The sequence below is a fragment of the Apus apus genome, chromosome 5 (assembly GCF_020740795.1).
Source record: "Apus apus isolate bApuApu2 chromosome 5, bApuApu2.pri.cur, whole genome shotgun sequence".
NCBI lineage: Eukaryota > Metazoa > Chordata > Aves > Apodiformes > Apodidae > Apus > Apus apus.
In genome coordinates, this window is record NC_067286.1 from 30658179 (window position 1) to 30801293 (window position 143115).

The 143115-nt window shown below is 44.6% G+C and overlaps 2 protein-coding genes and 1 long non-coding RNA gene across 8 annotated transcripts; 2 read left to right on the top strand and 1 right to left on the bottom strand.

The window, feature by feature from the left end:
- Positions 1-2372: 2372 nt before the first annotated feature.
- On the top strand, positions 2373-92088 carry ACTN1 (actinin alpha 1). Of its 6 annotated transcripts, none has more exons than XM_051621102.1 (22): positions 2373-2581; positions 45230-45344; positions 49868-49987; positions 57197-57283; positions 57876-57963; positions 58915-58993; positions 65639-65720; positions 67323-67408; positions 73986-74078; positions 75227-75457; positions 75947-76094; positions 76682-76832; positions 79203-79311; positions 79786-79926; positions 81926-82108; positions 82827-82961; positions 83788-83967; positions 84898-85044; positions 87023-87103; positions 87629-87694; positions 89216-89374; positions 91179-92088. In XM_051621102.1, exons 1-22 carry the CDS (start codon positions 2477-2479, stop codon positions 91335-91337), a joined length of 2745 nt encoding a protein of 914 aa, XP_051477062.1. In that variant the 5' UTR covers positions 2373-2476; the 3' UTR covers positions 91338-92088. The 6 variants fall into 6 exon arrangements, with proteins under 6 accessions (XP_051477062.1, XP_051477063.1, XP_051477064.1 ...); XM_051621103.1 differs by lacking the exon at positions 67323-67408 and adding an exon at positions 68725-68810; XM_051621104.1 differs by lacking the exon at positions 87629-87694.
- Positions 92089-98797: 6709 nt separating this feature from the next.
- Positions 98798-115202, top strand: LOC127385119 (serine/arginine-rich splicing factor 5-like). The gene is made up of 8 exons (XM_051620517.1): positions 98798-98940; positions 101227-101365; positions 104593-104663; positions 105377-105463; positions 107728-107800; positions 111614-111687; positions 112602-112712; positions 113680-115202. Exons 2-8 carry the CDS (start codon positions 101240-101242, stop codon positions 113969-113971), a joined length of 834 nt encoding a protein of 277 aa, XP_051476477.1. The 5' UTR covers positions 98798-98940; positions 101227-101239; the 3' UTR covers positions 113972-115202.
- Positions 115203-133494: 18292 nt separating this feature from the next.
- Positions 133495-142368, bottom strand: LOC127385893 (uncharacterized). Its single transcript, XR_007889772.1, has 2 exons — positions 142035-142368; positions 133495-136342 (listed from the first exon to the last, which is right to left on the bottom strand). It is a non-coding gene; the product is annotated as an uncharacterized LOC127385893 (long non-coding RNA).
- Positions 142369-143115: the final 747 nt, after the last annotated feature.

The following is a 143115-nucleotide window of genomic DNA, read 5'->3' on the forward strand; positions in this document are numbered from 1 at the left end:
GCTAAGCACAAAGAGAAAGAGCAGCAAACAGTAACCAGAAACACCCCAATGCCCTTGAGCTCTTTCCTCTTCTCATCTTCTGCAGGATGATGAAGTAGGAGGTATGTCCAACTGTTCCCACAGTAGCTCTGCCCACTGTCCTACACAAAAACTACTTGGCCTTCATTGTATTGGAAAGACCTTGTTGGAAAACCACTTGATCCAGCAAGGTTTGAAAAACACCCAGGGAAATCAGCAGCAATCTTGTATGGAGGAGAACTCTAGGGGACTAAATGAGGAAAACCAGAGTACTTCTGGGGTTACAGGCATCTCCCTCACCAGCAGTACTGGCTTCTGTAGCTCCTGTTGCTGCTGTGCCTCCCTCTCCCATTGAGAGCTCATCATACCATCTCAATGGTCCTGGTACAATTCTGAAAGGGCAAGGGTCAGGTGGATCTGGGAACTATCCCAAGTTTAGAAAAAACCATTTACTTTTTTCCCCCCTCCTCACTATTGCCTGTAAGTTCATGGAACTCTGGCAAAAAACATTCTCTTGCTTTGCTTTTGTAAAGGAGTCTGTGAAAAGCTAGTAATTGCTACGGGGTAAGGAGTGAAAAATGAAGATATTTCCCAGAAATCTAGGCAAGAATTCTGAGAACTGAGGATCATGATGCTAGAAATACAACTGGGAGGGACAATTAGAAGAACAGTATTAACACACAGCTGTTCTGGATTTCATTACCTTTTACTGCATTGATGTAGTACATTAAATATTCTAATTTATCCTCTGCCCTGTACAAGAAGAGATAGGTAAATGAATCACATTGCTGATATTGGCAGGTAGTAATATTTTTTTCTATTTATAGTAGCACCCACCTCTGTAAGAGGGATCACTAGGTGTATTTTACACAGGTAAGAAGAATAACAACTTACGATTATCATAGAAGCATGGGGATAGTTGCTTTGCAACGCAACCCCAAGGAACCAAAGAGGGAACGTTCAGAAGACTCAGCCTCACAGAAACACATTGCACGTCTTAGGGCTTGGTTGGTTCACTCACCAGCTGTGTCAGGAAGTTGTCTTTGACACATTCCAGGAACCTTCAGGACTGCTCCCTCTCTGCTGTGTTGCAGTTCCAGCAGACACCAGGGAAGCTGAAGTCCCCCATAAGAACGAAGGCAAATGACCACGAGATTTCACACAAGTATTGGACATAGAACATGTCTCCGTTATGTTCTGTGCAGTTACTTATGCTAAGAAATTAAAAAAGATATCCAGTTTCACCTCCAGTGTTTGTAAGAGGAAGAAGACAAATTCCTCTCTTTTGGAAGAGGAGCTCACTAGTGTAATTCAGTGCTAAATCCTGCCTGATGTTGAGCATTTCTGCTGAACCCATTCTGATGCTTTGCAGCAGAGTTCCAGTACGAAATCCTACATCCCTCTCGTCCATGTTCACGGGCCACAAACTCCACCGTTTCTTCTGAATCTGGGTTAACTGGGACACGGGCTTGCTCTGCCCTGGATGGTGTGTGGAGTGGTGTTTCTTTGGCCTTCCTCGAACTTTGGTCAGAGACACCCTTCTGCTTCTCAGTGAGGCTATCCGGGGAAGCTAACGACGCTACGGACATTTTTTCCCATTACATTTGTTTAACTGACAGAAACACAGGGCAAGCCTTTGGGTTACCACTACGCTCCTCAGCGGCTTGTACTTCACTCCCAGGAAGCTGCTAGATGAGCCAAATGTGCTTCGGGTGAGCGTTTTCTCGTTAAACAGGATATTTGCGGGCAGAGAGCGGCGGACGCGCCCGGGAGGCCCGGCGAGGCGGGTGGGGGGGCCGGGGCGGCTGCTGCCGCTGCGGGCTCCGGCTGGGAAGCCTCGGCCGCCGTGCCCTAGCCCCAGCCTTGACCGGCAGCCGCCGGGCGGGAGCCGGCACGCCTGGCAGACCCCACGGGGAAGCCGCATTTCGAGCGGGGCGGTGGCGGGACCACAGGGCTGTGACTGCCCGAGCGCCGGCGCTGCGGGGCCGGCAGGACGGGCCGCCAGATGCGTCTCACGGAGACATCCTCGCAGCGACAAAACGCGGCTGCTCTGCCCCGCGCCGCTGAGCCGCCCCCCGCAGGGCGGGACCCGCCAGGGCCCCGCTCCCGGCTCCTCCGCGCTCAGCCCCGGCCGCCGCCGCCGCGGGGGAGGCGGGGGCGGGGCGGGGCGGCTGGCTCAGCCCGCCTATGGCGGCGGCGGGGGCCGTGACGGGCGTGCGGGGCGCGCAATCGGCGGGGCGCCGTGGCTGGCGAGCGCGGGCGCCGCCGCGGCCGCGGCCAATGGGAGGCGCGGGGCGGTGCGGGGCGGCGCGGGGCGGTGCGTCCCGCCCCCGCGGTGCTGCGCGCGGCCGAGGTGAGAGGTGGGAGCGGGCGCCGCCGCCGCCTGCTCGGGCTGAGCGGCCGCGGGGCCGGGCACATCGGGCAGCCCAGCGGGACGGGACGGACCGGCGCAGCAGCCATGGATCACTACGACCCGCAGCAGACCAACGACTACATGCAGCCGGAGGAGGACTGGGACCGGGACCTCCTCCTCGACCCGGCCTGGGAGAAGCAGCAGAGAAAGGTGGGTGCGCACCCTTCCCTCTGCCCCCTCCCCTGGCACAGACGCGCACACCGCGGGGGGACCCAGCTCTGCCGCCCCCACCGGCTGCGGCGGGGCCGGCGCGGCGAGGCGGCGGGGGCCGCGGGGGCGGGCGGGGCGGGCAGGTGATGGCGGGGCGGGGAGCGGGGTGTCGCGGCGGGTCCCCACCCCCCCGCAACAGATGTCCGCCCTGCCGCCGGCCCGCAGGTGCGCCCGGGTGGAGCGCGGAGCCCGCAGGGTGGTGGCGGGGCCCCCCCGCCCGCTCTCCGCGCCCTGCCCCGCCAGCCCGGCGGCGGGACGGTAACTGGCTTCTCGTTTGAATGGTGTGGTTTAGGGCAGGGCTTGTGCGGAGCTCATGTCCAAAAATGGTAACATTCAGCCCTTTTTTTAAACCGAAAGGGTGGCGGTGGGGAGGGGAGCTCAGGAGGAGCTCCAGCCTCGCTGCTCTTCAGTTATATGGGTTTTTTCCCTCCTCCTTTATACCAAAAGCATCCTGTATTAGATCACCCTGGAATCCTAATCCCTGAAACATTTCCGTGTTAGTCACTTCATCAGGCAACAATACAGCAGAATTTGGATCACCCCTGATGCTAACATGGCAGGGGCAGCTCGGGGTGCAGCAGGCTCCCTCTGCGCTTCCCAGCCGGTCCCTTTTCCGTTCTGGGCTGGCGTTTTGGATCGCACCTCGCTCTGCCCGAGCTGCGAGCAGGCAGGAGAATCCCCAAACCTTCCGTACTAGAAAGAAGGACGTGGCTTACTTATGCATAGATGATATTTCGATACATATCATGTAGCCCGGGGTATGGAGCTTTACTGTAAGGAGGTGGGAACAACTGGGAAGGAGGGTATGCCAGTGAGAAGACTCTTCTTCCTCTTTGGCCTCTCTCCTTCCTCACTCCTCTGCTTCCAGATGAAGGGTTTTCAGGTTCTCCTGTTCACAGCTGTCTGAAATGTGCCACAGACACGTCTTTCCCCTGGAGCCTGATGAGTTAATTGAAGGTGATAGGTATAGAGTAGTGGTCATCTGTTTCCTTGCTTGGAAAACCTTGGGTGGTGAGGGTAAGACAGGATGAGAATTAAAGCACACAGACAAGGGCGTTTAATGGAGAAAGAGTTGATGGTGTGTGACCTTACATTTCCACAAAGGAGAAAGACTGTAATCTTGGTTTGGGGTGTGAGTGTTAGGTAATGTACCTGAAGACTTGGCTCTACTCCTTTGAGGAGGGAGGTTTCTTCCTTTTCAAAAGATCTGCCTGGCCGTGATCCATATCTCCCGTCATACGCCAGCATCTGGCTCATACATCTAGGAACAGTCAGTGGGACTCAGAGTGAGATGGGCAGTATTGCTCACGGGCTGTGAGGGGAAATGATTGTCATACCACGGGGTTTTTTGCCTTTCATGGTGTGGGATGAGGGGAAATACATTGCATGTAGTGAGACACTGACTTGATTGTCAGAAGCAGGAGTTGAACCTTTGGCTTAAAAAGAAGTCCAAAACCCCAAGCTGTGGTATGTGCCTTAAGGCCATACTCTCTTTGAGAATTACCTCCCTCCGGGAGTTTCTAAGTCCCCTTGGTCCTATCACAAGAGGGGGACAGAGAGCTACTCTGTTAACTTGGGTTACTTTTGCAGAGGAGGGGAGAAGCCAAGAGGGAGTTTTAAGGAATTAACACATCTGCTTGAAAGTAGTCCAAGCCAATTTCTTTTGATGGTCAACTGCTACCAATTGAATTTCATGTGCTGAGTGTCAGTCTCCAGCTTGCTGTGTGGGGAGGCTCTGTATAGTTTGATGTCCTTCTCTCGTGGTGGAGTCACTTGGTTGTTTCTTTTCCTGCCAATGAATAGCCACTGTTCCCTTTTGCAGTGGGTGCAAGCTCATAGTTTTATTGTGACCCACCCCTCTGATGTCTGTAGGTGGGAAGATCAGGTCTGGGGGTGATGGCTCTTCCCAGTTGCAGCCCATCAGGCTAATCCCCTTCAGAGGGATTGATGACTGGACCCCAGCCTGAGTAGGCTGTACTGATATTGAGGGACAGTCTTGTTCCTTTCCCCAGGGTCTGAATGTGACTGAAAGCCCTGTTGGGGTCTCGAGGCTTCCTTCCTTCCTTCAGAGGTGGAGAGATAATGGTATCCACCAAGCATAACTGCGGGATGTATGGTGTAGTAAAACTGTCACCCTTTCTTACCTGTGAAATGAAATCATTGCAGTAATTAGTTAAATGTTAATTACACTTCAGTTAATAGCTTACTGAGGTGAACAGGAGAGATTCATGCTTCCCAAATATTCCTGCAGACTGTCTGCAGGCTCAGTCTTCTCTGGTTGAGTCAAGTGTTGTAGGTTTTCCTTCACCTAAGGAATAGTTAGAGAATTTCTGACAGACGAAAATTTAAGTACTAAATCAGACAGTTCTAAATCTGATTTAAGTACTACTAAATTATTGTTATTATTTTTAGCACTGGGGCAGACTTGAAATGTTCATGCTCGAGCCCTCTCTGGGAGGGGAGACAGCATGTCAAACTTGGTGGCATGTCCAGCAACCCCAGTGACCAAATGGCTGTGTGAGAAGTGCCTGTGTTTTGCTGGCCATTTCCAACCCAGCCGCTCGTGTCCTGGCTCAGTAAGGTCACAAGGGCTGGGGATAGCTGTGCCACAATGCTGTGCTGAGTGGCTTTGTGCAGCCAGGACTAATTGAGACTTGGGAAGTGAGCAGACTAGAGGTGTTGCTCAAAGATTAATTGAATCCAGTTCCTCTTCTCCCGGCTGTGTGGGCTCAGCAGAGCTCATGGCAGGCCCCAGAAGTGGGAAGGTCTGCTGATTTTAGTAACAGGCACGCTGTAAGGACGACAAGTTTGATGAGCTTTCAGGAGCTAGTTCGCAGGTTTCCTACCTGTGGTGAGACAGATGTGATTGCCTTCCCTGTTGGGGATGGTGCTTGAAATAGAATCTCATGAGCTGCTTTGAGATGGGTAAACAGATGAGCTCTGCAGAGTGAATTTCATATTTGAAGAGTGAAGTTTGACCTCTTGAACATGATACAGAGAAGAGACACTGGTCTCACACTTCTTCCAACCTGCCCCTTCCTGGGAAGTTACTGTTTTACAATGCAGGGATAAAGTCACGATTCGTGGGAGGAAAGCACTTTTCCGTGTGAAGTCAATTTTTCATATCTGTCAGAAGAGAGACTAAGGTTTTAAAGCATTCTGATTTGTAAGGAGCAAAATATACAATGTACAGAACAAATTCAGCTGCTTCTCACTTGATTTAAATCTCAGCACAGCCTTTTGTGCAGGAGCAGAGGGTCTCTTCTGGGGATTAAAGTACTTTCCCTTTTGCACTATTGAACTCATTTCAGTAGTTGCTTTTTAATGGCCTTTTCTTTCCTCTCCCTTCTTTCCTGTCTGGAGTCAGGCCTCAAAGTAGAACTATCCAAAGCATAACAAGATTGAACCTGCTGTTTCCCAGTGTTACAAAGCAAAACTTGCTGAAAGCTATTCTGATGATCTCACCTAGCTGTCAAGATAGACAAGCTTGGCACGTAAGAAGTACGTATGTGAGTGTTTACTGGTCAAGAGATTTTCAGTTTTGCCTGCAAGGACACTTCTCCCTCTTGATGACAAATGGCCAGCTGCAAGTGTTGAAACTTCTCCTGAGTCATCTTGGGTTTTTTGTTGAAGGAGCTGGATTTGACCAGCTTGGTGCTTAGCACATCCGGCTCATCTTTGTAGATGAGACAAAGGGTCATGGTTAGAAGGACAACCTCCTGTATGTCCCAGGGAGGTCAGGAGTGATACTGGGGTGAACCTGGGGCTGGTAGGGGTCAGCCATCAGGCCCTGCCTGCACCAGGCTCTCCTGTTGGCCACTCATTTCTTTAACTGTTGTCCAAGGTGCATCTTGTTCTGGGTTTATTTTAAAATCTGGCCAGGAGCAACTTGTCCAAACATTAGAACTGTGGGGAAACTTTAAATGCCAAGCTGCTTTCTGACCTGACAGCTGCTGTCTTTGCAACACATAAAAGAGAGCCATAAACAACTTAAATGCTGTAAGGAACAATAGTAATGCTTTTTTTTTTTTTTTTTAAGTCAAATTGCTTAAATAAATGTGCCTTGTCTTTATCCAATCCTACTCTGCCTCACCAAGTTGGCATTTCTGTGGCAATATGGCAGTAAATGATACCTCTGGCTGAGGGAACTGTACTGTTGAGATTTATGGTGCTGCTGAAGCAGTGATAGCACAGACTTTGGGAGCACCTTTTCTGCCCTAAAGAAGTACTGATTAAGTACAGTTATTCACGTGCAGAAATATCCTGCTAGAAATGGCAGTCTCCCAGAACCCCTCTTGTTGCTCTGTGCCTTGCGCTGCATGTAGTGATACACATAAATATGAGAGTGATCCCATAACCTGAAAAGCCATGGGTCTTGTGGCCCTACTGTGCCTGCAACCAGCAGGTCTTATTGCTCTTGTTATTATTTGAATTTTGCTGTGCTAATCACCTCTGTCTGAGTTGGGGTTGTTAATGACAGAAAGTACCTGTTAAATGGAGCCCAGGTCCCTCATGAAAACACCCCACCTCCAAGCTTGCTGGTAGCATGCTCATATCAGGTGGTATGAGTGTGACGAGTATCTCCCACAAAACGGGAAAGTCACAATCGCAGCTTTATTTTCCCTTGGATTCAGTGTCCTCTGAGAACTGTATCTGGATTTCCAGAAAGCTACAGTTGTGGTAGCTGCTGTGGACACAGTAGACACCTAATCTGTAGCTTGCTAAAGTTTCTTTCAGTGCCATGATAGATTGAGCTGTGAGGCACAGAAACTTGCGTTGGTGGTGGATGTGGTGCCTTTGCTCCCACTGTGAGTGACACTGCACAGTACTCAATGGGCTGTAGTGAGGCACAGGCCTTGTGTGGTCTTTGCAGTGTGGATGTTCTGTGGGAAAGGTCACCCTGATGCATCTGAGGACCCTCTGTGCCTAATTTTGCACCAGCCAGTATTGATACTGAAGCAGAACGGTAAATTTTGTAACACTGCTTGCTCAGCTGCTCTCTTACATTCAAACAGGCAGGCAATACAGGTCACCAGATATCTCTTATCTTTCAGATCAAGCTCTTGTTGTTTAACTTAGGTAGCTTATTTCCAGATACTTGCTTTTCAAAACACTCAACAGCTGCTTTAGGGGGCTCTGAAAATATCTGGCTTTGTAGATCAGTTATTTGTCCTTGAGTGTGGGAGCTGCCTCATATTTTCTGTGATCAGCCTTTGTCAGGATATGTGCTTATGGATTTTTTAACAAGAACATTATTATTCATTGAAACCTCTTGGTGCATGATGAATGAGATGTGTATTTTGCAGTGAGCCATTAGAGGAGAAAGCTAAGGAGAAAGCAGATATGGGTTAAAAAGGTGATGGCATACTCTTTGGGGGGACTCTATAACAGATCCCAAGGATCAACTCATGAGAGCATGATACTCGCAGAACTGGATTGAACTGTTCCTTCTAATCCTCTAGGGAAGGGTGAAACACCTCAAAGGCATCCAGCCCAGTGATGTTAAGTGTGTCTGTCTGGAGAATTTCTTACTGACTGCTTCAGGCAACCAGTTTAAATTCTTATGCATTCAAATAACTGCAAAGTATAGAGAGGATAACATTGCTTTCCATCCTGACTGCTTGCAGTCATCACTGGTATAGCCTGGGGCATCTGGAGAACTATGTGGGGCATCTTCTACAGAGGCTCTTTAGAAACTTCACTTTTCTTGGCTATCTGTTGAAAAGTCTTCCCCCTAGAAGGAAGCGGGTGCTTTTGCATGAGGTGGTGTTGTCTGGCTATGAAATTCAAGTGAAACTGGATGGCAGCTGTGAGAATGTGGGCCAGTAAACCTGTTCAGTAAAAGTATTCATGAACACTGAGATACAATTCGCATTTTTAGAAGCCATATATGTTACAGTGGAGACCTGAGTTAATGGTACCTGCTCTTCCCAGCACTGAGGTGACCACCATAAGTGGTGTTACGCTGCTCAGCTGATCCTAGTATAGACACCTTGCTCGTGTGTTGTGTGAGAGGTGCAGTTCTACAGTTTAACATGTCTCATGCATTTTTAACTGGAGGGGGAGCAAGGCTCACTTGGCCTCCCTGGCCAGGTTATGAGCCTGTGTGCTTTTCTGTGCCGCCTCACTGGGATCTGCTTAAGACTTCGGCCTGAGTTCTTAAGGTTTGCACAAGCAGCAGTGACAGGGATGGTGAAAACTTGCACTACTGTGCTGAGGAAGGACTGAGAGCTTTTCCCAGCTGCCTGTGGATTATCATTGTTGTGCCTGATGCTTAGGCTGTTCTCTGGGGTGCACTTATGCTAGCAGAGGATGACTGTGCTCTTTCTGATGATGGGGTGCATAAAGCAGTCACTGTAGAAAAGAGGCTGGAGAACTGTCTGGGGAAATGTTGGGAAGCTGCTAAAATACAACACATAGAGGGGACTGGACTCACTTCAATGCATTGTCTCTTCCTCAGCAGCTTGGTGGATGTATTGCTGTAATTTTCAGAAATATTTTGTACAGTCGGAGCAATGGTGTTTGAGGAGGACAGAGTGAAACAGAGTTTAGTCTTCTTTTATATAAGAACAGAAAACTGATTTCTTGCCATGTGTGACTATTGGAAACTTGGTGGCTACCATAAGGAATGTGCTTAGCATAATTTCTACAAATATTATATAGCAATGTAAAATACTCTCAACCCCTTGAAGCCATAGATGAACCATGAGTTTAAGGGTGAAAAAGTTGTGTGCTAAGTTGGAAAAACCTTGCCTTAGCAAGAAAGACAGGGTCATCTTTTCTTCAGAGAGGCATAAGATTTGCTCTACCTCTGCAATTTTGAGGCTTAAGCGTGTTACACAACTTGGATCTTTTGGGAGGAGTTGGTGTAGTAGTGAGATAGGCTTGTCAGCAGCAGGACCTTCTATCTGGTGCTTGGCATGCCAGATAAGTTGGTTTTATTGAATTCTGTGGAGCCACTTGCTGCTTTATTTTGACCCTGGTGCATGAGACTGGCTCTTAGTAGAGTCACCCAGATCCCTGGGACTTCCTGGGCCAAGCCAAAAGATGTTTAAGTGAGCAAAACTGCTAGCATTAATATGATTAGCAAAAAAAGCAAACTTCCTGTTCCCTTCCCGCCATTGCCTTCCCTGCTCTTATACCCCCACTGCATGAGAGCAGAACTTGGTCATAGGATGTTTGTGGTGTGGCCTGGTGCCAGTTTAACCTCTTGGCTCCCTATTAGGCAGTAAAGCAGAACCATGTTTTCCCCATGTTGGTTTCCTGTGTCTTTCCTGCTCAGCTGGCAATGCATTCATCCTATTGGTAAGAGCTGGATCAGGCCTTTGTAAGCCAACTCTTGTACCAGTACTGCAACTGGCTGACCTCAGACTTCTACCTACAGTTATCCCCACTTCTCCTTCTTCCAATTCTTTTGCTGATTTGAAGCACTGCAACATGAACAAGGCTCTGTAGAAACCTTCTTCACCCTCAGTGCACTGAAACACTCCCATCGACGAGGCTGGGGTATGCATGAATAAACAAAGGGCATTTTGGTCTCTCCTCCATGTGAATCTTTGATTTGTCATTTTATCTCTGTAGTCTGAAAGCCTCCTGGAAGCGTGTTCACCCCTGTGGTGTGGGAAATGACAGCAAAACTGGCCTTTCCATTGTGTTAGAGCCAAGATAAGAAGTTCTGGCAGGTGAAAAGGCTGTTTCTTAGCTATTTCACTACAGTGGATGCCACTGGCGTGCGTCTCCATATATCACCTGTCGCTCAGATTGGAGTGGTTTCAAGTAGGTCTCTGAATACCAGCAATCCAGGGCTTCTGGGCAGTCTCAATAGACAGGTGAGGCTGCAGGGCAGATTTCTTAAGCAGCAGCTTGTTCCACGTCCTCTTAGATGACTTACATGGTGAATGGGAAGGGAAGGCAGGGGTGACTTGATGTATCAGCTGGTTTGCTTTCTTAGCAGTCTGCTTGACTTTGCAGGGACTATGTGTTACTGCAGTATAGAGCCAGCCCTTCAGGATACCACAGGTGGGTTCTCCTTGTCCATCCTATGTGTGGTCCTCATTTTCAGAGGGACCCTTATGAAGTCTTTTACCTCTGTGCTGTGTTGCATCAAGTGGGCAGCCTGTTCGCTCTGCACCTTCCATGAGCAGAGTGCTATATGGCTGGAGAAGTTTTACTCAGAATACTCATGCTTCCTTTTTCAATGCTCAGGACAACTCTCCCCTCCTGCAGAGGTGCTGAACCAAGGCCATTTGGCAATTGAGTAAGGACTTCTGCTTTCCATGGCCTTTGGATCAGGCAGCCAAAGCACTTGCTACTCCATGCTGCACTCAGATTTTACCAGTGCTGTAAATGGAAGTTCTGATGTTACATCTTCGCTGCAGGAGCTAACCCATAAAGGCCTCTGAGAGATGAGGAAGAGTGAGAGAACCATGTATGGGCTCTGCATCCCAGCTGAGTGCTCTTTTCTTCATCATGGAAAGTGATGTGCACATCCATGAGCCTTGTTTCCTGGCCAGATTCCTTGGCTTTATAGCAGTTGAGTTTCTTTTGCTGCCACCTGTGATCCCTTCCAGTTTATTTAAATCTACCCTTCAGTAGATGATTAAATAAATCTGCTACTTAATGTATTAACCCCAAGAAAACTTTAAAATTTGGCTCCACAGGTGAAAAAAAAACAAACCACAAAAAAAATTAATTGATTTCTTAAGTGCTAAACAATGACAAAGAAAGGATACTTTGTTTAGAGCTGTTTGGTCCATATCAATGTCAGGATTTATCACAACAGAAAATAATTTCCTAAGGAAAGCTGTGGTTACAGCCAAAAGCAGTTTAAGCTTTTTAAGCATGTTCAAGCTTCCAAGTGAGTTTTCTACATATCTTACCTGGTTTGGGGAGACGTGGAGATCTCCCACTGATGAGGGAGGAGAGAGCAGTAGCTCGAATGCAAGAGTGTGGTGGGAAGAGGAGTATGTGGGTATCTTTGTTCAAGCCTCTGCCTTCCTTCTAGCTCTGCTCGTGTTACTGTACAGGAGGCACATCTCCAGAGGAAGTGTTTGTCTTGGCTTCACCTGGGTCCACACACCGGGTGAGACCTTGCGCTTCCTCAGTGCTTGCTCATCAAGCACCTTTGGCAGCAGTGCTCGTAGGCGGCTGCGCTGCTCAGAGAGGGCTGGGTGGGGGCAGCGGGGGAGTACATTCATGAACACAACCAGTCTGTTTCAAAATGGCTAACGTGTGGAAACTTGCTTTTTCCTGAGGGTTTTGTTGGGCCGTTGGGGAACTCTGGCCAGGGATGAGACTATTTCCAGCTGTGGTGAGCCAAGTGTGAACTCACTCTGGGCAAGATGCCCAGCTCCACTGGTTTTCTCCTGCCAGAAATCCTCACCCTCCAGCCAACCATACCAGTCCTCAGTTTCTGCCACTCCTCTGTTAAAGATCTCTGAAGGGAGAGGAGAGTAAGGAGACCAGGCAGAGCAAGATACTGCTGAGGAGGGGAGTGAGGGGAGGCACTGAAGAGCTTGCACAGGGAGTGCGATGGTGTGGTGCCACCACCAAGGGGTGGCTGTTGTGGGTGAGGGCTGTGGGGACCTGCTTTTTCTAGAGTGGAGAGGAAAAAATGGGTGGTGGGGATGCAAGGGGTTAGCTTTCCTTGGTTAGGCAGAGCTACCCAACCTGCGGGGACATACTGCTGGCAGTACCATCAGGCTAGTAATCTGGGAATGAGTATTGTTCCCTTCATTATGGTTTCAACACACTGGGGACTTCTGTAAAATAGGATATTCCTTTCCTCTTTTGTGGAAGGTGCTGCAGAGCAGAAGGTGCCCTTTAAAGAGGAGGCTGTGCATCTGGGACCTCTTGTCCTCCACAGAAAAGGCATGGCCACAAAAAACTTCATATTCCAGAGCTGGCAGTCCCTGTTGCAGTCTCTGTGCATTGGAATTTGTCTTGCAGGAATCCACTGGTTCGGCTGCTTCTCAGCAAAGACTGCTCTGCAGTGTGCAGGGAGCCTCCCTGCATGTTATTCATGTTCATGGTACAGATTTTTAGCAACTGGAGGTGCTAAAGGATTAATGGCTGGTACTGTCATCCTTCCAGTGCTAGCAACGATTGCTAAGCTGCTCTTTCTGGTCAGTGCCTTTGGTTGCTGATACCATGAGTGTTTGCATTTGGCTGTTTGGTTGGAGCTAGTGGGTCTCTGGTAAAGAGTTTCTAAAATGCCTGTAGTCACAACTTCTTGTGTGCGTAAACCAAGCATCACGAGCATGATGCTGTATAGGTAACTTAGTGTGCAGGCACCTGTCTGCAGCCTGTCTTCTGGGTCCAGTCATGTAGAGGTGTTGGAGCTGATGAGGCCAGTGTATCAACAGGAGACTTTCTGTTCCTGCAAACACACCTCCAGCACTGATAATTTTTATGTGGCAGCCTATCATTTAGTGACACATTACACTGTTCCTTGCTGTTGCTGCCTGTCACTAATGGCCTGATCCAGCCAGCTACTGACACCCTCCTGAAAGCTGTTTCCATCCTAAACCCAAAGGAGGTTTCCCCTCCCCCTCCTATAATGACTTGTTTCTTTAAAGCTGTTAACTGGCCATAATCCAATCATTACTACTGTAATTAGTGAACTGCTTACAGTAATCAAAACATTTGAAGCATAATAGCTTCTGTGTTTCCAAAGCTTGGAACAACTTTTTCCTGCAGTCCTGTGAGAGGCAATTACTGCTGATAGTCCAGGGGTGGGTGCAGGGGACGCAGAGCAAGCTTGATGCTGGTCATGCTGCTTCTTGTACAGAGCCTCAGGTGGCTCCACATGGACTTTGCACAGCAGGGAGAAGCTCAGGAGCCCCGTGAAGGTGAGCAGGTGTGCCCAGCTCATGGCGATCTCCTGCTCTGCCTTTGTCAGAAAGGAGCCTCCTCTTTGCAAGCTGTGTCAGAGAATGCTGGTGTTGGGTAGAACTTGCAGAGCAGCTAGTGGCATTGAAAGTGTGATGTAGTGGTACTTAACATTTGACTTATATTATGGTACAAAATGCCTCCATTGCACCAGGCTCAATGTCTCTTCTTGCTGTCAGAACACCCTCTTGTTCCTATGCACAGTGTCTGTGCTCTCTGCCCACCCACCAAATTACTAACTTTGTAGGCAAAGCGAAGAGACTTCAGCTCGAGGTCCTGCAGGTTAATTCTGCAGGACTTGGTGTTTCCAAGCAGGCACATCCCTCTGCTGCATGCTTCCGCTGCTTCTCTTTTTGGGAGCTGGGTTTTCTGAAAGCTTCTCCTGCCCTGCCCTGCATACCCTGACAGGAGAGCAGTATTGGTGCACTTGTCTCCAGCCTTTGTTCTGCTTCCTCATTTTTACCTCCAGAGATGAAGCTTCCTGTAACTCAGGCTGTTCTTGGGGAGGAGAAGGAGTACCACAGTGAGGAACAAGCATGGGCAGCTTTTAAAGTGGAGAGTCCTGCTGGATGAGAAGGACAAGAGTGAGCAAGTACACACAACTGCAGCAAGCAAAGGCCCTGCAGTAAAATGCCTAGCTGCCAACCATCAGTTGGCAGGTAGGGTAAGGTATTAATTTGCAGTATTTGGCCATTTGGTCAGAAAAATGAAGTGTCTTTTTCACCTAAGGATGAGGTTATTTTTTAAAAAAGCAACATTAAAATCCTAAACCAATCAACCAAACAAAAAAACCCAAAGCAAAACAACAAATAACAAACCCCAACAATCAAGCAACCAACCAAACACCACCACCATCCTCCAAAAAGACCCCCATCCAAAATCCAACCTCACCCCACAACTCCTTCCCATCACAGAATTTTCATTTTGCTCTTGAGTTGCTTTTCCAGGCTTTATTCCTATGTGGTCTTGGGCAGTAGAGGCACTATAAGATGCACAGTCTGTGTCCTGGCCTCGGCAGGTGAAGTGAGCAGCGAAACAGCCTCTGATGGGAATGGTTTTGTTTTGTGTTCTGGATTTTGCGTAGGAGAGATGTTCTTGCCCTTCTGGACCTTAGGTGTGCTGTCAATGTCTGCCACTGCTGTCTATATACTTATTGCCCCAGAAATCTGCTGTTATTAAGTGAGTTGTGTGAAAGATTGAAAATGTACTTGTTGGCATGTAGGTCAGAGGGGTCACTAAGGTGAGGAGCAAGTCGTAGAGTGCCAGTGGCCAGAGATCGAAGTGGTGTGCCTCGTGATGCGCCAAGATCTCTTCTGGCTGGCTTGAGCAGTGTCTCCTCATTGCCTTGCACTCTGCCTTTGCATCTATCTGCATCTTCCTGCAACCTCTTGCCATGCTCCTAGTCTGCAGGATACTTGGGGAAATAGGGTTTGTACAGTGCCCTGCCCAGCAGAACTCTAATCTGAGTGTGGTTCCCACATGCTGCAAGGCCATGAGCTCTGAAGCAGTGGTAACTGATTTTTAAATGGACACTTTTTTTTTTTTAAATTTTAAGCATTCTCTTAAGTCCGCTTGGGCGCATTACAGCACACGTAAGTTGCTTCCCTGTTTGTGGTACTCGCTTACAATCCCCTTGACTCAAGTTAACTTTCAATTCTGTATTCTTCACTAGCACCATGCATTTATTTGACTTGCTGTTGGTTGTAGGTGTACAGCCACTATCAGCACACCCTGTTTGAGTGCTTCCCAGTCTCTCTTCAGGATGAAGTCTAGTAATAGACTGAGTCAGAAGTGGTGATCATGTATTTCTGTCATCTTTAGCCTCAGATGTCTGCTTTCAGTGTGCTGCTACAAAATTGCAACCGTGGAGGTCCTCTTCTCCACACCCCTGGAGATATGCTAATGTAGTACACCAGCTTTTTGTATCAAGTTTCTGCTGTGGGTGTAGCCAAAGAGAATAAAATCATCAGCATACTATTTTTTGTAAATTTTGCTTTGCATTTAAACCTCTCATGGCACTCCTTGGTAGCTCTTTTTCTGTGTGTATTTCCCTATGCCAAATATTGCTGCCTCCTCTTCTCCTGGCCCTTCCTTGCCCCAGCTTCATTAATAGGAACTGGGAAGGGAAATCTGTGTTCCCATCTTACTCTGCCATTGTGTTCAGTGATCTCATGTGCTTTGGATTGAAGATTGCTGTTCTGCTTAGGTGGGTTGCTGGCTTTCATGATCTGATACATGAACAGAACTACGTGGTGCTGGAACGAGCCTTTCAAACATTTTGTTAATAAGTTTTTAATACTTATCTTCATCTCATCCATAGAAGGACTATTTTGGTGGTGTCACTTTTTCCTCAGATTTTATTTGGAAGTCACCTGTTGGTGGTGGGCTTCAGCAGCTCCTTAAGTCTTTCTCTGCTTCTGAGCAGTGCAGCAGCAAGTAAGCTTTTAGTATGGGAGTGAGCGCTGTGCACGGAGCACAGTCAGCCTGTGGGAATCAAAGATGTGGATTTGGTCTGCACAGCCCATCCAAAGGAACAGCTCTCCAGGCATAGTGCAAAGCTCTTGTTCAGAGGAGTGCAATAAGCAGTAAGCTATGTTCTTTGGATGAGTGCGCTTCTGAGTGTGAGTGCTGTCCTGATGCTATAGCAAAGTGAGGCATTGGCAAAATTCGCCTGAGTTTGTTCCACTCTGACCTTCCTGTGTGGTGCATTGGTAAATCACATTTTCCTATGACTTCGTCTCATGTGAACCCTTAGCAAGGTTTTGTAAGGATGCTTATTTGTCATAAAATTGTGGTGCACCAGAACAGCAACCACCCTTCCTATCTTAGTAGAGAAGATTACAAGTATTAGGGAGACATGCCTGTTTCTGTCAAACTAGCAGGATCTTAATTTACCTCTGATTTGCTACTTGCTTTGCCTTCCTAAGAAGATATGAGTGGGAAAAATACATATGTGTGTTCAGGATAAAATATTCCAGAACTCTAAATGTAGTTTATATAGCACTTACCTGCATTTTGGCTAGTGAACTTTGGTACTTTTGCAGCCTTACAAAAGGAGTGAATAAATGTATTGTGTAATTGTAGTCTCTAAAGTGCGTTCTAGACAGTTTGCCAGAGGGTGACATAAGGTATATTCAAATTGGCAGTCCCTGATGATTCCAAAGACCTGCCAAAATACTATGTTTTGCACCTAATTTATTTAACTTTGGCATATTCAAGTGCTGAATGTTCTCCATCCATTTACTTGGGGCAAGACTTGCTCCAGATGCAGTTTCACAAGCGTCAGTCCAGTGCTGTGCTGTGCTTATCTGTCAGTCGTTCTCAGCTGGATGCACCCACAATCAGTACTTGTGTATGCTGTGGAAAAGTGAGTATTCAGCCAGATAAGAGTGGATCCTGCTGAGCTTAAGGTTAAGAGAAAGAGGAGGTGTCAGGGTGGGAGAAGTGAAGGGTCAGTGTGGAATGGGACTGCCCACTTTGATGGCAGCTTGTCAATAAAGTGGTGAACACCAGCCGTGAAACCAGTCCCTCAGCAATATGGTATTTGGAGCTGCAGTAAATGCAGAAGAGATCTGGCTCTGCCAGCCAAAGGAGCTTGAGGTTTGTGCTCTGCTCCAGGCTTCTGAATACCTTGTACTGAGATGGAAAACAAAGCAGTGCTTTCTCACTTTCTTTAAGCCCTGCCCAAATTCCTTGAATTTTTGCAGCTTGGACCAGGTGATAGTTTTAGTCTGCATGTGAAAAGAGTAAACTGTCCACCAACTCTCCATGGGTAGGAGTGCACCTTAAAACCACCTCTAGCTATGCAAGATATCTGAGATAGTGGGGGAACGGTTTTGGAGTGAGGGAATGGAAATCTGCCTGACAAATAAGTAGTGCTGGAAGCAGTGAGACTCTGCTTATGGCTTGATAGAGTAAGGGGGCTGCACCAGCAACAGCTGCCTGAGAACTAAGTTTCCCCAGCTGCTCCTTTTCTCCCTTGCAAGTCACAGCCTTTGCATTGCTCCAGCGTAACTGTTTGTGGACATGAACTGTGAGCCAGATGAAAGAACTTAATCGGTGTTGAAATTAATTTACCAAAACAGTAAGAGGGAGAAGAGTTAAACCTAGATAGCTCCCCACTGCGAGGGAGCAGAGGGAGCAGCAAGAGAACGGGAAGGAGCTGGAGGGAGTCTAAGAAAAAGGAAAAAATAAACAAACCACTTTTAACTGTTTATGCTGTGGAAATAAATACCAGTAGATCTGTGTTCTGAACATCACATTTCCCCAATCCCTGGATTGGGATTTGGCATCTATCTCATTTTCAAGTCCAATGTAGTCTCCCGCCTGCTGGAAGCAAGTGCTTAATAGCTGGTCAGAGAAGTGCTGCTTAGCAGCTGTGGAGCTGGGAAAGAAGCTGCTTCTGTTGCCTGTGCAGGAACATTAGCCACCTCCGCTTAGGCCCTGCAGAGACTGCCAGAGCTCAGCAGTTCACATGAACTCAGTTGCTGCAGTTTTGAAGAAACAAAGCTGCTAAGCAAGTGCAGTCTTCAGCCCTGCAAGTCTGAAAGCTCAAAAACTGAAGACTTTGCCATGCTCTTCTGCCAAATGCCAGACTTCTTCCATGAACAGGTACCAGTAGTCTGATCTCCATCTTTAAAGAGCAGCAAGGCTGCTATAGGGAATTTGGGGAGAAAATGGCTGTGCTGTGGCTTGGCTCCTTATGCCTGGGAGCTGATGCTTCCCTGTTGGGGTAATGCAACAGGGCTGGCTGCTGGTGAAGTGAGCTGTGGGGTAATGCCAGGTCAGCAGAGAGATCCTCTGTTGAAGCTGCTCCACTGGTGCGTGCCTGGCTCTTCATTCTCTAGCAAATGCACAGTGGTCTGATCTGCTTTTGCTGCCTGGTCACTATTCATATGGACCTGTATTGCTCTGCCAACTGTTGCTTCAAGTGTAGTTAAAAGTCTGCAGCATGAACGTGTCAGGGCTCTGTGCTGAGTCTTACTGGGTAAAGCTTAGCTTACAGCAGTACTAAATACAGTGAAACCACACAGAGAGCTGGAAACAGGTTCTGAATTAACAGCGTTGCGTTCTTAAGCATCAGGAAATCAGAGATAAAAAGTGCTAGAGAGTAGCCTGCTAAGCAGTGTAAGAGGCTTAGGTGTTTTGGCAGCTGAAAAGGGAAGAAATTAATTATTTCACTTAACAATACCTTACCTGCATGCAGAAATAGGATGGCTGGCTCATGGCATGGGAGGCAGTCTAAGGTGGAAATGAGTAACTTCCTCTGTCAATTGCCAGTACAGTGCATAGGATATGGGAGGTAGGATGTGAGGAGGTCCTGGGCCACTAATAAGTGTAACTAGTCTTGCTAAGTACTAAGTTGAACTTAATGCTGTGAAAACTCCACTTTCTGAGTTGGATTGCTTGATTTGTGCAGGAAGAAAATGTTTCCTTTACAAGCACAATGCTCTGTGGCCACCTGACTGTGTAAGAGGAAGGAAGAGTCCTGCAAAGGTTAGATCCTATGTGCCTTGATGATAGGATATGTGATCCCGTGGGAGGGAAGAGGATCCCATGGGAGAGAGAGGGACTGAAATTCATTACTTACCTGGCTTCCAGCCTGCAGCTTCAGGTCACTTTCCCTTCCCAAGCTGTGGTGGGTGCTGGCGTAGAGTTGTGGGTCATACCTGCACAACATGTGGGGCAGCAGTTGGAGTGGGAGCACAGCGTGTGATGTGCTGCACCGGATGCTTGAGCAGCAGCCGCAGTACCCCTGGGCAGTGGCCAACACCTACTGTGGCCTGTAACAATTGTGTGATTGCTCGCTGAGGAAAGGGTTGGGACAACTGTGCCCTTGCTCTTCAAGCCCACCCACTGGTTATTCAGCGTGTTTGGCATGTGATTATTTCTTCCTGGCCGACAGACAAAATCAGCTTGAGCCTCCCCTGGTGGGATCTTGGTTACCCATACCCTTTTCCCTGCAAAGCTGCACGTAGACGAGTGGTGGTGTTGGATGTGGCTGTGGCTGGTGCCCAGCCATATGCTTGGGTCAGAGCAGATTGCTGAATAAAGCAGACTTCCAGGGGACTGGTTATGGTGGAAATTGCTTTCATCGTTCTGCAACCTGCCATTGTGTGCACGTGGTTTTCGAGAGGAGAAGCAGGAAGCACCAAACTGAGGACAAAAGGCCAGTATGTGGGGACATTGTTTTGCTGTTCACATTGCAACTTTGTGCTGACATGCAGCTGCCAGCAGGAAGAGGGTTAAGCACACTTATCACACGGCATGGTTCTGTTTACTGCATACTACTCATAATGGGGGCTGGCATCCAAATCTGGAAGATTAGCACTCAACCAGAGTCCCTGAAATGTGTTTCATGTTGGTATTCTTGTCAAGCTATGCTGTGTGCCATCCACTCTCTTGCACAGACCTGCTTGCCCCTGCAGCACTCAGGGGGAGTTATGGGGAGAGCAGAAAAATTGACAGTTTTCGGAACAAAGACTGAATTGGCCTCAACTGCACTGGTTTAAGTTTGAAGCCAGGGGCATTTTGCCAGGAATTAACTTACTCCATAATAACTTGATCTCTACCAGAGGAGTTTCTGGCTTGATCCTGTTCTGATATTAGTGCATCAAGCTATCCAGGCTCAACAGTGACCAGTTTGGGAAGTGGGAACCTGCCTTTTGGTGTAAAGGTTTGGATAGGTGTCACTCAGCAATTTGACCAGTACTGAATACAAGCAGTAGTGGTGGTGGAGAACCAAGTATGAAATTAAAATTAGTTTTTGATGAGTAGTTTTGGACAAGAGAGAAGGTGTAGTTTTGCAGCATGATCTATAGCTTAACCCTTGCTATCAACATGGGCATAACTGTAGCAAACTTCCATAGGGCTTAAGGTGGAGGGTGATTTACCTTCTGACTATTCCTTGTGTGCAAGGCAGACCCCTTTGTTTCTGTGTCCTAACAAACTTGTTTCTGCTTATACCCATAAGCAGCATGGGGCTTTTCCCTTCTTCAGTCTCATACCAGATGACTTGTGAAGACCTACCTTGTCCTTCTTAGAGCTTCAACACATGGCAGCAACCTGCATTGCTGCTGATGTCCAAAGCTGCTTCTGAAGACTCCATCACCCTCTTTCTGTCTGACCTGAAAAGTCTGATTATCATCCATGGATCAAGTTTGCATGAATTAGATATGGAAGAGGAAGGATGGAGAGGTTTACCTTTTTTCCCCCTCTATGATGAAGCTGAAGCTAATGGAAAAAGAGCTTTTCTTGACCATGCTATTTGTTATTGGGGTCTACCTGCTTAGGAAGCTCTTGGGCTGAAGACGAATAGGATAGGATTCCCAGTATAAGCATAAACTTGAAATAAACCTTTCTGTGTGTTTCTTAGTAATGTCAGAAGGACCTTCTTTTTTTTTTTTTTCTCAACAAAGTTGACTTTTGTTTACTCTTTTGTACTTCAGCAGGAAAGGAGATGAGTTTTGGCTTCCTATTCTGTTGAGTGCTAGGTATGGCTGCTAGTCTATGGTACAGTTTCTTAGTCACAAATATTAAAAAATATAGCAGTTTGAGTCTGTCTTGAATTAACTTTTCTATATTGGTTTTCCACTAACCTGTATTATTGTAGGAGAAAGAGAAAGCTACTTAAACTTCTAAAAATCACATTCTATGATTCTGTGGAATAATTTCAAATTCCTCTCATTAGAAGACTTCTGGTGGATGTCTTAGGGTGCTAGCAGGGTAACTGTTTTCAGTAGATATTGAAAGACTTTGTGTGGATAGTGCTGGAGTGATATTTTTGGGTCTTCTGAAACAAGTGACAATAAATGTTCCTCAGCTGTCTATAGCGAGGGCAATTTGACTTCTGTGTGGTAGCTAACACTGCTATCTTGTCACCTGCATGCACTTTGCCTTATGCAGATGATTCTTTAATTGACAAAACAGATTGAAAACATCATGGCAGTGATATCTTGCAGATTACACACAAACTGCATGCCCTGCTGTTTGAGTTACCTATTTCTTGTCCCATTCGTGGTTTTTTTTTTCTAATAAGGTGCAGGATCCAGGATCTGCTACTTTTATTCCTAATGTATCCTTGCATGCATATATTGCAATAGAAAACATTTAGGCGTTCTGGAGTGTCTCAGATCTGAAAAAAAAAAAATAGGGTGGGTCAAAAAACTAACAGGATTCAACTGCCATGCATTTTCACCATGTAACCATTAGGAACAATCACAATGTATCAGTTCTGATGGTAAGCTGAGTTGCAAATGTTTTGCTTAGCAACTGTTGCAAAGGAAAATTGTCAAGCAACAGCAAAATTAGAAATGGTGAGTGTGGAAGGCACTCTTTAAGAGATGAGCTGTAATCTGATGTATTAACTGTGACTAAATGATTTGGCATTTTCTTACACAAACATGTAAGATTATGAGCATTTATGAATATGCATCAAAGCAAGTTCAGTCTCATCCTCTAGCTTCGTAAATGCTCTTCCTGGCATTCTCTAGGCAGCTTCCCAACACGAGGCAGCATAGTTGAAGAGCTTGATGTGGTAGTAACTTCTACAGCCAATCCTTGTGCAACAGTGATGAATTTGAGTGGACGTCCAACCATGGTAACTGAAGAATGGTGGTTAGCTTAGTCGTGCTCCATGGTAAAACTGGTCTGTCACCTAAATAAATTAGGTACCTGAGAGGACTGTGACTGGTACCGCATCTGAAACGTCCTTCCTGTGGAACTGCACCAAGGTTAAGGGTGGCGTAAACATGAGTGTGAATGAGGTACTGGTGTGTCCACTCTAAGTACATATCAGGACCAGGCAAAATAACACTTCATATGCTGTCTGCAGAAGTGCTTGTTCAAGCAGTATTGGCTGTGGAGTTTCTGAATAGAGGATGAGTCTACAGTGAAGAAGGCTTCAATTTTGTCACGCACATGTTAGAGGACACTGTTTAAAAGACTCCGTGAAAGGGGCTAATCCAGCAGTCATTAGGCCTAAAGTCTGAAGTAAATTGGTACTAATCTAAAGACTGCTTTAAACACTTACCTTTGGCAATGTCTGTTTCCACGTGTCTCCTGCCCCTGCTACTGTAATCTTAACAAGAGGCTGTCTTAGGAGAGGCATACGAGTAGCAGTTGGGTATCAGAATACAAACGCTGTCAGGGTAAGAGCACTTTCATTAGGTGTTACTTATTCATGGGAGAAATTACTAAGGGCAAAAGAAACCTACCTTGAGCTGGCACATGAGATGTGCCTCAGAGCGTGCGGGAGGCTTTCTGCTGGCTTATCTGGGAGAGGGTGCTTGACATGTCTTACAGACTTTTCAGTTGATGATTAAATTCTATACAAAAATAGATTAAAAAACTTTCTGTAAGGAAGTGTCAGGGTACAGCTTAGTAGTGTTCTGCCCAGGCTTCTTTCTCAGTCTTGGAGTGCTGGTTGTTTTATTTTTTTTTCACAGTATTCCAGTGTAGCAGTGAGGTTTCTTAGTGCTTTCATTGCCCTTCCAGGCCAGGACTCATTTGTAACTGGGGCACTATCTCCTAAGCACCTGCCCTTTCTTCCTTGCCTGTCCCAAATGTATAGTATGTGGCAGGGATGAATCAATGTTTTGTTAGGGTGAAAATATAGCTCAAGTGGAACTTCTCCAAGATGAGATTTTCCAAGTTTGAGCCAGAAGGGCCTGGCAGGAAAATGTTTTCAACAAAATGTTATATTTTTCTGAAATTTTCTTTCTACCTGAATCAAAGATATTTCTGCAAGTTCTATTCCTTGCAGTGGAAGGACACTGGAAAGGACATGCCTCACTGTGATGTGTTGTGGCAGCTCTTGTATAAACATTGGTGCCATTTGCTGTGCTTTGGACAGCTCTGTCATTCTGGCTGCCCCATATGGATTTTTTTGTCCTTCTTTAGCAGGAATCCTCTTTGTTGCAAGCCATGGTAGCCCCCAAATAAATATCCTGACTACCTCATCCTACCCTCAAGTGAAATGCCTTGTGTAAATCACTTGCCTTTCCCTGGGCAGAGACCTAATTTTATCCTTCACGTCAGGATTGGGACCCTCTCCTATCTCATTGCCCCACTGAGGCTGTAGGGTTTCCAACATGGTAGCAAGGGGTGCGTGTTGCTCTGCTACAGACGTAATGCTGTAGCTGTTGTACTCGATGCCTCCTGTGTCTCCTTCATCACTGTGCTGATGGGCACAGAGTGAAACAGGCCCTGGGATCCTCCACTGCTGTCAAAGGAAGCAGGTGCTGCTGGCAGATACAAGGAAAGCCTGTGCTGTCATTACTGACTGACTCTTCCTTGCTGTTAGTTTAAAAAAAAAAAATGTTTTGTTTTTTTTTTTTTTAGAAAGGGACTACTTGGATACACCTGCTTTTCCAAAGGTTACACGGTTGGTGGGAAGCCAATGGTGTATCACAAGAAGTGGACAGGAGGATGTACACAGGCCTGTTACCCAGCCTGGCCCTGGTGTTGTGTGGCTGCCAGTCTCATCTCTTTCATCCAGCTCTGGCCTGTGTGCTCGACAGAGCAGCCTGTCAGCCCTGTGCAGTCTGCCCCTCTCCCCCTGCATGTCTTGGTGCCCTGTCCCTAAATGAGGGTGTCCCCCGTGGCTTTCCTGCTTCCCTCTGCAGCCATGACTCATCTCTTCCAGCCTCCTCAGGGTGGTGTGTGCTGCATGACCAGCTTGATCCTGCTGCTCTGTCCAGAAGACAAGGGGATTGCCACCCTGCTGCCCTCCCCATCAGCAAGAGCGTGCCCTGTGTGGCAAGCAAGCCATCTGTGCCTGCACCCTGTGAATTCATGGGCTTCTTCAGTGTAGCTTTGTGTCTCCCCTGGACGGGGAACTTGGCAGATATATCTGCTAATACAAGAAATCAGCTGACTTGTGTCAGGAAGCAGGGGTAAAAGTTGAGAGGCCAGCTCTGCTAACTAAGGCTGTTGAGCAGGCATCCATCTGTATGTCCTTCAGGGGAGTACTGAGTGGGCATGGCTGAAAGAGTCTGCTTGGAAACAGACAGTGGCTGAAAGTACAGGCATGGAGAGCACAACTTTGTGGTGCTGATTCATCATACCACACCAGCAAATTACACTTTGAGAGTCCTCAAAGTGATTTTTCCAGGATTGAAAACAATCCCATGTAGCCTAAATTGAAATACTGGTAAAGGACTTTAAAGATTATGGGATGTCAGAAGCCCAGGATGGTGGTCTGGTCCTTTGGGAACTCCTTTTCTGTTGCTGGTCGTGTGGAGCATCTCAATGAGTTTAGCTTCAGCCTACTGCCAGCACATTGGTTAGGTCCATAGACTTTTCCAAAATTGCCAGAGAGCTCAAAACTATCTGGAATTTTATCATGCTCCTGGCCTGAAAAAATCTCATGTCACTTACCAAATAAACTGAGATTTATTTTTTTTATTTTAGTAGTGCCATGCAGGAATTATATGGGATTAAGGGTTCTCTTTTTCCCCAGGGAAAAAAAAAAACAAACCTGTTCTACTGTGTGATGGCCCCTGGGTGACAGACCTCTGGTAGCTCAGGACCACTGCTGTAGAGCACCTCTGCATGTTTGTTTAATGGGTTCCCCCGTGTTTGGGCACCTGTTTACTGGGTGTTAATTTGTGCAGCAGTGTTTCATGCATCAGAGAAAACAAGAGAAACCTGTGTCCTGGAAAGTTTCTAGGTAAAATTAGTGGTTCCAGCTACCTGCGTGCACATATAAAGCAGCAGGCATCCTTGTGCTTTGTTCTTTCTGACACATGAGACCACAGGTCCTTTCCTGTGGTCAGGAGCCACATCTGAGTGTTTTGAGAGCAACGTATGCAAGTTGGGGACCTTGTAGCTAAAATAACACACATTGCAGATGAGATCAGAGCTTACTAGAAAGAAAAAAGCTAAGGAAGGATATGGTTTAGAGATATGATTGCATGCATACTTAGTTTAGGCAAACAATGTGTGACTATTCACAGTGCATTTGACACCCTGCTTTATAAGGGATGCTGAAGTACTACTTTTTGAAGTGGCCCAGTTCTGTTATCTACTCAAAATTACTATCTTAAGACTATTTCAAAACTAGCAGTACACAAGGTAAAAAGCACCCTGTGCTTTGAATGGTTTCACTTCTGCATATGAGAGAAGGGCAGCTCCCCATGCTACCTTCAGAGCTGCTGTTGTCAGTGACATTTCTCACTGTAGTTAATGTGCAACCACAATGTCCACAGAAAGTCTGATTTCAACAATTATTTCTATACCTTGACAATGTCTTTTTTAAGAGTGGCAAGGGAGTGGCAGGAAAGGGGAGATTTACTTTGCGTTGCCCTAAAAAAGCTAAACAAACTGACTCTTAAGCCACATAGTGCTGATCTGACCTTCACCTAAGTCAAACTGTACATAAAATCTGCCATAGATGTATGGAACAATTGCTGCATAATTATATTCTCCTTTTTCCTACTGACCTGTAAAGCAGAAGTAAATGGAACATCTCAAATGATTTAAGGAATTTGGTTATGAAAACGTTTTGTTCCTGCTCTCTCATTGTGCAGATTCAGGACCTCACTGTGTTCTGCAGGCAGGTGCAGCGTGGAGCAATGTGCCATTACTGCATTGTCTATGTTTGTTGTTCATCCCATTCCTTCCTCACCTGTACTCGTGATCTCACTTCTAGGGTATTGCTGTGCATTAAGCAGAAGAGTTGGTGGGCTGTTCAGAGCTCTCCCCTGTTTTGTCCCAGTTTATTTTGAATTAATTCATGATCCAGTAGAATGTTTGAATAGTTCCAATACAAGGGAGTCCCTGCGGATTTCTCACCAGTCACTTCTGTTTGTCATTGTGTTACTCACCTGCCTTCGATTAAATCTAGTTCTTCACAGCTAGGCTTTGTAAACTGAAATATGTTTTCACCTTATTGATCATCTTATTTTTCTCTATTGCTACTGACATCAGGTGATATTTGTGCTTGTATGAAATGTTGTGTAACTCCCCCTCACCCCACCCCAGTTCTCTCCAGGATGAAGAATGGCCACTTATGCTTTAATTTTCTATATTCTAGCTAGTTTGTATTCCAGGAGAGAACATCCCTCTTGCCTTATGACTATTTGCCTTCAAGGATCAATGATGTTAGGATAACAGCGAAGTTAGAGAAAATAAAAGTTGCCCAATGCAGAAGGAAGGTGCAAACAGCATGCTCATTTCTGGAGGTGAGGCAGGATAGGACAAGGCAAATAGGTTTGTTCTGAATCAAACACCAGTGAATGTGCAGTGGAACAGTGTAGGAAGCCTGACTTTGTTCGTTCCACTGCTTGCTGAATGGCTTGTTATCAAAGAATAAATAGGTTAATATTTGACTTTGGGGGTGAGGCATTCATTTTCAAGAAGAGCTGAAACCAAGTAGAAATTAAAAACAACTGTACATAGGAAAGGGTGCACTAGCATTATTTTGCATCTTTCAAGAGTGGCATGTTGCCTGTTAACCTTACTAGAGATTTGTTTGAGTTGCCAAGGACAGGCAGTGCTTAAGTGGTGCTAGGAGGCCAAGGCACCTTCCCGAAGAAAAAGCCCTACTGATAACCAGAGCAGCTGTGAGCTTTGATAGTCCAATAAAGCAGGGCGTGAAGGGGAGGGGGGACAGGGACACCACATCAATGATGTTTAAATTTTATGTCATTTTAAGTTAGCCTTGATCACTTGAAGCCTTTTCTAGGAAGATGGTATTGACTTAATGCCTGTGGCAGGTGTGGTCAGTTCGGCTGTTCTCTGGTAGCCCACCCAGTTCAGCATGATGATGGGAGTGCAGGTGGACCTTGTTGTCTGGAGGAACAGTACTCCTACAGTGTTGTCCTCTACTGCCCTTTGCAATGAGACCTTTATGTCCTTAAGTAATGGATTTCCATTACTCTGCCAGGGAGTTGGGGCCTGTGATGGGATACTTATTTTAGTCACCTGACTTAGAAGGCTGATAGATTGCTCTTGGCACCACAATTAAACCAGCTTCTTGGTGGTAATTTCTCAGGGTTGATCAAGTTCTTGTATGATTTTTTTTAAAGCTGAGTGCAATTCTTTGTCTTACATGAGGTAGGAATTAAGCTCCTGTGTTGACTCTTATCACATCTCACTTCTGAAAATGAAGACCTGGAGTAGGATATATCTCAAGGACGGGGAGACTTTTTTAGGGCTCACATCTGGTTTGGAAGAAGACTTTGGACCTAGAGGTGGAGCAGCTGTATGTAGTTCAGGCACACAGTCCTCCTTGCTGCTTCTCTCAGTGGAGTAGCAATGTTCAGCAGTAGGGCAGGGTAGAGCTGTCTTAAAAACCATGAGGTTTTTTGAGCTTACGTTCTTGTTAAAGCTGGAAAAAGAATTTTTGGGAAACATTGTTATCCAGTTTTCAATTACAGTGCTGCTTGTGTTCTACTGCTGCACTGGATGGTGTGCAGTTAGTCCTGTGTGCTGTGATGTTCAGCAGCCCATTGTGTGTCTGGCTGCCTTTAACTCTTTTGGTCTTAGAGCTTTGCAAGTCTTGAGCCCAGGAACTATCACCTAAATTTAGGTGTAGCTGTGGCACAATGCTGAAATGTGATGATGTGTCCTGTTGATTAAGTAGGCAGTGTGTGCAACAACACAACACCAAACTTCTGAAATGTATCTTGCACAGCAGCTCTCCCTTCTTTCCTCTGTCAGCTTGGAAGGACCCAACTGAATGGATGGCACTGCATGAGTCCACTAACATATGTGGCCAGAGCAGCAAGCAGTGCTTTCATACCATTCTTTTACCTGCAAGGTTCCCTTCATTCTCAGGTGAGTGGGCAGAAGAGCTGTGAGCGCTCCTGGCACAGTAGTTAGAAAGCCAGTTCTCAGCTGTCAAGACTTCATGAAGAACATGTGCTTCCCAGGGTGGTCACAGTGCATGGAGGGCTGCAGAGTTCTCCAATTCAGACAAGAGGGATGAAGATGAAGAGTGGCACACAGACCCTTTAAGAACAAATTGGCAAAAGAAGAGCTCAGTATTTAAATTTAGTGCAGACAAAGAGGGAAAAAAATCCCTACGGCATCTGGTTTGTATTACTGCTCTCTGCTTCAGTAGAGGGTGTGTTTACAGTGAAGCTCTCCAGTGCCTAGTGAGGGGGGTGCTCTAGCTGTTTGTTTCTGGGGGACTCTGGGGTCATGGTATGCCTTGAAGCTACCCCCATGTTCTCCCTTTGGCCTCCTTTAACTAATCCTATCTCAGCTGTTGAGCAGAGTAGAGATGTGCCCTGTCAGGTCTGAGCACAGCATTCAGCGTTCTGGTGCTCTCCCAACAATGCTCACTGTCCTGGCTGCTTCCCATCTTGCTCAGCCTAGAAATAGAGGCAAATAGTCTCCTGATTATGAGTTTATGGAGACATATGACCGGTAGCTACCTACAAAGACTATAAAATTACTGATGCATCTGTGTCCTCACTGCTTTAGTGCTTTGAACAGAGCCCATCACTTCTGGCTTTTTCTAAATGCAACGATGCAGCTCAGCGTAGGAGGTGGAAAGAGCAGAAGGATGGCTGGGTTTTAGTTGTGGTGGAATTTCTTTTCTCTGTGTGTGTGTTTTCTTTATTAAAGTGTGGTTTGTGGTCTCTGAGCAGTTTCAGCAGAGCCAAGTGCCAAAAGGAAACCTGAATATAGTAACATTAGTGAAGTGAGCTACTCGTCAGAAAGCCGTAGAGCTTTGCACAGGTCAGTGGTTACCCATGCAAATGCTAGCTTGCACTGGTAGCTTGTGCATCCTGTAGTATATCTCCTTGAGGACTTACTACACCTCTGGTCACGTATGCTGTACAATACAGTTGTTGACTCAGCCATGAGCTCCTGTGCTCTGTTTGGCAGGCAGGGATGTTAAAAATTCTCCAGAGTTTGGTAATAATAGAATTGCATTAAAAGATGTCATCATGTTTAAGAATAAAAACAAATTTTCTTTTAGACTTAAAGCTGTGAAAAAATTATTCCTAGTCCACAGAGCTAGTGATCATTTCAGTGTCTGGTTTTTGAAACTTTTGGGAATAGATGCCTTGTGCTTCCAGGCAGAAGTAAGAGGAATGGAAAATTCTGGATTTATGTCCATGTATAATACAGACTTTTCATATGGTCATTCTCTCCAGCTGCTGCTGGACCAAAGCCTGTTGCCACCACTGCCAGACTGAGATTAAAGCTCATAACACAAATAAACTCTTCCCCCAGCTATTTTTGCAATTTCCCTCATTTGAAAAAACACAAAACCAGTCCCAACCTCCCCTTTTTCCTCCTCCAGTCCCATGATGAGTCAGAAGCAGTTCTCATCTTGCAATTTTCATCATCCTTTAAACAGCAAACACAAATAATAATTAATCTTTGCCTGACCCCATTCAAATCAGTTCCCCTCAACTACCAGTCATTCCTTATAAGTGAATTCATCTCCCTACAGATGAATCAGAAGTTAAATCCTACCCTTGTCTCTTTGCTGTCCTCTTCCAACCAAGTACTGTCTTCAGAACTGCTGTGTTTGTTTCCAAGTGACTGTCCACTTGGGGCCAGCCTGCTAGCAGGGGAGAGAAAATACCTTTTCTACACTTAGGAACTACACAGTTTATGACAAAACTGGCAGCATGGTGTGTGTACTCTGACCTCTCAATGGTGCTTTGGGAAACACTGGTACCTAAGGACATGTTCCATAATTACTGCAAAGGGCCAATCCATTTCAAACTGTTGAAAATGTTCTTTGACCAAAAATGCGTATACTCTTGGTTGGTGTTGTGTTGGGTTTGTTGGGTTTTTTTTCCCAACAAAAAAGCCAGATGGTGGAAATCCCAAAATGCTGATATTTTGGCCAGTTCCTTTCCCTTCTGTACAATACATTTGGGTATGCAGCTAATAGCTCAATTGTATCTGTGGGGTACCATGGGAATTGCATCTCCAGTGATTTGTGCCAGTCAGAGTCCTGTAAAGTACCATCCTTCTTGGTAGCTTGTTGTGGAAGATGCTTTTAAACAAGTTTCTGCACAGTAGAAGAAAATTGCAGCATGAGGCATGTGAACTGAAGCTCCTGGAAGACATCACAACGCTGCCAAAGCAAAATCCTGTAACTTGTGACAAAGTATTTCTTTTTGCTGAAAGCAGGCCCTTCAGGAAAAAGATGTCTCTGACTCACTCTAGCCAGTATCTCAAGTTGTCAGAGCTACTCTTAAACTTGTTCACTTTGCTGAAAAGAGTGAAATTGCAGTTAATTATTTGGAACACTCACTATTTAGTAAGAATATAGCAGGGACTATGGTTAGGGTTGAAATGGAGCTACAGAAATGAAGGGAAAATTCTTAATTTTTTTCAGACATTTCTTCATTACTTAATTTAATTTTAACTTTGTTTCTGGTGGGACTCTACTCTTCTTCCATCTTCTCTCTTTCCCAAGATAGTATTTGCATTAATATTTGCATTAATGCACAGCATCTTGGTATATTTGTCATGTCAAATAAGAATCACCCTGATCCTCTTTCTTCCAGCCTAAAGCTGGTCCAAAAAAATGTGTATCTGTCTCTTTATTGGAAATAGCTAAAACACCATTAACTTGGATGTGTATTCATTTTTCTTGGTGAAAATACCTGATTTTTCTCCTTGAATATCTCTTCCAGTCCTCTGCCCACCTGAAAGCTCTTCCTTAGAAAAGGAAAATATTGGAGTTTTCTTCCTCTCTTCTCTTAACTGGGATTGCTGAGCTTTGGAAGCAGTGCTAACATTTTTATACCCAGTATGAAACCTCATTCCCTGGCCCACTAAAGAATGCACCTTTTATACCAATGGCCTTTTCTATAAATGGAAAGGCTCTGGGTATGTGCAGAGCAGGGTAAAAAAAAACCAACAAAACAACCTAGTGCTGGCATTCAGCATCCAGTTTACATCATCCATCCTCTCTTGCGGTGAGCTCTTTGACCTCATCTCCTAGAAATGAGCAAATGCAAGAATGTGAACGTGTCTGTGGCTAGGGCTTAAATCACGCTCTGTCCTCAGCCATTGGAGTTGCTACAGCTCCAGCTCCTGCCTTCAGATTACTCATGTGCTTTCCTGACTGTCCCCCATGCCAAGTGAATTTCCCAGCCAAATACAGTAGTGTGGTGTTACTACTCTTACTAATAGGTTACATTTGGGTTTGTCATATCTTTCCAGAGGGTGACTGAGGAGCAGAATGTGACTTTTAAGGAAGGTGGTCCTCGGCTGGTAACCCAAGTCCTCACCAGTGTGTGCAAGTGTCTGTTTGCCCAGGGCATCGATGCTGGGACTTGCCTCCCTGCTGTCCCCTCGAGCTCTGTCTCTCAGAGAATGTTGTTTGAAGCCTCCAGCTCTTTGAGGCGGGAAAGCAGAAAGAGCAAATGTTTCCTGATGGGCTGAACTGGCTGGTAGCAGTGTTTTTCTCCCTGTTCTTTCTGCAGTGTGTGTTCTTCCTGTGCTCCCAGAGGCTTTCCTGTCATCGGGACAGTGAAAATCTTGCTGCTAGCTTTAAAAAGAGATCAATTTTTTCCCATTAGTATCTGGCAAGCTAGTCTTGGATGTCTGCTTTTAAATAACACAGCAGCTCCTTACGGCTCCTTTGGACTTGGTTGGAGTCACCAAGACTTTGTCATTCTGCCACTGCCCCCACAGTGCAGGGCCTGATCCCAACCTCCTGCAGTCAGTGGAAATATTCTCCTTGTTAGCCTTTGGGTCAAGTCCAGAAAGTTTGCTGACTGTGTTTCCCAGGCTCCACCTAGGGCATCTCAACACTCTCCCAAGATATTGCAGGTTTCTGGTGCATGTGTCTTTAAACCTCACTTCCTTTTTTCCTATTCGTAAAAGTTTTGGAAAATTAGACTGTAAAACCATAGCACAAGCTTTTTAAAGAATAAATTATACCAGTAAATACTAGTTCAGAGCTACTGTGCTACCTAGAACTGAAAGTGCCTTTGCTAATGGTTCAGGTGGAGTAAAAGATCAAAGAAAATAAAAACAACAGCTTGAATGTTTCTTTTTTAATCCTTGGTATCAGTCCCACATCTGAATTCTTTCAGAGAGGGTTTCTTGCTTTGATAAACTGCATAAACAGTTTCAAGACAAACAAAACAATTAATGTTAAAATAGATCAAAATATGGTGATTTGGTCATGAGATCAGGAAAGTGTTTAAAGACTACATCTCCTTAAATTTGAGTCATAGTCTGCTTCGATTTCCAGACTGGAGTCTTGCTGGCCATGTGCAAAAAGGAAGGGGAAGCAGAGAAGTACTGTGTTGTCCTTAACCAGATGTTATTTTGGGTGGCTAGCATTGCCTCCGTCTCTCAAGAAAGCTGCTGCTCTCTTGGGGTGTTTGAAACATTAAACCACAGCAGTCTGGAGCAAAGCTCCTGCTGTATTTATCCGGTATCACAATTTTTAATCTTCCACTGCCTTTTGTCCTTAAAGACCTCCATCCTGGTCTGAACACATACTGGGAAGACCAGACCTGGTCTCCCTGCTTCTTTGCTCCACTGTGGTCCTGAGCCTCAGTTCCTATGCTTGCCCTTGGTATGGCTTCTACATTAGATAGCCCTTGCCAAGCTGTTTTTTCCTACCAATGCTGTTTCTGGCTCAGATACTCACATACCTCTACACTGATGTTCACTCTGCTGTCCAGGTGTGCCCACAGACTTGGCATGGATCCCTCAAAGCACACCTCAGTACCTGTCAGGGCTGTATATGCTGGATGAAGATATGAGATCCCATCACTAGCAGTGCATAAGTGGTAAGGTGGTGGTAGGAGCTTGCAGTGGCTTGCAGATGCCTCCAGGGCTCATGAGGATGGCTAGTTAGGCCACTCCTTGGGCTGTGATGCACACTGAGGAAAAACTTGCTAGTGTAGACAGTTTAAATCCTGTTTTATCATAGCTTTTAGATGACACTTTCATGCCTCAGCAAGAAATATGTCTTAAGATCCCAGAAAAGACCATCTTCATAATCTCACCACCCACAGCAGCTTTGGCACTTTTGATATCCAATTAAAAATAAGTCACGATGCAATTGAATTTTAAATATGACCGTTACCTTAATAAATACCCTCCCCCACAACTATGGGGCACGCAGACACTGATATAAGTGGATTTGTGTTGTTCTTAGCTGTTTCATGTGCTGGGTAGTTAAACTGTAAGTGAAAACACTCCTGAACAGCTGTGCAAATGTGTTCACCCACCTAAGAGTTACAGCCTGGAAGGAGAGATGCCTGTCGTCAACTCCCAGTAATTCACTGAGAATCTGGTCTTCCTGACACTGCTTGTCTGTGCACTGTTGAATGCCTGTAGGCTCAATAAGACACATAGTGGACACACTGGCAAGCTTGTACCACAGTAAGTACCTGCTTCTCCTCAAACATGAGTAGGTGCAGATCTCTGCACCATCCCAGTTATCTGTGCTGACTTCACAGAGGTATCAGCAGTAAAAAGCAACAACTCCTGCTGCTCTGCGTGTGTGAATACTTAAGGGCAGAGGAGGAGCTCTACCTTTCACAGTCTCTCTATTGGTCTGTGTTGCAGGGGTGGAGGTGGTAGGGAGAGAGGGTGCCAGGGTGGTCCCTGTTCAGAGTTCCTGAGGCTTTGTTCCTTGTTTTGCCTTTTGGAAGACATTTATGGCTCACATGGGCTAGCAGTAGGACTTTTTTACAGTGCCTTTATGTAAACATGCAGTATTTTGCCTTCAGCCAGAGCAGTTAAATCCTCTCATCCAACAATAGATGTGACATTGCCTAATCTGACCTGACATTTCATTTCCCTCCAGACTGGCTGATGGATCTCCCATACAGCTCCCACATAGGCTCTCAGTTAGCTTATGTCTGAGTCACTGCAACATCCTTTTTTTCTGACCTCCATGAAGCTATTCAATCACACTCACCCAAACAGCTGCAACAATAATTTTTGTTACTCATCACCTACAAACACACCTTTTCAGCACGTGTCTCCAGTAGCACCCCTTTCTTCATCTTGTTAAATATGAGATACCTGTCTTTGTTTTAAAGCCCCCATGTCACCTTTACCATTCTTCTTATCTCCTCTATGAGATACCAGTTCTCACCTCTTATCATCCCCTGATGCCAAATGTCTGCTCATTAGATATTTCAAACAAATGCTTTTTTGCCCTCATTTGTGCTGTGTCTCTTGCTTAGGAGTAGTCTGGTGTAGACATCCACATTTCTATTGGTTTCCCTCCTATTAGGCTGCTAGCACCAACTGTATGGACTAAGCTAGAGTAAATTACACCATGACAGCAGGATGTAACTTTTGAGAAGCAGGTGATGGCACCAAAATATCGACATCATGGCCCCAAATATCGGAGAGTGTGAGGGAATCAGTCCTGCAGTATAGAAGGCTGCTGTTCAGATGCAGCTATATAGCTTGTAGGGATTGTAAACTATTTGTAGATTTTTTTTTTTTTTTTGTAGATAGGGTCAGTCTTTTCATTTTGAATGACATCTCTCTTTAGTTTACTATGATCTTGGTAAAGAACCTGACAAGAGGTAGGTTGTGAGTGAGCTGAGACTACTGCCAAACACCCTAACTAGGGCTGCCTTGTTTTTCTGGGATGCACTGTCTCCACCCTCATCTCTGAGTCTCATATTGAAAGTGGTTTGGATAACAGAGCAGCTTTTCACCTCGTGTCACCAGTAATAGGAGAGGAGCCCAAATACATAGTACATACATGCCATGTAGTCTTCATAAACTGTTGAATTTGGGTATCCTTTCTGATTCTCTGCTCTTTGTCAGGGAGCTCTTGGGCTTCATGCCAAACGCTGCTTTGGAGTCCCTTTCTCACTAAAGTTGAGTTACAGGTTCTTTTAGCCAGGACACTTACCATCATCCCTTAGAAAACTAGATTATTTCAAGTTTTTTTATGCCTTCCAGATCTGTGGAGTCGATTAAGCTCTGCAGCCTGAAGAGCCTGGGCTGGCAGTTTGTGCCAGTTTTGCAGCATCCATACAGAGCAGTGGGCAAATACATTAAGTTGTTTCAATTATTCAGTCTGTTTACTTAGTTCTGTATTTAGAAAGCCTGGATAAATGAAGCTGTAACATCCTCTTCCTCCCATCTCCTTCATCAGCAAAGTAAACACCCAGAGAGGAGTCACAGGAAAAGCGACACCTGTGAATCCTCCCAGGAAGCTGGAGGAAGCAGCCCTTAGGGCAGCAATACGAGGCCTCTGGGTAGTCCCACGCATCTCTGAACCTCACTGCAGAAGGGGTTTCAGCCAAATCAGTGCCTGCTTTGCTGGCTTTGTGGACCTGCCCTCCCTGCCCTATGAGAGCAGAAGCACAAGACAGATCTTTAGCGCAGCAGTTGCATTTACATCTGTCTGCAGAGCAATGTGAATCTACTGGAGAGAGGATGCTTCCCTATCCTGCTTCCAGTTCAGAGAAGTCCTGCAGGCTTCTCCCATGCTCTCAGACAAGCCATGGCTGGAACAAGATCCACCTGTCCTGATTCGTGTTACAGTGTCAGGCCTTTGCTGTCTTCCTTCCCCCAGCTTTTTCCTGGGACCAAGTGGGTAACACATCACCATGAAATCAGTACTGGCTGTGGAGGAACCGTCTGAGAGAGTTTGGCTGGGCAGTGAGATGTAAAGTGCAGGTCTGCCATCAAGAACATAAGGCTGTTTGTAAAGGTTTTCATCCTGGTGTCCTGAGCTGGACAGCTGGGAGTTCAGCCTCCATGAATTGATTAGTCTTCCTGTCAATGGCTGGAAGCTACCACTTTTCAGTCCATAAATAGTTGCATTTTTGTGCTCAATAAAATGTTTTCTTCCAGTATATCTTCAAATGCTAATAAAGCACTTGGGAAGCTCAGCATATAAAGTGCAGAGACAAGCTCTGTTTAATTTTTGTTATGAAAGAACTTGAAACAAGTTGACATTTATGAGCTGATTTCATGGGAGAGAGAAGAGCATAAGGGAAAGTCCTGCTAGTCTGAGCTTCACAATAAGCTCTAAAAGACTAGACTTCTAGCCAGCTTGCACAGTTTTTTTGCATGATTTTTGCATGTCTGAAAACTTCCTGTAAGTGCCTTGTTATTAGTGCTTCCTGGGAACTCTGGGATAAAGAGAGCTTGTACTTACTGATCTGAAATACCAACTAACTCATTGATTTAATGGTCAATAGCTTGCAAATGCCAAAAGCAGATTCTTCCTGAAATGGTGCAGCTTTCTAGTAGAAATGGAGCTAAAGGCTCCAGAGGCACAAATGTAGGGAAGAACAAGTATTTACCCTGTGTTGGATGGGAAGTGCACTGGACTGAGCTTTCTGCCCTTACCACTTTAGCCTTTTAGCTAATAAAAGGAGTTGTTCTGACTGCAAAGCAGTAATATTGTGCCAGTGGAAAACCAGTGTGGAAGGACTCTGGCTTTGTTTGTTTGTTTTTGTTTTTGTTATGGTTTTTTTTGTCCTGTCTTCCAGAAGATAATTAAACATTGTGCAAGACACTGAGAACTGTATTCCACTGAACAAAAATGAAACCTCCTACACTGAATTTATTTGTGCCTCTTGCAAGTGATGTGCTGATTCGTTGCCATGGTCCAAAAGGATGAATTGGGTGTATTTTTCCTATGCAGTGGTTCCTAGCTGCTTTGGACAAAGAGAGGTGTTGGTGGTGAACTTCATGTTCCTAGTGGGATCCAGCCTGGAGTATGCAGCTACAGCTGCGAGTGGGACTTTCACCACCATACTTGTGTTCTCATCCTGAGCCGCAGAGATGGGTTTTGAGAAGTGGCTAAGAAGCAGTGATTGAGCTCTGTGTTTCCAAGTTGCAGAAGCTGTGTCCTGGAGTGGGGAACTGCAAGTAAACTTAAGAGTTTTCCTTCTCACGCTCAATAATTCCTTACACAGCCACCAAATGGTTCTTTAGATGGATGCTGGTAACACAAAGTACTGTGTAATGATAGCTCCTGTTTTCAGGTCGTGGGCTGTATTTTTGTCTTTCAGCCATGCTTGGAACTCAGCAACTGGAATTAAACCAGAACAGGACGTTACCACCAATGCCAGTGGTACTAAACTGCTTTTGTGAAGGTAGCAAAATAATGCTATGTGTGTCTGTAATGGTTACTTCTGAATATCCATTTAATTCCTTTGGCCATTTTAAGAGAATTGGCCAACTCCATTGGAAAGCAAAGCTTTTCATTGTACAGTGTTGGTCTCATTGACCATCCTACCTATAATTCTTTAGAGGTTAGCAGATGATAGTGTAACTTCTACACAAACCAAGGTTTTCAAACCACCCCTTTGTCCTGGAGAATGGGCTCAGAGAGTGAATGCTGAAAGTGTTTATTGATGTCTGTCTTATTTTCAAAACTGTTAGGTGGCTTCCAGTGCAAAGCAACATGCAGTGGAAATATTTCAAATTTTAAGATTAAATTAGAGGGTATAGCAAATATCTTAATTCATGTTCAAACAAAAGGGACTTTGAGTGCCTCCCTGGACTCCTTATGAGGTTTGTATAAAGGACCTCCAATCCCAAGAGTTCCTCTGCAGGGAGAGGACACTAATTTGTGAGTGTTATTAGGTGTCCTAGCAGACATCCAAGTACACCAAGGAGTAAGCAAAGAGGTGCAGTATACAGAGGTGTAGGTGGTAGAGTTGCACTTCCTCCACGGCAGCTAAAAGCCACTAATATATATGTGTATAAAGCTTGTATCACTTGCAGCCTATGGGCACAGAAACTATTCAGTGGGCCAGGAGACAGTGTTTTGACTTATCTGATCATAATTGTACTTCATGAAGGGCCTTTTCAACACCCAGCTTTCTTCACTAGGGTTGTTGGTGTGATCTGTCTTGTCCAGCCATGGTGTTTCTTGTGCCAAGGTGTTGACAGGATCCAGGATTACTTTGTAGTTGCTTCCTAATTATCTGAGCACCTCCTTGTCAGCTAATACCACACCCCTGGGCAGGAAAAAAGCTGCGACTAAGCCTGTGTTTCGAGTCTGTGTTGAGTGTGGAGAGGGTCACAAGCAGCCACCCACAAGAGCCCAGCAATTCTTTCAAGTGCTTTAAGGTATGAAAGGAGGATTTGGAGAAAGCGGTGCCACAGAAGCTGTCAGAGAGCAATACCACTGGAAAGGGGAAAATCACATGAGACCCCTGGGGGTTAATGCTGGCCACAAATTACTGCTGAGTGCAGGGAAACTTGGACTGGATATTTGAAATTTATTTCATGGCCTGCCCAGCCTTTCTGTCCAAAACTTTCTGATTAATAAGCTAATGATGGCCTAGCCTGTCTGTTCAAGAAGCAAGAGAGAGGTATTTGTGGTGACTGTGGGTTAGCATCGTCCTTACTTGATACAGTATATTCATCTCCCGGACTACCAAGGGGGGAAAGGATCCCATTTTGGGGCCGCTGGATCTGCTTTACTAGTTCTATGGCTTTAAAAAGCTGTGTGCAGCAGTTTTCTGACTGCTCTTAATAAACTTTTAGTCGTTATTAGCTGAGTGCCTCAGTTGTTGTTCCAGATAATTTCATCAAGTAAAATTCCTTGCAGTGTGGAATCAGCTGTGTAGTTTGTTGCAAGAATTAGCAGGTCTGTCTCGGCAGCCCTACAGTGCATGGGAAGCCCTACATGCCATAGGAAGCAGGCGCCAGGGAGAGTTTGTGGCCAGGCAGGGAAGGCAGCTTGGCTGTGCAGCCAGCAGCCCAGGTGCACTCCTCTGCACACTCCACTGGCAAAAGAGCAGCACTTGCAGCTGGTTAAATTGGTTTTGTTTTCCAGCTGTGCTTGATGTATTGTTTGAATATCCTGCTGTGTTGTTTTTTTTTTCTCGTGACTGGAAAGGGGGCTGTCCTGTTATTTCCCTTACAACACTAGAAGAAAGCCTGGGCTAGCACCCATAGCTTCCAGCCTGTTCAAAACCTCACTTTTCATAACACATGCAGACAGTGTAAAACTGTGCTACTAGGCTGAGACTTGTGTACTAGCAGCTCCACCCTGTCTTACAGGAGCCAAACCTTTGTGGACACATCTCAACAGCGGAGCTTTGTTGAAATACTTGCTTAAAATTCATCCCCAGCATATAACACAAGGAAGGAGGGTGCCTTGGTGGCTGCAAACACTGCTTCCCTTTGAGCACGGTGGTGGTGTTCTGGTGAGGCAGTGTTCCAGTGAATTCTTTCTTTGGTTGCTTAAGCCAGACCTTTCTCCTGTGAGAAGGGAGGCAAGCAGCACTGCTCTGGCTCAGTTACAGCTTCTCCAGGGCTGTTACACAAATATGGCAGTCTCTTGGCTGTGTCAGAAAGTTTACACTCAACCATAGAAAGCAGGGCTGCATGGAAGAGTGATTTAGCAAGCAGAGAAGTACAGAGCATCTGGAAAGGTCAGATAAAGCTGGAATGTCACTGTTGCAGCCACAAAGAGATAAAACTGCCCATTTAGTTTTTTTCATATCTGTCATTTATGTGGCTGTGGTAGCTTCGACATTTACATTGCTAAAATTGTTCGGTGGCTAAAGTACCTTACGACTGTTGTGGTTTTGGTTTTTTTTTGCAGCAAAGAGCTCTCTAGATCTGCTCAGAGGTATCACGGCACTGCTGCTTTCCAAGGTGAAGCATTCTTTAAGCTTGAAAATGTTGACTTACTGTCCTGCTTCCCCAGGTTTCAGGAACATGGCCTGAGCCACTTTGGCACCAGAAAGGTACTACATTTGGAAAGGACAGTGTGAAGAGGAAAGGTTATTGGCTTTCAGGAGCAAAAAGCAAAACTTTGGGAAGTGTAAAGTGTACCAGAGAGAGCGTGTGTGCATGCACATGTAACAGGGAAAACCAAAGGTAGGTTTGCAGTTGGCAGGACTGGGAGATATCTGGAAGGCACTAGCTGAAGATAGTATCTCATTAGAGCTTTGGGTGCAGAACCTGCAGCCATCACCTGACAGTTGATTTTAGTTAACTAATGCCTGAGCAAGGGTTAATACAGTGAACTCTGAAGAAGCAGGGACTTTTCATGTTGTGTCAGAAAAAGAGTGCACGTGCCTGTTAAAACAGATGTGTACATAGGCTTTTAGAGGTTACCCCAACAGTAAACTTGCCTCATGTGCTGAGGCAGCAGAACAGTTTCTCATATTTGTTTGCTTTTAATAATACTTTTATTCTTTTTATTATCTCACAGATTATATTGTGGTAGAATATGAAGGTCCTATTGTTCATACAGCACCCAGCACACAAATAGCAGGAGTTGATCTTGGTGTCAGGGGTTTTGCTGATGAAGCTAGAGTGTAAAAAAAGGAAGCTACGAATCATAGCTAGGTAGGAGCAGGGGACACAGAGCAATGATAAGAAATGCACACATATATGCAAACACGTGCTCCTTCATTGGGCATGCTCCATTGTGAGCACTGAACAAGAGGCAGACCTGCAGAGGGGTCCTGGCAATCTGTTATGTCCAAAAATGAAATTAAGAGTTCAATACATTGAAAGATCCAAGGGCCAAGAAACACGGTTCTGTTAGCACCTTTAATGCTGTTGCCATAGGAAATTTATGGTGTGAGATTTGAATGAAGAAAAGCCTGTTGATGGTATGTTTTTGTGCTGTTTTGTGACAGTAAGCAGTTTTCCAGCTCTGTGAAATTTCCATAAGCCTCAAGATTAACAGACTATTTGTTTCCTTGTCTTTGGGACAGGGAGTTAAAGGTAAGCAGGAGAATAATCTCCAGGTTTCTGCATCTGCAGGCAGCAAGGAAGCACATCTGCTGCCTCAGAGCAGTGGTTTGAGCTCACAACTGAGGAGACATGGTGCTTCCCATCTGGCAGTGCATTTCTGCCCTCCAAACTGGGATGCACTTCACCTCCCCCCAGCAAACACATGGGGGTTTTTTTGTTTGGATGCTCCTGGAGTCCAGGCCTATGCCAGAAAGATGGCTGGCTACTCTCAGCCTTCCACTTTTGAAAGCTTGTTTGCTGGTGACAGGCAGCATAGCAAAGCTAAGTGGCCATGCTGAGATGATTACCACCATGAGCTGTGATCCAGGGTGTGGAGAGGACCAGCTGCACTGCCCAGAAGGTGGAGGGGCTGAGTGGTGGTTTCAGTAGATTTCCTAGAGTAACAAAAAGGTTTCTGTGAAGTTGTGTGAAACCAAGTCAATAAAAATGGTTCTAAACAAGACTGCCAGTGGACAGCAAATATTTCAGCTCTGCCACCTTCTCTTGCTCCCACTGACTTTTCTGCCTCTTTCTCCAGCCTTCTCTTATCTTGTCAAATCTCCTTAAGTTTACTACTTCAAAGTAAGAAGGTACGTTACTCCACAGTATATGCAGCAACTGCAACAGAAAGCTGTTTTCTGATTATTATGTTTTGGTGGATGTTTCTCTGGGTTGGTCTGTGAAGAATGTAGTTTCTTAATCACATTGCAGTTATTAATAGCCTTCATAATCCTGCTTTCTTGTAAAATGGCCTATTGCACCCACACTGGGCTGCTGGTTGTTGCTGTTAACATACATTGTTGTGCTGCAGCTGGTATTATTCTTACAGGAGTTCATATTGGACCTGAAGATGCCATGAGAAAATGTTTGCACATCTGGGAGTTGTCTAATGGGAACTGTGTGTGCTCTGTCTGTTAACCCTCCATTGTCCATGTCCTTGAGGAGCTGAGGTGTTAGCTCTGCCACTGATGGTTAATGGCAATGTTTTGCAGAGTCATCTCACTTCAGCACATCTGAGGCCATTATGTGGTGGAGAAAGTCTCCAGCAGAGTTGGAAAGCTGGCTCTGGGACTTAGTTTTCCACTAAGCCCTAGGTGCCTTTCTCAGCAATAAAAACACTCTCACTGATCTTGTTATCCTGCCAGGATTTATAATAATGTGAAGTTTAGAAGATTTGTGATTTGATTTTAATTTCATCGGTGTTTCTTAGAAATGTAGAGCTGGTCACCCTCTTCCATCTGAAAACATGCAAAGAAGTGCCTAGTTGAGCTATAGAAGGATTATCCATGATTTAAAGCAGAACATTCTAATCTACTTTGGGCTAATGGAAAACTTGAAATGGCTTCAGAAAAGTCATACAAGAAATAAAAGTGCAGCCTGGTGGCCTGTGAATTAGATCTCAGGCTTCCTCCTCAATTCAACACATTTTGTAGTGTGACCAGTTAATAGCTCTAGGTCTCTCTTGCTTTTTCTACTTTCAAAATATGAGAAGGAGGTTCATGGGTATCCACAACCTTCCTGACATAACTTGCTGTCATACTTGGATATGTGATGATGATGTAGCTTTTGAAAATATCTCTGTTCTCGTTTGTCCTTCTGGAAGAGTGAAGGAGCTGGCTGCCAAAGGGAGCCAAATAAATGAACCTCTTCTCACCATAATACAGTGTGGGCAGTGGATGAAGACAGTACCACCACAAGGATGTTCTTCAGAATACTAGGCCCATTTAAAGTAAAACTGCTTTTATTTGGAGAAGGAAAAAAACCCAAACAAACAAAGAAAATCCCACAAAACAACACATCACTTTTATTTCTCGAGGGAACAGCAATATAAAGCAATAAAAGGTGCTTAATACTTACTCTTTGTTTAAAGCTTCCAAATCTGGAAGGAAACCAAGCCATCTTGGAAAAAGAGATTCCAGACTTTCACAATACGTGCATCCGTCCAAAGAGCCATTGCCATGAAAGTATTTACAGCTGCACTGTTATCCTGCTCCATCCCACAGCCCCGGCAGAGAGCAAGGCCAGAGCACGGCAGTGGGAAGCTCAGCAGCTGTTGAGCAATGCTTTTTCCAAGAAAATATTCTGCTGTGCTCTTTGTAGTAGTGTAAGCACAAATGTGAGCAGGTTAGTAGAGGGAGCCCAGCTTTCAGACAAATAAGAACAAGCCTTGATGCTCTTTGCCATTTGGAGTAATCTTTCTTTTGAAATCCTGTGCACGGTGTAAGCAGTGGTGGAACATTTCTAAATTTTTGGCATGCCATGCTTCAGTATCAGCTGAGTCCTTGCTGCTGCGGTTTCACAGCAGCCTAAGATGGCATGACTGCTGTGGTCCACTCCACCCTCCCTCCTACTTGGCTCATGTAGGCCAAATTTTCTCTTGCAGAGGCTTGTTAGACTCTGCCGAACTGCCTCCATGCACTAACTGAGCAGAAGATTTGCCTTACCAAAGAAAGTAAACAATTCTTTGCTGGGTCAGTGAGTTGGATTGGCTTCGGGAGGACATCTGGGAGAGGGAGGGAAGACAGATCTCCTTTCGTTGTGGTAGCACTGAGCTTTTGGAGCCACTCGTTTTTTGAGTAACATCACCCTTCTATTTAGAGAGTGATTGAGGGGTTATCAGTTTGTACAAAGGAAAGGATTTACTTAGTGTCTTATTCAAACACTGTGAAACCCATTCATTAGCACTAGGACAAACTTGTCTGCCTTAAAAGAACTGGTTGCTCCCATTTACTCTTCAAACAGCACTTTTGTGGCTTCTGCATCTCCAGGTTGGGCTCTTTAATTCACCTGCCATGATAAGATATCTGAGGTGGTTTTTCTTTGTTTCTTGTGTTTTAACCATCAAATGGTAGCACTTACTTTTTTCTTTCAGACCTGTTCACATGGCACTCTTTTGAGATAATCCCTACTATCACATCTCTTGGGTGAGATGGTCTCTCCCCTGCCAGCACCCCACATGCCCATTGTTCAGAACATGGACTGACAGACTGCAACCACAGAAAATGTGTCTTGTCATCAGTTGTGGTGAAGTTCATTTCTCTCATATAAGAGATCCATCCTCTTATCCTGACCACTCGAGGTCAGAAGGCATTTCCAAAATTAGTTTTGTTCAGCCTGAGTGCCACTGTCTGTGTTGTAGCTTGGGCCTCCGTCCCTCCTGCAGTTCCATCTCCTACTATTACTCCAGCGGTGGTGTGTAGCATCGCTAACTACAGAGTGGCTGTGATTCCTATCATTGGGGTGGCTGCAATGATCCTGCTGCCAGAGGCTCTCAAATAGTGGAAGTCTGGGACTGTGCTAGACAGTGCTGTGGCGAAGTAATGCTTACTTTTATCCTTTCTAGGACATGCACTTCTGCTGAGATGGGCAATAGCATCATCATTGAGAAAGCATTTACTCCTCCACGTGAGGGAGAAGGCAAGGTGGGACAGTCATGCAGGAGAGGGAAGTCTGCTTAGCAGCAAGTTGGTGAGAATGGAGGCAGCAGGACATACACTACTAGGTTGTGGTTGTATGTGGCTGAGGAGCTTGGCATGCTGTCCCTCAGCGTTAGCCTAAGGGCTGCAGTGTTTGCTGGGAGTGAAGCGGACCAGAGCAGTTGGCTGTAGAAGAAGAGTCCTTTTTTTCTAAGCACCTGTCTAGAGGTGAGAAATCTGGAATGCTGTTTTCCATTCTCCTTTGTATTATGTTAAGATGCATCATCTAACACTCAAGTCCCTAGCAATCTGAGCACTTAGCATGCCTTAAAATCAGTTTCAAGGTATTCTAAATCAAAGACAAAATGTAGGGGACTCTCCAGACAATCAGACATCCTGAGGCAGTGAACTGACTGTTTCTCTGAGACTCCCTCTGTCATGGGAACACCCTACAACTTCTTTTGGACATTTAGGTGCTGACGCTTGTGTGTTGGACAGTGAGTGGAATGATAACCTAACAAGCATTTGAATCTGTGTCATGGTATCTAGCAGTATTGCCTTGGTTCTGAGCTGTTTGGCTTCTGGGAAGATTACTGACTGTTTTTTTTGTTTGTTTGTTTTTCTTCCTGTGTTTTAGACGTTTACAGCATGGTGTAATTCTCACCTCCGCAAGGCTGGAACACAGATTGAAAACATAGAGGAAGATTTCAGGGATGGTCTTAAACTCATGTTGCTTCTGGAAGTCATTTCAGGTGAGAGAGGTTCTGTACGGTGCTCTCAAGTGTCCTGAGCATCTTCATTCTGAAATCTGTCCTCCTCCTTTCTTGCAGAATAGGGACAGCAAGAGCTGTAATGCTGCAGATTTTGCTGGAATAAAAGAACAGCTGCTTTCTGATTCAGAACAAATTTCTTCCTAACAAATATCTTGTCTCCAGCAGTGACCATTAATGTGCTTTTGGAATGTACTCCAAGCCTCATGGCCTGTGCGGGCTGCCCGTTGCATTCCTGCTTCTGCCTCTCAGCTTTCCTCTGCCCATCAGGAATGCACAGCCTCCTGTGAAGGCTCAGGCAACGGCTCTTACTAGTTGGCAGGGCTGACAAAACAGCTCTGGGAAGAGTGTGGGAATGCTGCACTGGCAGATCATACCAAAGCCACATGACAGTGGGAATAGGACAGAAGTTATTGGACGAGGGAAGTCAAACCAGTAAATCTTCTGTGTCATTCAGTTTCAGCTGTGACTGAAGTTTTTCCATTCTCATTCCAATGTGAGCTCAGTACTCAAGCCTTTAGGGGGAAAAAAAATTCCTAAAGAACAGCAAAATCCCAGAAAACCCAGTCCGAAATAAAAACAGTGCCATGAACAAGTTGTGTCAGATTTGTTTTCACTCCCTTTCACAAATGTCTTGCCACTTGACATATATCTCCCAGGGATTATTTCATATCAGCAGTAATCCCTACTGATGTGCTGATAAATACCTTAGTAAAGTATTGTGGGAAGCATCGAGGGGAATTAGACTATGTGTGAAACTGGGGTTGTATGCTCACACACTTTCTTTTGGTGGCTTTTGAGCCAGTAATAGCAACCCAGTGACTTGCACTCCCAACCTTTGTGGTACATTTTCCAATAAACTTGCCATGATAGAAGCACTCAGGCTGTGTTCCCTCTGTCCCCCCTTCACCCCCTTAGCCTTTGACAGCACCTACAAAGTTGCTGTCAGTAGTATGTTTTTCAGAATTTATGAAGATAGGTTAAAACCTCAGGGATTTTGCCTATGCTGGTGGCTTGGAGGGATCAGAGTTCAAAAAATTATCAGACCTTTGTAGCACTCACATTGCCAGTAAGAAACAAGGTAGCAGAGTCCTGTTCATTTATTTTCTGTATTTATGTCCCCTTGCAGAGGAGGGGCTGCAGTATAGAAGCTGGAGCAGGTGGGTCTTGGTGGCTTAGTTTCTAATTGCTGAACTCGAAAATAGAGGAGAGATTCATGAATAGGGGAGGATGGATGAGGTTTGGTGCTAAAGCAGGAGGTCTCTTATTCTCACAGTGTTTAGTTTCCTATCCTCATCTCTCACCCTTCGTCTCCTTTTGTCCCTTTGGGAGCCTGCTGGCACAGGGCATGTTGGACCCCCCTCAGTTTGGGAAGAAGGTATGGCTTCCAATTGCTGTCGTGGTATGGATGGCATTTCCCCATCTGCTGATGAGTGGCTCTGTGCTGCAGCCTGCTGCCCAGTGACCAGCTGGCAAAAGTGTGGGGAGCAGCTGTGAGATGCATCCCACCAGCGGCCATAGTCCTTCACACGCTAAGATCTGAGCATTATTTCTTTACAGCCAGAAGAAGCTAGAAGCACAGTTCTCCTGGGTACATTATGAGAAGAGGAGAAGTTTAGCAGAGTGTTTTTTTTCCCCATTTCATTTCCATCATTGGCGTCTCTATTTCCAGTTGTGAGCCCTGCTGCTTTTATGGAGCCTCCTTCCACTTGCTGGGCCTGCTAGTAGCCCCTTTGGCCTCTAGTTTGGGAAGCAGCAGTCCAGCTTGAGTGTGGGGGTAAGGAGTCTCCTGCTGTTCAGCAAGGGTGTGCCTGTGTGTTCTTTCCTTGGCCACTACTCACTTGCCAGAAGGCTGAGTCTCTTGATGGCTCTTAGCCCTCCAGTTTCAGCTTCTGGCCTTTTTTTTCATCTCTTGGCTCACTCCACACCTTTCTCTTCCTGTATTTTGAGGGACTGCAGAGCTGCTGCTGGGAATTTGGCATGGGCAGGGTTGCTCTGAGGCAGACTGATCTTTTCCTCTAACCCAGAGGTGATGGCCAGAGTAGCCTTCAGCCATGAGAGTGCTGGGAAAGGCATATTTTAAGACTAACACTGTAAGACTGAAAAAGGCTAAGCTTCTGTTTAGTACTTTTCAAATAAAGTTGTAAGGCTTCCCCCCTGCTCCCCCAAACAGAAGAAATGACTAATTAAGATTTTTCCTAGACAAAGTTGCTGTAAACTACTTCTATGCCAACACTTCCTTGCATTGTTTGGCCTTAAAGTACAGCCTTGAGCTAGTACATAAGAATCAGAGCATGGAAGCAAGTAGACCATTTTCATTGTCTCAACCGGGACAAGAACTGAGAAATAAAGCAATGATGCAAACAGCTGAAAGCAGAACATATTTCTAGTAGGCTTTCCTTCTAACAGTTGACATCATTAATAATGTATAGCATGGAATCAGATTAAGCTTTTCTATAGAAATCTAAATTTGTCATCAAGTCCAAGTCTGAAGGAAATAGCTATTGGGCTTTGGGACTTCTAAAACAGATACCCTTTTGTGTTGTTTGAGAGAGGGAGACTGCAGTTTTGCAATCACCATCAACTGCTTGGGGATCGCATTGCTGTTAGAGGGAACAATCCTGCTCTCCCTGCTGTTGGCAGCACACATCATGTGGCCACAAGGTGAATGGAATCGGCTTGCTGTTCCAGCTGAAACCTGATCTCTTCTCTTTATTTTTCTCTTTGCAAGGCTAGTTTACAGTCACATCAGCTGAAGAAAAAGTTTTGGCTTTTTTTTGCCGGGTCAACGCATTTGTTGATGTTTGGCAGCATAGGTCTGCTTAAGTCTGTTGTGAAATAACATGTAAAAATGTCATTGTGAATCTGTCACAAAAAATGCTTCCACCTTTATTTAGAACACCTAGTATTATCCAAATGGAAAAAGAAAGCAATGTACCATGGCATGTACTTGAGACTCCGTTAAAGCAAAAGAGATTTTTTTTAATCCTGGGATGGAGGCAGTACCATAAATACATCTTTTTTCTTGTCAGACATCAGTGTTTCATTTTGAGTGTGGATCTGGTTTTATCCTTAAGCTTGAAAGCTAATGAAACCAGCCTACAGTAATCACTGAAACACCTTTAAAGGATTTTCAGTTTCAGACTTTTTCTTTGCAGGGCACAGCTATGGCGATGGTCTGGTTTTCTCCCTATTAGCTTTTCCTCACTCCTTTGTTAGGAAACAAGGCATCCAGTTTTAGTATGAAAAAGAGTTCTTTAGAAAGTACTTTTCTTTCTCATTCTTAAGCCTCAGCTCGCATTGACTTAAATATTCAGGTTCAAGATAGCAGGAGACTTTTGGAACTGTATAGGTCAGGTGAGTAATTACTTGCCTAGACCTGCCCATTTGATCTCTTTTTAATTATCTTATAACTCCTTTTTCAAAGTGCAAAATGTGCTTGCACCATTTTTTGGTGTTGTGTGTCACATACAGCTTGTTCCTGATTGTTCCATCTAATTATATTTCTCACAGAGGTTCCTTTCAAAAGTCTACATATGTCCAAGCTTTAATTTGCTTACTCTGCATGTTGTGTTAGTGTTAGCAAAAGTAAGCTGTGAGCACAGTTACAGGCAGCCTATGAAGAAGGGCATGACTGCACTTAATGCAACTTGTTCAAATAAATAAGGTCCAGAAAGTGCTTTTCCATATCTTCCAGCTTTGTTCCAGTCGGGAGCTGGCATTTGTCTGAGACTCATTTCTATCAGAGATTTATTTACCTGCTCTTACTTCAGAGCTGGGCTGCTTCCCTCTCTCTGCCTTAATATAAGCATATAAAATGCATACCACTGTGTAAGAGACCACTGCATAGAGTTAGAAATACATCAAATGTGGTGGAAAGGAGTTGAGATGACAGTCCTTAAAGTTCCAAAGCCTCTTGCCAAAGAAGTGAATTTATTTTCTGATACAGGCAGTTGTGGCCATTCAGTGCAGAGACTAGAGGAGTACGAGGTCTGTGTCCTGGCTGGGGAAAAGGCAAGATACAAGATCACTCTCATACTTGACTGGAGGGTTTTTCAAGGAGAGATTTGCTTTGTAAATCGGGTGTTGTAAATGCTGGAGGGGAGCTCATCACCTGCCTTTGTGGGGGAGAGAAGTTTGTGTCGTTTGCAGACATGGTTATCTGTGCTAATGGAACAGAGGTTAGTTCCGTGGCCTAGCTCGCTGTGGTCTTGAAGGACCTTTTCACCTCTGATACAAACCTGCTGTAGAAGGGCTTGGTGCTGATGGTTCCTCTGTTATTATTTTGTCTGGGATGCAAAAAAAGCTACTTTTCTGTCTGATTGTTTCTGGGGTTACTTAACAGTGAGTGTGGCTTTCCTGCATTCACTGTCAAAAAAGGATGCAAGGAGATCTGCCCTTTGCCTGACGGAACAACAGAAGCCACCAGCATGGGGAAACACCAACCAGGGCAGAAAAGGTTCAGAATTGTTTTCTAATACTTTTTTTGTCTCTTTTCTTATTAGGTGAACGTTTGGCCAAGCCTGAAAGAGGTAAAATGCGAGTGCACAAGATATCCAATGTGAACAAGGCCTTGGATTTCATTGCTAGCAAAGGAGTCAAACTAGTATCTATTGGAGCAGAAGGTAAAGAAACAAGCTGATTTGTCAGGGCCTAAGCTGTGCTTAATGATTGTCTTTCTCTCACAGCTGTATGTCACTTCTCTTTGTGCCTCCCTAGCCCTAACATGGCCTTGTAGAATAAACCACGGAGGAAAAGAGGGGACATATTAGGCTTTTACTCTGTATTTAAATCCCACCTTCACACCAGGCTGTCACACCTGATTCTTATTTGGGCTAATTGGTCAGGTCAAGGACGACCCCAGAGGCTCCAGTTTTCAGGACTTTGAGGCTTCTTGTTGTGCACCCCAGAAAGCTGGGTGCTCTGGCTGGAATCCTGTGCACCTTTGCAGAGAGATCATTGCAGGCAGCACCAGAGATGCCCTCAAGATGAACTTGTGGATCTTGGAGTCATCAGGGAGTTGTGTAGGATTTTTGTCTTCTTAGCAAAGATAGTGGGTGTTTTACAAATATGTCACCTGAGACCTGGAAAGGTTTGCAAGTTAGTAAGATAGTTTGTTCTTTTATAAACCTTAACAACTTGTCATAATGCTTGTGTTTTTGTGACATGTTTTCCTCTGCTCTGGACCTGTGTGTGAGTCCTGCCTATGGACTCATGTTGTCACTGTTGCTGTGGAAACACTGTTTCTGTAGTATTTCTAGGTTTGTCTTTACAGTGACCACAGAAAATGAGGGAGGTTTGTTATCTCCATATTACAGATGGAAAAATGTGGTTTATCCAGGGAAACTCCTGACAGAGCCAGGAAGTGAGCCCATGTTGCAGTTCTGGATGAGCATTCCTGCTCCAGGAGAGTTATGTGGTTGCATGGCTGAGCTCTGTCTGTTCTTATCCCAGATGGTCAGAGCAGTGTCAGCGTGCTGTCCCCTTTTGGCCTTTCAGGTATGCTCCTGGGGACATCCCCAAGACTTGTGCCTATCCTGTGGTCCGCTTGTTCTGTGTCGGATCAGACAGAACACTTCACCTACTGAAGATGCTTATGTTTGCCTTACTGAGACCTTTACTTCAACTTGAAGTTTATGGAGACTTTGGAACAATTTGAAATTAGTGTCCAGGGACATTGCAGACACTTAATTGCTGTGCTTGGTGTGTAAGAGGAGAATACAAGAAGGGAATGGCTCAATAATGTTGATATTTTGCGTGCAAAACTTTCCTTCCGTTTTCTCAGCTTTTCCCATAGAAGCGACCTGAGGGAATTACTGGCTCTAAGTACTCTTTATTTAGCACAAATTTATATCTATGCTCATTTTGTGCCCTTAGAAAGAAGACTGATTCATCCAGTGTGTGATACAGTAGCCCATATCTATACGGGACCCTTCTCGAAGTTGGACCTGGAGTCAGAGGTCTTTTACCTGAAGACAGCTCCTGCTGTCATTTGGATCTCAGACAGACATTTGGATCCTTCTGGGAGTCTAGAACACACATAAAACCTGTCTTCCCTCCTCTATTCCCTTTTTTGTTTTGGTTTGGTTTTGGTTCTGCTCTCCCTGGCACTAGTTTGCCTTCTTGTCTCCTTCCACTGGATTTTTCTCTTTTGATCTCTTCTCCTTAATCAGCTAACTGTACCCTCACAGCACTTAGAAATCATTTGCAAGTCAAATGATCTGTGACCAAAGATCTCCAGGGCCCAGTTATTCAATATGGATTCATAGCACTTACTGTGTTCAGCAGTAGGCTGTGAGGTGCCACTTTGTGACAGAAGCCCTGATGTCTGAACAGTCATCCTCACCTCCCCTGCCAAATGTTCCTGGCCATCTCAGTGCCATCACAGCACAGGCTCCCCAAGTCCCAACACCTGCCCATGCACCCAGACCAAGCCCAGGCCATTCTAGTTGTCACCAGGAAACCTAATGTGCTGCAGGGGCTTCTTCTCAGTCTGTCCATGTGCTTGGTGTACAGCAAATGACACATCAGCTGTAAAAATGGACTTTTACTTTGAACAGCTGAGCAGTAACGTTATAAATAATAAATAACGTTATAAACCTTTCTGGAGAATGAATTTTAAGGGCTTACTTTCAGACTTCAAGAAGGCATCGCACAGCAGCAAAGTAGAATATAAAAGGCAATGAAGCAGTCATAACACTTCACCATGAAAATGAACTTTGAATGCCTCTGTCAGGTTGGACTGATCTAGGAGTTTTCCATGTGGCTTTTCTCCCAGAGGAGAAAACCAGCATCCAGCTGCAGCGTGGTGGTACTGGCTAGGGCAGCGCACTCCTCACCTTGAGGTGGCTTTCTCCATCTCTGGGTATCTGCTGGGTGGCAGGATCCTGTGTGAAAGGCCTGCAACCCAGCTATAGTTCTTTGTATACAATAGACAAGTGGCATTCACCATGAATGTCCTGGCTTTATTTATTAATATTTTTCTGATTAAAAAATAAGCTCCAGAAAAAATCCCAAGGAGACTCAAGTCCACTTAAGCCTTTTGAAACTTGTGTTTAATCAGCGTGAAGACCAGCAAAAATGTTTTCATGGCATTTATCTCATATTTCATAAAGTAAAGATCCCTTTATGTTGCTTACAAGCCAAACTCTGCAAACGTGTCCCACTGAATGAGAACCAGAGTTGAAGAGGAGGACTTCCTACACACAGCAGGAGCACAGGACATATTCCATGTCCACATTAAACAGAGGGTGAACTAAGCAAAATAGAATAAGCAATGAGGTTAAGAGCTGCATTTTACAACCATATTTGACTATTAAAAATTCAAGGTTATTCTTAAAGTCTTGGTTTTGCCAGACTCCATAGGATCAAAGCAGTTGTGGCATACAGCAGATTTGTGTAAATCTGGATCAAGGAAGGCTTTAGCTTGGTGCAGCTTCCAAATGGTTTTTCATTTGCCTTTTAATCTCGCTGTCATCTGACACCTCAGGAACCTTCTTTTGCTGTAATAGATTCCATACTGGTGTCAAATGCTCCTGCAATTTAACAGATTGAAAAGGTCAAGTATGTGACCCTAAGACTGTTTTATTTGCACCTCTGATCTTCATAGAAAGTTGCTGCTCTCTTAAACAGATGGGGCTCAATTCAGCATAAGGATAACTTCAGATAAGCAGATCCCTATCCTCACCTGCGCAAGTGAAAGGAGACATAAAGCTTAGAGATTTGCAGAATTCCACAAGTCCCATCTGAGCGAAGCACCTACTGAAGCACCAGGCAGAGCAAGCATATATTTGACAGTGGAAAGAGGGGGAAAATGAGGTCTCTCCATGTCAATGAGTGAGACATAGTGTTGTATTTGTCCCTGTCTCCTGCCTGCTCACAATTAGGGAACTAAGATGTATGACCCCATCATCAATGCCAACCATCTGTCCTAAATCTGGCTGGACCATCATTAGCAACATGCTTTCTGAAGACAGGGGCACGGATGCTCGTCCTGCTTTATTTGTCTTTTGTTAGGATAAACAAAATGCAGAGCAGTCCTTGTTTTGTGTCACCATTGTTGCTCTGTCTCCAATTCCCAGATCGTGATGCTATCCTGCCAGTTGTTCATCCCCTGCAACTTTTTCTCCATGGGGTAACCAGAGACTGTGCTGTCATGGCCAAGTCAGAAGTGGGGGGATAACAGTTTCTATAGCTTTAATTCTGCTTCTGAGTACCCAGGCCAGGGTAGAACAGTGAGCTTAATCATTTTTGCATTTTTCAAAATGACCTCATGCATTTTAAAAAGATGGTGTCATTTTAAAAAGCCACATCCATGTAGCCAACCAGCCTGGCTCCTACGGACTGACTATTTGTCAGGCCTTCAACTGACTGTCAAACAGATGAATGAGAGGACTGGGTAGTTTTTTGCATATTTTGTTTGTGGTATTTGGTACAATCCTGGGAGCTGGGTGGAAACGCATTCACTGGTGCAAAAAATTTCCTTCTAGTGGATGCAGATGCCTCATCAGCTTTAGCCAGCAACTGATCCACCCCTGCATTGAATGAACATCACATTATTAACATGTACTTGCTGCTGCTGTTCAGACAACAGCTGCTGGTGATGGAGGAGGTGCCCACAACACTTGTGGAGGTCCTGCCTAGGAAGAACACTGGGAAAGCAAATTCAGGCAGAAGATACTGCCTGACTTTTAATACGTGAACTGCTCTCACATTTCTGAGACTTACTTGTATCAGCAAGGAGCAAACACGGTATCTTTAATTAAGCATTACATGGTTCTGGCTTTGAAGTGTTACATTTAACTTTTTAAACAATTCTTGTGGAGTTGCTTTCTCATCACCACCAGGAAGCAGAAGGCTTCCTGCAAACCTGTTTTGCAACCACATTTTTCACTTTAGTTTCTTGGCCTTATTCCACTATATTAGAAAGAGACTTGCAGCAGCTGAAGGGTTCCTAAAGGAAAAAGAGGTTGGCATTGGGAAATGCAAGTGTGTAAAACCAAGTGACTGAGGGCCAAAGGTCATACAGACTTTATGATCAGGCTGGCTGACTTTAACCAGGTTGCCAGGAGAAGATTTTTAACTCTAGAAATGAAAACTGCTTGCCCACTTCTAACAAATAATAACAGCTTTGTCAACTATATTAATGGAAAAAAAAATTTAAAAAGGATTGGGATTATGTAGTTGGTTAAATCTGCATCCTGGGTTGGATCACTCACTAATCTCATTGACATCAGTATCTGCTTGGTAGGTAGTGGGTTTTCTGTGTGTCAAGGAAAAGTAAAATTACACGTAGAGCTGATGTGGTGGAAATATTTTGTGCTTCCAGAGCAGCTCTGCTTTGGTGCACTGCTAAGGAAGAATCAAACGCAGAAGGAGGGAGCACACATCTTCCTTTTTGAATGAGTAATGCAATGTAGAGTGCTGGGGTAGGAGAGATACTTTCCACCTTAATTTCATCAGCTAACTTTATAAAACTGGAATTTGAGAATGTGACCAGACCATAGTGCTGAGTTCTAATGTCACATTAGCAACTTAACACCATCTGGTTTTATGGAGGTATCTTGACCTTTATTTCTAATTAAAATCCATGGAACACTAATATTAATTACCTATTTCAGCCTACTGATTGATGTATTAGTGTTCATTAAGAATTTCTAACATTTAAGTATTGTCATCAGATTTTAATCTAGTCCATTAAAATGAACAGCTCGATTTAGTTTCAGATCTTGAATATACCACAGCGTCCCCCTGACAACTGCTGTGGTTTTTACAAGCATTGGGGTATTTTGCTTTTTGTAAATCCTCACAGAGATCTACCACATGAATAAAACAAGCTGAAAAACAGATGCTTTATTTTCTATATTAGCTGTACTATCTCAAGTATTTATAACAGTAGTGAGGATTTTCCTTTAAGTTGATTGGGGTCCTTCATTGGAGGGGTGGAGAATGCGAAGAGTGCAGAACTGAATATACTTGCCATCACATGATATTTTCTCACATCAGCCTAATGGATAACCCCTGACCCAAAATACCTGTAAAAATCCATCTGCAAGAAAACTGTCAACAGGCAATCTGTTTTTTCATGCCACCAACAATATCTGTAGTTCTTTCGTATTGCAGTGAAAAGTTACTAAGCTTTTTCATTATGGGCAGCCTGATGCCCCACAAAGATATCTGTCTGTACTCTTAAGTGCAGAAAGGAGTGGACACAGGAGCTTATTGCAGTAGAACAAGGTGATGTGTCTTGTTTTCTGTCTTTTAAATCTGTAAATCCCTAATGCAGATGTATGTCAAAGCAAAGCAGAGATTATCCTTCTAATTGACACTGGAAGTGACACCACATGTATAACTAAATCACAGGCTTTCTGGAGCTTGGACCAGATGGACATGGTTTCTGAAACAGTGTGCTTGGGGTGCGTGCTACTTGTTTGTTCGTTTTGAATATACTGAGGTTCATATTTTCAAACTTTTTTGTAAGAGGAAAATATTTTTTTTATGGCTTAAAAGGAAAAATTCAAGTATTGTTACCTTTGCGACAGGATCCAGACAAGTGAAGGTTGCCTGTTCTGCAAGTATCTTTGTCCCAAAGCTTGGGCAGCTTTATGGAAGTGCTGACAGAGACATGTCCACCATAGTACAAAAATGGTTTCTGGCAGCTGTGTTAGGTCTTGAATTATTCTATCTCCAAACAACAGGTTAATTTTACCCCTTTTTGTACTGAAAATACTCTTGTAACCTGTCAGTGGTTTGTGAAAGATCCTTCTGCTGTGCAGGAGCCTTCCAGAGAATGAGCAGGAGAAGGCAGCTTGGCTAGTTTCTCTATCCAAAAAAGTAAAGGCTGTAAATTTTATAACATGTATCTATGGTCTGTGTGGAATTTTTGTAGATGCTGAGGATCAGCATTTGAGACCCAGCTGCTCAGAGTTCGAACTGTTTGGCACTAATCTATACATAGCAGAAGCCCCTTTCTGGGCCGTTGTTTCTCCAGGGCCTCTCCCTGTATCATACCTCACACAGGCAAGCAGTCGCTTTCTAAAAGCTCCAAGTTGTTGACCCTTGCTGATTCATACTGCCGAGTCCAATGAGCAATAAAGCACAATCTGCTTAACAGTTTATGTTATGGTTTGCTCAGGCTGGCCAGCTTGAGCCTTTGCTTCCTTTTCAAAGCAGGATGTGTTTACTTGAGGAATATACTTGTGTCTTTCAGCAATTACATGATGGAAAGAAGTCCTATACAGGCAGTTTGACCTGTATAGGCTGGTTGGAAGCAACAAGCATTTAGGCTCATTTGAAATTACAATATTGTTTTTTCTTGGTTTTCTTGGTGGTGTCTTGTTCAGACAGAACCAGTTGTCAAAGCTCATCTGCACTGGGAGGACTCACTGGTTCTTCTGGTATAATTACACTGGGACAGTTACATAGGTAACCTGGAGTACACATATCAAAGTAAGAGACGAAGGATTTTCTTATTCCCAGGTTGGCTTACATTGTTTCTAAGTGATAGGAATGAAACCTGAACAAGGTGTTTTTAGGCTGCTGTGGGGAATTACACTGATCTAAATTGGTCTCTATTCCTGGTCTTTTGGATCACTGATGTTTGTTTCATGATCAATGTTATACTGCAAGAGAAGCAGTCTGGTTACTGGGTACTGCTGAGCAAGACTCTGCTGTACCAGTAGAGCATTTGAGGAAGTGGGGGAGAACAGTTTTCAGCTGGAATTCTGGTTCTCCCATCTGCAAAAGGGAATACTCCCCAATGCTCCTGTTTTACTGGATTTGTACTTGCAACTTGATGCCTTCTATTTCTGCTCTATTTTTTTTTTTCCCCATAGAAATTGTGGATGGCAACGTAAAAATGACTCTTGGAATGATCTGGACCATCATCCTTCGTTTTGCCATTCAGGATATCTCTGTTGAAGGTAAATATTAGTTCTTTCCAGTTGCTGTTCAACAATGAACAATTGGGGTAGCTAAAAGGCTTTGCCACTTAGGCCCAGAGTGTTCCCTTAGGTGAGCCACTGAAAGATCCTAGGGAAATACCCTTCCCAAGATGTCTTTTCTTCTCAGTAACATTTCTGGTCTGGTTCAGGTATACCAAGAAGAGTTGTTCACATCTTCTTCTTGTAAGATATTTTAAGAGCAGCTCGAAGGGATGGCTATACCTGAAAGCCAACTTTGATGTTGGAATCTGTTGCATTTCTTGCAGGCTGATACAGGGACTAGCACTGAAAATGGACCTGTCTCTTTTAAGTCCTACAAAACTCTTCTCTCTAATCCTGAAAAAGCTCTCTCCTTATTACAGAAGCTCATTAAGAAAATAATAAGCGTAACAAAACTGTCGCAGTTGACTCCTCCAATCAAATTTTCTGACAAGTGAAATTAAATAAAGCACAATACAGTGCAGTCTCTATGAAAGAAGATCAAGGTCATGTTTTTTAGCGTATGCTCTAGAGACTCCTGCTTTCTAAGAAAATGAGGTAATTGGTATGCTTGCTTGCTTGCTTTCTCTAGAGACATCTGCTAAAGAAGGACTTTTGTTATGGTGTCAGAGGAAGACAGCCCCCTACAAAAATGTAAACATCCAGAACTTCCATATCAGGTGAGTTACAGGCAAGAACTTAACTTTACAATCTGTGTTATTTTCATGTGTCTTTTGGCATACTCAACAATATTCCTGACAGACTTCCCAAGACAATGCAGATGCACATAACACAGTAATACTGTAGTCCAGAGAGACACCTAGGAAATTAAAGGTAGTGGTTAAAAGAGGATCCAAGTGCCAACATCCAGCTCCTCATTCTAGTTACAGTTGCTGCTTTTGTAAAGTTCTTCAGAGCATTAAGTCCTCTGAAAGAAGCATATAGGCCATGGGCTAAGCAAGACAGCTTTTTTTCTGTGAAAACTAAGAACACATTAGAAGCCATGAAATTAGGGCTGCACCAGAAACTTTATAGTATGGCCAAGTTGGGAAGGGATGAGAGGTTTTCTTGCTCTGCTGGCAAGAAAATTGGCAGATGTTCCAGTGAAGATTCTGCACAATAGGGCTTTTTCTGGCACCTCTTGGTGTCCTGTATGAACCATATAAATGTAAAGCACTTTTTTGAGAGCTTAAGTGCCATCCATGCTAGCCCATACTATAGAGGAACTAGCTATGGGCATCTACCTTTTCCCTAAGGAATTCACTTGTTGCTCCTTTAGGGTTTGTATCTATACCTTTTTTCAACCCTGAGCTCTACACTTTTCCTTCCATGCTCCACAGGACATGCACACAGAGTTCAGCACAGAGAACTGGCAAAAAATAGAAGGGAATGCAAAGGGCAAGTCCTAATCACGGTGGATTTTTTGAGGGATTGAAAGGAATCTTTATTGCAGTCTCATGCAGGTACAACACGTGGCTCCTTCCCGGCAGTTAGAGAAGCACTGTTAGCTAGAAACTAAACCAGACTTAGTCATTCTGCTGTCTTGCTGCCTTCCCTTGTGCTCATGCCTGTCACTGTGTCTCTCCCTGGCTGAACAGTGTTCATTGTGCTCTCTTTTGTCTCTCTCGTAGTTGGAAGGACGGCCTTGGTTTCTGCGCTTTAATTCATAGACACCGTCCAGAGCTCATCGACTACGGGAAATTACGAAAGGTACAACTCAATTTGTGAATCAGACCAGATGCTTGGCTCCTTGGAAGTAAAGAGGGAGAAGAATTAGCTTGATGAACATAATTGGAGAACTTCAGCACAAGCTGGCAATTGCAGGACTGGGGGGAAGGAAGGAGGGATGAATCAGTACATTCAGGCTTCTTAGTGAAGCGTGAACTTAATGAGCTTCCTGCTTGACTTTCCCTGCTTTCAGACTGCCTTACATGAGACACACGTGCCCCAATCCTAGCTGATGAGCAAAAGCTGGCAAATTCAGTAACACCAAATGTGAGACTAGTTCTGTGCTAATGTCACAGACTAGTGAGTCAAATCAGGCTTAGCATTTCTGTGGAGAGTTGGATAGAAACCAGTTACCTGGTGTGCAAGTACAAAAGCTCATTAAGCGGTCTGTGTGCCCTCGCTGGACATTTGTCACATGCTTCCAGCTTAGCACTGAACTGTCTGCATGGAGTACTGGGGTGCTTCTAGCATGTTTGGTATCAGGTGCCAGAAACACATTTGCCATAACACTCAATTTTTTAAAATTGCCACTGATAACATGATATTCAACTGCTCCAAAGTTTGCTTCCTGCGTGTCTTGCAGCCAAGATTGCTGAGTGAATGATGAGACTAAGCGTTTAGCGGTTTGTGCTGCCAGCAGTGTCTTGACCCAGCAGGGTGATGGAAGGCCAAGCTGAGTTCTTACTCTACTGGCATTCCTACAGTCTGTAAAGGTCTGGTTTCACTCTATTTGTGCACATGTGGAGTGAAATATCACCAAGAGCATAATTCATGTCTCGTTACTGGGGATAATGCACATAAAGTTTGACCATCTGATCTCACTTGGCTGGGTGTTATAAAGGGCGTACATGCTCAGTGTTAGTTAGGGAAATAAACTTAGAAGCCCATCACTAATAGACCTGAGCTCTTGGATCACTGTGCAAATAGATAATATGTAAATGAGTTAATCAAATTAGCTGCATCCTTGAGGCAACGATTTGTACAATGCCTGATCTGCTTTTCAGTAACCTTTTAGATCTTTATGGTCTTGCAGAGCAGTCAGTTATATTATCTGATCAGTTTTAGTGTCTGGACTCAGGACATGATGAGTAAACAGTGGGGAGAGACTGTACCTGTTTACATAAACAGCAGCAATAAAAAAAGAAATTATTAGAAGTACATTTTCAGTGCCTAATCTTGGGAAAATAAAAGCAGTTAAACAATGTGCCTAGGACAAACCCAGCCAGGTAAATGCTACAGTGTTCTCAATTATCAACAAAGCCCTAAGCCAAACCCAAGCAGAATGAGAGAGAAGGAAAATAAAGTGATTTGGTCATATTGCCTGCAGGCTTTTTAAGGTGGAAGTGATTGTCCTAGCCAGAATCAATGTAGCTGGGAAGGGATTTGTCATCTTGGAGTAAGGTCAAAGGGAACCAGTATCTTTTGTTCTCCACTTGCCTTCAGTCCCATCCTTTACCAGGTTCCCTCTGCCCTCCTCCAGTCTTCTGACTCTTTCTGTGTCATTTCTATTCTTGTTCTTCCTCAATTACTCTAAAGATGAAATGCACGTTTGAGAACTCTACCACTGCTGAAATCTTGAGCAAATAGCTGGGAAGAACTTTAGCTCAGAGCCTCACCTTCAGCTCTGGCAGTTGATGTGTGCTGAAGGGAAGTTGCCTTTTTTTATGCTAAATCTTTGAAACCCATTTGTAGAGTGTATAAATAGGGCACCTTCCTAAACACAGTGTTTGCCTGGACTATTTCGGTCGCTTGCTTCCTCCTTTATTGCTTCTTTCTCCTCTCTTTGGCTCAATTGAATTGATTCTTGCCCTTCTCCTTGGAGCCTACTTCCGCTTTCCCTGTTCCCTCAAAAACCAGCGAACAAACAAGCCAGCCCCAACATTACCCCTGGCTCTGCAGGGGACTTACCTTGCAGAGAAAGACAGGAGAAAGGCTGCTGGGAAGCAGCCATCGTGGTGGATAGTAGATCAGAGGTCCACCTCCAGTTGGACAACCTTCCAGTTCTGGTGACTAATTAATAGCATCTCAGCTGTGTGTGCCTTTGGCAATGCATACGTTTTTGTGTACACGCACACGTGTATAAGATAGAGAGGTGAACATCAGTCCAAGATGCCAAGAGGTCTGCATTGTACCTCCTCTTGGGCAGCATTCATGTGTTTTAGTGTTTTATGCTCCTTCACGGAGGCTGTGTCTATGCTACAGACCCTGTGTAGGCAGTGTATGCCAGCAAAAGGTAGCAGCATCTCTTCTTCCCAAAAGGTATTAACTTGTTTTGTCAACACAGTTTTGTACTCAGTTTATATTCTAGCTGTTTTTCCTAGTATAGTTATAATAGAGGAGCAAGTGCAATTCTTTTCTGCCTACATGTGCTGCCTAGCTGAAGTTGCTGGTATATTCCTGGCCCCAAAATAAAAGACACAAGTCCACCCAGCTTGGTGACAGTGATTCCCTGACATCACAGCTACTTATTTGGCTAGATGGTTTCTGTTCAGTGCTGGTCTATCTGCAGTTGTTCAGCTCACTATAGATAAGGTCTCAATATTCAGCTCACAGTCTGTGTGTGAGAGATGTGCAGAAGATGGGGTTTTTCTTCCTCCTTTTAGCCCTGACTGTAGGTCCACTGTGGGCCATGTCTAAGATCTTTTTATCAAGTACAATGGTTGACTGATGGCTCAGACACCCCCTCATATGCCACAATCCATGTAGAAACATGGTTTGTGTACTGCATTTTTGGATGCATTTATTATGGATATTCCTGAAAACACAAGGTGTACCAGTTGGATTTCTTTCCTACTATCTTCAACCCTGGCAGACATAGTAAATGCTTGCTCTCAGTTTTTCTCCCCCTTCATCTCCTTTCCTGATTGCTAGCTAATAGAAGATTTTGGTGGGGTTTTTTATGTCACACTGCAATAATTGCCATGGCAACCTTGTGTGCTGCAAGGACTTGAAAATAGCTGGAGGAGGAGAGAAGACTCCCCATGTGAGTTAGGGTTGTGGTGAAAGAGGTGGAGCTGTGTTATTCTTTAGTCAGTAAAAGCAGAGAACGTGTCATGTGGGCATCTGGTTAGGGCAGATTTACTATCTGCCACATCTGTTAAAACTGTAGTTTTCCTCAAGGTTGGCCCAGCTAGAGCTTGGCAAGTTGCTGCTGCTCTTCATGTCTCTGTCCTTTCTATGTTCATATAAACAGTGTGGGAATTGAGGCATCTTGGCAGAACCTCATCTGTGTCAATGCTCTTCTAGGGTGTGTGTTTCAGTTGTGGAAGGAGTCAGGGAGCAGGTGACTTGGCTTCTGTTTATTCTGCTGCCTTTGGGTCCCTCAAGTGTGCTTGCAGCCGCGGTGCTTCAGTGCAAGGCTTGGAGCTCCCAGGCCGTCTTTACTACTTTATCCCTTTACTTGGGAGCCAAATGCAACAGGTGATTTGAAATAATGATTAGCTGGTGTACGATGGAATGGAATTGAAAGTGGTGGAGTTTGGAGGAATTTCATAGGGCTTGAGACCCTGTTGTAGTCTTGGACAAGTCCCCGGGGAAACCCTATCTCTTGCACAAAGACCTGTCACCTTTGTGATGAGCAGCTCCACTGTTTATGAGGGTTAAAGCTTTTCCCACAGGGAGCAGGGTCTTACTTGGGTTTAGCCCTCTGCTAATCTCAAAGCGGGTCTTGGAATTTAGTAGCTTGCTTTCAGTAGCACTATATTTAGCTTCATTCCCCAAGAGCATATGTGATCACAAATCTTTATTGCATGTGAAGGAGAAGTCTGCTGGCTTCACTAGGTGAGTCTGCAGTTTCCAGCATGTTAAGACTTCCAGCTCTTCCTTTGGGAGTGCCCAAACCCAGTAAGTTTTCCTATCAGGAAACCTCTCCCAACTTCCAGCTTAGAATTTCTTTTTAACCTTTGACAACACTGCTTCTGGTGTTGTTACTTGCAAACTGATAGGAAGGCTATCTGCAGTCAGTTTGCTCCTCCCTTTCCTCCAGGAGAGGCTGACAGATCTTCAGGCAGCTCATTCAAATGGATCTGTGCTAAGAAAGGGTCTGTGTTATTATTAAACACTCTTGTCAGGGCATTAGCAATGCCATAGTGGTTATTATGGTCAGTGTATGTTGAAATTTGGTACACAGTAGTGACATTTCTCCAGAAGTAGAAAATGGCATATGGGCCATATGGGAAAAATTGGCAAGAGAGCTGCCTCTTGGCATTTCTGGATGCTCCTGCACTTGAGGGGGGAAAAAAAGGCTGTTACTTTTTCTTCATAAATTGAGCTAAGGCCCTGTCTGCGCATAGTGAACAAGTTACATACCAGCTAGTCTCACCTCTTCAAATAAGGCTTTTTGTTACACTTCAGGTTCATAGAGGTTTCTCCACAGCAGGTACAGGAGACAGGTAGACTGAACGATCAGAGGGCTGGAGCACCTCTCCTATGAAGACAGGCTGAGAGAGTTGGGGTTGTTCAGCCTGGAGAAGAGAAGGCTCTGGGAAGACCTCATAGTGACCTTCTTGTACCTGAAGGCACCTACAGGAAAGCTGGGGAGGGACTTTGTACAAGGGCATGAAGTGAGAGGATAAGGGCTAGTGGAATAGAACTGGAAGAAGAGAGATGTAAATTAGATATTAGGAGGAAATTCTTCACTAGGAGGGTGATGAGACACTGGTACAAGTTGCCTAGGGAAGTTGTGGAAGCACCAACCCTGAAAGTGTTGTATTCAAGGACCGGTTGGATGGAGTTCTGAGCAACTTGATCCAGTGGAAGGTGTCCTTGCCCATGCATGGGGGCTGGATCTAGATGATCCTTAAGGTCCCTTCCAGCCCTAGCCATTCTATGATTCTATGAAATGTACTAGCCTCTCATTCCATGGCATAGTGTGGTTCCTTGTGGCTGGAGAATATTAAAAATCCCCTGCCTGCACCACTGCTATACTCTGAAGAAATGGATATAGATGTATCTGGTGTGTAGTGACCACTGGAAGTGTATTATATAGGGATAAAGTTCTGTTTGAAGTGGGAGGTGGTTTTATCACAGCGTGCCCGTGCTACATTTCCTTGCTTAACATTGACTTGTCCCAGTGGACTAAACACAGATCACTGGTTGTCTGTTTTGATGGCCTCTGTGTGTGATTTACTTGGGTAGGTGAAACATTGCTGGCTACTGGAGATACTCACCCAAAGGAATATGGGTGATATGGGATGCCAACACAACACATGCATTAATTCCTAGGAAATGCTGCAGGAAACTGCTTTTCAGAGTGGCTCATTTTCCTGTTTCATGAAGGCTGTAATCTGACAGCTACATAATGACCAGTGCCGTAAAGGAACTTTTCTGCCCACCCATACCCTGTCTGCCCAAGCCTGCCTAGCTTCATCTTTCATGCTGGGTGTGTTCAAAGGAAATTGCCTGTTGATTAGAGTTCAGGCACAGCTTAATCTTCCAAGTCAATGCAATAAGCAAAGGCACATGAACTCAGACAGAAAAGGAACAGAACATGGATGCCAGTTTACAAAGAAGGTGAAATAATTATACTCCTTATTTCCTAATTTTTAAGGTGGGTCTCAGTGTGAGTTGCACAAGTGACAATACAGAGAGTACCACCCCATCCTTCCTCTGCCCCAAAAGACACTTGGAAAACATGATAACTAAACTCTAGCAGTTTATGCACAGCCTTTCCTCCAACAGAAGCCACATGTCTCAACAGTAGAAACTGATAGTGCAAATGTCATTTATCATCCATTAAGTGGATTGATCCTTCAGAATAAGTATGATGGATATACAGGAATCAGGCTTTTATGAGGGTCTCATACAGGTTGGTGTATGGTAGGTGTCTTGTTACTGATCATTATATTTGAAAGCTGGAAACAATTTGCAGAGGTCTTTCCTTTCCAATGACATCTGTGTTTCGTATTCTCTTGTGTGGCTTTTTAAAATCTAGTTACCTTTGTGATATGACTCATGATTTGATAAGTCACATTTAACTTTGTTTAGAATTTGATTACCGTGTATTGATGTCTGTATCTGAAGTGCATCCTGCTGCACCACGTTTACAGCTAGAGGAATAGAAATGTACTAGGTACCTAGTAGAAAAAGCAGTACTGGGACAAAATGGGTACTTTTATATATATTTACTTAGTAGAGATTTGTTAAAACATTTCCATTCCTCCCACTCAACTGGTGTTCAAAAAACTGCACACCAGCTGAGGACAGTGCCCGTTGCAGATGTTACTATTTCAGTATTGCTTAGATGTTCTAGCAGATACTTACTCTGCAGTTCTTTAAAATGGCAGTTGCAGACCTAATATAAGCCTGAGATGTAAATGTGAGATATGGCCATTTACTATCAGTAGAATGTGAAGCTAATTTTACTTTAAACTAGCTTCAAGATAAAATGTAGTTTTTCTTGGTCTGAGTGTATATATGTTAATTATCATATCATGAGTCTCCAGGCTATGCTTTCAAAAGGAAGCTAATTATTTCATCCTGCTACATGAGGATACACACATAATTTTGTCTGGACAGCACAGTTACCTGAACCAAACCAAGCACAATAGCTCTCTTTTGAGAGAAATTCTGTGTACAGAATTTCTGTGTTACAAGTTGATGCTGATGCTCTCTCTGTTTCTTTCCCAGGATGACCCTCTCACTAATCTAAACACAGCTTTTGATGTGGCTGAGAAGTATCTGGATATTCCCAAGATGCTGGATGCAGAAGGTAAAGTAGAACCCAGTGGCTCTTAACTTGCTTTTTCTCAATAATTTTTCCACTTACTCTAGGTGGACTTGTATTGTACAAGAACTTAGTAACTTGAGTGATTGCACCACTACCACATACTATATGTGTAGGGAAAAAACAGTGGAATAATGAATCCCGTGTTCTGGTTCCCTCTTCCTCCTTTGCCACTCAGTCTTCTGAGTCTGGTGTGAAGATCTTAACCTGAGATTGACATGGGTAGAGATGAGTAACACCTGGCTATGTCCACTGCAGACTGAAGTGTTTTCTTTCAAGAATTGAACTTAATACTAAGTTTATTTATGGTGTAGGACTGTGTTCCTTTTGCTCCAGAATTTTTTTCTGGGCTCTTTCTGACATTGCTGGTGATCTTCCTTTTGTGGGCATGATAGTAGTATTATAAGCAGCTTCTTGACTACTCAGAGGTGCTGGGCATGAAGATCCCTGATCCATGTTGTTCAGAGATGCTTTTGCCGCTGACCATGACTGCTTCCTTGAGGCCATTGGGACAGAAAAGATTACTTTTCAAAGCCTTGTCAGGACCAGCTTGGCAATAGACTTTCAAGTCTGTAGCTCTGGAGTACAAACAACAGCCTGAAATAGTTCACTGGTTGTTGGCTGCTTGCCTGAAGCCAGCAGGTTTCAATGGTAGAAGCTGTCTTTCAGGGTTGGTTTGGACAGGAGAAGCAGTCAAAGGCTTTTTGTTAAATAAGGGAGTGAGAGGAATCTATGGGAATGGTGGGAGATAGGGACAGCTGAACCCAGTGAACCTGTATTTGGGTAACTAGGATGTCAATATTCTTAGCTAGTATTTCCCATCCCCAGAGATGGAGTCTTGCTTTCCCTGCATTCATCATACTGAGGTCATGGAAAATCATGAGGTTTCTGGAGTAGATTCAAATGCTTCCTGCCATTCTGTAGGAAATAAAGCTACCTCCAAAATAAGTGGATCTGGCTTCAGATCTCAGTCAAGCTAACAGTGATGAAGAGGGCCCCTTGTAGGAGCTCCCGTTACTCTTTCCTGATCACTCTCCTCCCTCATGGAGTGGAGCTAATGTGCATTTCTCCACACCATTAATTCTGATCTCTGGCGGTGTTGAATTTCTCCTGAAACTAAAGAAAGGGCTTTTTGAAATTCAAGCTGTCATTGTGTTGAAATGGAGGACAGGGGCATGGAAAGGAAGAGAGAAAGGATCTTTCCTGAAGAACTGCATGGAGGAATTGCGGTATAGTATGTCTATAAAAGCCCTGTCAAACATGCTGCCAGTTTAGATTGCTTCAACCCACCGATCACAGTAATTTTTTCTCAGGATGGGGAAGTGCTGTGACATGAGACATGATGACATATGACTGCATTAGCCTGGCCAGACCCTGGAAACAATTTTACCATGAGAGAGTGGAACCAGGAGGGTGATCCTGGCTTCTGAGAGAAAGGCATCTTCCTGAGGAGTGCTGGGAAGCCCTGTGGAGTTGCTATGACAAGCATATACTCCAATGGGCCTCCTGAACAGTTGTGGTTCTCCATCTCCTTTGCTTTCCTCCCATCAACTGATAATGCTCTTAACGTGAGGTTTTTTTTGACAGACATTGTTGGAACTGCCCGTCCTGACGAGAAAGCCATCATGACCTATGTTTCTAGCTTCTACCACGCCTTCTCAGGAGCCCAGAAGGTATCACAGGATCCCAAGCTCCCTCCACAGAGCACACCTGGTGCCGTTGCTAATGTCCAAACCTTTTTTTTTTCCTCTCTTTCCTCTCTAGCTACGAGCATCTTTATTATTATGTTCTTGGTAGAGTTGGCTGTTGGTTCAAAGTGGTGCCCCAGACGTAATACATGGCACACGGGAGGCAGGAGTCCCATTTCCCTATAGTCAGTGGTACCTGCAGTGGCACTTGGATATGCCAGCACCTTGGTACACACTAAAATCCAAGGGTGTGGGGAGCTCTGCCTTCTCCATTTGCCTTCCAAATGGCCAAGGACCTGCACCCCTTGTTCCTGGGAAATATGAGCTAAGGCACTTGGTCTCACAAAGGTAGAGACCACCACCGCATGGATGCCCTGCTTAGCAGGACACTGCAGCCTGCAACAACTGGAAACAATGCTGATACCTTTTTTTTAATTTTTTTTCTTTTTCAAAGATGGAGTAACAGAGCTGACTCAGTGGTTTTATGAAGGGTTCAAATGCATACCCAGAGCTTTATCTTTTACCTTATGTATGCTGCAGGGTCCCACACCCTTGCTTAAAGGTCTTGAACCTGCTGCCCAGTTCACCTGGGGCTTACAAAGCACATCTAACAAGTATGTCTGTCGAGATTTTGCAAACAAAGCATTGCTTATCATGACGGAGATGCCTGGTTTTGTTAATTTGTTTCTTTTTTTCCCCTTTCCTCACCCACCATGCTGGATATCAGGCAGCTGAGTCCTTGCAGTGTTCTGGCTTAGCCATTTTCCTGTTGGTAGTGGAGTCACTTAAGGAAAACATTTTGTGGGTAAAACCTTGGAAACACCTCTAGCCAAAGTCAAGCAGCCACCTGTACTTGGGTGCTGTAGGAACAGGCAGTGCATATTGCAGCAGAGCAGATACTGTGCAGGGAGTGCACTGCGTAGGAAGGCTCTGATCTCTGGCTCCTGGGTGTACAGAGAGGCCTTGAACACCAGCATTCAGACCTCCACACAGCCTGTGTGCATCCTTGGGCCGAGCCCCCGACTGCAGCTGGGAAGGTGCCGAGCCCAGATCCTCAGCCTGGGACCCCCCTGGGTGAGGGGGGTGGGAGGGAGGGGTGCCGCTTTGAGCCACAAGCCAGCACTGCTAGCCACCTTCTGATCCAAATTCCCAGCTCTCCGCATGGAAATCTGTTTGGCCTGTCCTGCAGTGCATGATGGGAAGTTTTCTCCCCCTCTCTCACGCCACCCATGACTGTTTTGTTTTATTCTATGTGCTGCTTCTTACTTTATCCTTTCAACCTCTTTTCCTTCTCTGCACAGATATTATAGGCACGCTAAGGCCGGATGAGAAGGCCATAATGACCTATGTCTCATGTTACTACCACGCCTTCTCAGGGGCACAGAAGGTGAGACTTTACTGCTAACAACCCCCTCCCTGCTCCCTGCACTGCCCATCACTCCTCTCCACTGAGGAGAAACGTGCCAGAGCCCCATCTGCCCCAGGGCATTTGCAGGGAAGCCCAGGGCATCCAGTGATGCTCTTGGATGTGCCATCTGTAGTCTTGCTGGAGGCATGATGTAAATGTCTTTTCAAACAGACTCAACCTGCTCCTTCCCTCCAGTTTCACACCCCAGTGGTGGAGAAAGCATTTGGTAAAGCTGGCATCAAAAGGCGAATAAATGTCTCCTCTGACAGAGTCAGGACCCTTTCAGTGACTAGTGGGCACCATCCTGGCCAGCCAATGTGCCTCCAGAAGTTCCAAAATCAGACCAGCCTACTCCAGGAAATCTCAGCCTGTCCCCCTTGAGCTGCCATCCGGCCTTCCACACTCAGCCCCCACTACATCAGTGATCTTATCCTAGGCTGAATCATGTTAGCTGGTTACATAGCACTTCTGTGCCTCAGCCACAGAGTCCATTCCTACCAGGCCTTGAGTGTTCCCAAACCCACTCAGTTCTCCATTTCTTGCTTCTTCCTAGTCATTCTCTTCTGTATCCCAGACCACCTATATGATTTGTTTCTCTTTACTCTGCCTATTTCCAATCACTTCAGTCCTTCATCCTCTTTACTCCAAAGTCTCTTTGCCTGGCATTGGGACAGTTGTCTTCAGAAGAGCTGAATAGTCACAGTCTTTGGGTAAACTTCCTCCAAAACACAATTTCCCTGCAGTCCTTGGAATAGAAGAAAAATGTCCATCCTTTCCTCACATGCCATAGTCTGGCTGGGCCTTTCCACAAGATCACTACTGATTTCAGACTGTAGGATTTGGAACAATGAAATCTGAAGTTGAAGTCAGCATCCTTCATGTTTTGAACACATGTAAAGTCTCCCTGTTTCCTCCAGCCACTACTTCTTTCTCTCACTAGGTCTTTTCTATTTGAGACACAGTCCATGTGTTGCCCAGCATGAGGGTTAAGTTGACTCCAGGAAGAGTCCATCTCTTGTACAAAGCAGTGCTCATGGTGGCATTGATGATGAAGATACCATGCTGATGCTGGCTTTCAGAGGGCAAATGCAGGCAGTAGGTTCCAGGGAGCAGCTCTTTAGTTCAGGCTTTTTGTTCCTTGCCATGTTTCATATAAATTACATGATACTGTCTTGTTTCCAAGGAACTGAGAATACATCTCACAGCAGTGCAATAGACTTGCCCATTTGGCTTAATCTGTGAGTCATGACTTACCTGCTTTGTGAACAGTTTGAAACCCTTAAGACCAGGCTGCAAGCTCCAGCCAGCTCATACTTGCCCAGGAAGACTGTAGTCTCAGAACTCATGCCAGCCCTGTTATAAAGCCTGCTGTTTGCCAGGTACTCCTGAAGGACTGCTCCATGCTGTCTGCTTAACCTGAAGAGCTCCAGATTGAGGAAACAGCAAACCACAGTATGAGGAGGGTTCTGGCCTGCTGCAGGAGGAGCTGTGCCCCTTGCCGATCCCTTGCTCTTCTCTCTGCTCCCGTTTCATTACTTGGAAACCTGCTCAGCAGGTCCCATGCTCTCATCAACAATTTAGATGGGTGCTAGGTCTCCAGGGATAACTGAAAACTTTTACTGCCTTGGGACCTGAACTGGGTAGCTGGGGCAAGAAGTGGAGACGGAGCTTCCTAGTTATTAAAGCTTCAATCCTATGTAGTCTAACTGGCTTATAGGGAAGATTAAAGATTTAATAATGTATTAATTTTTTAGCAGTCCTGGTGGGCCAGCAACTCAGATGTGCCCTGGCAGGAGGGGCACAACTCCTTTTTGGAGCTGCTTTAGTCGTACATTAGCCAGCTGCTTAGTGACAGATTCAAACCCCTGGGCAAATGCAAAGTGATTACTGAGTGCAAGCCCCAGCCCAGATTGTAATGTGTTGCCACTTCATGCACGGTTAGGTGACTTACTGTGATATCACTCCATTTTTCATTCAGATTTTTCATTACTGCCACCAGTCCTGAAGGGGAAGTCCCATGAGCTGCTTTGTGCTTCTTTCACTCTCTTATACTGAGCCTTTAAAGGTACAGGGTCCCCAGCCTGCCATGTGTGTGTAGATGGCTGCTTTTTCTTTATGCCATTTTTTTTATTTGTAAGTATACTTTGGTTGGTTTGCTGGTTTTCTAACTGCTTCTGTCTTTCACACTAAGTGCATGCAACTATTGGTTGGCTTAATATTTTGTAAACGTGATTTCTGGGGTGAACATTTCTAATTAACGTTTTGCCATTTTATTAAGAGATTGCGTTTGGCATACAGTATTCTGGAGTGGTCCTCTGAGGCCAGAGGACAGCAACAGGCAAGCATCTTCCCTATGTAGTGCACTGTGGAAGTGCCTTCCTGTGTGATCCTCCTCAGCAAAGATACCTGGATCCATCAGCTAGCAAGACAGCTAACTCCACTTCCACCCTAAGCCATCCAAGTCAGGGCTGAGAAGTACAGCAAATACACAAGGCTGAGAAGTTACTGCTACTTTGGCTATCGAGATTTCCACTTTGAGTCCACCATACATATCACATAGCAGTGTGGTATTGAGCAGATTGCCCTGGGCTTGCTCTCCCCACGGTGTCTGAGTGCAAAGTAGTGTGTCAACACGATGCTGCACTGAAGCTGATCAGCTCACACAGGTTCTCTGTGAGTAAAGATGTGCAGCTTCTGGACTCCAGGGTGGTGCTGCTTCTCAGTGCTGCTCCATGCCTTGTGGGCATCCTGGCTTCTTTGGAGCCTGCACGAGCATCCTAAGTGCATCATTGCCTTTAGCAGTGTGGGGAAGCCAAAACGGCTTTTTCCACTCCACTAGTGAAGGTGTGGGGGGAGCTGCCTTGGTCTCATGTAAACATCTTAGTGTGCCCCTCTTGTTTTACCTGAAGTGTTTCACTGAGGTTGCCATCACCACAGATCAGCTCATTAGCAGCGAGTGTAAGGTATTGCTCATGACATTAATGGTGATAGTGGCCACAGAGCCTTTCCTGCTGCTGCAGCAGCATGCTGTGGCACAGGGCAGTCTGGAGTTGGCAAGTACTGGTAGGGGAGGGAAGGTTTCCACACTTCAGCCATTAGGATAATACAAATAACATCGTAAGTGCTGACATTGGGAGGGCTTTTGTGTTTGGACAGGTGTTCAACACACATACATGCATACACACGTATTTAAACACTTGGGCAGCTGGAGGAGGTCTATTGTGGGATACATGTAAATATGTCTATGCAAAACGGGGTCCCACCTGCACAGCTGGCTGCTGCAGTGTGAAAAGAGAGGAGTTAAGCATGTGCAGGGAACTCTTCTCCTGGGATGACAGATCTGCCACCACCAGTTCCCTGCAGTCACATCATGGTAGGGCTCTGGCAGTGTCTTTTTGACATACTGTTTTGTCCTATGTCTACAAAGTTTTCTCTGGATATCAGAAAGCACTCCATTAAAGTACAAACTTATGTTTAAAACAGATCAAAGTAAAAGCTTTCTTAAATGGAACCATTGTTTGAACTTTTTACACTTTTTTTTTTTTAAGTTAAATTGCACTTTTTCCCATACAGGTCCCTCTAATGTGTTTTAAATCAGTTAATATATAATGGTTTGGGTTGGAAGGGACCATTAAAGATCATGTAGTTCCAACCCCCGGCACTAGTATCTGTGTATCTGCTAGCTGGCCCTCTTTAGTGAAGGGACAGATGACTGAATATATGTTCTTACAGCTTCTTACAAACGAATTAGATTGCCAGATCCCCTGGGATCTTGCTGTCTTGCATCATCTGCAAAAATTAGAGGATTTTTCTCAAATGGCCTTGAAGATTGAATAAACAGACAATAAAAGGCCTTTTAAAAATAGAAAAAGGGTGAAACTTGCCAGCTATAAGCTCAGCAAAACTTCATTTGGCACCAATCCCACACAGAGTTTTGAGGCAGGACACAGCATTTGCAATGTGTCTGTTTTAGTGTTGCCATGTGCCCTCTCCTCTTCATCTCCACTTAGCCTCTGTAAGGAGGACTACTTCATGTGGGTAGCTCTAGCACCTTCCCGAGGCACCACACAATGCTGTGGTAAGAGGGTGCTGAGCAATCACCTGACACTTACCGCAGGGGCACATCTTCTGAGGCTTTGTGGCATGGCACCCACCATGATCATGATAAAAAGAGCTGATGTCCACAGACACATGCTGTGCAAGGATCAGCCTGCTGTATGTTCCCCATGCCAAACGCATGCATGGCACTCCAGGGCAGGCTGACTGCTCCCGAGTTCATAGCTGGTTTTTTTTCTGATTCTTACTTTGTTCCAAACTGATGTTCATCTCCCTGCAGAGAACAATGTTTTGGTCCCACAATGGGGAAATAAATAAATTTAATAAAAAAAAAAAAAAAAAAAAAAAAAAAAAAAAAACAAAAACAATAAAAACCCCAACAAACAACAAACCAAAAATGCCCCAAAACTACATCCTTTTCTCAGCTGGACCATGAGACCCTGAATATGTGGTAGATGTCATGTGGCAAGATGCTGGAGGAGATGGCCCTGTAATGAGTGCCATAAATAAAGGGAAAGCTGGAAGACAGCTCTGCTGGGAAGAGTTTAATGTTAAGAGGAGTATCTACCACTTTATCTTCCAAACAAAGTTAGGAATTTTCCAAAGCCCATTCTGCGGATTAGCTTTGTTTAGGTACTTCTTTTCTGGGGTAAAAGCTCATCAGCTTGACAGCACTCAGTTACTGGTGTTGCAGCTCTGAATGCTAGTGAGGGGAGTGGAGGTGGTAGCAGAAATTCCCTGTCTTTTTAAAAAGCCAGCCAGGGTCCCTCTAGTAGGAAACAACAGTGCCCTGTAGGAGCAGCTTCAGATAAGGCATAAAAATGTGGTTTTCTCACAACACATAGGGTAGACTCAGCAAAGCTGAGACTCTCTGAAGGCATCTATTCACCTGAGAAGGGAAAAATAAATTATTATAGAAGGTCAGATGGAAAGCTAAGAGGTCAGGACAGACATTTGGAAGCACAGACAGGTTGCAAGAGGAAGGTAGGAGACTACCTGCAGATATGTAGCAGAAAGCTAAGCTACAAGCTTTGGTTGGTTGATTTTTATTGTTTTTTTCACACTTGTACCTTCTTCTGTTTTCCCTCTCTTCATCAGGCGGAAACAGCAGCAAATCGTATCTGCAAGGTGCTGGCAGTCAACCAGGAAAACGAACAGCTCATGGAAGACTATGAAAAACTGGCCAGTGATGTAGGTGTCCACGATGCTGTTGGTTTCTGGTGGTGGTACGGGGAAAGGAATCATGCTGGTAACTAACCTTGGGGAATGCGATTGGCCCATGTTTCCCTGGATTTTTTTTTTCCCCTTATGGCTTGAGAAAAATTAAACTTTTAAACTTTGAGAAAAATTGAACTTACCTTAAAGGGAAGAGCGATGTACTTTAAAACAGAAAGCTTCCATAGAGCAGCTTTGAGTTTTTCACTTTATTAAGAGCAGCCACAGAAATGCTAAAATTAAAGGAAAAGTCAAGCTGCTTTAACTTACTTTAACTCAGGACTATACTACTTTGTAACACCCTTCATACAAATTGTATGCTGTTATACTGCAGCAGTTAGGAATTGGATCGGAAAGAATGGAAATTAGGAGATATTTGATGAAAGAAAAATGCATTTGCTGATATTTGGAAAGAATCTGTCTAAGATACAAGCTGGAGGCTGATTTGGTTAACTGAGAAGGCTGACAGACTGAGAGCTGTGAAACTACAGAAGTGACCAAGTGTGGACTGGAGTTTCTTTGTGGAAGATAAGTAAGGAAGGGAAGATGGAAAACAGAAGGGCAAACAGCCTATGAGCCTGGTTTCAGCCTGGTCTGAAAAGCATGGGACACTACCCCAGTCACACTACAGACTGATCATTGTATTAGCATTTTACCAGCTTCCCATATAAGTTTATTGAGGATGGCTCTTCAAAGAGCAACACTGACTTCAAGGAAGCTAGAGTGGGAAAAGTGTAAATGGGGGAAAGAACTTGATTTCTCCTGTCAGACCTTTCTGGAGATAATGACTTAAAGCATCCTTTAGTTATGCAGCAGCTTAGCAAAATTCCAAAAAAGGCTTTAGTGTGATCTGAGGATGTAGTTTGATCCTGGTTATGCAGAAGCAGTGTCTTAAGCATGTTGGATTGGCAGTGCTGCAACAAGCAGTACCTACTTAGTGTGGTGGGCAGTGGGCTGCTCATTAAAAAAAAAAAGGACTTCCAAACAACTCTTCTTTACAAGCTCTGCTGGTGGCAGAGTCTAACAGCAAACATAAAAGTAAGTGGTCCCTAATGAGATCGGAAGAGCACCTGTAGTTTTAACATGATTTTCAGTCCAAGGCTTCTTATCATTGCTCTTCCCAGCTTCTGGAGTGGATCCGTCGCACCATCCCCTGGCTGGAGAACCGGGCCCCAGAGAACACCATGCAAGCCATGCAGCAGAAACTGGAGGACTTCCGGGACTACCGTCGCCTGCACAAGCCCCCCAAGGTCCAAGAGAAGTGCCAACTGGAGATCAATTTCAACACCTTGCAGACCAAGCTGCGGCTCAGCAACAGGCCAGCCTTCATGCCTTCAGAAGGGAAAATGGTCTCGGTGAGTGGGGGTTACTGCTCATACCCCAGCCATGCCTTCTCTGCCCATTGGTGGGTAGGGCACACGCACCTTCAGAGTGAGCTACTCTGTGGTAGGAACCCTGCAGAATATAGTTCAGTAGGGCAATAATAAGAGAAGATCAAGCAATCATTGCTTCTCTGTATCTCAACCAGACTCTGTTGCTCCTGCCTTTATAAGATGTCTGGATGTTTTTTTCTAATTGCGAAATGGTTGAGTTTTGTTCCAGTTTCATGTGGAGAAGTGTTTCGATAGGGACTCTCTTGCAGGCAGGTATATCCTGACACTGCTAGTCCGGCTTACCTTAAGTCTGTGACTTTGTCTTCCTGACTTGTCTGCATAACGCAGACAAAAGCCCACATCCACTCCTTCCCATCAACTGGAGCCATGTATCTCATGAAGTCTAATGTTGACATACATCTTTCCTCCCATCTTCTAACCTGCCTTTTCTTCTCATGCTCCTGTCTCTAGGATATAAACAATGCCTGGGGTGGCCTAGAGCAGGCTGAGAAGGGCTATGAGGAGTGGTTGTTGAATGAGATCCGGAGGCTAGAGAGGCTGGATCACCTGGCAGAGAAGTTCCGGCAGAAAGCATCCATTCATGAGTCCTGGACAGATGGTAATGCCAACCTACATGCTTCCGATTGCCTGATATTCTGCTCTCGGTCATACAGGGAGGAAGAGATGGATCCTGCTTAGGTCCTTCCATGAGATTTTCCTCTCGAGAATGCTATGTTCATTTCTTATTTACTAGAAAATAATGCATGAAAATCAGCTTGATCTCTGTTCTGCTACATCATGTGGCTTCATCAGCATTCTCTCATGTTGCCAAGTAAGAACTTTGGATAGGAAAGAGCTACAGAGCAGAGGAAAAGCTGCCATGCAGTAAATGCTGCGGTTGCCATTTACAGAACCAGCACAGCTCAGTTTGCACATACTGAGATGAGTCCAGCGTAAGCTGTGACAGCCCTGGCTGGAGCTGCACCGTGTGCCTGTCTGTTGTTCGTGGCAAACCCGCACGCTGTGCTTTGACAGTGGGAATTGTGCATCTCTAGGCAGCACCCGTGAGGGCAGGGCTCGGGCAGGGTGTCTGGAGAGGGGCAGGTCCCCTTCTGGGGCCCCTGGGGCTGCCTCGGTGGCCGGGGGGGGCGGGGAGGGGCATTGGAGCCTCTCCTTCATTCCCTTGTCCTTTGGCTCCCTCCCCAGGTAAGGAAGCAATGCTGCAGCAGAAGGATTACGAAACCGCTACCCTCTCGGAGATAAAGGCCCTGCTGAAGAAACACGAGGCCTTTGAGAGCGACCTGGCTGCACACCAAGACCGCGTGGAACAGATTGCTGCTATTGCGCAAGAGCTGAAGTACGGGCACCCCAGCACACAGCCCATCCTTGGGGCCAGAGAGCCTTAATCAGCTTTGCCCTCTGGAGAGCCACAAATCAATCCCTGTACAAAAATGCTGGGAAGTCCCAGTGTTTCCAAACAGTGTCTAGGATACCGCTCTCCAGTATCCGGATGCACCAGAGGAGCAGGCCAGAAAGCGGCTGAGTGGCGGGTGCCGATGAGGGAGCAGCAGTGTGATACCCCCGAGCCAAGTTTCCATCCTCTTCCAGCTCCTTATGCTGCTGTCAACCCTTTCCTAAAGAGTCTGACCTGCTGCTGGTGCCTGCTAGGTTTTCAGAGTTGTAACTCTGTCATACTTTTACAGGAAGCAAAAGAAGTAGCAGAGGATAATCAGGCTCTCTGTTTGCTCTCTTTTATCAAAAAAATCCTCATTATTCTGGTGGGAAAAAAAAATCTGCTGATGCTTAAGCCCATCATGGCCTCTGCTGCCCACCCAGTCCCTTTGCCTCGGGAGTACTGCACCACATACACTCTGGTCAGCACTTGCTCCAAGGCATCCTCACAACACCCCAGCTCCCTCCCAGTTTCCCCAGCCTTGGAAACCATCACTTCCACTCCTTTTCTTGGAGTGACGGGTGATGCAAATTACCAGGAGAAATGGGGTCTCCTCAGGGCGAGAGGTTGATTGCTCAGGATAGCAGTCAGGTAAAGAGCTGACCTTTGCAGCAGAGGGAGAGAGATTCTGAATCCCTGTATGCCTCTTGGCAAAAAAAGTCTGAACAACTTGGCTTTGACTTTGCTTCCTATTTTAAAAATATTTATATATCACACTGGCCTATCTCAAGTTAATGTCTAGGCAAAGTCAGTACTCTTGGGCTGAAGGACTGTTTTTCTTTAAAAAGTATCAGGATTGCTGAATCAGGATTGTTATCTCCTTTAACAACACAGATTTACAGAATTGCTCCCTTGTCTGGTGGAGGATTGACCTTGAAACAGGAGGAGGGTTCAAGGCAATCCTCCATGTCAGTAAGATTAAAACTTAGGCTGGCCAGCCAGCAAGCATTAGCTGATGTGCCACTTCCAAAGCACATGCAACATGCCAGCCAAAGCAGCTGCAGCTCTAAGAGCAACAGGGGAGGCTGGGCCCTAGGCTGGGGGAGAGGTGATTTCTTCTAAAGTGTGACAACAGCAGGTTCTTCCGTCCTTCCAAAAGCCATCCTCCTTCTCAGCAAAGAGGCCATGCCCTGAAAAAACATGGCTGAGCTCTTTTCTCCTCTGAGATGGAATGAGGCTGGAGGAAGACACTGCAGCTGCCTGTGCCAGGTGTCTTTGGGGGGATGGCACATTCCACTCCCCAGCAGCAGAGGTCCAGCTCAGGTGCATTACAAGCCAGGTTTTCAAAAACAGTTCTTTCATCTGCATTGCTGGCTCTGCAGCAAAGTAGGTCAAGGAATTGATCTGGATTAAAAACTGAGCAAAGAACAAGTTATTTTTAGCCCAAATCAATTTCCTGACTAGTTTACTGCAAAACTTCACCAACAGTTGTGCCCATACACCTCAGGAGGGCAATACAGTGGTGGGAAGAAACAAAGCTAGGGCAGGCAAAAGGAAACCGTTTAAACCTGCATTACTGCTTAGAGGAGTGCTCATCCAATGGCTCAGGGTCACTCAGTAGCCCAGTGAGTTACTCTGCTTTCTTTTTTGAGGCTGACACTTCCCAGCTTGGCTTGTCTCCCTCTGCCTTCAGGTTTCTCCTTTACCAAGACCACAAGCTTCAGCTTACACTGTACTCTCCTTTCCCCAGCTGTACTCTCCACCAGCCTGTTTTCCATGAGTGTCAGCCTATAGACAATCAAAAAGGACATTCTGGGATTGTTCTAAATAAACGGATAGTATGATTTAGCTATTCCTTGCCACCCATACTACTCAACTTTTATAACTAGCTTAAGCAGTTTCTTTGCATTCATAATAAATCTTTGCTGCCCATTCTGATGTACAAGATGCAAGTGTTTAGTCTGCATGGTGTTCTTAAGCAGAATACAGGGGCATGTTGCTCTGCTCATAGTCTGCTTGTTCCCATCATTAGCAGAAGTCTGTGCTCCCTTCCCCCAGTGCCAGGTTATTCCCATCAGGCAGCCAGCACCAGCATTTGTTGAGGCCTTGGGTGGTGGTTGTTTTTCTTCCTGTTCTGTGCTGTTTGAGGTACCATAACATACAGTACTTCCAAAACTAGATACTGCTGTCTTCCTGGCTTGCTTTACTTGCAGACTATGAGCTCTTTGTTTGCATCTGCCCTCAGGGCTGATAAAGATTTCTAATGGGCTTCTCTTTCTTCTCCAAAAGGTCTTTACTTGACTTCTTGTCCTTTTTTTTCCCCACCCCTTATAGTGAGCTGGACTATTACGACTCTCCCAGTGTCAATGCCAGGTGCCAGAAGATTTGTGATCAGTGGGATAATCTGGGTGCCCTAACCCAGAAACGTAGAGAAGCCTTGGAGGTGAGACATTACAAGTTGGACCTTTGGGATTATGTGGGCAGGTCACTTGTGGGAAGCAAGCTGCCATAGGCACAAGCAACACATTTCAGCTCTTTTGTGCACTCCTAGAATATCCCAAACTGTAAATGAGGGCTAAGTTTCAGTATATTTAGCTTGCTTTTTCCCTTCCAGCCCAATTATGGTACTATAGCTCAGGCTATTAATTTATATCTACTATTCTGTGTTTTGTAATTTTGTTCTACTTTAAAAGACTCTCCTTGTTTTCTTTTATTTCGAAGAACCTCGGATTTTTCCTTCAGAGGAAAAAAAATCTATTCTGCAGTTAGCTTGTAACAGCAGAGAGACTTTTACTTGTAGTGCCATCCTGGGAGCACCAAGGAGGCCTGAAAAGAAGGAGCAGCTCATACAACTCATGTCTATGTGGTTATTGTTCTCTAACCATCTTTCCTGATTATTTTTTTTGTGCTTGCTCAGAGGACAGAGAAGCTACTGGAAACAATTGACCAGTTGTACTTGGAATATGCCAAACGAGCTGCCCCTTTCAATAACTGGATGGAAGGGGCCATGGAGGACCTGCAGGACACCTTCATTGTTCACACCATTGAGGAGATTCAGGTACAGAGCAGTTATTTGTATCAGTCAGGCTGAGATAGAAGTCAGGGGCCTCCTTGATTTCTAGCAGTGCTGAATTTGTAGGCCTTTCTTTGGTCCTTTTTGTCTAGTGAGTGAGCCTTAACAAGAGAAGCAAAAAGGAGTATGTTTTTCCTTTATTTCCTCCAAAAACCTGGATCTGAATATATATGGGATATGCTCACACTATCCTATCTGGACACAAAGAACTGAAAGTGGATTTTTTAGTGTAACTCAAGTCTTATTAAATAAAGCCTGAAAGTTGAGAGGATCTTGTAGGGTTTTGTGGAGTTTTTTTAACCCATGTAAGCAAAGCTTAGTGCTACTCACAGGTTCTCCAGGTCAGTTGTCCCACGTAATGTGACATCCAGGTCTTTTGCTTCTATGTGAAAGGGTGTGACGTGAGGGCAGTTTTTGAGCTGCCACTTGGGTTTCAGTGCTGAGTTTAAGAAAAATCAGAATTGTCCACTTTGGGGATGGATTACCATTTGAAGCAAAAGCCCTCTTGCCTCCTGCAAGACAACAGACAGTAGCTCAGTTTTCCCCCTTCTGAAAGGGTGTTATGAAAGCAACTTGAGGTATCTACAGGTAATTTTCAGACCTTTGAGAGCAGGAATTGCTCTTCCCTGGTTGCAGTGGGGACTTCTATTTCTCCTGCTTATGGACTCATGAAAAGAATCCAAATCATCTCTTTGCAGGAATGGCTGACAACAACAGAGTCATCATGAGGCAGTGCATGGGAGACCAGTAGGGCACACTATGAAGCCAGAGAGGTGACAGGGTAGTGAAATAGCCCTGGGCTGGTACTGGCTGTCTTACTGAACTGCTACTTTTTTCTTCCACCCTTCCCTCGTGAACAAAAGAGTTCATTAAGCCTTTCACAATGCTGGACAAATCTGAACAGCATTTAAACACTTCCATCATCTCCTTGTGACTATTTGCAGAACCTTTCCCAGCCCCCAGATTTGCATTACATCTCTATTGCCACTGCAGCAGCTGTAGAGAAATGAGTCATGCTGTACAGAAGCAATTTTACAAGAAGTAATTGCAGTGTGTGTGTTGTAAGAGAGTGATGAATCATGCAGTTCACTTTTATTCCTTCATCTCTCCACACTGTTCCCTTGACTATCCCTGCACATGCCTCTCTGTCCCCCATTCGTTTTGTTGCCTCTTTCCCTGCATTTGCTTCCCTAGTCTTGATCTTCCAGGCTTCTGGGATGAAGCACCTTAAAGGCCTGTAGAAGCCATGGGAGATGAGCCAGAACCGACTGGCTTGTCAGCTGTCCACAAACTACCAGCAAGCATGCCCCTGCCATCGGTCCTTGGAGCACAGGCAGGGCACCACAGCAAGATGGAGAACAGAAAGGGTCTGCTGTGTTCAGGGAGAAGAAGCGGTTTTTCAGCAGCAGGAACGTTGCCTGTGCAAGTTTGCTGTTGGCTGGAAGACACCTAGTTCTAACTGCCTCTAATCAGACTGCATCTGACACCTATTATTCATCTGGAGTTATCTTAGCTGTAGAACTTGTACATACCTAGTAGGAAAAGAAAAACATGGCACAAGTTACACTAGTTAAGACATGACTGCTTTAAAGTAATGCTGGTATTCAGATCTTTTTCCCAAAGGGGCTGACAGGCAGTCACTGAGCAGCCAGTGTTGGAGAAACACTGTTGGAGAAATAGTTTCCCCTAAAAACTATGTGGGAGGAATAGCTTTCCCTAAATTATGAGCCACCATTTTTTGGGATCTGATGTCTGTCACTGGTCAACATAGGACAAAAACAGATGGGACTTCATGTCATTTAACTATTTAAAACAGCCTATTCAGTGATGCTGAGAGAATCTGAAAAGCACATTAGAGTAGCCTGCTTTGTATCCTGGGAATATGTGAGCTTTTGAAGTCACTTCTGCAGGGATACATTTACTGAAGAGGCTATTCAGTGTCTAATGCTCTTACCCTCACTTTGCTGCTGCCTCCCTTCTGCAGGGATTGACCACAGCCCATGAACAGTTCAAAGCCACTTTGCCAGATGCCGACAAGGAGCGACAGGCCATCCTGGGAATCCACAATGAAGTCTCAAAGATTGTCCAGACATACCATGTCAACATGGCAGGAACGAATCCTTACACTACGATCACCCCACATGAGATTAATGGCAAATGGGAACATGTGAGTTCTTTCCAGTCCTGCAAGTTAGTGTGGGAGGATGCCACTGCTCCATGACTGGGGGCCCAGGAAGTGGGTTATTAACTCTTCAGTTACCCTCTCATGCTTCCTGCTGAGCTTTTCATTTTAATCATTTGTTTTCAACTCAATTGCTGTGTGCATGGAAAGTGGAAGAGGTCTTTCATATAAATGCCTATGAGCTGTCAGATCCCTTTTACTTGCTGTTTTTATAATGAAAGATGCTAAATTTAAAGCTTTGAGGTTTTCAGTCCTCAGCTGACCTGGCAAGCAGGAACAGAGTAAGTCAGTATCCATTTCACCGTTCAACCCTTCAGATGTTTCATCTCCACTGCCAAGTTGTCTTCCCTTGCTGTAATCCTAAAAGAGCAGCTACTCTCTGTACCAGCTATGCTGATGGTTCTTGCTACCAAACAAGATCTGAACAAGGTCCTGCAATTCAGTTACCATGAGCCACCAAAACCCCAAGTAATGAATGGAAGCTGCTTCTGGTCTTCCATAGCCCAAGATGAATTTGCAGCATGCATCCTACTAGGGCAGATAAGATTCACATTCCATGAGCCTTCCCACTATGTCCTGAACCGTATGACTGCTCATTTTCAGTGCAAGCACCTGCTCTTCCCTTCCTTGCAGCAATTTCTACACTTACTATACATGTGCCTTTGTATGTATAGACTGCACACTTTGTTACTCTTTGGTGTAGGTGCGGCAGCTGGTTCCCAGAAGGGATCAAGCCCTGATGGAAGAACATGCTCGTCAGCAGCAAAACGAACGACTTCGTAAACAGTTTGGTGCACAGGCCAATGTCATTGGACCCTGGATCCAGACCAAGATGGAGGTAGTGATTTGTTCACTCTTTTTTCCTCTGTGATCTTCACTGATCTTCTTACCCTTTGTCTTTCTTGACCACTGTCACAGTCATTCTTCCTTCAGGCAAGAGAAACTTTCATAGAAAATATGGAGAATCTCAAGATTGAGATTGATTACTGAAATGCCGATACTTTTTTCCCCTTACTCTTTAGTATAGAGATTAAAAACATGACTTAAAAGGGGGGACAGTGGTATTTTAAGAGTTGTGTTTATATGCAGCAAGCTGAAGAACCTAAATCAAAAGCATATTTTGTGTAACTGCTTTCATGGCAATAGTCTTGATACACATGATAAAATAAATACAATTATCTTATCAAGCATCAACAGAGGAGGTATGTTTTTAAGGAAGATCTTCCCTCTTTAGGTAAGATTTCAGTTAAAGTAATTGGAGTTGATGAAATGGAAAAATGTGAAGCTATTGCTGTTGGCAGGAGCTGTAAAGAACAGAGTGATTGCAGAAGTATGTCTGTATGCAGGGACTAAGTGGCAGACAGTACATCAGAAGAAGATCTGGCTTGGTATATTACTAGCTTATGGACTGCAGTTTCCTTCTCTTTTTTTTGTATCCTTGTATTAGAATCATCTCATGTGACTCACCTCACTTGGAAAATGTTCAGGTCTCTGCTAAAATTTTTGCTGATACTGTCTCAGCTCATGTAAAATAACTGCTCCGTGAGATTGTTTTTGTTTTGAATTGTTATCCTGTGTGAGCATGAAATAGCTGCAATAAACGTCAAGCATCTTGAGGCTTGTCCTTCCAACGGGGTCTAACTCCTCTGGCTTTACTAATGCAGGAGATTGGCCGGATTTCAATAGAGATGCATGGGACCCTGGAGGACCAGCTCAACCACTTGCGGCAGTACGAGAAGAGCATTGTGAATTACAAACCAAAGATTGACCAGCTGGAAGGAGACCACCAACAGATCCAGGAAGCGCTTATCTTTGACAACAAGCACACCAACTACACTATGGAGGTAAAAGTTTTGGCAGCAGATCAGCCAGCCTCATCTGCTGTGGCCCATTAGCCTCAGCCACATTTAGCTCTGGCAACAGGTGTTGGTTCTCAGGAACATGGAGAGCTTGACAATGTGGCCACACATGCAACAACATGTCACTGAGTAATTTTTTCTGCCTTGCTGTATTTCATGCCAACTCATTCCAATATACTTCCAAATATAGACAATAGAAATAACCTGAAAGAGATCAACAGTGTTGCCTGAAAGGCTGGCTAGTCTCATTTCTCCTTCCATCTGATTGTGGCAGTCTATTAGCTGGGATTAGAAAGACCTAGGGAGTGCTAGTGATTCTGAGCTGCCACAGCCTGGCAGAAGAAAAAAGTCCAACAACAGCTTTTTAAAATCAGAGTCTGGCTTTCTGTTGTCAATGTGAGGTTTCTTGGAAGCAAACTGAGTTCAACATGAGTACAGCAGAACACAGACGGGCTTTGAAACTTGTAATTTTGGTTTCTGTCCAGCTCTCCATTAAGAAATGGCAGAGGCAATGGAGCACCAGTGTCTTCTAAGGACTGTGGTTTATTTATTTTCTTGGTAAGGAGAGTTTTCTGCCCAACTAAGTCCTAGAAGCACTGGGTTTGATTCTCATTTGTGTTAAATGAGAATGTTGCCCAGTGTGTTGCTCTGACAAGGCAAAGGAACTTTGCAATAGGACCGAGACTTTCTTAATGTCAGAAATTGACTTCTTCAATGTTTTTTCTTCAGTCAGAGTTCAGGATTTAAACATCTGGTTGGCTTACATTGCAGATGAGAAGGAAGCTTTTCTGAGCAAATGAACTTCTGCCTTGGCCTCCAGATAATTTAATTTGCAACAAGTAGTGCATTTGACCCACTGCTCAGAGACAGAAGAGCTACTTTTTAATTTTAAATTGTCCTGTCCTCTTTTTCCAGCATATCCGAGTGGGCTGGGAGCAGTTACTAACAACAATTGCTAGAACCATCAATGAAGTGGAAAACCAGATTCTGACCCGTGATGCCAAAGGAATCAGCCAGGAACAGATGAATGAGTTCCGGGCTTCTTTCAACCATTTTGACAGGGTAAGTCAGTGCTGACTGCAGCTTGGGAAGCTACAAGGTTCCATGTAGACTGTTCAGTGCAATAAACAACAGTAACTTTGATAAAACTTGATCAGTAGAAGATGCTTAATTCTTAAAAATGCCGCTCCTGTGGAGCAGTTATTCCTGTGAAGGCTGCTAAGTGATCATTAGGCTGGGAGCAGAAGTAAATCTTCACAGGAAACTGTTAAGTTTCCTGGTAAAGCTAAAGTATGGAAAATTTTGAAGGCTTATTTAGGAAGTTAGACTTCTACCCCATCTTCTCCAGAGAGCAGTTTATTATATTGATTTATAAAATTCTTTGGAGCAGCTGCCCTCCACTCTGACATACTGTCACATAAACCTATACTGAAGAAACCAGTACTGCTCTTGTATGGAGCAAACAGGTTCTATGCACACCATGCCACTGCATGAGCCATTAACCCTGATGTAAAGCCTGCCTTGCCTTACTGTGGAAATCCATGCCAGGGCACTGACAGGTACAATAAGGAAGAAATTCCTTAAGGGAAATTCTCCTAATCTCAGTTTGCCAGCCTGTCTGCAGCTCTTCCTTCTACAACCTGAATCACAAGGGTGTCATGCAGAGAAGCAGAGACAGGAGCCCAAGACTTAAACCCGCTCCATTATCAACCACTTCAGTGTTGTCTGGAAATCTGCAAGCAGCCTGCAGAGATGCTAAGTCAGTGATGGAAATCTGGGTTGCTCTCCATCACTTGGTGCAACAGCTAGAGTTTTTTAAAAGTCTCCAGAGAACAGGGCTGCAGCCAGGCCCCAGAGATTGGCAACACTTTCTGACTGCTAAGCACTGGCTATTTCAGCCTTTCTCTAGATGCCTAAGAGAAATAAAAACCATAGTTTCTTTAATTAGGAGTAAAGACCCATAAAGCTCTGTAGATTTTATATTTTGACCTTCATATCATTTGCCCCTTCCTTCACAACAGTCTGAATGATAATGCAGAGAGAATGTGGATTTCCTGTCTTCGACTGTGTGTTTAACTTATGAAGGCTGAACATGGACTTTAAAAGCTGATTTTTTGAGGGGAGTTGCTTGGAATTGGCCCCACCAGCCTGCCTTGTAGGTTCCTTGATTTGGCCAGAGACAGTGGCAGCAGGCAGGGGCTCTTCAGTGCTTGGGGGGTTGTCAAGAGCTAAAATTTTGCAGGCTGGATGGGTATTATCAGTTCCTGTGGTAGGTTGTGTATAGTTTGGTGGGTACATCCAGACACTGGGGGAGCAGGGGAATGGGCAAAGGGAAGAGCAGCTGCCGAGCCGTGTACTGCTGCACTGCACAGCACTGCTGTTTGCAGAGGTGAGCACTTGAAATAGCTTTACCAGTCAAAGCTCCACCTCATGTGCAGGTCTCATAAATACAGCCATAACGCTGCTCCTCTGAGCTTCAGCTGTTTTTCCTTGTCTGTTTCTGGGATGCCCTGACAGCCAAGCTTCCTTGGGTGTGTCGCCAAACATACCTGCCCTCACCTACTCCTTTAGGGGGACTTTTGACTAGAAGATTAAGGCAATGCTTCCCACCACCTCTGCCTGCTTACCTGCACTCCGGGTTACTAGTGAAACACAGGGCTTCTGGCACTATGGATAACAAGCAGTGATGCAAGTAATTTACTTTGGAGATGGAGATCTTGAAGCTTCTGAGCATCAGCTGTTTTTGTCATTCAAATGCTCTCAAGATGTGACGAGCTCTTTGAGAAGGAACTGTTCCAAGAGCAATTTTAGCACATCCTGAAATGTCATTGTGATATCTAACGTTGTGCACTTTTTATTTTTCTTCCCTGTCTTTCTATCTGCATGTCATTCTTCCTCTCCCTCCTCACCCACTGCATGGTGCACCCGTTTGTTGTCCTTCCACCTCCCTTTGCTCTCCTGTGTGTCTCCCTTCCTTCTGCCCATCACCGTCACCCCACTGGCACTGCATGTCCTGCTGCCTGGCACACCGCATAACCAGGACCACTCCGGCACACTTGGCCCTGAGGAATTCAAAGCCTGTCTCATCAGCTTGGGTTACGATATTGGAAACGATGCACAGGTACTGACTGCTAGTGGTGAACACAGCCAGATGTTAAACTGGAAAAATAACAGTTTTTTCCTTTCTTTTCTTGTTTGTCTTAATCCGTTGTTGCTGTTCTTTTTTTTTTGACTACATGTGTATCACTCTTCTATACTATTTCCTCTCTAAATGTACTTTGTTATTTCTTCTTAATTCCCTAATTGTTTTTCTTGAGAGAATTCCTTTTTTGTCTTCAAACTATTCTGTGTCACTTGACATTCCTTTTCCTGTCCATACCTCAAATCTGTCTTGCTTGATGTCTTCATTGTTTATTTTCATTATTATGTTCCTTGTGTGTGAATTATTCCATGTCCAAAACCACCTTTGTTTTGTCATGGTTTCACAAACTACCTTTCCTCTATTGTTTTTCATTGTCCTGTAAATCCATCTGTCTCTTCCCGTCTGAATTGCATTCTTTGTAATGTCTTCTGTGAGTTCATTTCTCCCTGGACTGGTCTCCCTTTTCTCTCTTGGCTTTTTCCATCTTTGCATCATTCCCTGTAGAAGAAGACTGGAATGATGGATTGTGAAGATTTCCGAGCCTGCCTTATCTCCATGGGTTACAATATGGTAATGTAGAGCCCTCTGTCACTCCTGTTCAAAGTGATGCTTGTAGGCATCTTCAAAAATACAGGGAGAATGTGTAGTGAATCAAGGTAAATACAGCCTTATTTTCCAGAATTATCAGCTATAGATGTTAAATCTAGTGTTAGTTATTCATGTAAAATTCTTGTCTCGCAGTAGTAGCTGAAGGAAAAAATGGAAATCATTGTCTAATTCCTGTGTATTTCAAATAAGAATTATATTTATCAAACTGTGTAGCTGCAAGTGGAAGAAACAATAAAATTCCTCGTATTGGTATCCATGCTCTGCACAGCACACACAGCCCTCCCCAGCCCTAAGTGTCAGTTGAACTTATCTGGAAATACACACAACCTGATTTCCAAATACACTCAAACCCTGCTTCTCTCATTCCAACCATTTATTTCACATCTCTTTTCCTGTCCAGGTAAGTAGGTTCAAGTTCCAGTCATCCTCCCCATGGCTTTTTCCCTACCTGAATACCTGTCTATTCTGAACAGTAACATGTGGCACCTTGAGAGGCACAATAACTAATAGTAGAAGCTTCACCAAAGACTGATGCTCATCAAAGGGCAGAAGAGTGTAGTGCAAAGTTATTAGCTGTTCTCTCAGTATCTTTGCTCCTGATGTCAGGCAAAAAAGTATTCATCTTAATCATCAGCCCAGTATGCATACGGAGTGCACTGTAGTGTGCCAAGCCACGGTAACATTTGATTAGATACCTTAATTACTCTTGAAGGTATACTCTTTAGTTGTGTTAGAAGAGCCTGCTCCCAGGAAAAGACTCAGCTCTGCACTGCCTTCCTCCTTATCTGGGGAGAAAGGAGTCCCAGAGATGAGAACAGATGATCTTCTGTTTATATGAAAAAAAAAGAAAAAAAGAAAAATGAAGAAAAAAAGCAGAAAACTACACTGCAAGGGCTTGGCTTCTGTAGCAAACTTCTCTGTAGGATCTTCCCCATAAAGGATACTTCCCTGGGCCACTCCAGATATGCAAGTCCTTCTTTTCAAAGCCTCTCTGTTTAAGATGAACCAGCTAATACTAAAGACCCCAGAGAGGTTTATTCTGGTGGTTTCTGTTCTAGCAGCTGAAGAGCACTGTAAAAGCTCTCATTTAGTAAAAGAAAGCAAAAGGATTTGAAGAATGCAGATCTCAAAATATTGCTGCAGTTATCTAGTGTGACATGTATTACAGAGAAATTTGCATCTCCCCCTGAAGTATGTGTGATTCTGTTTACTGATAGGAGCATTGTCCTAGAGCTAGTTGGAGCTGGATGTTACACTAGGCCACAGCTGAAAGATTTTATTCTGAAGGACAAATGAGTGAGAACCATTTGTACGTAAGAGCAAGCGAAAAAAAAGAATATCCTGATTAAAAGAAAACCACAGAAGTGGCTTCTATTTGGCTTTGTTTTTCTAGCTGTGAGTTGTTCTGCTGAACAGTTTCTCCCAACTTTCCTAGCATTGCTGCCCAAATGTCCAGGCTGACATGACTCTCTTGTTCTCCAGGGAGAGGCAGAGTTTGCCCGCATCATGAGCATCGTGGACCCTAACCGCTTGGGTGTAGTGACGTTCCAGGCCTTCATCGACTTCATGTCCCGGGAAACAGCAGATACAGACACTGCTGATCAGGTTATGGCTTCCTTCAAGATCCTGGCTGGAGATAAGGTCAGGCTCCATGCATTCCTTTCCTGCATCTGTTTTGCTTTCCTTTTTCTCTCTTGTCTCCAGAGAGAAGATGTCAAGGGAAGCACTCTCTGGCATGGAGGGTATTTTCACAGGAACATGCTGCAGTGCTGGAGGAGTACAAGGCTGAAGTGTGGGTTAATGAGCAGCCTGACTAGGCACTTGAAAGTCCTGTTCAGCTGTCAGTCAGAACTGTGCTGCCCACTCTTGCTTTAAAATTTTAATTAAGAGCTTGGTTGCAATTTGTTATGTTAAAATGTATTAACAAATTAAACACATTGTTCTTGGTTAGTCTTTATTTATTACTGACAGCTGTAAACTTGAGATGATCTTTCTCAGATACGCATGTCTCAGTTGTTATACGATCAATAGTAGATTTTCACTGAGGATGTGCTGTATCTGCAAGAGGAGCATCTTTTAATCTTAGACATTGATCAGAAGTAGGAAAATACACAGGATAATACTAAAAGTATTAATTTTCTAAATTTCCATCACCGGTTGAACCAGCTGATAAAATTATGTAATCTTATTTTTCTTATATAAGAATTTCCACTTATCCTTTAGGTAATTGAACAAATAATATGTAGATGTATTATTAATATGTATATTTTTTCTAATTATTGTATTAGTCTCACTTGAAATGTGAGATACCATTTCTCAGATTGTTAATGAGTTACCCTCAAAACCAGTACTGGTTTCCATGTTTCAGTAATAATCTTTTCATAATCTGTAATGTAGAAACCCATGATACCTGTCCTTCAGGCATCTGCCTGACTGAAGCCAGTGTTATTGTCTTTCAAGGCCTGAAAATTCCACATTACTCAGATAAGTTAATCACTGAATAAATAGGTGCTTTTGAATACAGTATTACTTATTCCCTTGTTTACTCTGTAAAGTATGTTAAATATACTTGTCAGTGTTTAATATGCTCTAGTGACTATAACATGAATCAGACAGTATTTTATTATGAAGAAAAATACCTCTTACTCCAATCATTAAATGGAAAGGCAGAGGGGGGAAAAAAGAATAAAAAGTCACAGGAAGAGAGAGAGAGGTGGTGTGAAACCTGAACCATTGTTCCAAATGCCCGTGAGTCAGTTAGCTAAAGACAACATACTGGTTAGCAAACAGGCAGCTACTGTTACCTACTGCCTGGAGAGAAGCCAAGCTACCTCACCTCCGCTCAGTGAGTTTCCAGAAGCTGAATTTACATGAGGAGTTTTGCTTGCTTATTAAAAACATCTGCTGTGAAAGGCAAGGATTGTTAGGGTAACTGTGGAAGCAATACCAAGTGTTTGCTTGTCTGCTCTCTGCATTGGTGCCACGAACCAGAGCTAGTGGGAACGGCTCCTTTCCTTGCTCTGAGGAGAGGGAACGGCAATTCCCAAGCAGCACAAGCAGCTGTTACCTCCTGCCAGTGAGAGACAGAATCCAAATTACATTTCTTCTTCCTCCCATTTACTTTCAGCAGGACCTCCACTGTCAACAGGAAGGTGCAGTCTTACACTAATACCTTGCCTTACCTCCAGGTCCTTTCTTTAGGTGCACCAGCATCCCTTCTGAAAAAACAATCTTTCCCTCTTTTATAAAAACCTTTCTTGGACAAGTGGTAGGAAGAGTGACTGCGTTTCCTCCCACAGTGTATGTGCAGAGAGCACCTCGTGTGGGTGCACAGTAGTAGTCTAGTTCTTGGGGTCTTGTCCTTCTCTGCTGCCCAGGGTTGTCCCTCTGAGGCAGGTCGGTATTTTGAAAGTAACAATGGCCTTGTTGTTTGTCTTCACTGCAGAACTACATCACTGTGGATGAATTGCGGCGGGAGCTGCCTCCTGATCAGGCTGAATATTGCATTGCTAGAATGGCACCCTACAGTGGCCGTGATGCTGTACCCGGTGCCCTGGACTACATGTCCTTCTCCACGGCACTCTACGGCGAAAGTGACCTTTAACTTTTTCCTGTCCCACCACACGCTCCCTCCCCTCTCCCCTGTCCGACACACCCTTCTTTCTCTTTGCAAAGCAGCCTCTGCTCCGCTCTTTTTTGTGTTTCCCTGTTTTGCTTCAGATAACAGATCACATTTTTAAGTGGGGGGGGAGGGGGGGGACGAACATTGACCTGGCACCGCCTACCTTGCCCTTGAAATGACAGTTTACAAAATTATTTTGTGCAAAAAAAGTTAGGTTTTAAAAAGAACAGACATATTTTATTATATAAAAAGGTATTTTTCTCCACCAGATTGAAACTTAAAAAGAAAATGTTAAAATATTGCACCAAATATTTTTTGTTCTGACATAGAAAGTCAAGCACAATGTTACATTCCATCCTTTTCAAAAAGAACCAAACAACAGCAAAGCACCACTTGTTCTGTTACCTTTTACATTTGCATATGTCTCTTTTATCACGTTTATCCTGGGAGGGGGGAAGGCACACAAGTGCATGTGTTTGCTGGTTCACTCATTTCATGAAAATATTTTATGATAAACTTTTGAAATTGCTGTGTTTTCTAGGGAAAAAAATAATGTACACAGCTCATGTTTTCATATTTAATTAAAAAAATACAATATGCCTCTTATGTTTTATCAGTGCACAACTTTTTTTTGTTGCTGAGAGTTGTCTGGTTTCAGAACATGAAGCTTGAGAGTGGATAACTTTGATATTGCTTGTCACAAACCATATTAAAAATTTCTTGTTATAACAAATCTAGACTTTATTCATTTGTATAGTAAAACTCTTTAATCCTATTTAGTTAAAACAACAAAGAGAATCCAAAATTAATGGGTTTTTTTAAATTGAAATTATAATACTTGAAAGGTAAACTTGCCTCCCCCTTAACCTTTTCATTCTTGAATGATGATGGAATTTTCACAGCTTTCTGACCACTTCAAATTAATTACATAATTTTTAACCATCCCTGATACACCCACATCTCTTGGAACAATACTCTTATTACTTACAAAATAGCACAAAATTAGTTACTGGAACTGTGCAAACAACCAACCACCATAATTTCAGCCAGCTATGAAAAACACCTCCGCTGTTCCCATGCTCAGCACTGAAATATCTCACTGCTTTTGGTATCATTGTTGATGAGTGCTGGGGTTGAGGTGAAGCTGACATTCATCTGTTGTAACCTATGATACTGAACAGCCTGGAGGGGTCGATATGAATTGTCAGTAATGCAGGACTTGAAGCCTCATCACTATTTAATCTGCTTGCAGGCTCCTCTATAGGCCCATTTTCATCGTGTGTCAGTGCTATGTTGCTCCAAATGGGACTGCCCTCTTCAAAGATAGAGTGCTGATTCCATTACCATGTTTTAATGTACATAACAAAGGTTATCTGAAAACTAAAACAGCAGAGAGGATGACTACAGGCAGGAGCAGATAATCTATACTGAAGTTTGCCTCAGAGCACCCATTGCCCTTGCTTTGGTAACCCTCTTTTCCACAGTAGCTGCCCTGTGCTCAGTTTGCTGTGCCTGCAAAAGGACATTTGCATTGCCAAGTTGAGGTTCTCTGTGCGTTGTACCCATTGATACACTTAATTGATACAAGTCCATGCTTGGAGGGTCCAGAAGTCTTTACAAACCCCTTTTGCTGAGCTGTTATAGTGTCGCACTCTGTGACCAAGTTTCACACAAAACCCCAGAGAGAAAATGGGTGGCTTATCCCTGCTTCCACCACATATTGTGGGCTCCAGCCTTGCACTGCACTGCATCCTTTGTTGAAGCTGAGGTGTTAAAAGCACCAGAAAAGCTTTGCCTGTAATTCCAAGTAGTTTGAATAGAGTTAAAGAAATATTTGTAGGAGGTGTGTCTAAAAGTTTAGGCCTATGCACTGGTATTTTTTCCGCTTAGGTGCCTTTGTCAAACTGGCTAGAGCTTAAGAAACCTGGTCTTTCCCTCTGTAGATACAGTCTCCCCACTCCCACCCCACCCAAGGAGGAGCACTAGGGTGCTGCAACATATTCGCCTTCCTCATAAGCAGCACAAGGTGTATCTTGCAATCGTGTGGCCTAACAATCTCTAGCACTTAGTATGCTGAGATATTAAACCAGCTTTTTGTATTAGGCTCATGGTTTTGCAGCTAACATGCTGTTCTTCAGCCAAGCCCTGACATCAGCCTCGATGAAATCCGTCTCTGGAAGCAGCTGTTCACAGCTCAGTGACTGCCATGTCCCCTGCCAAGAACAGAAAAAGTGGACAATCCGCTTCCAGCTCACATCTCCCATTCAGAGGTGAACTGCTTTCATCAGTTTACCATACGCAATATTTTCAGTTTCACAGAAACTGAAATGATGATTTCCCAATAAATGAACCATTTTCCTTTCGTGGCTATTGACATCTTTCCAAAAGCCTCTCAAATCTATCTTGTGACTGTTCCATGTCTTCAATGCTGCCAGCATCTGGTTTTGGAGCAGAGAAGCAGAGCCAGGAGTCTTAAGAAGACAATGAAAAGAAACTGGTCTGCAACCTTGTATGAACTTGGTTTCTAAGAAGTCTTCATATATCCACAGAGCACCAATCTAGCCAAATCAGACTGGTTTTATCAAGGAAATAACAGAGGGCGAGGGATAGAGGGTGACTAATGGCTGGGAAAAGGAATAGCTCAAACTAAAATGACTGTTAAGGAACCAGAGTGGAGGTAAGATTTTCAGACCATAACAAGAAAATTATTTGTATTACTTGCACTGCAGAAGCTGGGGTAGGACAGATTCCCCCCACCCTTGTAGTAGCCAAGCACTACGAAAGCTTAATCCTGTTAAACTGTTGAGGTAACTCTGGCTACTGAAAGAGTTGCTACTGTGTAAACCCTTAAGATCCACTGCATTAGCTCCTAAGCTGCTGGGAAAGTCTTAGCACAATAAACCTAGATTAACAAAGCATAGGGTCTAGCCTGAGACAATCAGGTAATCAGAACATTCTCCAGTGTGCACTGAGAGATACGTTCAGTGCTGCAGTCAGTAGAAAAGTCAGCCATTGCACAGGACGAAGTTGGATGATTAGCTCTTGTAGTAAGTCTCAGCAATTTAAACTCACTGAAAATTCAATAAGAAAATTAATCTTTTCTAGATTCTGAGAATTTACAGCCACTATAGACTATACATCTTGCCAATAAAATATGTAAATGGATTCCTGCCCTTTGTTTGGACACAACAGTCAGGAAATAGTTGCTCAGATTTGTTCTCCGCTTGATTTCTGGGACATAAATGCATGAAAATATGTTGGTAGAAACTGCACTACATCCCATCCCTGTCTTATCTCTTCTCAGCAAGGTTGTTTACAACTTTTTGCTATTTGTCAGCAGCTCCCATCCTAGTGACCTAGCAAGCTTTTGAGCAAAATATTGAGAGCCCTCTAGCTATCACAGTAGCTCAGTGATCCCAGTTCTCATACTACCCAGAATAACATAAACTCTGCTGCTGTGGGAAACATCTAGTCTTACTCCCACTATGCAGATGAAGAAGGCACATGGGGGAAAAAGGGCAGATCTAGAAGGTAGAAATGTGAAGTCTATATTCACACTTGCAACCCAAACACTCTGCTCAACTGCTTCCCAAATCTGGAGGTATTGCTCACTAGGCTTTTCCCTGTTGCACCAGCCTTCTCTAGACACCTACATTTCTCCTTCAGGGCAGACCTGGAAGGGGCCATTGAAACTAACCAGTGTGAAATCGAATGGGCTGGGCCAGGGAGCATCTTCCCAGCCTCACTCTATCTGTCTCTGTGAAATAAAGAATAATCACCCAAGCAATAGGAGACAAAGCATGAACCAGATCCTCGTAGTTTAGGCAGTGTGCAGAAGGAATGCTGCATTTCCATCCCAGATGAAGGCATTTTAAGGTATTTTCTATTAAATAGTCAAAGAATAAAATAGAGAACAAAGCCTCAGGGTAGAACACAGGCCCCAGGATGCCCCTCCTAGCAGGCCAACCATTAGGTCTGCCCATACACTTGCGCTCCCTCAGTTGTCTGATCCATCGTGGCACAGCTTCAATGACAGAAGCCTCCCTCCTGTGCCACTGTAGGCTTGCACTGTGGTCAGGACATTCTGTGGCTGGGTGGGAGCCTGAATCTTCAGTCTTAAGAAGACACCAGACCCAAGCCTCCGGAGTGATGGGTATTTTAAACAATAGGCCATTTTACAAAACACAGCGCTCGTCTCAACATGTCTTTTGGCAGCTACCAAGAAGAACAAGTCCTAGTTAGTCCTTGCTAGAAACAGATGTTGGCACGTTTCCTTGAGACAGCTCTGAGCTGTGGATTCCAAGTGAAAAAAGGCTCTGGTTTTCCAGGTGCAGGCAGGTGCATACGTCCTGAGCAGGGGCAAGACATTAAGACATAAGACCCACATCTGTCACTACTGCTTCTTCATAGCTCCTCACTCACCCACTAGCACGTGGATAGTTTTGGTCCACCAGATGTCCACCTTCCCCTGTGTACTGTGCAGGGACAGTGGGGATCCAGCTCTAGGTCTCGGCTTCCTTCTTGGTGGCTGGCACCTCCAAGTTAGGTGCTGCAGTAAAGGCAAATGAGTGGCTGTTGTCTCCAAACAGAAGCAATTTGTGGTCCTCGGGCAGGGTCAGGCCCGTGGGGGAGCAGAGAACTGAGCGCAGCTCTGTCACATTCCATTCTAAGTGCTGCAGTCATCCTACAACTATTTCAAACCTTTTCCCCGACCATTCCTCCCAGCTTCTTAATCGCTGTCATTTCTTTTTCACATGAACCCTGTGATTTTCACTGTACAGATTTGCCTAAAACCCAGGACTTACTTTACATGGCAGAGATTAAGAAAGTTTATTACACCTTCTTTATTATTGGCACACTCAAACACCACCACCATCACTTTAATGGACAATTTATCCCCTGCTATTTCTTACTTGAAGAGGGTGTAATCTCTAACCTGTGATACTGAACCACAGCATCCTGCTTTTTGACACAGAGAAAATAAAATGTTTTCTTCAGGGAAGAAAGAAACCAGTTCATTCACTCCAGCAATAAACAGATTGTGGTTTTTAAGTATCCTGATTCCAGCTGAATATTTGTTTACATTTGTAGATGTGCATTCAGGATGTTAATAGTTCCCAGTGGGCCTTCAGATGGTCTTCAGAGACCCAGCTTTCTGTGCAACCAGAATAATGAGGAAACTTACACACAGCTTTATTTATCAAAGTTGATTTTGCTCATGATAGCTTCCAGAAACACTACCCACATACTGGAGGCAATGCTGCAGAGTCTTCGGATGATGTATTTCATGCTTATTACACCAATGCAAAGCATCCACAACCAAGAAAGGGAAAGCAGGTCTCCAGCCCAGCTCAGGCACTGCCAGAGCAGCTGGAGCCATGTTCCAGATACACAGCAGCATTTTTCCCCACTGACACAATCCCAGAGGCTGCGGAGATGCAGGATATAGTTGAAAAAGCTTTTATTTGGCTTCCAGCATGACCTACCTTCATTATTGCCAGTAACTCAAACCCCTATTACTCCCATACCATTCCAAGACTGCCACCTAAGGAGCTTTTTTTCCACTTCAAGCACACAGGCACCACGAGACTTTGGTGCTGCTTCCAGACTATACTACTCATAGTCCAGCTCTGCTCCTTATGCAGAATTTGTATAGAAAGAGTCACAGGGCTGCCCTTTTGAGTGTTCTGGACAGACTTATCAAATAAAGAAGTAAAACAACCTTACAACTGAACATTGTATTCAAAGTTGTAAGAAAAACGTACTTGCTCCAGCCACTCACTTTTTCTAACTACAGTTAGTTAGTTTATTAACCTGTCACTCCATTTTCTTACCACAAAGAGTTCACCTTAGTTGCCTTGCAGCAAAAGCCAGCGACACACTGGGCTGCATTAGGCAGAGCATCAAGCTCAAGGGAGTTGATCCTTCCCCCTCTCCTGAGCACTGGCAAGGCCACACCTGCAGCACTGTGTCCTCTGCTGAGCTCCCTGGTACAAAAGAGATGGATTTACTGGAGTGAGTCCAGCACAGGGCCACAAAGACAACTGAGGAAACAGAGCATCTCTCATACAAGGAGAACCTGAGAGAGCTGAGACTGCTCAGCCTGGAGAAGGCTGAGTGTCTATAAACACCTGATGGGAGGGAATGAAGGGGAGAGACCCAGACTCTTCTCAGTAGCATCTACTGACGATTAAAAACCATGACATTTCACCTAAATACAAGAAAACACTTTTACTTTAAGGGTGCTAACACACTGGATCAAGTTGTCCAAAAAGGCCACAGTGCCTCCTTCTGTGGATATATTAAAAACCTGACTGGACATGGTCCTGGGCAACCCTGGGGGGTTGGACCAGATGATCTCAAGGGGTTCCCTCCAACTCAAATTATTCTCTTTATTATGAATGTTGAATGTACAGGTATCTGCACTTTAAAGCTAATTAGAAGGCAAGAAATTTGAATGATGCCTGAATCTAACATACAATGTCATAAATGTAACTTAGATATTTACTCCAAGCTGTGTCAGGAAATCCAGACATGATGCTATGAAACAGTGTGAGAAAATGGTGTGGGGGGAATGTAGCTATGTTTTAAGCAGCTGAACGGTGAAGATTTAGCGAGCCATGCTATATTCAGGAAACAAAAACATTTATATTGAATCACAGAATTATTAAGGTTTGAATAGACCTTCAAGATCAAGTCCAACTGTCAGCCTTACATTCCCGTGATCACTCAACCATCTCCTGAAGCACGTCTGCCCATTTTTTGAACACCACCAGAGATGGGGCCTGCGCCACCTCCCTGGGCAGCCTCTTCCCCTGCCTCACCGCGCTTCCCGTGAAGAAACTTTTCCTAATATCCAGTCTGAACCTCTCCTGGTGCAACCTGACCCCATTTCCTCTTGTCCTCTCCATACAAGCCTGTCCTCACTAGCCACTTTTCCCCACCCAAGGCTTCCCCCTGGTGTCAGCAAGACTACCGGTATTTTGGTTTTGTCCAAAGCAGCACGACTCTTCTACTGAAGAAGCAAACGTGGTAGTTAGGGGCTGGCTGCAGTGAACTAGGCACAGCATCGCTCCATCGGGAAAGGAGTGCTATTTATTTCGCGCTAAGCCCCGGCTCCCAGCGCGTTCCCAGCCTGGGCCTGCTCCTGGCAGGAGGCCCCTCGGCCTCTCCTGCACCACCCAGGACTCGCAGCTCGGCCTGTCAGGGCCGCAGCCTGCTCCCGCCCGCGGCACCCTCCGGCACCCCTCTCGTCCCGGCCAAAAGCCGCCCTCCTCGGGAGCCCTCCTCCCCACAAGCCCCGCCACGCCCGCTCAGCGGAGCCGAGAGGCCGCAGGGCCCGGGGCGGCCCGGCGGGGCCCGGCGGGGCCCGGCGGCTCCAGCGCCTACAGCGCCTACAGCGCCTACAGCTCCCGGCGCGCCCCGCGGCCGCGCGGCACGGCGGGAGTTGGAGTCGGGCGTTGGCGGTTGCGCAGCATCCGTTGGGGCGCGCGGCCGTGCCGTTCCTCGCAGGAGCCAGGCAGCCATTGCCGCCGCCGGGAAGAGCGCCTTCCTCACGGCCTGCAGGACTCCGCGCTCGGCGACGGTGAGCGGCCGCTCTTCCTTGGCTCGCTCGGTGGCGGGAGGGCCGGGGGAGGGTCGGCCGTCGAGCTGCGAGGACGCTTCTTGCAGCCGGGCCCTGCTGCGGGGCGGGGACGGGCCTGGCCTGGCCTGGCCTAGCCTAGCCTAGTCTGGCCTGGCCCGGCCTTTCTTGTGGCGGCGCCGGGTGGAGGGGAAGGAAGCTGCTCCCGGAGGCCCCGCGGGGGCCGCGCAGCGCCCCTGGCCCGGGCGCTCGGCGGGGGCAGCTGGCGGGGGTAACCGAGGCGCGACGGCAGCAGGCCACGGGGACGTTGCGCTTCGTCGCTGCCCCGCGGCTTTGCGGAAGGGAGGGCTGATCCTCCATCGGCCGCGAGGAGCCGGCGGCGCGATCGTCACGGGGTGGGCCGACGCCTCGGTCACTGTGAACGGTCCTGCTGCCCTGGCGAGGCGGCGAGTCTAACGCAGCCCCGTCCCGTCTCGACTTCACAAAAAGGCGAACAGGCGGATGGCCTTTTCCTGTGGCCCCGTGCTTCCCGAGCGCTTTTAGGCCAACATGTTTGATCTTGTGAACCATTAGTGAGCAAACGCGGTTGCATTGTGCGAGGAACAACGCGTGAAGCTGTGCGACTTGCAGGTGTCGATACAGATCTCAAATCCATTGTGCACCCTGATGTTTGAGTAAACAATGCACGGACAGATAGTTTGCACATCTTAGGCTGTAGCTGTGGTACTCTCTCAAGCAGTCGATTCCATCCACCCCGTGTTAATTTCCTCCTGTGGTTCTTCCCACCTTGTTTTTCCAGAAGTATGGAGCAGCGATTAACACAATCGTTTTAATCTGTCAAATCTGTTGTTCCCAGAATGAGTGCAGTTGCCAGAGTGACTGTTCTTGCCGTGTTTAAAGCACATAGTTATGTAAGCCTGTCCTTCCTCTGCAAAGGCCTGTCGTTCGCTTAATCCCCACTGCTAGCCTTGCTATTGTTTGTGTGGTAAGAGTGCATCGGGAAAACAATCTGTCTGGAAGGCAAGCCACTCTGCGAGGGAGCTGAATCAGACCTCTCAGCTGGATTTCCAAGTGGCCATAAAAATGCAAGTGTGGGCACAAAGGAAGGAATGGTTACAGAGGGCAGTATTAGGCCCTTGTAGGAGAAGCACGAAACTTTTCACATGAAAGCGATTACACAGCTATCACCATATAGCTATGTTGAGGTGGTCCGGGAGCAGTAAGTGCTGTCTCATTTTTACACCTCGCCCGATACGAAGCTCTGTACCCTGTCTTCCAATGTTCTTCTGATGCCACTGTGAGCCCGAGTTACAGAAGCTAGTCAGTAGAAAACTAATGGTTGTTAGCACAGCAGATAAATCACTGTAACAAAATACTGCGTCCAAATTATCTTGAGCCATCTTCACAGCTAAACGTGATACATACTTTGTCTGCTTTACAGCCCAGTATTGTAATGTAAGATCACATGGTATTTCCACTCCTTAAGGCTTGGATTTTTGTTTTTCTGTTATAGCAGCGAGCTGAGCCAAATAATTACATATTTTTGAGTCACAAGAACTTAAAAATTTCTAAATGACAAACTGAAAAAGTGACATACTCATGGTAAAAAACGGAGCTTCCATTAAAAAATCTCAAATTTTATATCCTGGATCAGTAGATAGTTTTGAAAATCTCCATATGTGAAATAGCCTTTGTTTTTACCATTGGTGAAATCCCATAACAACAAAATGTTTCTTCTTCGTAACTTGTAAGACTGTTAAGGTATTTTATAGTTTGTGCAAATTGCAATAATGTTATTACTACCTTTTTCTCTTTTGGATGCTAATATAACTTTTAGTACAGCACTCCTTTCAGGTGAAAGCAAAAGTTTGAGAGTGTTTTATGTTGTTGTTCCAATGATTACCGTAACAGTTTTGTTCCTTTTTGCCTTTTTTTCATTTGCCCAGCAGATTAATCTTTGAGCTTATACAGTGGGTTTTTTCATGCTCTGTTGTACAAAAGCCTTATTAATCCAGCAAAAACAGAAAACATTATTTCAGATACAAGAAGTCTTTAAGGTATATGACTAAAAAATACAAAGCTGGGAGTTCTGTGTAGATTCTACTAGAAATTAGTTAGACAGGATTTTCTCACTTGTCTGGATATAGAGAGGAACTGGATTTTTAACACACAAACCTGAAGAATGAGAAAATCAAATCCCATTTCACCAAGACTTCTGAGATGTAAGTGATTTTAATCACTCTGTTTCAAGTTTGATAATCTGATTAAAAGTGCTGTTTTCTTTCTTAGCATCAAGGTTAAGATGAGTGGCTGCCGAGTCTTTGTTGGACACTTAAGCTCACGTGCTCGGGAGCGGGATGTGGAGAAATTCTTCAAAGGATATGGACGCATACGGGAAATCCATCTTAAAAATGGATTTGGATTTGTGGTAAGTAATACCTTACTTTCCCTTTCTTGCAGGTACTAGCCTTGCTAGACTTATGTCAAGGAAGTGAAGATACTCAACAGAGTAATAGTCACAATGGAAAATACTAATAGACATTTCAGACTGCTTTTCAGATGTTGGGATTACAGTTTTACCTAGGTTTGGCCAGACTTCGGCCAAAATCTCTTTAATATTATAACTACCTTAAATGCGTTGTCTGGTTGTAGTCTTCCATGGATCTACATTTTATCCCTTATTTCTGAAGACAGTATAAATATCCTGTTTACATTACAAAACTTGACAAAAGCCTTGACCTGGAGAAAAGTTGTTGCAGAGTCATGCTTGTTCCTCTTTCACTCCTTCTAGTGTGCTTGGTTGTATCTCTCAAAAAAGGCCTGACATAAAAGCAAAGTAGTTGGCTAAGACAACAGGTGCTTGCTGTCAGATTTAAGCAGCACAGCTTTTGACTCTTGTGCAGCTAAAGTTAAGCATATTCACTATCAATATGTTGAAAAGGTGTTATGTGTCTGTCAGACTATTAAATGAAATGCAGGAGCTCAATGCTCCTGAACTGTTGTCAGAATTTTTTACAGCTTTATAATTTCCCAGGTTGGTTCACAGTCAGCCTGTTTCTTAATTATTATGTCCTGAGAACTGAGAATTAGCTTTTCTGCAGCACTGAGTTGAAACTAGAAAGGGTGGTACTGCCCTCACACTATGGCAGGCCTACATGCCATTCCTTTTGCCAAGATCAATACCTTGGGTGAAGCTATGAGAAAAGAACAAATAAACCAGGCTTTGCCTACTTTAGTTTCATGTGGGTATTACTTCTTGACTCCTACATATGCCTGTTCCTGATTGCCCTGCAGTATGAGCTACTTCTGGTTGACTGCCAGTAGGTAAATAACTTGCCTCTTAAAGTCTGTAGGTAAATGGCTGATCTAGATGTGAGCCTGAGCTTATTTAGTGCATCCTTTCCAATTGCTGCTGTTTCTCAATCGCCTTTCCCTGAGCATTCCTCTGTCTTCTTGGGCTGGGCTTTTGACTCATTCAGGAACAACTTCTGCTCAACTCTTGCACATGAGTCAGCCAACCATGCTTCCTCTCTTTTCCAGTTCCTAGGCAGAAGCATTTTCTTTTCGAAGCTCACTAATTAGCTTGAATAATTGTCCTGTAACTGTCTGAAGAATTTAATTGTTCTCATGATGAAGAATTTTTTCCTTATATCTGAACAAGACTTTCCCCCGTTTTGCTTGTCATCCCACCTCTGTGCACACATACAAAGAAAGCACTTCCATCATCTCTGTAACTGTGTTTTAGCTATTGATAGACTCTGACTAGATCCCCTTTGAGCTGCCTTTTCTTCAGGCTGAACAAACATGGCTCTCTCAACTTTTCTTTGTTTTCCAACCTTCTGATCAGTTTTGGTGGCCCTCTGCTGGTCTTGCTCTAATTTTTCAAAGTCCGTCTTGAGCTGGACGGACCAAAACTGGACACGGTGTTCCAGGTGTGGCCTAACAAATGCCAAGTAGGGTGGAATAATTACATCCCTTGGTCTGCTGGCTGTGCTCTTACTAATGCAGCCCAAGATGCAGATTGCTTTCATTGCAAGGCCACACTGCTGACTCACACCTAGCTGACTATTCTTCCACTTGGGTGTCAACCACAAAATTGGTGAGGGTCCATTCAGCCCTATTGCACCAATCATTTATATTGTGGCACCTCACTTGTGATGGGCCGACAGTTCATCTTTGGTTTTGGTTATTTAAAATATATATTTCTAAAACCTCTTAAAAACCAACTTATTCCTATTGAATATTATTGTAGTGTTAAAAGCATGTGTCATTGTGCTTGATGGAAATCATTGCTTGGTCTTTGAAACTGATTAAATTTACTTAAATTCTGTAGATTTCAGTGCAGAATATTTTCAAACTTCACACCTTAAAGCTAATATGTAAAGCTAGATAGACTTGTTAGTAACTAGTTACTTTGTTAGTAACTAGCTGAAATCATGGGTGTAGGTGCTAACTACTGATACTCTTAAATGCTGGGCCAAAATGAATTTTCTCAAGATAATCGTTGCATCATCATGGAAGGATATGTGATGTTTCACTTAGTGGCAAACAGATTTCAGTGCAGAAGGGGGAAGATTCCTTAAACTTAAGATTGATTCTGAAATGCTGCTTATAGTTACAAAAATGCTTTCTTCAACTTGAGAAACTGCTTTTCTGCTGTTTGTTGCTCTCTAGCTGCGGTTCTACTTATTTTTTTCTCTGTCCACACTGTTGGTTCAAACGTCCCCTACCCAGCTGCTTGTTCTCATTGCTTGCTTTCTTTCCTTTCTCCCCTTGCTTCACATGGTGTTACCACAGTTGTTCAGCCACATAATGAACCTACCCAGGAAGCTGATCTAGTTGAAAAATAACACTATCTTTTTCACTCCACCTCCTGCACAAAGTGTGCTGTTTTTCATCTGGATAGGTTTCTTGACCTAGTTTCCTGCAGAGCTGTACACAAAGCTTTGCCAAGGGCCAGTGGGCTGGATAGTGGGCATAGGCTACTCAGGCTGACTAAAGCAGCCTTGCTGCCAAAACCAAAGCGACAGATCCTGTTGCAACAGTATACGGAATTGTGTATTATGGCTGATCCAGACCCACAGGTGGCCAGTGCAGAAGAGGGGCTTTTGTTTCTTACCCTTCTTACACAGGCACCTTTTTGCCAGACTAGCGAGCTGGATTCACACAGGAAAAAATCAGAAGGGCTTTTTTTTCTGGTTCGCTCTTTCTTTGCCAATTCAGTAAGAATTTTGTCAGCCCCAGAACTCGTAACACGGTTCTAGGAGTGCACAGTTCTCCCTCATTTGGCTGCAGTTCATCAGCTTGTGCTGTTACATAGGATTTCCCTGCAGGGCTGTGTACTGCATATCTTGAAGTAATCCACCCACCTCTCTCCCAAAAAGTATTTTAGATATTTCTGTAATAAACCAGGTAATTTAATTCATTTACTTTATCTAGGTCCTGAAAATAGTGAAACAACTGAGGGTGGCAAAGGGAGTTGGCAGAGTGGAAGGAGAAGAAACAGTTATGAATAGGAACATCTTGGCTTTTCAGTCATAAATGTACTTCCTCGGTTAAAGTTCTGGCTGGTACTTGCTACAGAAGTAAAAAAATGTTTTCTAGCATGTGAATATACTGTGAGGGAAAAAATATATATTCCTATTTATTTTATAGGAATTTGAAGACCACAGGGATGCTGATGATGCCATTTATGAACTAAATGGTAAAGAGTTGTGTGATGAAAGGTAAGCTTCATACCATTGTGCTCTGGCATCCATTTCTCGTGACTCTCTGGTGGGATACACCTTTCATCGCTTCATATCTAAAGAGATTCATTTGGATCCTGGCTACAGTCTCACTACATATAATAAGGCAGAGATAGTTTGGGCTTGGAGGAAGAGTTTCGAGCAGGGCTGGCTGTTTTCTCCACTTGCTGTATGTATTCTTCAAAGCTAGCTCTCGATCTTGTCGATAGAAATATTAGTAAAAGTTGATTGTTATTTCTCTGTCTTGTTGACTTGGGAAGATACCTTGATGATAGCCTCTCATTTGGAGTGTTGCCCTTCAGTTTGTGACAATGTAGACTATAGCCATTCTATGTTACAGTAATTTTTATTTTGATTGTGGAAGTTGTGTTTAGGTCATTAGGTTGTTATTATTTTTATACTCTTTTTCCCTCTGTAATTGCTCTTGGGCTCTGGTCGAGCAAATGTAATTGTTTCAGTCTGAATTGCAGAGCCATGACAATTTTCATGAAATTCTGAGGAAGATTAATGAGACAAGAGAATGCCACTGTTCTGGCTCTTTAAGATGTGCCAGTGACTGTGTTATTGCTTGCAAGGGCAAGATAATTCTTGTTCATGCACATGTGCTTCCAGTTGTGAAAGGTTTAAGTCAGTGTCAAATACTTAAAGATTGTGTTTTATTTTTTGTGTGGTTGTTTTGTTCCTATCCTAAGGGTTACAATTGAGCATGCTCGAGCCCGAAGAGGAAGGGGGAGGTTCGCACAACGATTCAGTTACTACCAGTCGACGAGTGGATCTAGGTAGGTGGTCTGGACTCTGTTTCCTACCAACACAACAACTGCTGAAATCATGTTTTCTTCTTGTGGCTAGAGTTAGGGATCCTCGGCTCTGTTTCCTTGTATAGCTTCACGAAAGAAGCTTTATGTTCTCAAACCTTGGAGGCCCATTCCTGTTATTTACTTCCTCTGACTGTGGAGAATATGAATTTTTAAAGCAGTTTAACTGGCTTGCAGAGGTTCACAAACCTGTTAAGAAAAGCTCCATCTCTGTGTTGTAGGCACTACATTGGTCTTGCTTCTACTGTTGTGTAAATGATTTGAAAGAATAATGCTGCAGTTGGATTAGCTGTTCTTAACACTAAATCAAGAAAAATGCCAGAGCTTCTCTATTGAGGTTTCTGTCATTAAACTGAGTAGAATTATTCTAGGGCAGTAGTTAAGTTATTTACTGTCTCACCAAGATTTCACATTTCCAGTTGTATGGTTATCAAAATGGGTGCTTCAGCACAGCATACCAAAGAAACTGTTGAGAAACAGTGCTAGGGCATGGGACACTAGCACATGCAGGAGTGTTTAAATACCAACTGACTAAGTTTGCTGACTGAGCTGATGCCTGCTGAAGGAGAGCCTCTGTCCAACAATGGGATCTGGAAAACAGAATGTAGCTTGTATCTACAGTACCTGTGATGGACATACAGTATTTGTGGAGCTGTTAATATTCAATTATTTGAGCCAGTGGTGAACCTGCCAGCTTGCAGCAGTTTGTTCTGCAGATTTACATATATTCCACCAAACAACTAACTTTACATCTTTGTACTTTACCTGTGTGAAGTAAGTAGGTATGGGTTCATTTACTCCACAGAAGCATTTATAGCTGTGGCCTGTGCAGCAGAGATATGGAAGAAAGATGAAGACTTAACTGACATTAACCTCTGGGTTTTTTTCAATCAGAATTGCTGCCAGTTACAAACCAGTGTCTGGGATATCTAATTTGCATATGCATGTATGCTAATTAGATTATTTTTTCTTCAGTGGCAGTAACCTTGATGCGGTATAATTGGTCTGAGGTCCAGGCTAAAAGTGGACTTTTAAAGTAGGAAATACGATTGAAGGTCGTGGGCATCTGACGTTGTAGTCAGGTTCATGACGTCAGGCTGCCGATGCCAGACAGGAAGAGACTGCGGTTTGCAATAATTGAAAAGTGAGACTCAGCCTGCCTGTTTTGGGACTCTGGGACCTCTTTAAATGCCTCGAAGATCTGGATGTTCTGAAAAAAACTGGGACACTTTGAGGTATGCACTGAAATGAAATTGCCAATGCTTCAGTGTACAAATCAATACACACAATTTAGGATTGCGTTTCCATGGGAGGAGAAGATGAGAAATATTTTTTTTAAGGTTAGTGTTCTCGATTCTTGAATCTTTTTGTAGTAATACAAAGTAGTGCCATTGTTAGAAATCCTTCATTACTTAGGAAAAGGCTGGCATGCCTTTTTCCATAGTTTTCAGGTCCCATTGGATTAAAAAATGACTGGGATTGAGAACAGAAGGGACCTGCAAGGGCACTGTTCTTTCCATATGTCTGCTCTTCTGTGTGAACATTTTCAATCCACATTTTCATTTTTGAGAGGGTCTTTAATTTTTGGTTAAGTGAAAAATGTTGCTTTTCATTCAGGAACTATAAACTGCCACAGTTATTTCAGGGCAACAAATCATCTAGTTGTCACTGAACTAAAATAATAGTATTTCTACCCACAAAAAAATTCGTATAGGTCATGGTGACGTTTATAAATATTAACAAGTGATTTGGGATAAGAAATGTGGAAGATGCCTTTAACTTGTGCCTTCTGTCTCCCTGATGTGAAGCAGAATTTATTCTACCTACTAAAAAAAATGTTTAAAATTGCCCTTTACCTGAATATAATCCAGAACTGTATGTGTCAGCCAAGCCTGTGAAATACCAACATTAAACTAATTCTCTACATAATTTTCATTTTACTAGGCACTTATTTCAGTGTATCTAGAAAAAATGGCAGCTTCATTGACTTCTGTGGTATCAACTTCTTCTTCAAAATCCTCTTAAATCCCCTTGTAGCAGCTTTCTTCTTGTAGCGGACTCCTAAATACATTCATGACTAGAGAAACTCAAAGCTGCAGCCCAGCAACGAGGAAAATACTGAAATCTCTCGGCAAACTATGGAAAACATCAGATTTCTTACGTTCTAAATTTCTAACACTGGAGACTTTCTCCTTTTTTTTTTTTTTTTCCCCTCTGAACTCTTCTAGCCGATACGGACCTCCAGTTCGTACAGAACACAGGATCATAGTTGAAAACCTTTCCTCCCGTATCAGCTGGCAGGTGAGTTAACATCAGCTTTTTTTTACACTTTATTTCCCTACCCTGTAAGTAGACTGCTCTCAGCCTAATTTCTTAATAAAGCCATCATAAATATTTAACCTGAATAAAAAATAGGCAAAATAGGTTTAAGCAATTGCTAAAAACTAGCATTCAAATACTTAAAAGATGTCTTTGGTTTCACAGCTGTGCATATTGTTCTATATTTTGTAGTGAGGAACTGATTTTTGCTGACTTGTGTTTACTAGGTGATAAAACCTTCAAATACTCTAGATTGCTTCTAAATTCTTGAAGTATAGCACCCATTCCAACAACGTCATCCTTTCATTGTTACTCCTGGAACTGCTTGCCTTTGATTGAGTTAAATTTTTGTGAAGTATTTTTGTGACATGATGCATGAGTGAGAAGTCTGGTAATACAACATTAAAAAAGGGAACCTTAAAAACGATACTGTGTCAAGTACACTTGCTGTAGTTGGTTTTTTTTTTAAATCCAGATTTTAAGTAATTGTCTTTTGAAGCTTTCTTTTTTTTCCACCTCTTGCTGATGTTTTGCTAACTTTTAACTGGCTTTTAACAAAATAACCATATAATCAATTCCTTTAGTTGTGTTCTGCATAACAAATTATCTGTAGAAAGCTTACTTTTCAAGGGTATAGCAACAGATGCTATTTACAAAAGGTGAGTGAATAGTGGAGTTTAGTCTTGTTCATTTACCTTTATATTCTTTGAATAAAGAAATTTTATTTAGTATACTGAAAGGTGCAGTTGAACATGTTGAATGTGCAAAGCCTTGATCTTGCAGCCAAATCCGCATGAGGAGGCTGTTTGGCTTGCCTGGAGCTCCACTGATGTGTTTCATAAGAGCTTGAGTACAGTCCATGCAGATAAACAGCTGAGCTAGGTTTGTTTATCTTCTGCATGACAGGTTCAAAAGGTTCATAATTGTACAGTTGTGTTAATTATTGAATAACTAAATCAACTTCTGAGTTGATGTGATGAGCCAAGTGGATTTCATCTAAGTATCTTCTGGGTATGCTATGCAATTGCATATATAAAGATGCTTTTATAAAACACAGTGCTTGGAAATGACAGAAGGGACCAGAGAAATAAGCTAGAATGGAGTGTTAAGGAGAGTAAATCCCATAATGCTGTTTAGTGTTAAATTCATAACTTGAAAAAAATTTAAGGTTTCTGTAACTTTCTTTTACTTCTGAATATTTATAATGGCTTTATGTGTACTTACCATTTTAGACTGAAGCCCAGCAAATTAGGATTTCATACTGATGAATCTTTAGGATTCTAATTAAATGTTTTAATGACTCTCTTAAACAAGTGATAAATTAGCATTACTTCTTGATACCTGCTTAAATAGAAATAATTTGAAGGTAAAATCCATATGCAAGCCTCATTTTGTTTTGAAGCTGTACTACTTTGATACTGACTGTAGTGTTTAAACTTCTTTTAACTATGCTACTTACACAACAGATTAAAATAGCTAATGCATTAACAGTGGTGGCATTATTCTTCCTTTCTAATCCCTGAGCTCCTAGCAAACACAATTGATAATAGAACCTTGCTTTAAAGCTTAGGTGCATAATTTCATCTGGTGTGTGCAGGTCCCCATGCTTTAAGAACTTATGTCTCCTTTAAAAGTTTTTATGTTGGGGTATTCAAAAAATAAAACTACCCACAAATAAAATTTGTATTCAGATGAGTTTTTCTCAACTTGTGGACTATATTGTTAACAGACAATCTCATATTTTAAGTAGTAGACAGAGTGTCAGAATTCTCCTTATTTTAGCGAACGTGTCTTTCTGCATGTTCAGAGCTTTCCAACCACTCTAATAATTTAATCAGTATCTGAATTTTCAAGCAGTTGGGAAAGCTAGATCTGTGTTACATCAAGATGTAATTTTGAATATGTTTTTCCTATTTATGGTTGTCCTACACCTTATTTCTTTTGCTGCTAAGGACATCAGTGTATTCTTTAGCTGTTTAAGGTGAACTACAACAGTAAACTTAGGATAAAAATTGACTGTTCCACTGGTTTCTTCTAAATAAAACCAGATAACTTTAAAACATTCCTCTAGTAAACAAATATTCTATTGAGCTTTTGTAACACATGCACACTTACTCTCTTTTGAGCAATAATTTTGGCATCAAAATCCTGTTGACATTACAAACGATGTTTCATTATGATGATCCCTAGGATTCAGTGTATAGTGTGTGGCAAGTCTGAGGGCCTCAACTTTAAAGCCTAAACCTACTGCAAATAGAAAATAATTATGTAGATTCACATTTTCTAACTTCCTTTTGACTTACCAGTCCTGGTGTTGGCTAAGCTGTCGTTGACTTGAGCAGAGCCAAAATTTTGTTCTTAACGTCTGAATTGAGATAAGCATACTAAGGTTGAAATACTACTTTTAATGGTACTGTAGAGCCCATTATTCATTTGGTGTTTAAGTTTCTTTGTGTTAAGCAAATGTGAAACAAGGAAAATACCTACTAATTTTTCTATGTCATTTTTTTAAAGAAAGTATTGAAGTTTGATTAAAATATTAGATAATACTAAGACTTCCTATATTCTGTGGCAATGTTCTAAAGTTTTTCATGGCTTTTTGTTTTGTAGTCTTCCTTAAGCATATTTCTAACCAAGTGCATTTAGAACCTCTTCTAACCACCTTGATTTGGTTAACCCTCATTTTTCTTGTGTGAAGAAAAAAAGAACCAAAGATTTGGGGGTTTTCTAGTGGCTGAAATTCTAGGGTTTGGCCTGTTCTGAATTTTCTTTTTGGTTCCTATGACACTCCTGTTTTTTGGCGATCTAGATCTTGGTTTGCCTGGGTTTGATCTCGATTGGCTAGCACAGATCATCCTCGGGTTCTTTAGCCACTTCTGGAGACTATGTCCAGTGCTTTCAGGGCCTCTGGTACCTCCGTGAAGCATATTGTTGTGAGCCATCACTCTGCCTTTCTCATGTAAGAGAGTTCCTCTTGGCCAGCTAGGTATTGGACAAGCAACTCTTTGCTTAAGGTACCTTCTTATATCATCTGCCACTTGTGGTGTGTTGCGGTGAGTAGTCTGGGATTATAAAATACCAGATACTGTTTGGTAAAAGTACTGTTTTAACTTACACAAATGTTTAGCATTTTAGTGACCTTTTACATTATTTGTTTGTACTTTATCCTGTTGCTGAGCAAGTATTTTTAGTGTCTGCGTGTTTAGCCTGTATTAAGTTAAATACAAGGGTATCTATTGACATGGCACTGTAGTGTGACAGATACTTAAGTGAAGTGTTTTTCCCTTTGTAAAATTATTAGTTATATAGTCAATACACTTACTTGCTTTTAATTTTGCTCTGAAGTTGGGGGAGGTGAGCATATGGAATGAATTTGCCTACATATATTGGATTATCACTTAACTGGGGTGTTAGTGCCTATAGTCAGTCATGAAAATTTGCATTTAGTATTACGTTGCTTTTCATCTGGTGTAGTTCTGATTTTTGTGCATAGGTTGGTATTTTAAGTATTGCATTGTGTTTTTCTAACAGCTGGTTTGGGGATGCGGGATTATTTTACTTCAGTGTAGTAAAAGGGAGTGATTCTATCTGCACCTGCATATAGAATATGTATGTACTTTAGGCTGACGAGGACATAGACTGACTTTCAGAAACTGTTTTGTAAATTACATGTATTTATAGAAAAACACAAAAAAGCCATGAAGCTGTTGTAGCAGAGAAAGTGTTAAGTGGGTATTACTGCCAGCTGGTTCACTTGTGTCCTGTTTAAAGCTAAAGCATTAACTTTTGCTGCAGGACTTGAAAGATGTCATGAGAAAGGCAGGGGAGGTCACCTATGTGGATGCACACAGAAACAACAGGAATGAAGGGTAAGTGAATTTTGTGTCTAAATCTGTATGATAACTGAAACTGTTAAAGGCAAGATTATCCTTGTAATATAAAATAAATAAAACATAAAACTATGGAGTGGATTAAATGCAGAAAAAATTCCAATTAGGAGGAAAAAAAAGGTTTGGTCAGTAAACAGGAGTTCAGAAGTGGTATTGAACCTCAGTCTCTTCTACACCTTGAAAACTATTTAGGGGAAGGGAGAAAACCTTTCAGTAGTTGGGTTCCACTGTCTTTAAGTTGAAGTTATTTTTATATAATAATTTATGATCTAATTCTGACTTCTGAGGCTAAAATCTGCTGTCCGTGGCTGCTTTGCACTGGTTCAACAGAATAATGAGAAATCAACATAAGCAATTTCCACAGGAAATACCTAGCTGCCTGCTCTCCTTGTTAGTTCTGCAGACTACAAAGGTGCTGCATGACAAAGCAGGAGAGAAGGAAGTATGAATAGAGTTTCTGTGCTGGCCTGCTCTAGGACTACTGCAAGCCAGTGCAACTTAAACTTTTTTTGACAGAGTGAAAAAAGGGGGAGGGAAATCTTTCTGTTCATGGTTAAAAAATAAATAGGGCAGGGGAGTCTGGAAGTTTTGTTTTGTTTCTTGGACAGCTTTAGAATGCAATTTGGTGAAGGACTAAAAGATACTTTGTCAGCTGGTGCAGATTTGAGTAGCTTCCTGGAGTTACTCTCGTCTCGCATAAGAGCTTTGGGAAGGCTTAAGGTACGGATGGCTAGGACTGTTAGTGTCGTATTTTTCTGTTAAACATGTTAAAAATCAGCTCCCAGGTGATGAAACTTCAAGCTTTTTAGGCAACGTATTGAAAAAGGCTCAAACTTGTTCTCCTTGCTTTCAGTTTCTCTGAAACTTTTTTTTTCTTTCCTGATGGCATACAGGGTTGTGGAATTTGCATCTTATAGTGATATGAAGAGTGCACTGGAAAAATTGGATGGTACTGAGCTGAATGGACGCAGAATTAAACTGACTGAAGATCACAGAAGGCATAGGTATGTCACCTGACCTGGTAAAATTCTGCTGAGAGCATGGATTTGGGTAGTATCGATGCCAAAGTTCTGTTATCTACTTCTTTGGTCCCAAGCTAAATATCACTTCAGAGATGCACTTTCTAGCAGTGTAAACAGATTTAGATAAGAACTAACTTGCCGAAAATAAGGTAAATGGAACACTTTTGGATGACAGAAAGGAGATTTTTTTTTTTTAAGACAAAACTTGATAGTTAAATGAAAGTATTTTTTCATATATTTTGTTCTTAAAATAATTTTAATTTAATGAAAAGCTGTTTCACAGTCATGTAGTATCTCTCAAATAGTTGTGAAAGCCAGCCTTTTTGGGAGAATAAAATAATTAGCTTGCTTGCATTATTCCCAAAGCAGTTCTGCCATTTACAGTCATTTAAAAAAATGTTAGCTGAAGCTCTTTCATAGTCTCTCATAAAAATAAATCAACTCCTTTTAATTAAAAAAGAGACAAATAACTAGAGAAGGTGTTAAACTCTAAGGCTTTAAAGTGTACTGGTGTTCCATGCCTTGAGATAATTTCTTACCATATTGAAAGAAACCCTAACTAAGTCACATGGACATATCTAAAGAGATTAAACAGCATGGGTGTTAATTTTTAATTTCTGTGATTTTCTCAATAAATGGCTAAAAAAGTGTTTGCCTGCTCTGGGGCAGGGTGAGGGGTGGGACAGGGGCAGAGGCATCTTTTTTATCAGGCAATTTGTATTTTGCCAAGCTAGCAGAGAATGTCAAGGCTAGCAGTTCCTGCTGTCCTTGGCCTAAGAAGACATATGATGGAGCATAACAGAAATCTGGCAGCACTCAGAAATATCTGAAAGCTGTACATAGTGTGTTCAGATGGATGTGCTGTGCATACAAAGAAGTCGAGAATTTAAATAGAGTGTTTTAAATGTAGTAGGAGGTGAGACTACAGCTTTTAATTGTATTTCTCTAGAAGCAGATCTCGATCAAGGAGTTACTCAAGATCTCGCAGCAGGTCCAGGTCCACAGGATCTTCCAGATCGGACAGCAGGTCCAGGTCCAGGTCAAGATCAAGGTCCAGGTCCAGATCTCGCTCTCGATCCCGTTCTCGCTCTCGATCCCGCTCTCGTTCTCGCAGTCGTACCCCTAAAAAGAGTTACTCCCAGAAAAGCCACCGCTCCAGCTTGCTAGCTTCTTCCCCATCTCCCTCTTCCTCTAAAAGAAAATCTCGTTCTAGGTCGAGCTCTGCTCATAGCCGTAGTTAACCTGCTATTAGAGATGTATTAGTCTGTTTAATTTGATTCAAGTTTCTTGAGGACTTGAGACAAATTATACAAGAGAACTGGGAGGGGAAGAGTTAAGATGATGAAAGGATAACCTCCTCTTACATTGCCAAAGTGCCTGTCATCAAATAGGCCATCTCTGTGAGGAGGGGCTGTCAGCTTTCTCCTTTCAGTGAAGTCTGGAGTGGGAAGTCTTTTTATTTTTTTTCCCCCTGCTATTAGTAAACATTTCTATCGTAGATATATTATGTACACATAATGCTGAGGTAATGGGATGAGACAATACGCTGCTTTCTCCCTCTCTTGCCCCCCACTTTCCCCTCCACTTCCAAGGCCTTTGACTTCCAAAATACTATGTTAGCTTTTGTCCTTGGTATTAAGTCCGAGAAAAGGAAGTATAGATTTTATTCCTTTAAGGTTCTGTGGCTACTTTTATGTGTGAGAATGAATGGACCAGCTGAATTTAGTTTAGAGTTCACTTTTTTCCTGTTGCTTGGCTTAACAGGCTGTTTAAGTTCCAGCTTTAAATTACCTTGATATATGCTTAGTTTGCAACAGACTTTCAGGAATACACATTGGTCAGTTGAATATTACTCATTTGGATAGTGAATCAATACAATGTTAGCCAGTAATGAAAGCTGGAATTTCCTTTTAAAATGAGACTTAGCATCTGATGACAGGATTATTGGGAATCCATTATACTAATTTTCCAGTAATTCACTAGTATGTGGTATTGTATGTAGAGGCCTTATTTGACAGGTGACTCCATAAAACTGCACAGAAATGTCAATATGCATGTCCATGTTTTTGATGTTTATAAAAGTGACCATAGCTTTCATACCCAGAAGTACCATACTCAGTAACGTGTGTATGACTAGCAATCATCTTGATGGAAAGGAAAGTTATCTTAGTAAATGGCAGCAGCAAAACATTACAGGAAAAGTATAGTCAGTTGTGACAGGAAAAGTTAATCATGTTAAATCATAAAGAAGATAATTTCTTTTAAGTCTCCTGAATGCACAGTTGTTTTGATTAATAGAAATTTCCACTGCAAATACTGTTTGTTCTTACAATTTGGAATTAGATTTTTTTTTTTAACTTCTGTATCTTTAAAGAAGGGAAACATTTTTGGAAAAATATGTAAATTAATCCCAAAGTCTTAAGTGTGTTTAAATGTACCATTCCTAATAAAATAAAACTTTTTTCTGGCTTATCTTGCAGTTTTGCTCAGTAATGTTACTGCTCTCGTTGTTCACTTTGTACAGAATTGCAAATATGATCAAAAGGAGGTTTATTTCAAGGTGTACCCATATGGAAGCAAGCAAAATGTAAACTAGAAACCAGTTCTATGTAAGTAACCAGGTGCTGACTGATAGGAGGACAGGATAGGATTTCACTGCCGTGGCCATCAGTGGCTGCTCGCATGGATGGCAGATGGTAGTGTCTCCGCAGTTCTTGCAGATAGATGTTTGCAACACTTCCTTCTCCACCAGTTCAACAGAGGAACCCACAACTGAATGTCCATAGGCAATGGAATCTTCCCATAGGTAAAATCACTCGTCACTGTAGAAGTACCGTTCCAGAGACTCTTCTATTGTCTACAGTACTTCTGTGCATCTTGGGCTGCAAGGCTGACACCCTTTTTACAACAAGTTACTGCTAATGTTCTTTGCATGTTTGGCCTGATGCAATGTGAATGTGCTAGCAGTTGAGAAAGGACATAAGGAACAAATAGAAATCACTTTGCAGAGGAATCTTACTAGACGTGACTGTTGGGAAAGGTGGGGTATCCTCAGCTGTGTTACACGTCAGCATCCCTTGCTTTGGTAAATTCCTGATGCTGCTGAAAAAACTAAAAATGTTCTCTGTGTAGCCTGGGACCTTTGAGATTGGCAAGTGCTATAGTGGAGACCTTGGATGCTTCTGACCACAGTGTGTTTACCTTGCAAATTGTTTAAATATTGAGCTAATGTAGATCTTGTGAATGTTATTCTTGATTCTTCATTGTACAATGTAATTTCCCTTCCATAATTTTCTGTTGATTCAGTCAGCAGTGGCAACAGTAAGATTAATATAGACCAAAGAACCCGCCTCCCCTTCCTTTCTCCCCAAAATACCTTGAGGTTATAAGCAAGTTTATAATCATCATCAAGATTGCAACCATAAATACATGCAGCTTATTTCTGAACCTAAAGCCTTGTCTACCCACAGATTTGTGTGGCTATCAGTACTGGTTAGAAGTACTTTTTTTTTTTTTTTAATTTATTTTAAATTGTATGATTGAACTGATAGTAGTTTAGCATATAAACATCTATGACAGTATTTCTTTTCTGTACTGGCATAGTAGCCATTTAAACATCTTTGCCAATACAGCTGCATCCAAGTTAACTAGTGCTGGTTTCTAAATGTAGCAACAGGTAACTAAGGACCACAGATTGCAGGGTGGCATTACTAATGCAGTGTGACACGATGGAAATAGACCTGTCACTAATTTTTTTTACATGCTTTTCAAGGTGGCAAGCAGTGGCTCTTTGTTCCCCTAGGATATACAAATGTGTTTAGGTGAGGAAAGGGTCAGGTTTTGAAACACTTAGAATATTAAATCTGATCTTTCTCTGGGGAAAGATTTGTTTATGGTAGATACGAACTTGGCAGCTTTCTCAATGTTTATTGGAAGGGTAAGGATAGGAATGCTTAGCAGCTAAAAATTGTTTTCTTGAGAGATTTAAGTCCCTGGTTATGCAGCTCTAATTTACTTTTTTTGGTATATTAATAATTTAATATGGAAAAAGAATGGATTTTGGAGGCTAATTTTCTTCTTTTTGTGCATGTTACTTTTTTCCATGTCAAGAAAGCCTAAGCCATTAAAATATATGTTAGGGAGAAGGAGGAAAGGTGCCCTGATCTGCTCCCTGCCCCCATTTCCTGCTGTGTCACCTTGTTATTTTTTTTTCTTTTTTCTTAATAGAGGACGGTCTATGAATAGCAACCAACTGAAAAAAAAACCTCAAGCCAATCCTCAAAAAGATCATATTGGGAAGTCTGAACAATTTTGAGCAGGTTTCAGAGCAGCACAGGCCTGTTGGGCACACAGTAGAGGTGGAAATGAAAGCTCCATTTTTTTCTTGGAGGTTGAAATTTTTACCTTACCCCTGATGTGTAAAATGAGCTACAACTATGTACACTTAATTAATTGCTTTGATAAAGGATAACTGACTGTGCCACTCTAAGCTGTTCATGTCTGACTTCCAAGTTGGAGCAAACCCAATCTGGAATTCGTAGTTTTAGGGCATATGAGTTGGTGCAGAGGAGTTAAAAAAGACAGTTCAGCATCCTGGTGGTCAGCAAGTGTAGAAAAGTCCTGAAAGGGAAGAGGGAGTGGAGTAGATAGAAGCTGTGAAGGGATGAGTTTTGACAGGTGGCAGTTCCAGCATCAAAGACTGGTGTAGGTAGACCACAGAAGTGAACACAAACCATTATCCTCATTACAGCAGTTCAAAAGTAGAGGTTTCCTCCAGCAGGTGATCTTGAACAAATTGGGGAACATGTGCTTGTTTGTTTCCCTTAAAAAATATTTGGTGTTCCAATGAAGAGTAAAAGGTCTAAAGAAAATTAAAGTTGTATTTGTGTTCTGTGAGAAGACAGTACCTACAAGTCAGGTAGGCATCTCGATTGGTAACCACAGACTTGCTTGGTAGACTTTTTAGGGAACACATTGTAGTCTGAAACTTGGCTGATCTATTAATGTATTTCAGAAACCAGATTATTTTAAAAATAGAACATTTTTAGACTGCACTGGAACAAATTATTTATCCATATCAGGTGCCTTAGTTCCAACTTTACAGAGCACAAGAATGTAAGCTCCACTTGAAAACAACTGTAAATAGACTAATGTGTTAGACTTCTAGCTTTTACAGGCAGCATGTTCCAGCATTTGACACTTTCCATGAGAAAGCTGGGAATCATCCCTTCCAACTGGCAAAAAAAGCTGCTGCTCCCAGCCCTGCAAAGCTGAAAGGAATAAAGCTCTCAAATCATGATGCATCTATGAGTAAATCTGTCATTTCTCCTACCCTCATTCTGCTAACCTGAAGTTTTCACAGATTTCTCGTCAGCAAATGGAGGTGTGACATAAGACAATACAAATGTTAAACTTATATTAGATTCAAAGGTTTCACTTGCATCTTGGAGGTGCAGTTGTGCAATACAGCTAGGATGATCTAGCAGCTTGCTGCTGGCAAGACAAACTACCAGTCCTGTGCCTGCCCCTTGTCTTGTGCCAGCTCTGATGCTCATCTGATCCTCCAGAAACCAATTCAATTACATCACACAGAGTGGGTACTTCAGGTCTGCTGCAATACTGCTTTCTCCAGTCTTCTGTGAGGGAGGAAGTGGAATTATGACCTGGGGTATAATTGATGAGATCCTTCTGTTTGCCTCCCTCACACTCACAAGTATCCTGTTTTTCCTAACGTTATCCTCCCATTCTGTCCTCCATGTGGTCTCCATTATTCCCCTTCTGTCCAGGATTTCTTGTGCTTCTCTTTCAACAGGGCGTTTTCCTTCCAGAGGCATCCTTATGCTGTAGCATGCAACTGCTTGCAGCACAGAGCACAGCTGGAAGTTGAGCACTGCGATTAGTTGTATGAGTGAATTTTCTGTGATGTTTACGGCACATCTTTATTGTTAATTACGTGTTTGTCAATTTAACACAGGGCTCTTCATCTAGGGGGTATCTCAGCAGTCTATGAAGATAAACTTTACTTGGTCACATCACACCTCTGCAAACCAAGTAGATCAGGAGGAGGACGGGGGTCCTCACGGAACAGCTTCAGCGCCGATTCGTGCCACCTAGTGGCTGTATCTCTGCCGCTGCCTGTGGAGCCATGAAAAGGGCTGGGAAAGGATTTGGTTCCTCTCCGGAAAGAAAAAGTGCTTCTCCTTCAAAGAGGAGGTGAAGCAACAGAGTGCATCCGAGTAGGAAGAAATCCCCGGGATCTGTACATGCGGAGCTCTGCCATTGCTCTAGCAGTGAGGGTCAAGGAGGATGAGTTCCGAGGTGGGAAGTTCTCTGCTCTGCCTCTTGCTCCAGCTGCACCCTAATCAGAGCTGAATGCCGTGCAATTCCTGAGTGGCTTTACTTTTCTTGAAAGGGTTTTGGAAGCGTGTAATTTCCAGTCTGTTTCTTTCATTCCTCCCCTTAGCCACTGTTCGCCAGAAGACTAAATGCTCTGTGTGTACAGTGCCTGAGGGCATTGTTTCCCATTTTACCAGCCTTGCAATCACTAACCCCCCCACCCCCTCTCTTTGCAAACCTGCAAGAGAGTTGTTAGCCTTTCACCCTGGGGGTGATTTACTAGGACAATAACGCTGATGAGCTAACAGTTACGCCGGGCAAAGGGGGAGCACCATAAGCAGAGTGCTCTGTGCTTGACACCTTAAAGGAGGAACACAGCAGAAACACTGACTCCACATAAGAGAGCAATTGGGTAGAGTCGGCACCAAGAGGAAAGCGCAAGGGTTAACAGGCCGAGAACACGGGTTGGAAACAAGGTCAAATGATATGCCGTAGTGAAATACTAGCTACTGGCGACTCTGTGTGTCTGGGTAGTCTCAAGATGGTCAAAGGACAATCACTGCTATTGATTTGCCGGGCCTAGGACCAGAGGGAGTGATGCTGGAGAGGAGTGTATGGTAAAACCCGCTCTTCAGGATTAACAAAGGGTTTAAAATAAAAGAGATTCAGAGGTAATGAGTGATACTTTTGTGTTATGTGATGGCTTCTTCCTGTAACCACGATGAGTGTTTTATCCCCCTGGTCTCTTTTCTGCTCTAGAAAACCCTTGCACTGTGTGGACATTTAGCAGTGGCTGGTTGAGCTGGAAAGATCCAGATCAATATGCTTAGAGCAGATGTTTCAGTTCAGACCAAGAACTGCTCTGTATTTGTGTATGTAGGTGTGATACATCACTGGAGACCCTCAGATCAGGTTCAACAGGATCCTACATACATGCTGGATTTTGCCAGCTCTCTGACATTCTAAGGCAATTGATTTCTCCTTGTGTCCATGCCCATGGATATTACACTGTGGTTCATAGAGGTAAGATGTAGCAGGTCACACTTTTAAAGGGAGCACCAGCTAGTATAGCTGAAGTCATTAAAATCTGAAAATGCTCCCACTGTAGAGCCTTGAAAACAGAGATACCCCAAACTGTTGTTAAAATTTGGCCTGGATTTTAGTTGGGGTAGGATGGAGATGTTGCAGCAGATGCTGGCACTGCAATGATAGGAAAGTGAAGTAAGTATATATTTTATACAGGGGAAGAAAGGAAACTGGATGAAATCTTTGTGTTTCACATCTACAGGTGAAAGAATTATTCCCCAAACTCAGGGCATGGGACTGTGGGTCTAGGGTATACACACCACCGTGACTCCTGTTTGGGATTTTCCTAAGTGCCTCAGGACATCAAGATCCCAGGCCAGGAGCATTCCAACCACCAGCCAGAGCTCTCCAAAAGGGGTAGTGGGCTGTGCCTGCCTAAGTCATGGACAATCTGTCCTTTTGCTGGTACTGACCACCAGAGAATCAGTATCAATGGTTCTCTATACAGCCTAGACCTTCCATGTTCCTAGCTAAAGATGGAATTTAGCAGAGCTGGAGTTAAATATAATATGTAGTGCTTCAGCCTGAAGCATTGGGTTTGGTTGGCTTTGTTCCTTCCTATGTCTTTTTCCCAGTAAAGCTTCAGATCGCTCTGAATCTTTAACAAAAAGTGCCATCAAGCATGTGTTTCTCACACATACGGCCGCTGTCATGTTCTCTGCATCACTGTCAGTCCCTGTGAATGCCAAACAGAAAAGTGATGTGCTCAAAAAAAAAAGTTTTCTTATAAGTTTAAAAAGCTTCCTCATTCTTTTCCTTCAAATTGCCACAGCTTATTTCTAGCACTGTATGAGGGCAGTGATCTGTACTGCTGATCATGTACACTCATCTTCCAGGTTTAGCAAAATGCCTACAGCAAGCTTTCTGCCCACACTTGCCCTCCATCTCCTTCAGTTTGCTTTACTTTCTCCCAGTTCTGGAACTTGGATGGTCTAAAATCCACACTTGCTCATTGTACATACTCTCATGAACAGATTTTGTTTCAATAGCTCATATCTGTTACCCTTGAACACCAAAACAATCACACTATGCTGTATTTCCCAGTGCAAATGGATGATACTCAGTATTTAACTTTTGAGATGCCAGCTCTCTCAGCAAACACCTTGCAAACTATGAGTGAATCTCCTTAGCTTAGCCAAGACTGCCTGAACCTGCACCGTGCACTTTCCTACCCTGTATACTACCTGAGCAACAGTCATAGCTGCATGTGGAAAAATAGTGTGGTGAGAGTGGTTTGTGCTCACAGGGAAGAAGTTGTGGTGTTACGTAGCAGCCAGTGCCGTGTTGGAGCTGCTCCACATGCTTCTTCACCATGATGGTGCGGTTTACCTAACCATGGGGTTTGTCCAGTAGGTAGACAGTTAGATCTTGGAGTACCAGAGCATCGGCTGCAATGCAGTCCTCCCAGAGGGAAGCTTGAGCACACCTCATTATCTTACAAACCCTGTGAAGAAAACGAGCTGGGAGGCTTCACAGCATGACAGCAGGTTATGCTTTCAAAGAGCATTTAGCTCTCTGAGAGCTCTTGCCAAGACCAGTGCTCCGTGAAGACGGACAAAAACTCAGCTGTGCTCTGATCGAGGTGCCTGCCCGGAGCAGGCAGGCAGCGCCCGGCCCCTCCTGCAGCCGCCCTGCCGTGCGCTCCGCGCAGCCCCTTCCTAGCGCCATTTGCTGAGGTGCAGCCCCTGTCCTGCGGGAGGTTGGCTGCGACCCCACCAGATGGTGCTGTAAGACTGCCTCAAGGAAACTCCCTTTCTAGAAGATACGTGCAAAATCCGTCTTAAAATAGCCCTGCTGACCCAAACTATTGCTTTTGTGGGGGGTGGGGGGGAAACAACACATGCAGACACAAACATAACAATACCCCTGACTAGAGCGCGCCTTCCACCCCTCATGCGGTTTCCGGCATGCTCACCTGCCTGGGGAGCGGCAGGATGAGGTGTGGGAGCTGGGGGTGGGGGACGGCTCCAAAATTAACCAAGGAGCTGAGCCATGTGCAGCTCTCAAAGAACCTGCTGGAAGCCACATCTGTGTGTGCAGAAACTTGGTGTCTCCATCCCTCTGACTTTCTGGCACTGCCTTAAGCACTTGGAAGTCCCTCTGTCACAAAAACCACCATGAGGACCCAAAGGACTGTGGACCTGCTTCTCCAGCCCAGCTGCAGGCCCAGCGTAGCTCCCCAGATCCCAACAACAGCTTCTGAAGGACACAGAGGCACAGCTTCACCAAGGGCCCCAGCTGCCCACCTTTGTGACCACTGGTGGGGCAGGGGAGAGGGATGAAGAGTTTGAATTAAGATCCAGATACTAAATTGCAATGGTAAAAACCACAAACCAACCACCCAGGAAACCTTCACAGCCCAGTCATGAGAGGAGAGTGGTTAGCAAGGCTTAAAAGCAGCAAGAGCTTACAAGTGCTTGTCTTCTGCACTAGACTGAGAGATGTAAAACAGTCTGCTGCAGAACTAGCCGTCCCCACCCCCAGCATCCTCCACACATGCACACGTGTACCCACAGGAGATACCCAGAACTGGGGCTCTACCCTTCTGCCATGGGCCTGTTTATAGCCAGCATTAGGTATACGGTGACCATTGCCACTCCACCAAAGGAGTCTGGTGACAAAGAGGCTTCAGGAAATAGCTTTTGGCTTGGTCTGGAGAAAATTTCTTGCTGACTGGGCGTGACTTCTGAGTGGAATGCTTTTCTGCTGTTTTACCATGCAGTGCCCTGAAGCAGGCCTCTCCTAACAGGGCTATTATTCCTTGGAGGTTGTCCTGCAGGCTGGATGGGGTTTCTTCTCCCAGCTGTGTCTTTCCATGATCTGCTCCAGAGACCTCTGGACCTGACCAAGTCAGGGCAGCCTCTCCACACTCCAGCTTTCTGCCAAGGTCAGGGCTCCACAGAGGCTACCCCAAGACAGAATCCCCCACTCCCAGTAAAGGGGCCCAGTTCTTCCTCATGTTCAGTCCTTTTACAGCAAGGGGACTCAGTTGGTTTTCTTGATCACCCCTGGTACCTTGGAGCAGAATAAGGATTCTTTTTCAAGACCAGGTCTCTCTGCTTGGGAGCTTGAGGCCGTAACAGCCAGACTCTAAGCTTCTGGAGGAATTGATCAGCTCCCAAATGGCCTGGACCCCTGCTCCTGCAGCGTGGCAACAAGGTGGTAAGCTGCTTAATAATCTTGTGGTCCAGAGGAGAAGACAAATCCCTGGTCTTGGATTTCCCTGATACTGTATGTCTTAACCGGAAGTCCAGCATGTGCTGTCTTGCCTTTCCTTGTACCTGCTGGACTGAAGAGTAGGGAAGACCAAAATGCTAATGAGCTTCCAGTCAGCCCAGCTTCCCATGGGCATTACTTTCCCAGGATTTGGAAAACCTTGGACAAACAGCACAGGCCACTTTCAACAGTCTGCATTTCACCTGGGTTAACAGACTTTGTTCCTTTCTCCTCAGCATAACAGTGAAGACCATCTACTCTGAGCTCTGTTCTCACCAACAGCACTGGCAGAACTGGCAATGCTCTTGCTCTTCCTACAGTACATTGCTCATAGACCTCCATCTTCCATGTGTCATCATCCATGAAAGATCACTAGCCTGCGAACAGCCACCTCCCTGACTCCAGGAGCAAGGGCATCTCAGCCCTGAGCTTCAGAGCACACAGAAGAGTTCTCCTTTACATCCTCTCCTCTATGTCCTGGGTTCATTTGTTTTCCCTTTTACTCTAAGAAGCAGGTTCAGGCATTTTGAACTCCAACAATAAGCACCAAAATTCAAAGGCAGCGTCTGGAAATGTTATTCCAGGGTATTCAAACACTTTCCACAATTTAATTTTCTCAGAAAACCCTCAACTGTGGAAATCTTTTCTAGTCATCAGCATCTCTGGGACTTTTAATGTCTTCTTAGGGTGAGACCGTCACTGGGGACTTGCCCCACTTCTCATTTGCCACCATAGAACACGTAAAGAGGGCAGGGGAAGCTGACAACAGGGGCTGTCTCCAGGGTGGGAGGGAGCTGCTGAGGCTGGCTGTCCGCCGGCAGGAAGGGCTGCGCAGTGACGCTGGGCCGTGAGGCAAGCCCCCCACAAGGAAACAGCGAGGCTGATGGGATGTGAAAGCTGCGAGTGTGTCACAGGCAGGACGGAAGTGTTGCAGGGTGCAGCCCTATTTTTAGCCACCTCTTGCAGAACTCTGCTAGCGCTTGCTGGAGTCAACGGCCGCTTCCCCTTTCCTTGATGTCAGCAGAGCTGAGAGAGTTCAGATCTGTTTTTATTTAGCCATTCACGTGGCAGTATTGACTGAAAGGTCCCTCCAGCCCCTTGGACTCAAAAGCACCCATGGTCAGACAGTCCTAGGTAAGGAGAACAGAAAGCATTTGACACTTCCCTGTCTCCATTTCAGGGCTCAGGAGTTAGAAACCGAAGCTGAGGCTGCAGAGCGTGACTCTTAGTCACATCAATGGGGGATTTTGCAACGCAGCGGGTGCAGGGCACAGGCCAGGCAGTGTGCAAGCAAAACCGAAGTCCTTTGCAAAGGCATTGATTGGGGCTCTCCAGCTGCAAGGCCAGAGTATCACCATGCAACCCTCACTTTCCTGCTCCACTTCAACCTGCTCAGCTGCTCCTGGTGTATGGGAGGTAGAAGGGTTTAACACCACAAATTAGCATGGGGCATTGTGGAGAGCAATAGGTTGCCATGAACGTCCTCTGCCTGGTTCCTTTTAGCATATCAGTATTAAAAGACTCCTACACCTGCTGTAGGGAAACATATAGAGAGAGGCTATTGCTAAACCAGACTAGAGAGAAGATGAGGCAACTAGACAGAGGAGCTGTCACGAGAAAAGAGCGTGAGCTGTGATGTGACATTTCTATACAGGCTGCAACCACCAAGACAAGTTTGAGACTGGTTCCAGTTGCTAGGGTTTTTGATCAGTTTGACTTGCAGTATTCATTTCAGGGACAGGTTGGGAACCTGGGTAGCCATAGCTTTCTGCTGGTCTCAGCAGACCAGGTCCTCCTGCTTGTGGTCAGAGAGGAGTAAGATTGCTATAGGGTTGGTAAAAAAGCACTTTTGGAGCCAAAATAGAGGCAGTTCTGGGGCATTTCCACAGCAAACTCTTCCCAAACTGGGCAGTAGTGAGGAGTAGCAATGGGATGAACAGATGAAAACCATGCTCACTCTGTGGCTGTAGAGCTTGATATGTCTAAGGCTGCAACACAAAGCCCCATCCCATCCTTGAGTCTCTGTGCTATAACTCTTTAAAAAACACATATTTAATACCACTTCTAGAAGCCTAGAGCTCCCCAGAGCCCCTCAGATATCTCTGTGAGGCTCTGCTTTGTATCTCTTGTTCCATACTGTCCTTCATCCCTATGGCAGATACATTAATCACCTGTATAGCCTATTCTTGAGCTGGATTTATTAGGTAGGACATGCAATGAGAAATGTGGATGGATAAGTGCTTTGTACTATAGCAGTTTATTTAGAAAAGAGAAATCTGCTATAAGGAGGTAGCAAGAGGAGCAGATTACTGCCAATGCTATTCCTGTCCCAGGGAATGTGCTGGAAAGTCCCTTTGGCCTCTAGATGGCAGCCCTATTGCTCACACACCAAAATGCTGAACAACACAGCAAAGCAGCTCTCCTTTGGAAAATAGGACACAAAGACAGGCCTCAGGCTTTAGTTGTTCAGACCAAAGCCCATGGGCACTTAGGACTGCGTTGCAAACAAACTACATTTGGGTTTTTTGTCGCTACTTGCTCAAAATAAGGACTATGGATTTGCCCCCCTCTGGGCAAATGGACCAGGAATTGTTACCTGGGAGTTGACCCTGACATTTCTGAAGTTTCATGGAAATCAAAGCAGAGATGGGGTCGCTCCTTTCAGCCTCAGGCCTGCTTTGCCTGAAGCACCAGCAGCTCTCCTGGGGTGAGAGCCAGTGCCTCCAGAGTGCTCAGGAGAGTCAAAGGCTTTGCTGCTGTAGTTGACCTTTAGGGATATTTGCCAAAGCTATTTGTATGGTAAAGTGCTTTATTGTTTCAATAAAAAAATGCAGCCAGGCATTTAATGGCTCCCCATCCACAGCCACTTTGTGTGATTCACTTTCCACTTTAAGGTTTGAAGCTTCTTTTCTTTTTTAAGCATGGGGACAAAAAGGGAGAGTTAATGTCCCTAATGTTGATAGATATTTTCATGCTCTCTCTATTTTAAAGGAGATAAACCAGCTTTCTGAGGGACAAGGGTCATGAATATTTCCTTGTGTGAATGGAGATCCTGGCAGTGAGAATCATGAGAATCTATCTAAGCTGTCTATTAGCAAAAAGTATTAATAGACTGTCTTTATAATTGACTTAGCAGTTACTTAGATGAGCCCCCTTCTGTATTTCCTGAGAACTCCTAGTCATTACTTCTTCCATCCTCGCAACAACTTGAGAGCTGAGTGCCATAGTCTTAAGATGCTGTCGACCAGACTTTAAAGGTGTTTGGGACCTATAGATGTAAAATGGGTTTTACATGTCCAGCCTACATTGAAATCAAAAGGCAGCAGGAGCAATTCCCTTTTGAAATCCACTTAGGCAGTCTGCCCGCATATTTAAGTGCCTCAATACTTGCAATACTCCTCCCTAGACGACTTGTGGGAAGCATGGACAAAGTACACAAATAAGGAAGATGCCATCCACAGGGTATAGAAATGTTACTTTTTTTTTTTTTAATTGATAGTTTGGGGAGGTGATATTAAGATAGGAAGAACGTCCTCTCAGTGTGTAATTCTGTTGTGCCAGTGCCCGCTACAAGTGATGAGCCTTGAAGCAGAGCAAGCCACAGATATTGCACCTTCTTAACTTCTATTAAGCCATAACTGTACCCTTCTGCATGCAATCCTGTTGGATCTTTCCAGTAGATTTAATGTGAACCTCATCAGCAGTGGACCTGGATAAGACACTGGAAGCAGCTGCCTCCCAATTCTGAGCCAGTGTTCCCAGAACAGTGGTGGTAAAGGAGGATGCCTTGACTATAAAGCAGGCAGCTGTAGCCTTGACTGGAGCATCCTGGTAGGATCTCTTATGGTAAGACCCAACTGAGAGGTATGTGACTTCTTGCTGCTTAGTGCTAAACCTCTGCCAGATGGGTGATTTTAGCAGACCAAAAACCAGAACAGCTCAATAAAATGGTTTCTGTGTGAGCAGCTCTATGAAAATATCTATGTTTGGCTGTGGTCAAAAATGCAAATTCAGACCTCTTTGGGGTAGACAGAGAGGGGACCAGAAAATGGCTTTGTGTGGCCTGGACCACAATCTCTCCCCCAGTGTAGGAGACTGGAGATGAAAGGAAGCAGATTCCAGTCCTGGCTCTGCCACAGAGTTTCTGGGTGCTCTTTTTAATGTGCCATTGCTAAATCTGTGTGTGCACCTGCTGCAAAAGCAGTCAATGAGAAAACACAATGCTATTTTTCAGGGACAAGGGAATGCTTTTGGGAAGTTTTGCACTTGCATCACTCTCTATCTGTACTGTCCTCAGTAAATGTCTTTTGACTTTTCAAAGCCAAGAGGTTTGAGCCAGGAGTACTTGTGCTGCTGCTTAAGAACATAGTTTCTACAAGGGCCAGACTCTGCTGTATGGAGAGCAAGACTGTGTATGGAAGAGGTGGTATGAACATGCAGTGAGTAAGGGCTTGAAATTAAGCCTGAACCCTGAGTTACCATATATAAATCTGCCAGCACTTGGGAATTCACATTGAAGATTGTATCTAAAATACATCCACCCATATTAAAAAGTTGGAAATATGATTTTGGGATAACTCGCTGCCTTTCCTTTCTTTTCCTCTCCTGCCTCTCTGCTCTGTAACTATGACTGGGGTATCATAGGATGTGTGGGCTCAGCATAGACTGTATACATTCTTGGGGATGTGGTTTTGGTTTCTGAGCCACTGGTAGCTATGGTTGCTCCTAGTGAGGTGTGATAATCCTTCACACATCCCAGCAGCTGTCTGTCCCTCTGTGATGTTGATCTGCTGTACGAGGTGCAGAGTGGGAGCATGTGGTGCCTAAACACAGAGGTTCCTGTTGAGGCAGGAGGAAAGGAAGCTCGTGGTGTGCCCCAAAAAAAGGGAACAGGAGCTGCACCTTCCGTCCTCTTGTCCTATGAACAAAACCACTTCTCAAGTCCCAGGAAGCTGAAAGCTACTCCAGATCCACCCTTATGTGAGAAGAAAACACACCCCATGCTTCTGCCTACGTGTGGTTGCAGGTTCTTCACTGCAGCCTGAGCTAGTCCTCCTTGATGATGTGTGGCCCTTGGGTGGTGTGACACCTTGCTTCTTGGGAGCGGGAATGTCTGGGCCGGTGCTGGAGTGGGCTTCCTCAGCTTCCCTTACTGCTGGGTGCTGCCCCTATGAAACAGCCTCCAGCCATCTGGAAATTCAGCATGGCCCTGTATCTTCCAAAATGAAGATTTTGTTAAACAGTTTTATATTTCTAATTGTTACACAGCTCTGCTGTAAGCTTCCCAATACCTGCCCCAAGCAGCTCACATGAGCTATTCCTCCCATGCTAATCTGTGATCTGTGGCATGCATACAGGACCTCCCCTCTGCTGCACCATATTTGCCAGAACAGGCATAACTCAAGATAACCGGATTTGAAACAATCAGAGCAGGAAGCTGCAATAACTTGCCTGGTGGGAAGGCAGGGAGTTGCCCATAGACAATTCTTTAAGGGGGGTGCCCAATTTGTGCTATCTGATCTCTTTCCATCATCCTTTACCCTCACATACAAAGGCAGGGTGGAAAGCTTGCAGGGTCATCCCTCAACCTCTCAGGCTTGAGTGCCTGAGATGATGTTTGTACCATCTTTAGCTACAGTGTTTTTGTGTGTGGCAGCATGTGTATTGACCTATGCGTGTGCATGGCAAAGACCTCAAGAGCTGCACTGGGTTTAGACACAGGTGTCATTACCACCGATGCTTTTTTGTGAGGATGGGCAAGGTGGTGGATGTTAATGTTATTTTTTCTCTCAAGCACATGGGCCTGAAGGCTGGCTCTGGCACAGCTGATGGGTTGTACCCCACAGCCTGTATATAGCAAACAGGGCAGCCAGCAACTCAGCCAGGACCTCCGTGTTGTGGGGGTCAGGGCAGGCCGAGGCAGGCCTGCAAACACCCTCGCTGACAAGCTGATGGCTTAGTCACCAGGGCTCTCCACAGAGCTGTGAAAACACTGCCCACAGTCTCCTGTGTCAGCCCATGCCAGTGGGCTCAGCTGGAGCCCCGTCCTCCTGCTCCCTGTGCCAAGGGTCAGGAGCTGGGACCAGCAGCGGGTGCCAAAGGCAGGCCCTGGCTTTGTGCAGTTGCTCTGCTAGAGGTCGTCACACGCCTCCTTAAGCAAACAGGGATCCACGCCAGTTGATAAATCATTTACGAGGAGAAGTCAGAAGCAAAGAACTAGATTAACCAGGTCACTGGGTGTCCTGAGGGAATGACGTGTCCATGAAGCTGAAACAGCAGATCCCACAGTTGCAATCTGTTGCCTTCTTCTGTCCTGAGAGCAATTCATGGAAATCCCTGGAACTAGACACCACAGATGGAAAAACCCATTAGCTCATCCCAGTCAGCTCTCTAGTTAAAGCAGTCACTCCCATTGTGCATTTTCTGGCAAAGTTAAAAATGTCTCAAGAGAGGGGATTTCCACCAGTTCCTTCTCAAGGGGAAACTTTTCCACCTATCAGGAAGGCTGCCTCAAGCGGTGCTATTTTTGCAAACCAGAAGTAACTCCAGAACTCAAGAGAGAAAAACAAAAACAATTCTGCTGCAGGAACTGGGACAGTGATGTTTTGCTGCCCGAGCAGACACGTGCCATGTGGGGCACATCTCCAAATGGAAGCTTGGTGTGTACTTGTGTGTTTATACACAGACACCGAGGTGTCCTCATGTGTGCATGTATATATATATGTGTCCTCCCTCTTCTTCCCAAGGGTGGGCTGACCTTGTGCCTTCAGCACAACCAATGTGCTGTAGTTGAGGTCACGCCTGGTTTTTATTGTGTAACTCCACTGACATCAAGGCAAAGCATGTTGCTGAGGAGGGGAAGACACACACGAAAGACAGGAGGTATCAGCTGATGGTGGTGCTCCAGCGCCTGCTTCCCCCATGAGCAGGGAAAAGTCACATCTCCTCACAGGACCTCTGGTCTCCCCACCTGTGTCAGGAGAAGAGTGGCTCCCCCACCACTGCTGGAGGCTCTGAGGCTGAGCAGGTTAATGGCTGAGAGCACTCAGGGCCTGCACGAATGGGAAAGATGATGCAATGCAGGGCTGTGTCACTGAGGTTTTCAGCAGAGGCTATGGAGATTTTGGCAGCTAAGCTTTTCAGCACCTGGGAAGCACTTGGGACAGTGGGGAAATAAATTAGCTGTGTGACGGCATTTAAAGTCTTATCATTCATTTCAGAGCTAATTCTGCATTTAGATGAAAGGGTGTAGCACACATTGCTGAGCTGGAGCCCATAGAGATAGTGAGGATCGCTCCCAGTTCCCATTTAGAAAGCTTTTGGTCTGCAGAACTGTAACTTGCAGTCTTGATGGCTTAGGTCTGGGAGCAGAGGTCTCTGGCTAGAGTAGGCACAGTGCCAATGCCTCCCAAACAAGCCACTGTGCTACCCAGGGCTCTGATTACTAGTACCACGGGGTGTTGGTTATACGCCTCTTATGAGAAGAAGGCGGGGTATTGCCTGGGCGTTTGCCCTGAATTTGTGACTCCTTCTCAACTAGTTGTTTTATTTGTCTCTCACAGCTTCCACAGCTGTCTTCCCTATCAGGGAGTCCTGAAATTTAGGCACTGTATTTTGCAATGCTCTAAGGACTCAACTTTCATTTAGCAGCCAGCCATGCTGTTTCCCACAGCTGCCCTCAGAAGCACACTGTGCACCCCTGAGTTACTGCAGGACAGTTGATGAAGCCTGCAATACATACCTAGTTTTGGCCTGGGCGTCCTTCTCTGCAGGGTTTTTACTTTGTTCTCTTTAGCACAAAACACACTGAAGCATGAACAAGGACTATAAAAGAATTACATGAACTGTGGAAAAGGATCTAGCCAAGGAGGCACAGGTCAAATTCTGGGCCTTGACTGGGTCCCTTTAGTTGCTGTCTGGTACTGGGCTGTTGACCTACTAAGCCCCTTGCCCCTTGCCCAGTGGAAGAGCAGGTAGAGCCCAGTAATAATTTAACTACAAGATTAACTCTCTGCCGGTTCAACAACAGAGGGTCTTCTGTTTCTGCGGACAAAAAGTGCTGACTCAAGGCTCTTCCATACACCAGCCCATGCTCTCCTGCCAGTGGTCACAGTGCTGGCTACCCTGCCTTTCTCCACATCCTGAAAACCCCTGTCTAAGCCTCAGCAAGGAAAGGAAATCTCAACTCCAGAGACAACTGCCCAGAGTGGTGGTGGTGTGACTCTACAACGCAGGTCTCTGGAACAGTTTGTGTGACATCTAGCCCCTAAAGGAGAGTCAGAGGAAGAAGAGCAAACCATCTTCCTTCTAGATGCTCAAGACTCTCCTTCTCTCTATTTCCCTACAACTGTAAAGTCCCAGTGCTCCCCAAAACCACACACTGTGGTAGAAGGTAGGTAGGGAGGCCTTTCAACAGCCCAGGCACTCAAAAGCATTCCCTTCCCCCTCCCAAGTACTTCTGAGACCCTAATCTCTCACACTTTGAAATTAGTGGGCGTTTTGCCGTTGCTCTCCGCAGGTGCAGTAGAAGCTCCTGAGAGAGGTCCAAAGCCCACAGAAACCAAGGAGGGTCTTTCTGCAAACTTCTTTGTGGCAATGGAAACAAGTTTTGCACATAGGAAGGCAAAAAGCAACACCAGCTTCATTGGGATGACCTGTTACAAAGGTTATATTCAAAAAAATAAAATATCAAGTGTTTTATTTCAAAAAGAAAGCTAAGATTGGCCCAGGGAAAGCTAACCTCCCCTCCAGTAGCATGAGGCTGGTTGCAGCAGCATCCTGCGGGGCCCGAGCAGCAGCCAGCCAGACAAGCCCATCTCAGAAAGTGGAACTGACTAATCTGAGTTGTCTGTGATGAGTTGGACATGAGTGAAATCAAGCTCTGTGTAAACAGTGTGAAAGGCAAACGAAGATGATAAGGAGCAGGGGGAGGGGGGCTGGTGTTAATTGTTGTTGTTCTTGATTCTGTGTGGGAGAGGGTAACACTATCAGCAAGGATTTTAAATAAGAAAGCAGAAGCAAATGATGGCAACATGCAGCCCTGGATTCAGCTGTGATGAGATGCTGAAGGCTTGGTTTCCCAAGTGCTTGTATTGAGCCACCTGTAGGAGGCCTGGTTTCCATTAAGTGCTCAGAGCTCAAAAACATGCAGCCTCACCAGAGAGCTGGGGCCATGATCTTTATCTACTGACCATGTGCTTTGAGAGTCGTTTCCACTGCAGAGGTGAACATTTTCCTTCCACTGCCTCATGGAGCCATCTTTCCTACCTCAGTCATTGCACTGGGACTGTGTGGGACAGCACTGAACCCAAGCCCAGCACGCAGATCATTTGCAGATCCTTGCAGAGTCCTGGGATCAACCAACACCCTGGTTCAGGGTGTGTGTGTGTGATGTGGTTGAGGAGCATGCGGTTGCTGATTTTCAACTGCCTACCTCTGTTCTGTGCGTGGCCTTGCGTTAGTTTCAGGCATAATAACACCATGATATCATAATAATATATCGCACTCTGATGACACCATCACATGGAGTAAGCCACAGCAATCTGATTTCATTCTGCAAACGTGGAGATGAGTGTTACTGCTTCACAGGACAAGTGGGTGGCAGGTAGATGGAGCTGGCACTACTTATTTTGTCAGCCCTGGGTGGGAACGTGACCTTGTGGGTTAAACTGGGTGGCTGAGAACTTAACACCTCAGCTCTAGATCTGCCTCATCGGCTGTGGGTGAGTCACCAAACCTATCTGCGTTCACTTCTTCCATCTGTGAAATGGTGACAGTGATATTTCCTCACCTGATGGGGGGAGGGAAGGGAGTATGTGTACAAGAATGAATAAATGTTTACAAAGCACCTTGTGAGCAGTGCAGAGGCCAGCTCTGGCTGTGCTTAGGAGGAACCCGCGCTGTTCCTTTTGCTCTGGGTTACACCATACTGTGAGCACGCCGTGGGGTGTAAACACTCCCCTCAGAGTCAACAGTTTCAAATGAGAGCAAATGAGATAATTCCTCAGGAGAGAAACAGAGAGTGAACACTTTGTGTGTTACCAGCAAGTTCAATAAATTCCATTAAAGGAAAAGCAAAGTAATTTCTTAAAAGAAAAGAAACAATAAAGTAGAAAAACAAATGAGCTGTGACCAATTTTTTTTTAATGTTAACATGATCTTAGGTTTCACTTCCCAAGTGGGAAACAGAACAGAGAAGTGAATCCCCTTAAAATAAAAGTGAAGTTAATAATGGGACACCTTTAGCTACTTGCCACATCCTGTGTATGCTGATCACTGTTTATAGCTGGTAGGAGCCTTTCTAGACTCTTCTTTACCATGTTAACTCTTTGCTGAGCCACACTGTGGTCTATAAACAGTCTGGGAAAGTCCTTCCTGCATCTCCCCTCCAGCAGCAGGGTGCACCATACGCTGTCTTGCCCTTCCTGCCTGCTGCCATGGGGGCTGGTGTGCAGATCCCTGCTCTGCTGCCTTCCCACTGCCACAGCCCCACACTTTCCATGGCTGGCATCAGCGAGCCCTCGCCCAGCCCCACCTCTCCTTGTGCAATCCGCACCCTCTCCAGCACATGCTGCTTTTCTCTAGCCCAGGATGTTCACAAGCAGCCACATGATGGCCACTGTTTGCATGTTCACTAGCACTTGTTCTCATGCATGTATACAGTTCCTTAGGCCAGCACAAACACACGCACACATACAAACATGGACACTTTCCCTAATCTAGTACATGTGATCACCAGTGCACACATGCACAAGAACACCTGAGTTTTGCTTTTTCTGGTACTAAAGAGAGGTGGAAAAGCATGCAGTTCACAAATGCAAACTGGCCATAACCTGGCTCAGCTGTAAGGTAGAGATATCACCTTCCACAGCATCATTGCAACAGCCTTTCTTCCTGGGACAAGCTTTGCGGCTGAGGGTTCAGCTGCTTCAAGAAACGTGGCTTAGATTGGTATATTCATTCACCAGTGCAGCTATTTGCATTGGTCTGATTGAGCCTGGACACAACTTTTGGTGCATCACTGGCTTTTGCTGCTGCTGCTTTTCATTCTGCTTATACCGTTGGAGGTGACCGTGGGACCCTCCCTTTGTCAACAGACTTGCTCTTTTGAACAGTGTCACCAAAAGAGCCTTTGCCATTCACCACCCCCACACCTGTTCCTCAATGAGTCTCCACCATTTCAGTGGCATTTAGAAATTCTGGTTTGCATATTCGAACAGCTGCATTTGCAACAAACACTGTCATATCTACCCCAGCTTGAATCTGTGGAGTTTTGATCCATCATCGACATTAGAGGTGGCAAACTGTCAGTCTTTGAGCCATGCATCTTGAACACATCTGAACTTGGAAGGAGCTGCACATCTCCACCCAGCATCCTGACACTGCTGGTGGGACAACACTTCAGTAACCACTAGTGGTAAAATTTCTCAGCTAGATCTACACAATCTGAAAGACAGTGAATTTTGGAGTCAGAAGACTTTTTATTTATTACTTTTTTTTTAATATATCTAGCAATTCTCATTTTGTTGGTCTGGAGGTAGATCTTATCCATCCACAGATAACCTACAGCAAGAAACAAAGTGGTACAGGTTGTGCATGTGCTGTTTTTGCAAGGCAGTGCAAAGCTTCTGTTGGAAGGACACTTTGATGGAGAAGTTTATTTCCAGGTAATTTCAGTCCTGTCTGTTGGGCTGGCAGAGAGAATGGTCATGACAGACAGGATGACACCCATTACTGCAGAAATTACATTATATGGAGGCTTGTCCACTAAGAAGTAGCTGTACCATTGGCTGAACTCTCATTTCACACAGGATATCATGTAGCCATTGAAAGGGAGAGTTTCCTGCTGCTAGGAGTCACAGCTGGACCTATTATCCAGCTGGACCAGACATATGCAGCAGAGCTGAAAGAGAAAAACTGCTCTGACACTCCCGAAGGTGGTCCCAAACACCCTGTTAAGTTCTAGGTATGTGCCCAGTAACACCTCCCCTGTAGAGCTGGGGTCTTGGCATCTCCCAAGAGGCCAACGTCCTCTTCTTTCCAGAAGAGCTAATCCCAAACATTTGAAAGCTGGTTTCCAAAATTTTGTCAGTCACCTAAAGAACACAGTTTTAAAAATTAAAACAAATCATGTTGAATTTTGTGTGTTTGCCTTTTTATTCTTTAGTCTTTGGTTCATGCTCAGATTTTCCTGTTTTTCTCTGCACTAGCTAGCAGGAAAAGCATGCTTTTCTTAACTGATTCTCTTATAACCACTTGATCTATGGAGCAGAGTCTTTAAGAAAAAAAAAGTAGGAATCAGTAGGAGCAGTAGCCTTCCTCTTCTCACAATTCCAGCAGCCAGCAATCAATGTTTCACATACGTGCAATGCCTCTTATCCCCTTACAGGAAGCAAATGTGTAAGGAGAAACAGCCGTGTTGTTGATCCTCAAGACCACTTGGGCTTGGCAACATCGAAGGATCTGTACCATGGAGCAGGGCATCACAGCAACCCATCAGTGCTGATGTGCTGTAAGACAGCCTAGACAAGGAGGCCAAACATCCCCGCTCTTGTAAGGAGCAAGATTAGCTCTACTTTGATACCAATTACCCCAGGCTTTGCTTTTGTTTCTCAGCCAAAAGCCTACCTCTCCATGGACCAAGGGCCCAAGCATAGCACTGGCAGCTGGGGCTTGAAATACGTGACAGGCATCATCCAGCAAATGGACCATCCTCCCTGGTCCCTCCGAGAAGATCTGGTGAAGCTCCCACCTCTTTGGGCAGCCACGTGCAGCTATGTTGTGGCATTTCTCCCTCTCTCATTTTTTCTGCAAAGCTTTCTGTATGCAGGAAAAGTTGGAAACTCTGAAGGCAGCTTGCTGCTCCCAGCCTGGCTGTCTTGCTGCACAAAGGGGTCAGATGTCTTTGCTGTGTGTCACCTCTCAGCCTCTGGTCCACAAACTCCAGTCTCAGAATCCGCGTGACTCTTTACTGACTTCATAAAAATAAACAAAGGCCTGGTAGCATTTAGATCATACTAGTAAATTATTTACACACACACACACACACACACCCCCTTCCGTTTCTTATTGCATGGACCTAGGTGTCACCACGCCCTGCAGGGGCCACGCTCGTCCCCACCGTGCAGTCCCCACTCTGTGCAGCCGGTGGCTGATGCTGAGCAGGCTTTCCGTGCACAGGTTGGGCTTTGCTAGCTGCTGCCCAGGGCTGGACATTGCCCACAAGGCAGCTGCACTCAGCCTCTTCCAAAGTGGGTCTCAGCAATTCAGCCAGAGCAGGTACACTGCCAGGGTGGCTTGGCATGCAGGCTAGGTACAAGCTTATCAGCAGATTGCATCCAGCAGGGAACAGTACTGTGAGGCAGACTGGTGGCAAAGCACAAACTTCCCTTGTAACTATTTTAAAAAGCACCTTTACATCTTTGTTTTCAACTTGCATGGCACAAATAAACCGTATGCATCAGTCAGTTGTTACTAATGGGAACCATTGTTTTTTAGCCCCCTGCTCCCCTGGTGCAAATGAAATAATAGTATAATCCTCAGTTTCCCTTTACAAAAAAAGTCCCCCACCCAGCTCTGCCTTTGATCCTGTTTCTGTTCTTCCATGCTGCCTGTGGTTGACTTTTGATCTTGACTCAGCATGGTCCATCTTACAATGTTTCTTTAGGTCCTGCTTCAAAGTGGGCAAGCGGACATGGACTGCGATGTGTGACCAGGTTATACGATGACATATTTTTCATGCTGACCCATGGTGCAGGTCTTTTACACGCAATGCTTGGACAGTCATTGCCAATGCCCACTGCTGAACCCTGCAAGTCAGCTTCTAATTCAGAGCAAAAGAATTGCCCAATTTCTTCTGAAATAGCTTACTTTGACATTTCTGTGCACTGAACTTATCCGTCATTGTGGTTTGGTTTCTGAGTTTAGTTAGAAGCTTCTGGAGTTCCTCCCAGCCCTGCCAAGCTGTGCTTGCAGTTAAAATACATGGTTCTCTGTAGGCAGCAAATGCTGTTGCCTTGTAATCCCTCCATTTCTGTTCTTTGAAACAATATTTGAAAGGCCACTTTTGTCTCCTCCAGGCGTGTCCCCACCACCCCCTCATGCCCCAGTAAACTCTTCTTTTCCCACTGGAACACTGGTCATTTACTTTTAATGGATTTTTTCCCCCCCTCCTATCAGCTCTGACTCAATTTTCAATCCATGATGGGACCTTTCGTCCCATGGTTGCTAAATTTGTTTAATTCTTGAAAGGTCTTTATCAAAAACAATTTGAAAGCTTGTATTTACTATAGTCCCTGCCTTCTCCTGACCAGCTTTTTCAGAAGCTCACAGAAGTCAACTCACTAGAGGGTCATGATTCAGCTGTCTAAAAAAGTGCTCCATCCGTGCTCCCTCCAGTGGGTGCTGGTCTGCTGGCATGGCTGGCACAGCAGTTCCTTCCCTAGAAGCCCTGTGCTCTGCTCAAACTGGCCTTTTTAAACACTCTGTCTTTTGCTCTGTGGGGAGCAGCAGCAGGGCTGGTGATGGAGATGAGGGATGCCAACTCCATAGCTGTGCCACGCCGTGTTGTGTTTTCCTGGGTAATGTCCTTGGGTGAGGTGCCATGCAGAGCAAAGCCCCATCACCTGTACTGGCAGCTGTGCCGGCTGTTGAGGCCATGGCATTGTCTGCACAGGGCAAAGGCCAGCAGGCAACACCTCAGGCTGGTGCTGGGGCTCCCTAGGTCTTCCTGGGGAAGGTAGAGCACTGCAGCCAAAATACCAATTCCCCATGCCCCAGGGAAGGCCATGTGGCAAGGCTGTCCAAAAGCCTCTGGAGCAACTCCTCCAGTCTTCCCTCACCACCAGCTGAGCCTGGCTCTTCTCCTTTGATGCCCCGAGTGATGGTGGCATCCCCTCACCATGGTGGGTGGCAGCTCAGCCCCACCACTGCCTAACCCCACCATGAGGAACACCTCAGCTTAACTCCTCCATGGCCAGCTGTGAGCGTCAGGCCAGAGAGCTGGTGGGCACCACCGGACCATCCTGTCCTCTGGCTTTTGCTGCTTTCCACTGAAGTAACAACATGTGTAAAGAGACATATTCAGAAGTGGGGCATGGACCAGGAGGCTCAGAAGTAGGAGGGGTGAGGGTGCCCCTTCCCCATCCAAGTTCAATTGTATGAATTTACCATATCTAACACCTCCCTGAAATCCAGACAGACTTGATTACATTCTCTCTCCATAATGAATTGGTAATTATATTGAAGAACACTATTATTTGTTTGGCATGACCTATATAAACCCGACTTGGGGAGTGCATAGTTGGTGCGGTGCCAGTGCTCTGTGCCCTGCGTATTATTGCCTTATAAACACAACCATTGTTTGAATTTCAGATCAAAACAAACCAAGCCACGTCGCTTGTCAGTTATTAGATATCTTTTTCCCAAATGCTCACCCAGACCGTATTACAATAACAATAATTATTATTACATACTTCCTTATTATATGTTTATGCCGAGGTAGCACATTTGCCTTTTTCCCACACGTTAGGAGCTTCTCCTGACTCTTATGATTCACTCCTGTGTATTTCCCAACATCAGTGAGCTCTTTTTTTGCATTCCTGGCTGCATTTCATCAAGACTTGCAGATCGACACAGGGACCCACAGCGCCGTATTGCACCAGTTCACAAAGGGTTGCAACTGGTGTGGGGGCTTTGCTCCTTGAGGGAATATACAAACACCAGAAACACATGGACCCTGCCCCCAGGTGCTTTATAAATATTTTACTTGGTCTGATAATGTGATAAGAACTGATAATGTGATTTGGACAGACTAAAACCCAGCCCTGCCTGGAGAGGGCTGGAAACAGACCCCGTGGGGGAAATTGGAGGGGGGTGGCAAGCCAGAGCACAGTGATGATGCTTCCCACAGCCACTGCCACAACTGGGGGTAGGACTCACCTTGCCTAACTCGGGACATCCAAAATTTAGTTGTCACATCCTCAGAAAGTTGCCGATCTGCCTTTATAGTCACAGAAGAGAATCACTTGGCTGACAAGTAAGTCAGCCCTTCTCAAGATGTTTGAGATAGATGAGATGAATCACACACTGAAGGTGCCTATTTGTCTCTACTGACTTTGCAAGAAGCCTGTCCGACTAATTAGGTTTAGACACCTAACTTTTAGACACCTAAAATCAAGTAAGAGGAGTCCCGTCTTAATCAAGATCCTTTGCTACTGGCCTGACAAAGGAGGCAGTGGGAGAGGCTCCCTGGGAATGCCCTCCCAGATTTGGACACGACCAAACCCCTTCGCCCCCTGTGCACAGGAATCTGCAAAGCCTTACCTCCGTGCCCTTCCTGCGCAGCTCCTGCAGGCGTGGGGCACTCCAGCCATGCCCAGCTGGCAGAGATGAAAGCATGTTCCCCACTGTGGTCTGAATGAGGCAATGGTCTTGTGGGAAAAGATATAATAGTGGGACTAAAGTCTGCATCATAATGTATTCAGAGCAGGCAGGGAGAACAAAACAAAACAAAACAAAAAATAGAAAATGAGACTTGACCTTGGCTTCCTGCCTGGTGCTAAAAGTGTGTTTTGATAGAAAGGGATAGGTGGGAAAGCAAGCTGCCTCCCTGCCTCCCTGATGCAAATATCTCATGGAGCTGTAAGATGTGCAGAGTGCAACCCATGGGTTTAGAAACAAGGTTATGACAAGTTCCACAGTGAAGGGCCAAGCCGGTACTTTTCAGAGGGTTATAGCTGAGCCTAGTGCAGGAGAGCTGCCACCGGCACAGCAAGCTTTGCATGTCAGACATGTCGCGATCTGAGTAGTTTTAGGCTTTCACCTTAAAAAAAAGGTGAAAACATTTAGTCCTAACACATTCTTTCATAAGGAAAAATCATGGAAACATTCCACCCATTGACATCTGCTAAATGAATGAGCAGCCAGGGCTGTTCCAGCTGGAAATGGGCAGAGGCCAACAGAAATCACTGTGCTGCGTTATCACCACGCTGTGTATGGGCTTGAGAGCATGGAAGCAAGATTTGAAAAAAACATGGATTTTGTGCTGGTTTCTGAGATGTGTGCATTTCCATGTCCCTGATCATGTGCTAACCACCCTATCCACACAAGGGCAATTGCTGTTTTGATGTGCAGCAGGTGTCACTTGATTTTTTTTTTTTTTTCTGGAAACTGCCTCTTTAAAGCTTCCCTTAACCTGAACAACAATTTATTTAGGTAATAGATACTTGACTTCTCTCTGCCTCAGCAGGCACAGAGCCAGGTGCAGACTAGGCCAGGTTAAAGGTACCTACCTATCTGAAGCTCTGCTCCTGCTGTACACCATAATCAGCTCCCGAGTTTGGGCACAGCAGGGATGCTGGGGACCCCAGGACTGCCACATGCCTGGCTGTGACCTGGAGGGAAGAGGATGCTGGCACCCAGCTGCGCAGGCAGTCCCACACAGATGGGCTCCCTGCAGGGAGGCAACGGGGTGCTGCTCTGGGGACCTCCATCAAAATGGCACACTGGCCTCCCTGACAGCTGCTTCACAGCTTTCCTCCACCAGTGGGGTGGAACTTCTCCTCCATCCTAGCCAGACTGGGGTGTTTTCTCAGCCCCTGTTACCACATGGGCAGGTTGGAAATCCCTTCTCCAGCTTCATGTGACTGCAGTGTGCTCAGGGAGGAGAGATCAGAGGAGACTTGGTCCTTGCCTAAAGGGGAGGTGAAACCTTGATAAGAAGGATTCTCTGCAGGAGGAGGTGGGTGCAGGGAGGTCTGCAGTGCTGCAGGAGGAGCTGCTGGGCTCTCCAGCCCCGCACCCTGCATCTGGGCATCGTGTGCAGACCCTAGGCAGGCTGGAGGGTGACCTGGTGGGGAGCTGGGGTACAGTGACAGCTCTGCAGCCAAGCCAGGGACAGAGGGGCAGAGGCTCCTCTTCGGGCATCTTTACTTTTCAACAACCATACAGCAGCTGGGCCTGGTGAGGCTCTTTTCCTCCATCTCCTCAAACCTATTATTTGCCACACTGGTTTGTGCCTCAGCCCTGCTCCCACCCCCAGCACAAGCTGCACATGTCTGGGTGCAGCTGGATGGACCCTGAGATGTGGCTGGGCTGGACGCCTGAGCAGTCATGACAAACAGCTGAACACTAGCATGGACAGAAACATTAATTGCATTAGTATTTCCACTGGAAATTATAACTTAGATCCATTAAGTTCAGCCAATTTCCTTACGCTGCATCTGCTAAAAGGACAACTCTGCTTTTTTCCACTGTAGTACCCTGTCAGTGGCACCAGTGCTAAATTTGTGCAGGCTAGCCACATCCATGTGACACTTTCAGAAGAGGACACATGCTACCTCCACCTCCTGTCTCCCCCTCCCCCTACTTCCCCCAGAGGTAGCTCAGCACCTGAGCTACTGAGAAACAGAAAATTCTCTTCATGCACAACCAAGTCAGATCCCAAACCCCATTACTACTTAGTAAAAATGTCCTGTAATTTAGATTGCCTTGGATGGTCTTTAGGTCATTCACGGGTGTAAAGTCAGGAGGATTAAGGGCTTATAATATTTGTCTGCCACTGTTGCTACCAACTCCAGCAAAAATAATGGAGCTAGCTTCTTGGGTTTCCTGCCACCACAAAGTACACACATGCACACACTCTCTATTTTATGAATGTTTACATACCCGAGCTGCCAGGAATCTCACTCCCGTTGCTTCCCACTACCTTAACACACTTTCCTGTATCTGTGCGAATTTGTTTTCTCACCGAGCAGCCGGTAATATCCCTTTCGCTTGGGAGCAGGCGGGGGCTGGGCTTCCTCGGGCGCCAGAAAAGCCTGGCAGAGGGTGCACTGAAAAGCTGTGGTTTCCATCCCGAGCCATTCACACCTCCCCGTGGCTACCCAGAGGTGTTCCATGGAAGGAGTGCAAGGTCAAAATAAAAGGAAGGATTAAAAAGTTAGGGACAGGCGGGGAATGGCCGCACTGACATCCGCCTACTCCCCCTGAAAGGCCACAGCGTCTGAGGAGGTGCCTGGAACAGAGGAAACATCTACACCCGCTCGAAGAGATCAACAGAAAGGCAGTTCTACACCTCCACCTCCAGGGGCACAGCCAACAAAAATAGCACTGAACCCAGAAGATATGAATAGAATAGTGACTGTAGAAAGTTTCGACTCATTTTACACCCCCAGCAGAAACAAAGGCAGGAGGTTTGTCCGTCCTCTGTCCCCAGCCTCCGTACACCGGAGCGCTGCTGCAGAAAAGACAGGTCTGTTTACCTGAAGATTCCCATGGGAGCAGGGGAGCGAAATGCCTAACTCGTATGAAACTCATGGGGGGGAAAACCTTACTCGTGATGAAAACACTTCCCTTTCCTATCTTGAAACTTTGGGAACTGGGTGGTGGGAGGGGGAACAAACCAAATGCCACCATCCACCACCACCCTACCCAACCCCACCCATGCTTTATTTTCAACGATTCAGGTTTTTTTGCACTCGTGTTCTTGCTCAGTAACTCCAACTGACGCAAGCAGACCTGCAGGCTTCCTATTGCCGAATGACTCCAGGTGAAGATAAGTGGAGGTGTCTTAAGATAGCAATCTTCTTCTGTTGCTATGGGAGCTGTAACATCACCAAATATATTTGTGGCAAAGCTCGCACTTGGATTCAGTTTATACTCGGTCTTCAAAGTAACCTCTTACTACCCTGACGAGGAGTTAAACTGGTCAAGGAGGGCAGCCACCCTGTGAGACTGTTCTCCAGCC

Excerpts from the sequence above, each read along its gene's own strand:
- ACTN1 (XM_051621102.1), top strand. The coding sequence starts at position 2,477 with ATGGATCACTACGACCCGCAGCAGACCAACGACTACATGCAGCCGGAG. Across the intron at positions 45,345-49,867 it reads GCTTCTGGAAGTCATTTCAG|GTGAACGTTTGGCCAAGCCT; the intron begins GTGAGAGAGGTT and ends TTTTCTTATTAG. Across the intron at positions 87,104-87,628 it reads ATATTGGAAACGATGCACAG|AAGAAGACTGGAATGATGGA; the intron begins GTACTGACTGCT and ends CATTCCCTGTAG.
- LOC127385119 (XM_051620517.1), top strand. The coding sequence starts at position 101,240 with ATGAGTGGCTGCCGAGTCTTTGTTGGACACTTAAGCTCACGTGCTCGG. Across the intron at positions 101,366-104,592 it reads AAAATGGATTTGGATTTGTG|GAATTTGAAGACCACAGGGA; the intron begins GTAAGTAATACC and ends TTTATTTTATAG. Across the intron at positions 112,713-113,679 it reads GAAGATCACAGAAGGCATAG|AAGCAGATCTCGATCAAGGA; the intron begins GTATGTCACCTG and ends GTATTTCTCTAG.